Source organism: Channa argus, chromosome 13 (assembly GCF_033026475.1).
Source record: "Channa argus isolate prfri chromosome 13, Channa argus male v1.0, whole genome shotgun sequence".
NCBI classification, from domain to species: Eukaryota; Metazoa; Chordata; class Actinopteri; order Anabantiformes; family Channidae; genus Channa; species Channa argus.
In genome coordinates, this window is record NC_090209.1 from 27,410,221 (window position 1) to 27,554,399 (window position 144,179).

Below are 144,179 nucleotides of genomic sequence, written 5' to 3' on the forward strand. Positions count from 1 at the left end.
TCTACTGTCTCATCACGCATTTCTGCCTGTCTCTCAGACATCTCTGCCTGGATGACAGGGAGACATCTTCAGCTCAACCTCTCCAAGGCCGAAGTCCTTATCTTCCCAGGCAGACCTTTGATTCAACATCAACATCAACATTGGATCTACAGTGATTGTCCCCACTAAGTCAGCCAGAAATATGGGGGACATCATTGACGATCAACTGAGCTTTAGGACCACATCTTCTAGGTCTCTAGGGCATGCAGATTTGCCCTCTACAACATCAGAAAGATCAGACCCTACCTCACGGAATATACAACCCAACTCATTGTACAGGCGCTAGTAATATCTCGTCTTGATTACTGCAACGCTTTGTTAATGGGGTTACCGGTATGCAGACACCAAGCAAAACTCTTCAACTAAGTGATCCCACGTGGTGGAACAAGCTACCAAACTCTGCACGCTCAGCAAACTCACTCCCAATATTCAAAAAACCTTCTGAAAACAGAACTCTTCCGCATCTTCCTATGCACTTTAATCTATTTAAGTGCATTCTTGCACTTGCATCTCATGAAATGTAAACACTTTTCTGATATGACTTTGATGTTTCCTCCTTGAGTTAGATTTTTGCTGCCTTGTACTTCACTTGTAAGTTGCTTTGGATTAAAGCGTCTGCCAAATGACTAAATGTAAATGTGGTTAAGCATCAGTTAAGCATCTGTGACATCCAGGCACTAAAGTTTTATTTTAAAAGGTCATATATTTTTAAAAGGGCATCAGTGGGCCCAGTTTCATCCACATGTTGGCCACATAAAGCTGAGTGTAATTAGCAAAGCTGTGGAAGGAGATCCCATGTCACCTGAAGACACCACCAGAGGTAACATATACAAGTTAAAAAGTAGTACTCCTGCGATTGATCCTTGGAGAACACGAAAGTTATTTCAGAGCTGCCAAACCTTTATCCTGCCAACTAATCTATGAAGATTTCCACCACAGGAAATATGTATCTGTGCTGAAACAAGGGACTTTTAACAATTCTGATGCTTACAATAATTCTGAAATGTGATTACTGAGTTAAACTGCTTCACACCATGGTAAAATAAGACATACAAGCAAATTTCACAAAGTTAAACTGCTTTAATCTGAAATCAAACCCAGTTCTCAAGACAAATAGCAAAAAGAACCCTGTTCTCTCATGCTTATGTTCCCTCTGTGGCATTTGAAGGTCAGAACAAACACAGACTATTGAAGTCACCGACCGGGTGAATTATATGATAAGCAGTACAAAAGTGTTTTTGTTCCTTGTTTAAAGTACATTTACTCAAAACTGTATTTCTCATGCAATACATGTGGACAAAAATTAGTAATCTTAATATAGGGAAATAATAATTAGGTTGTGAAAGGTTCTGATCATGTGACTATGATCGTATGACTTATAGATCTGCAGATACCAAACAGTGATGGAAGCCTAAAACGTTTTGAAAGGTCCCTTTATTTTACTTATTTTACTGTCACCTATAAGAAAAGTGATGAAAATCAGTCTTTACCTGCTGCAGCGTCAATGTTTCCACAGTAAAGGATCGATGATTCGATTGTCATCGAATAATGTAATGTATGTCATTTTGCATCATCAGTCCTTTTCCTTTGGCAAAAAAATTAGCTTTAGTGTTGATTAATGTTAATGTCACCGACTGTCCAAGAAACACTAACTAAATGATAAACACATTTCACTCTGTCGTGACCTTCGAACAAATGAAATTATTTGAACACATAATAAAAGGTTAGGTAAATGTCCAATCTCACTACCATTTCCTTCTATTGCTGTTCCTCTTTTGACACAGTGTCTGTAGAGGCAATGTAAATATGCAGATCGTAATGCAGATATGAATTAATCCCAAAAGGAAATTCCAGTGTAGCTGAAGCCATTTCACCAAGCTCTTAAATACACAAACACAGAGAAGTCAATGTAGTAGACAAAGAGCAGCTTAGGGGTCATAGCCCAAAACAACAAATGAGTGAATAAAATCAATTCAATTCAACTTTATTTATATAGTGCAAATTTACAACAAAGTCCAGACTACACAAGTATTGTAGACAAAACGTCCAGCAGAACCACGCTCAGGGTGGGCGGCCATCTGCCTTGACCGGTTAGGGTGAGTGAAAAGTGAAGGGAGAAAAGAAAAGAGCAACAAAAAGCAACACCAAAACATACAGGTTGGTAGGACACAAAATTAATAGCATACAGTGGTGACAAATAAATGTATAGAGAAAAAGAGAAGAGGAGCTCATTGCACTTGCGGGAGTCCCCCAACACTCTAAACCTATAGCATCTTAAGTAGGAGCTAGTTCAGGTTGACTGAGCAGTTTTAACTATAAGCTTTATCAAAAAGGAAGGTTTTAAGGCTAGCCCTAAAAGTAGAGAGGCTGTCTGCCCCCCGAATTTGGATTGGAAGCTGGTTCCAAAGAAGAGGGGCTTGATAGCTAAAGGCTCTGCCTCCCATTCTACTTTTGCAAACTCAGGGAACCACAAGTAGGCCTGTATTCTGGAATCAAAGTGGTCTAATCGGGTGATACAGAACTATGAGATCTTTTAAATATGATGGAGCTTGACCATTAAGAGCTTTGTATGTAAGGAGGAGGGTTTTGAATTCTATTCTAGATTTAATGGGAAGCCAATGGAGAGAAGCTAGTGAAGGTGAAATATGATCTCTCTTGCTAATTCCAGTTAGCCTTTTTGCTGCAGCATTTTGGATTAACTGAAGGCTTTTTAGTGAGATATTAGGACACCCCAAAAGTAGGGAATTACAGTAGTCCAACGTAGAAATAACAAATGCATGGACTAGTTATTCGGCATCACTTTGAGACAGGATGCTTCTAATTTTAGCAATGTTCCGTAGGTGGAAGGCTGTTCTAGAGATTTGTCTTATATGTGACTTAAACGCCAAATCCTGGTCAAAAATAACTCCAAGGTTCCTCACTGCAGCACTGGAGGCCAAAGTTATTTAATCTAAAGTAACTATATTGTTAGACAGCATATTTTACGGATGCTCATGGATGATACAGCAGTGCTCGGAATAGGTGTTGTGGTGAACTTCCCAGAGGATACATTTGTGATGGTGCTAGAAGTGGTGGTGGTGATAATGGTGGCCCTACGACCAATTGTAGAGCAGATCAGTTTGACAGATACCTGTTAAGGCCAATTCACAATTAGACAAATATATCTAGAGACAGAAATAAACATGAAAACATTTAAACGAAACTAAAACATGAACTTTACTGGAACAATGTCAAGAAGACCTCAGCTTTGGAGAAAGGAGTTAACATAAATGTAAATTTTTCATACGCTTTAAATGGATTTCTGGCCTTAAAATTGCTCGGAATTAAAATTGATCGTGTCTTTTTAATTTTATTTCCAAGTTCACTTATAGAATATCACTCATGTAAACCCATGTGAGCTCAGACTACTACAACAAAAAGAAAACTGTGGACATTTGGTAATCATCCGCCAGGAAATATCCTTTGTACAATGTGCAGTAGTGGAAGACTTCTGATTGGCAGGAACAGATTATTACCAGAATAAGGACTGTACATTAGAACACACAGAAGCTGGTACACAACGTTTAGTCAGTGGATTTCCTCTCACTCCACAATGGTCACCACTGTATGACATTAACTTTGTGTCTTCTTTCTCCCCTAGTAGTCGTTCTCCATCTCTGTCCCTTTCTGCAGGTGTCCCCGGCTTTGGAGCTGTGTGTTTTCCAGTGTGCAGCTACTGGTCCTAGCAAACTGCCCGATGTTTTGTTGTTGCTTTTGTTGTTCTTTTCTTTTCTCTCTCCACATTCCACTCACCCTAACTGGTCAAGTCAGATGGCCGCCCACCCTGAGCCTGATTCTGCTGGAGGTTTTCTAAGGTTATAGGGAGTTTTTCCTCTCCATTGTTGCCTAGAGCTTGCTCAAGGGGGATTTGTTGGGTTTTCTCTATACATTTTGATAGTCTGGACTTTTATTATGTGAAGTACCTTCAGATGACTTTGTTGTAAAATTGGCACTATATAAATAAAGGTATTGAAAGTATTAAGAATTGAATTTCCTCACTTCAAGATAATTACTTATTTTTATTTAAATACACTTAATTTGTGTACAATTATTTATCTATTCTCATATATAAAACTTTTTCAGAGTTAATAGTGTGAGAATCACTGCTGGCAGGTAAGAGCTGCGTGGCTGTTGTGCACGTCAACAAAGGTGAAGTTCTTTCTGTAATGCGTCTTGAACCCAGGCCTGTGGCATGACAAGCAAATGTAAAAAAAACAAAATAAACGTTAAACCCAATGCTTTACCTCATTAAAACTCCAGTGCTGACGAAGAAGAGGAGTTAAGGAGAGGAACGGAGGTTAGTGGAGGAGGACGGACGGACGGGAGGTAAGGGGATAAGGAGATAAGGAGATAAGGAAGAAGGAGTAAGTCGGTAAGGAGTCAGAAAGGTAGGAGCTAGAGAAGAAAAGAATAAGATAGGAAAGCAGGTAAGGGGGAGAGATGGCAAAGAAGTGAGGAGAAGTTGAGGGAAATGGCACAGGAGGTGAAACATTAAGGGAGCGAGGAACGTTTGTTTGAATTTCGGGACGCGGCCCGTACCCGTAGGTAACGACGCTGAACTTTATGCCGGCGGCGACATTAAACAAAGTTAAGCGGTCAAATGATGAAATGAAGTCGCCGGTTTGTGGCGGAAAAATATTCACAGATGATTTATCTGTGACCCAGTTTTATCTCAGAGTAAATAATTCAGACTAAACCCTTAGAATTTGATGATTTTATGTTCACTTCAGAAAAAAAACAAAGTTCCTGTTGTGTTAGCCGCTAGCTGCAGTTAGCATCGCTCAGCTAGGTCCCGGGTTACTCAACCTGGTTAAACTCTTAGCTTGACTCGGTGTCAGGCCACTCGACAGGGTGTTGGGCTTTGTATCGGACACTTAGTCAACAAACGTGTTTTGTCTGCCTTGGTAAACACGGCGTCTGTGCGCTGCTAGCCGGATGCTACACTCAGCTAACGGTTACCGGAGCTAACTAACCTGTGCTGGACTCGCTGCTCCGCCGCTGCCTTTAAACCGTTTCATTTGGATACTTGTATCGAGTTTTACCGGTGTGAACGGACGAGCTGTGAATGTCTAACAGGTGTGTGAGTGACTATATAGCATTCTGGGCTTATTAAAGTGGTTTTAAAGGACAGGTACATCACATACGAGACATTAGTCAGCAGCTGGTCCGTTACCGTGCTGCCGTCTATCGTCCGTAAGTTACATTACAACAAGTAATTTTCTATAAAAGCACTAATACCACGCTGTATAATACTTAAAGTAATGTAATCGCAATGTTTCTTTAGTAAAAATGTAATTATTTACTGTTTGTGTACTTAACGCTGTACTGGGTACTTCATTACAAGTACCACTTCAAATTATTTATTGAAGCTACAGTACTAAGTACATGCTGTAAAATGTATTAAAACTCTCAAAGTATCAATCCTACAATGGTTACCTATTGTAAACTAAGCTTTGATGACTATGTTGTAATAATGAACCAAGGGAAACAGTATAGTCCACACCCACTGATGAATGGGCCACAAAGTTGCTGCTTCTGTGCTTTCATGGTGCGCTCAATCTGATCCCCACCTGCAGGATAAGTGAGTGGCATTCTAGCATAACATAAAAATTGTCTCTTTCCTTCATCAAATGCTACCGCAGGATAAAGTTCCTTCTCCCCCTCTTGGGCCATGTAGTACTTTGAGGCAGATCACGCAGGAGGGCCCAGAACTCACCAGCCGCACTATCAACATTACACTCTCATTGTGCAGGTGAAGACGTGATTGAACGCATCATGAGAGTGCTTGAGTCTGAACTTTTTGGCCAACTGACTGGTACTCGTTGACTATACTGCCTTAATTGGCATCATGGGTTCAGCGATTGGTTCATTGGACTACAGCCAGAAGGCAAACAACATAGGAAATAAAAGTGTATTCTCTCTTTCCCTGATAAAAAGTATTTAAACACAATTAAACTTGATAATTAATAATAATAATAATCAAGTTTAATCCGTTCTAATTTGTTCCTCCAGTTTTTGCTTCATAAATTAGGTTTCTGCAGAAATGTAGAAAGAAAATCGGTGTATTATAATCCTGGCTTATACTTGTGTCAGCAGGTAAAGGTGGAGTTGATTTTAACCACTTTGTGTACTGATAGTACATTAGATTCTCATTTACTAAAGCTGTGAGATACATGCAGTGGAGGTAAAGTAAGAATAAAGTTGCAACACATGGGCTTAAGTAACCAGGTTGCAGTTTTTTTTCAACAAGGCTGATTTCTTTAGTGTCCTGTATACAGGAAACCTGTTTTCCAAAATCAGGGTAGGGGATTAGGGAAACCAGTTCCCCTGGTAGATTTCTGTCGGAGAACACAGATTATAAAAATATGAATATTTTTAATCAGCTTTCTCCAACTGCACATGCTTGTAACTAAAGGCTGCAGACAGTAAGCTGCATGCAGATGAGTGAAAGAATGAATGAAAGAGATTGTTAATCAGTTACCAGGACAATGCCGTCTCATTTTTAAAAAACTAAGTCTGTGTAAGGGCCAATAGAAAATTTAATTTACAAGTGTCTTGTAGAATTCTAAAGAAGTTACTTTCCCCTGTGGGTTTTTAAAATGTAAACTGCTGTGGATCAGCTTCATGTGTGCTGTCACTCTGCTGCAACACAAACACAAACATACACAGGGACACGCAGAGAGAGAGAGAAAAGTTAAAAAGAAGTATTTTCCATTATTATCCAGTTAAATCTGTGAGCCAGGCTTCTAAAATTAGTCTGAGTTGGAGGAGAAATCAGGTAACTCTTCTGCTGTATGTCTACACTCATTTCCTGTAACCAGGTTACTTAAGTGCATGTAAACTCGGTCATTGTAACAGTGTTACTCTACTTCAGACCTCAACATTTAAATAAGATAAGACTCTTTTTGATCCCTGTTGATGGCAGAAGAGGAACAAAATTATTTGAAAATAAATAAGATGAAATAAAAACTTGCACTGCAATAATCTTACAGATTATATTTTTGTCTTTAAACTATTTGTTGAAGACTTCTGTTATTCATAGAATAGAATAGAATCATTGCACATAAAAAGTACAACGAAACTGGGGGTGCTTTTCTAAAATACAGTGCACTAAAATATACTACAATAATAAATAAACAGTTTTAAAATGGAAAAAAATTGCACCTGAGATTTCAATTTAGGTTGTGCAAACAGTGATGACAATAGTAATTATGGTGTATGGATTGTATATATTATGTGTTATGTGACTGTGTGCAATCCAAATGGCCCAGGGGAAAAAACGTTTGTTAGCCTGGTGGTGTGGGACTTTATTGACCTGAAGTCATCATCCAGATGGCAACAGGTCAAACAAGTGATGCCCAGGATGTGAAGGCTCTCCTGTGATGGCCTTGATTCTACTAAGGCTGCGAGACCTGGATATATTTTCCAGGAAAGGCAGAGGGTAGCCAATGATTTTTTTGATCTGTGTTTATCACTCTCTGCATCGTTTTCCTGTTCTCGGCTGTAGAGCATGCGTAGCATACACTCATACAGTATGTCAGTGTGGTCTCCATAGAGGTGTGATTAAAAGCCAGTAGCAGCAGCTTGTCCAAGTTTTTTTTCCTGAGGACCCACAGGAGATGCAGCTGCTGCTGAGCTTTCTTTACTGAGGCCTTGATGTGGGGAGACCAGGAGAGGTCATCTGAAATGTGGGTGCCCAGGTATCTGATACGCTGATATGAGAAAGTTTCCTCACGTTCCTCTTTAATAAAGACGGGGGCTTGGTCTTGTCTATATCTCCTGATTTCCATAAGTAGTTCTTTAGTTTTATGGACATTCAATGTCAGATTGTTCCATGAGCACCAGACAGACATGTTCTATATCTCAACCCTGATGAGGTGATTAGAATCACCGGTGTGGAAATATGTAGTGCTAAAGTGTTGGACACAGTGCAAGTGTGTAAGAGTCAGGGTATACTGGGTAGCACTGAAAATGAGAATCTTATAAAAGCGGTAACACTTTAAAATTTTTATTATTTGTCATATTAAAGCATGATACTTAGAATGTTGTAAGATTGAAGTGGGAATATTGTGATTAAATATAGATTATTTTGACTTTATTCATAAATTTTTATTCAATCATTTGTTTTATCATGGCACACATTGTGCAAGTGTTAAAATGTTCTCTCACTTGTTAAGAAGGAAGATCTGAGTGTGACATTATCATGTTTCTGTAATAATGAGGCTGATGTTCTCTGTGGACCACCCTGGGACCAGGTTCAGTTTGGAACTCTCCTGTGACACGCCTGCTCTTACCGTCCTCTGGTTGGGCCTTGCCACCTGTCCCTCATGCAGCTGCCCTATCAGAAGTTGCCGTCCAAGCTGAGGCGGAGCTCCAGGCTCAGGAAGGTAGCAGCCATGCTGTTCGTCGCCTACACTGCCAGGAAGCTGTCACAGTACGTCTGGAGGCGGATACGGGTGAGACAACGCACAGCAGGTAACACACAAGGTAACTGTGGGTGTGTTTGTTTTGTCAACAGGGTGTGTTTGTTTTGTCAACAGAAGGGTGCATCAGGTAAACCGCTAGGTGGAGACCACTACCCTGAGGGCGAAGCATCCTCCTTCTCCAAAATCGTTGAAAATAGCAGAGAGAAAAAAATTAGTGACCTCAGGTAATGCAAAAGTCTTTCTGAAGACCAATGTGAGTTTTCACTATTGGCATGAGGACATTTCTGCTCTTTCAATATGCAATTTTTCCGATCAGTTTAAAAACAGTAACTCAAAAGGGCAAAGTGTTTAGGAATTTTTGTGAATGTATTAAAAAATGAAATGCACTAATTCACGTAAGTATTAAGACCCTTATTCAGGTTCTTTGTAGACTCCCTTTTTCAGGAATTACAGCTCTGAATCCCCTTGGGAAAACAGATTTAAATGATCGTAGTATCAGGCTGCAACATAACAAAATTGCAAAAGTGAAGGGGTTCTGAATTTTGGGATTTTATATACATAGGTCTTAACTATCTATTACTTTTGCTACAGGGGCAAGACTCATTGAGTAATTCAGAGCACACATATGATGAACCTGACCACAGTTTGGAGCCAAGCAAACAAACTGAATACTTGTAAAAAAGGTCTCACTGCTCAATTTGATACAGTTTAAATTTAAATGTTTTCACTTTATTATGATGGGTTTATTATTTTGAAAGTAAAAAGTGAAAAGTAAAGACATTTACAACAGTATATATATATATATATATATATATATATATATATATATATATATATATATATATATATATATATATATATATATATATATATATATATATATATATATATATATATATATATATATATACACACTTCATATTTTAGTGAATTTAGTTTATTGCTATTGTGCAGAGTTCAGGTTGAGAGTCAGTGAAATACAGTTAGATACAGAAGTTCAAAAAGCCTGTATTACAACCCCAATTCCAAAAAAGTTGGGAAGATAAATGTAAAATAAACGTAAATAAAAGCCGAATGCATTGATTTGCAAATCTCATGAACCCATATTTTATTCACAATAGAACATAAACAACATATCAGATGTGGAAACTGAGACATTTTACCATTTGATTGCAGCAACACATCTCAAAAAAATCGGGGAAACAAAAGGCTGGAAAAGTAACTGCCACAAATCAAAAACAAATAGAGGAGCATTTGAAAACTAATTAGGTTAATTGGCAACAGGTTAGTAACATGACTGGGTACAACAGGAGAATTTCAGAGAGGCAGAGCCTCTCAAATGTAAAGATGGGCAGCGATTCACCAATCTCTGACCAATTGTGCCAAAAAATTAAGGAACAATTTAAGAAAAATACTCCTCAATTTAAAATTGCAAAGGCTTTGAAGATCCCACCATCTACAGTATATAATATCACCAAAAGAGTCAGAGAATCAGGAGGAATCTCTATGCACAAGGGACAAGTCCAAAGGTCAAAAGTGGATGCTTGTGATCTTTGGGCCTTCAAACGGCACAGCAATAAAAACAGGCACTGCTTCTCATTCACTTATTCACACACACGGACTTGCACCCAGATGATGGTGGCTGCACACTGGGAGGAACTTGGGGTTCAGGGTCTTGCCCAAGGACACTTTGACACAAGCTGGGACCGGGAAGCAAACTACTGACCTTACCAACACCACTGGACAACTGCCTTACCAACTGAGCTACAGCCGCCCTTTTCCAACTTTTTGAGATATGTTGCTTCCATCAAATGAAAAATGAGCTACACAGACATTGTGTGACAACCTGTGTGGGAGTGTTGCCTTGCTGTTAGTCTGCATTCTCTCGTAAGGGCAGAACAGGATACACCTAAGTGAAAGTAATGTTGTCCATTTTATAAACGAGTTCAGGGACCAGGTGAGATCATCGTAGACGTGAAGACCAGGTACGCTGGATACATGCTATAATTTAGCACTTTATTGTAGATTGTGTGTACTTGTGGACTCCTGGTCCTCCAGAAGTCCATGATGATCTTGATCATTTGGGTGTTTAGGGCCAGGTTATTGTCTCCGCACCATGCTGCTAGTTGCAAAATCTTATCCCTATAGGCTGTCTCATTATTGTCTTAACTCAAGACCCCTGGTACTCAGAACCGTTGTAGAGTACTGTCTTTTTGTGTCTTCAGGTCTCCGTCAGTGAACAGAGAGTTCGTGCACAGACTGTCTCGGCTGTTGAAGCTGTTGTTTCCTCGTCTTCTGTGTCCAGAGTTTGGTCTATTGGCTTTACATTCTCTCACTCTGATGTCCAGGACCTTCCTATCAATCTATGTTGCTGCTCTGGATGGTCAGTTTCTGTCGGTCCTACCCTGTCTTCCTAACACTTTCTGTCAGTCTTTGTCACTCCACATTCATTCAGATCTGTGACTTTAATGTTGATAGTGTTTTAATTGTTGCAGAAAAGTTAATAATCAATAGTATTGGTCTGTCAGGTGTGATAGTGAAATGTATCGTTCAGAAGGATCCTCAGGCCTTCATGTTGCAGCTCTCTAAGTGGCTCCTAGTCGCAGTTCCTGCGACTTTCATCAACAGCACCATCAGGTTCCTTGAGGGTCAGCTGACCCTCAGCTTCAGGAGTCGATTGGTCAACCATGCCTATGAACTATACTTCAACAACCAGGTAACAAACAGACTCAAGTGGGGAATATCCTGATGATTAAATAGCTGTGTCTAGCGAAGAGACTGACTGGGTAGATGCCAACATTTTTTTCATGTATAACATAAGTTCTGCACTTCAGCAGAGTTTATTTTAGTAACTTTTTCATTTTACTGTTCTGACTAAATTTTAGATTGTACAGTCATATTTTAGTCTGTTTTTTCAGTTCTGCATTTTTTTTTATTTAAATGTTTCTAGATATATTGAGAATTAGATTTATTCTTCAAGTGTAAGGTGTGTCTCAATACAAAACACAATATGAACATCAACAACATGCATACATATATATGCATACACACATAATTCAATTTTTGATACTTTGTTGTGTACAGTTACAGTGGTTAAACAAGTTAATATCATAAAATCTTATTTCAGCATAAAGCACTTTGTACCAGTTTTCTTGTCTAACTGAGTTATGTCCTCTGTTCCCATGTCGCTGCAGACCTATTACCGTGTCAGTAACATGGATGGTCGTCTGGCCAATCCTGATCAGTCTCTCACTGAGGACATTGTCATGTTTTCAGCCTCTGTTGCCCATCTCTACTCCAACTTGACCAAACCCATCCTGGATGTGATTGTCACGTGTTATACCCTAATTCGCACCGCAGAGTCTAAAGGTGCATATGTGGTATTGTGCTCAAAGTAAAGAAAACACGCTGTCTGTGTTACTGTTTAAAGACAGATTGCATCAATGTGATCTTCCTCGTGCAGGAGCAAACACAACGTGGCCGTCGGTCATCGCCGGCCTGGTGGTGGCTCTCACCGCTAAAGTTCTTCGCTCCTGTTCACCACGTTTTGGGAAGCTGGTGGCTGAGGAGGCGAAAAGGAAAGGAGACCTGAGATACATGCACTCACGAATCATCACCAATGCTGAGGAGATTGCATTCTATGGAGGACACAAGGTAAACCAGACTGACCAGGTGCAAGATTGCTTCCCGGTGTAACTACAGATAATTAGATTTACCAGGGGAACCTAGATTCATTATCATCACTGGAAATGTGGGTGTGTGATCTGCAGGTGGAGATGGCCCAACTGCAGAGGAGCTACATGGCTCTGTCCTCTCAGATCCATCAGATCCTGCTGAAACGTCTATGGTATGTCATGTTGGAACAATTCCTCATGAAGTACGTATGGAGCGCCTCAGGTCTGGTGATGGTTGCAATGCCAATCATCACTGCCACAGGATACTCCCAATATGGTAAATACATACCAGTGTTACCCATAATATATTCACTACGGTATACCCAGAAAGTACAGAGTGATATCAGCTGGGTGACATACAGTCATGGTCAAAAGTATCAGTACCCTTGCAATTCTGTCAGAAAATGCAACCCATCTCTCAGAAAATTGTTCCAATTGCAAACATTTTGGTATTCACGTGCATATTGTTTTTGTTTGCACTGGAACAACACAAAAAAAACAGAACAAAACTCAAACTTGATCTGATCTAATTCAACACAGTACCCCAAAAATGCACCGGACAAAATGATTGGCACCTTTAACTTAATATTTGGTAGCCCCCCCTTTGGGAAAAAATAACTGCACTCAATCGTCTCCTGTAGACATGAGTTAAAGGAGACGATATATTGATTGCTCATTGCTGGCCATTTGAGAACTCTCCAGTGCTCTGTTTGAAACCAATTCTGAGTACTTTTTGAGGTGTGTTTCGGATAATTTTCCTGCTGGAACTGGTCACTACGTTGCAACCCAAAAGTCTTTGGTAATCATCAGATTTTATGATACCATTAAACACGGTCAAGGCATCCAGTGCCTGAAGCAGCAAAACGACCCCAAAACATCTTTGAACCTCCACCATGTTTGACTGTAGGGACTGTGTTCTTTTCTTTGAAGGCCTCATTTATTTTTCTGTCAACCGTGCCATGATGTCCTTCACTTCATGGAGACGGATTGATACCCTGTGTCTGCTGATCAGTTTGAATTTGTTTGGAAGTTAATCGGGATTCAGTTGTCTAAATACAAGTTACAGTAGCATCACATGCTTGAAAAGCATTTATTTCTTACAATTCTGACAAGGTGCCAATAATTTGGGCCAGTACATTTGAGTTCTGTGTCAATTTTTATCATTTTCTTCTGTTTTTTTTTTTTTCTATTCGTTCTAGTGAAAACAAAAACAATAACCACATAAATACCAAAACATTTACAATTGGAACAATCTTTTGAGAGAAGGGTTGCATTTTCTCACAGAATTGCAAGGGTGCCGATATTTTTGGCCATGATTTAATGACCTGTGAAATTCAGATTCTGAGGAGGTAAAGCAAGCAGCCATGGTGATGAAGGAGGAAGAGTTGGTGAGTGAGAGGACTCAAGCTTTCACCATGGCTAGAAACCTCCTCAATGCTGGAGCTGATGCTGTGGAGAGGATCATGAGCTCATACAAGGAGGTTAAACATTCTCTACCTTCTCCTCTAAATTCTTCATTTAATTTCTCTCTATCTCTCTCTAGCACTACAATTATTCTCACTAAACCGAAACTGTGCATCTTTATATCCAGGTGACAGAGTTGGCTGGTTACACAGCTCGTGTCTCTGAGATGCTGGGTGTGTTTGAGGATGTGAATCAGGGTATCTATCGTCGCTCTGCACAACAAGATGAGGGGTTAAAAGCAGAACGAAGTGAAGGTGCTGTGGTTCAGCACGGTCAAAGGGTCAGCAGTCATCTGGAGATAAGAGGTGAGTCCTTAGTTTCAGTCCTGGGAGAGGGATGCACTTCTTCCAACAATCTGAAACTACATTTGCTTTAAACTGGATACGTTCTAAAACATTTCAGGAGGTTCAGATTGTTTCTGCATCTACCTCCATCAACATTTAAAAACAGATGACAAAAGAGTGATTGTCCTACTGAGGAGGTGTGGAGGACTGACAACCAAGCCAGCCTCCGAAAAGTGATTTTGCATTATTTATAACAAGCACACAACAGTAATCTTTTAGTTATGGATTATGGACTCTTCATTGAGTAACAATGTAACATTTCAATTCAATTTAGCATCTTATTTATCTTCTTGGAGAAATTTTTTTTAGGCTCAGAGCAAACACACTCAATACTGGGGATACATTCGAGTTAAATAAATGAATATAGTAAATTATAATAAATAATATCAATAATTACAACACTATTGTACAGCTCCATTATTTTAAAATACAGTATCATCATAAAACCATATAAGTAGTTCAAAGATTCCATCATAATTAAAGCATTGTTTCTACCAAAGCTAAAGTTTCTGCATACACACTACAACATTGATTCTTCAGCATCAGATTTTAGGGTAGAACATCGCTAGTATAAGTAGAGCCAAAAATGGCAGAATGATGCTGTTACAGATTTACCAGGGTTAACGTAGTGGGGATGAATGACTTTTATTCATGTTGCAACACATCCTTGCTCAGTGTAGCATCCCTTGGAAAGTTGCTCTCAACTGTTACATGTGTTGAAATAAATAACTGTACAGCAACTCCAATACTGATTCTAGATCAGTGTAACGTCAGTGCTAAACAAGGTGGGGCTGACAGAGATCAATAATAACTGTTACTATGATTTTATAGCTGGATGTTTTAGAAATGAACACAAAAAGAAAGAAATTGCGTTGCAACATACTGGAAAAAAATAAAATTGCTATGATACCTGCTCTGTTTGGAAAGTGTGGTGATTTTGTGTAGGAGTGAATCTGCAAGACATAGCACTTTGAGCATTCTGTTGCATTCTTTCCTTCTTCCCCTCTTTTGACTCCTCCTTCCTTTTATTCAGTCTAAAAAATAATCACACAATTTCCCTATGGGATCAATAGAGTTGATAAAGTTTGAATATTTTTAAAAGGTGAATTATCATCCTCATGAAAGCTAGACATATTTTGGAGGATGTACTGAGATCGGTTTGGATCATGGGACAAACTACTGCTCTGTTCATTGCTAAGGTCGTTACTGATTACCCAAGCATCCTGATTTCTCTGAGGAACCAGATAAGCAACAGGGAAACAGTCAGATGGATTTAGTTCCTGTTGTTGTGCATGTGCAGGTCAAGTGGTCAGTGTGGAGAAGGGGATTCGCTGTGAAAACCTGCCAATCATCACACCAACAGGTGATGTGGTGGTGTCCAGCCTCAACATCCAGGTAAATTATTTTTATGTCTTTCATAAGCACTGAATCACCTGAGCAGTGAGATGGTTGAGTCTGGAGCTAGCTGTTGGATCTTGAATGAGGTTTGGTTGGTCTGAGCTTTACAGGTTTAGCCTCATCACAGCTGCTCTTCTTCACTTTATGCTTAGGGTGTGCCATAAGACTATATCTCCCCGTGATCAAAATTTATAATTTGGTGATAATTACTGTGTGTTAACATAGCACTGTACTTCATATTCTAATGTGAGTGCCTTATGTTCCTACAATTAGGAAGGTGGAGCTCCTATTGAGAGATTTAGTTCAGAGGCTGAGTTCTTTCTCAGTAGTTTGGAAACAGTTCAACAACAAATGAACTGTGAATAAGATTTAAGTTATTTGTGAGGAGCAACAGGCAAAAAAAAAAATTAGTTCTTCCTATAATAGGAGCAGGAGGCACCACATGGTGTCACTGTTGTGTTAAATCTTTATTAACCAGTGGCTGCGCCTGATTGGTGCTTATGTGTTTGTGATGATGTCACCTTGGTACAAAGCACTTCCAGTCCTGTTTCTGACTGCTTTATGGTTTTAATCTCACCATCTTTTCTTCTCCTCCTTTCACAAGTGTCTCCATCCCTGAGGGCAGAGGTCAGATCCTGCAGCTCATTAGCATTTAGTGTTTTGTGTGTGTGTGTGCATTTGTATGTGAGAGAACAACAGCGGGATTATACAGAGAGACATTCTTGTGGTAAAGTCTCAGAGAGGAAGAAGTAGAGATGGAAACATGACAGAAGAAGAAGAACATTGATGGAAACAGAAATGTCTCTCTGTTGTTGGCCGCTTGACCCATGAGCCTTCTGCCCTGGAAGCTGCTCTGTAATTGGTTGCTTGTGAGACATAGCTTGAGCAGAGTTTGGAGGCAGAGAAGCTTATATCTATCCTATGTTAGTGACAAGCATCAGAGGATGGAGGGATAATTTACACATGATCCAATCACAGTTTCCTTCAATTTAAACATCTGCACTAATCCGGAAATAAAGAGTTCTAACCAGTGCCAACATTTAAAAACCTGGAGCCAGGACTTATTTCCAATATCATGCTGCCCTGACTTTAAAATTGAAGCTCAGCAACCACAGCATATTTAAAGAGGAGATTAACTAAAGCACTGAAAACACCCCAACTTAATTTCACTGCCTCTACATTTACACTGTTCTGACTCATTTTAAGGGAAATCCCAGGGATGTTTAAACAACAAGAAGGGCCTCTTTCTTGTCCTTTTGGCTGTTCCCTTTCAGGGGTCACGACACTGAATCATGTGCCACCATCTAACCCTGTCCTCTGCGTCCTCATCTCTCACACCAGCTAACTTCATGTCTTCTCTCACTGCATCCATAAATCTCCTCTTTGGTCTTCCTCTAGACCTCCTGCCTGGCAGCTCCAACCTCAGCATCCTTCTGCCGATATATTCACAGTGTCTCCTCTGAACATGTCCAAACCACCTCAATCTGGCCTCTTTTACTTTATCTCCAAAACATCTAACATGAGCTGTCCATCTGATGTCCTCATTCCTGATCCTATCCATCCTTATCACTCCCAAAGAGAACCTCAACATCTTAAGCTATGTTACCTTCAGCTCTGCCCCCTTCTTAGCTTCAGTGCCACTGTCTGTAAGCCGAACAACATCGCTGGTCCAACCACGGTCTTGAACACCTTTCCTTTCATTCTTGATGATAGTCTTCTTCCTTCTGTCATTCATCAACTCTTCAAAGTTCTCCTTCCACATTTCCATCACACTCCTGGCACATGTTAATACAGTTCCATCCTTATCTTTAATCACACTAATCTGCTGCACGTCATTCCCATCTCTGTCTCTCTACCTCACCAACCTGTAAGGATCCACCTCTGGTTCCTTAGTGTCCAACCTAGCATATAAGTCCTCATATGCTCTTTGTTTGGCCTTTGCCACCTCTATCTTTGCCTTGCGCTTTGTCTCCCTGTACTCCTGTCTACTCTCTTCAGTCCTCTCAGTGTACCACTTCTTAGCTAACCTCTTTCTCTTTATACACTCCTGAACTTCCTCCTTCCACCACCAAGTCTCTCTGTCCACTTTCCTCTTTCCCAATGACACACAGAGTACCCTCCTACCTGTCTCCCTGATCACATTAGCTGTAGTGTTCCAGTCATCTGGAAGTACCTCCTGAACACCCAGAGGCTGTCCTTGCAAACTTCACAACTTTCTTCCTTTTTCCACTTCATCCTATGCTCTGCCTTAGTCCTCTTCCTCACCACCAGAGTCATTTTACACACCACCATCCTGTGTTGTCTGGCTACCCTCTCCCCTACCAATACTTTACAGTCACTGATCTTTTTCACGTCGACACAAGATATAGTCCACCTGAGTGGTTCTACCAGGAAGAAAGTGTTCACAACACCCACTTTCATCATTTTTATAAAGTCTACCACCAACTGAACTTGCCCATAACCTTCTTATCACCTATTTTCCCTTGACCTACATGTCCATTAAAATCTGTACCAATAACTTATTAACTCATTTCAGAATTTCTCCTTCTTTTCTACGTCACAACCTCTAACAACATTGAACATCATGTCTTGAATTTTCAGCTTCAGACTCATCACCCTGTCTGATTCACTTCTAGACAAGAAGAGCCTCTAAATTCAGAAATAACTAACTCAAGATATATTGTTATAATTATTGATACAATCTATATATTATCTATATATTATAATTTTGTCCAGGCCTAATTCCTAGTTTTACTCCCAGTGTATGTTTCACAGAGCCACTGCAGCTGCCTGTAACCACTAACACCATGTCTACACAAAAACACAGTGTGAGCAGCACATTTGACACTTGCCCTTGTGTTCATAGATGGTGCATATTCGTGTTTACTTGTGCATTGTAAACATTTTGTTTACATAGAGCATGCAAAAGCCTACAGGAACACATTGGAAAAGGAAAAACTAGCATTTAAAACATCAACAAAAGAACTATAGGTTTACCAGTAGGAAAGATATCTTTCAATTTTTAGCAGTTTGAATATTAAAACGTGTTTTGGAAAAAATTGAATGAACATATAACACTCAAGAAATACTGTTTGCTGTGGTCAGTAGTAGCACTGATGGAAGAAAAGCTAGATTTCAGCAATGTTAACGCGACACATTTTTCTGTTTTCTGTAGAAATATTTTGATTTTGTGGCCCTCTGTACAGCATTTTACATGCGTACACCAAAAAAGTCGAGTCAACACAGCTAGATTGATTAAAACAGAAGTGTATAGGTTACCTGACATTTAACCATCTTGCTTTCTATCTAGAGAGGTTAAGAATCTCCATAGCAACTTCCTAACCACCACCTGTTTCCTTGCAATTTCACAGAAATGCACCATAGCAACAACATAGACAGTCCTTAGCAACCACCTGCTATAACTCACAGCTAAAACTTTATCCATCCATCCATTATCTGTCACTGCTTATCCTATGTGGGTTGCAGGGGGGCATGAATCTATCCCAGCTGTCATTGGGCAAGAGGCGGGGTACATCCTGGACAGATCTCTAGTTTATCGCAGGGCCACATAGAGACATACACATACAGACAACCATTTACATTCACACCTAAGGGCAATTTTAGATTTTAGATCTGCTCAGAAACCACAATTGCTGAAGCTGCACATCATTTACTATGACTGTGCAGTTACTGCACAGTTACAGCACAGTAGCTGTGTGGTTACAGTTGAAAATATCTGCTGTAATTAAACTAGTGAATTTAGATTTAATTCATGATTGAATCTGTGGACATTTTCTCTCTGTCTCAGGTTGACGAGGGCATGAACGTGTTGATCACGGGACCAAACGGCTGCGGCAAGAGTTCTCTATTCAGGATCCTCAGTGGGCTGTGGCCCGTGTATGGAGGAGTCTTGTACCGTCCAGAACCACAGCACATGTTCTACATCCCTCAGAGGTACTGTACTGTCCAGAACAGCTATTGTATCAGTCGGAGTATCATCACTATTGTTGTACTGTAGTAGTGATGTGTTCTTTACAGACCCTACATGTCAGAGGGGACCCTCAGGAACCAGGTAATCTATCCAGACTCAGTGGAGGACATGGTTCAGAAGGGGGTCACTAATTCAGATTTAGAGGAGATTCTTCGGACAGTTCACCTGGTCTACATCCTGGACCGGGAAGGAGGTCGGTGTGTGTGTGTGTGTGTGTGTATCTGTTGAGGTCAGGATGTTGGAGCTGCTGATCTGCAGGTGAAAATTCTGAAATAGTTTGAACAAGCTGGGTCCCAATGATTTGTTTTATTAAAAACTGGAGCTGAGTAAAAATCCACATGTGGATGTTTTAGATTCTGATGTTATGTGGAGCCACTGATTTTCTAATTTGAAACTAAACCAACAGTAAAACTGTAACATCCAGAACCTGGTTTGGTTTTGTCCTCTGACAGAAACTGTTAAACCACACCAATGAGTCCTATGCTGCACTGGGTCACATGTTCATTAGGAATAATAGACATCAGAGACTAGATCTTTGTTTTTAAAAGTGCATCACATTCTACAGTTTCCTGTAGTGTACTGTAATTTACTACAGTACTGTGTGTGTATGTGTGTGTGTGTGTGTGTCAGGTTGGGAGGCAGTCAGCGACTGGAAAGATGTTCTGTCAGGTGGAGAGAAGCAGAGGATGGGAATGGCTCGCATGTTCTACCACCGGTAAATGTTCACTGATCAATATGACACAGATCTGCCAAGTAAGTTCCTAGTCCAGCTGCTGCACTGCTAGCAGTACAGAGGCTGAAAGTGTGAACAATGTATGCTGGTACAGAGGTTCTGGACGGTCTGGATCACAGACTGAACTTGATGGCTGTTGTCTAATGTTGACTTTATTCTGTAAAGTGCCCTGAGATTACTTTGTTGGCAATTGGTGCTATATGAATAAAGTTGAATTGAATTGAATTACTGACTCTCTCTCTGTATGATGCTGGTGTCTTTTTCTCTCTTCCAGCCCACGGTATGCTCTGCTGGATGAGTGCACAAGTGCTGTCAGCATTGACGTGGAGGGAAACATCTTCCAGGCTGCAAAGGATGCTGGGATAGCTCTGTTGTCAATCACACACAGACCGTCTCTGTGGTTAGTTGTTTTGCCTCAAGTTCAGCAGCTGTGTTTCTTATTCAGTTCTGTGTCCATCCTGCAAGAGGCAGCAGCGCTCCAAGCTGGTCTCAGTTGCCCCACCCTGATCCTCAACCTTCTTCTTCTGTGTCCTCTCCAACAGGAAGTATCACTCTCACCTGCTGCAGTTCGATGGAGAGGGAGGGTGGAGGTTCGAGCCTCTGGATGCTTCCACTCGTCTATCTCTGCAGGTCTGTTCCTCTGTCCTGTCCTGACCGTTCCTCAGTCTGCAGATTTTAGAAACCATTGTCTGATATCCGGGTGCTGGGGTGTTGGATCTTCTTTGGTTCTGGCAGACCAGTCCTAAACTCTGAGCTCCCAGCTTCTTTAAGCAGAGAGTAGACTTGGAGCAATCCCCTTCCCAGGTGTTCTAAAAAACACTGGTATCTGTTATACAGGTAGTGATTTAATATAAACATGAGGACTGAAGTCGTTTCACTTAGAAAATGTCCTCAAAGTCTTTACAGTGTATCAAACTACACTAAATCTGCAGTTTAAAGCTGATGTTTCTGAAATGTTTAAATCACTGCAGCCTCTGCGGGTTACCATGGCAACCACAGTAGCTGCACAATAAAATGCCTCCAGCATATGATGTTGGTGTCGGAGGTCAAAGTGTGAGGAGGCTAAGATCAGCCAATCAGCTTTCTGAGTCTGAGTCACAACTGCATTTTATCATTTAACTGTTTGTAGATGTTTAAAGGATCAACAGTGAATATCCTTTTTCATCTACCTGTTTCCTCTCCAACTCACCTGCTCCCTGATTCGATTCACTGTTGCTGACTGTGATCCAGTCTCTGACTCTCTGGTCTCTGTTCAGGTTTCTGATCAGATCTCAGATTCTCTGGTCTGATCTCTGACCCTTGTCTGATCTGTTTTGATCTCTGAATGTCTGGTCTCGGGTTTTAGGAGGAGAAGCAGCGCCTGGAGAACCAGCTATCTGGGATCCCAAAGATGCAGCAGAGACTGGTAGAGCTGTGTCTTCTGCTGGGGGAGAGGGGGGAGGATGAGAGGAATTGATGAAGAGGACTTACACTCAGCTGTTTTTATCGTTACTACGAAGGTGCACTCAGGAGGTCATGTGACTGAACCTGTGATGACCCAAGCTCTGTCCTGAACATGAACACAACCTGTGTGCCTTTCAGAGAGAAAAATAACTCCCAGGGTGCATTTCGGCAGCAAACAACACTACAGGGAAATCCTGAGCTTGAGACGTTTAGAGACTCATGATAGGAAGAGAGGATATTTACATTAGTTTACTCAATTTTACAGATGCTGTAGTAATTATACTGTACCTTTTAATCTAGTACTTTTTCTCATTAAACATCATTTGGATCTAGTTTCTGAAACAGGTCTGAGTTTTTCAGACTTCAGCTTCCGCAAACTCATGCTAGGATGTTGTGTAAAATACATTTTAAGACAATTCATTTATTTTGAAAACTGTTTGATTGTAAAGAGAACATAAGCACAAATCAAATCAAAACTAAGACATTTTATTGTTGCTTTGTTTGGTTAATTCCAGTAACATATTTCAAAGATTTTGGGACAGGGGCAATAGGATAAACCTTTATTTGTCCCACAGTGGGGAGATTTCCAATTTACAGCAGCAGCATGGCTCAGTAGTAAAAGAGTACAGGTGATGACCTGTCTGCAGTCCAGATCTTTCACCTACTAAAAACATCTGGAGCATTATGAAGAGAAAGTGTTGATCAGCTGAACGCATTTATCAGGAAAGGACTGAGGAAAACCTTCAAATTAACCATTAAATTGTAAATGGTTTGTAATTCATGACTTTTTAAAAATAATTTATATTAAACACAGTGTCCCAGCATTTCTGGAAACCGGGTTGTAAGTAATAGCGGGACATAAAAAACATTTGACTAAGAAGTAGGATGGTATGAAAGCATTATGGGAAGTGTAGTGCTAAAAACTCAGAGCAATCATCACAAACACAAAATGTGTCAGTAAATACCTCACTGTTAAGATCATGAAATCAAAATGCAATCTTTAAAATGTTAAAAGTGATCAGCTGATTTGAGTTATTGAAATTTTCTATTTTACTAATGTGATTAATTAGCTGATTGATAGATCAGTAAAGAACATGAAAACCCTTGAATGTGCAATGATGAAGATGGTGAACATGTGAAGGTGTGAGGATGATGAAGATGCTGGATTAAAAACATAAAAAACTGATCATCAGTATTTGTGTTTTGGTTTTCAAAATAAAGTTCTTCAGAAGAAGAATAGACATTTAAATAGAGACAGTTTTAATTTTAATAATAAGTAATAACTGGCAGTGGCACCATTTGCTGTGATTTATTGAGAATGTTCATGATCAGAATCTGAAGAAATGGGTTCATAAATATTTAAACAAGAATTTTTTTGTGCCTTTGGCCTCTGTTCACTCAACATGTCAGGGAAGTCTGAGACGAACTTTATTTCAAGACAAGCTTTATTTCTAAGGGTTTGACACATGTTTGGCATTAGCCACCATTTTTGTGTCTCAAAATACAAACACAAGTATTGTTTTTAATACTTCCATTACAATGCTCTGCAATGAAGTTTGGACATGACTAAATGCTGACTTTCCTCCCTTGAGATGCTTTGTCAGGCCTTTACTGCAGCTGTCTTCAGCTGTTTGCGTGTCTTTCTGCTCTAAGTCTTGTCTTCAGTAAGCTACTCTATTGGGTTGAGATCAGGTGACTGAGTGGGCCAGTGAAGAATATCCTGTTTCTCTGTCTTGAAAAACTCTGGTAGTTTTCACTGTTTGTTTTGGTTCATTATTCATCTGCTGTATGAAGCTTTGCAGCATCTGGCTGAATCTGAACACAGAGTACAGTCCTATACACTTCAGAATTTAGACACTACTAATATTAGCAGTCAGGTCATCGTTAAAAAGCAGTGACCCGGTCCTTTTAGCAGCCAAGCATCCCTACACTATCAGACTGCTTCAAATCATGATCTGTTTCTTTCCTTCTCAAAACTTTTCTTACATCATTCTGCTATGAGTTATTCTTGGTTTCATCAGTCCAAAGAATCTTAATCCAGAACTGGACAGATTTTTTAGTGTTTTCTATATTTTTATGTTGTTATACTAAATTTCTATGTTTTTATAAATCTGTCTCTTGACTGTAGACTTTGACAATGACATGTCTTCCTCCTCAGGAGTCTTCTTGTCTTAACTAGATGTTGTAAAATGTCTAAACGATTTTCACTTGCAGAGACTCCTCTTTGGACCTCATGTTGAGTATTTCAGTGAAAATCTATGAAATGTAATTGTAACTCTCAGAACCAGCTCCAAGCCCTGAAACCACTTTTCAGACATTTGTTTCATTATTTATGACCCACTAAAAATTAAAGAAAGTAGCTGTAATTCCTGAATGGTTAATGCCACACTTTTGTTTGACCATTTTAAAGCTGATGGTCTTGAACGTGTCCTTTGGGGTGGTGAACAGAGGCTAAAGGACAAGAAACTGATCATTGTTCCAATATTTAAGAACCTGACTATAAAACTCAACATGTTTTACTTTAAACAAGAAAAAAAGAGGTTTAATCTCAAATATACCTGCATCTGTTTTCTTTTTTTTTAAATAAGAGCCTGAACGTGAAAACCTCCTAAAGAGCTGAAACAGGTTTTCAGTAGAAATAGTAAAAGGCCAAGGGGTGGATCTGGTTCTGAACACGGAGACCAGGTTCCAGTCCAGAGACCCTGAAGCAGGTCTGAGGCTAAAAATACAAAAATAACTTTAAGATTTAAATGTATGAGAAAGTGTCAGATTCTCTAACCAGAACCAGGTTGTGGTTTTTACTCTTGCGGAGGAGACAGGCACCACCACCGCAGCAGAGGAGCGTCGGGAAAGCTTCGCGGCGCAGCGCAGCGCAGAGAGGAGTTGGGCGGGGTCTTTGTCGGACCTGTTGTGTAGAGGTTTGTGTCTTTGCTGGACTCTGCGGGTTTCTACTACTTTCTCTCGTCGGGTCGGAGTCTGGCGGTCCGCGGAGCAGCCTGCCGAGCTCAGGTGAGTCCGAGCCGGATCACATTGCCCCCCGTAAAGGGTGCAAGTTGTCCCGAGCAGCAGCTGCCACAGGAAAGGAAAGAGCGTGTGTTGGAGTCAGGCGTGTCTGACGCCAGATTCCTTAAACAAATGTGCCGTTTTAAAAGTCGGTTATTTTGTCCGACACTGTTACAAAATCTTGGACTGAAGGGGTTTGACTGAACCAGTGGACACGTCCTTCACTTCAGTGGACAAAGTTTCTGGTTTTCACGGTTCTGCGTCGGTTCCCCGGATTTTTTTCTCACAGCCGCTCAGTCCACCATGGGTTAAAAGTGGAGATTTGTGTAAAGGAGGCTGGTTTGTAGGTTGTGTGGGAGCGAGTGTAACAGAAGTGTGTGAACATGTCACTGAGCGGTTCGGTTGAAACTGTATGTGAGCGGAGCCGCGCGCCGCTTTTATCCCGTGTGTGTGTGTCGGGTGTTTCCAGCCTGGCACGGCACGGCACGACTTAGCCCACAGCACCACAATGAATAGCTGACATTCCTGCACAGTGTCTGTTTGTGCCACGAGTTAATTTTAGTCACCTGTAGGATGTGTGGACCACGTGACCAACGAAACCCAATACACAACATTTCCAGTTTCTGCTGTTTAAACCGGATCAAGTCTGACATGTACTCCCCACCCTCCAAATGTCATCTGATCTGTGCCCTTGTTAGTTTCTGAGTGCGTTTATAGCACAGATGCAGGTTCAGGTTTAGACCAGAACCATGAACCATTTTCCCTGATCCTGGATCTGCTTGACAGACTAAGCTGGTTTTCGGAAGCCACTGACCTGCAGCTCATTTTGGCCCTGGGGTCTCTGAGCAGGTTTATCAGGTCTTGGTGTTCTGTTATTATAACTTTTTGTGTCAGAGGCAAAAATCATTTCAGTTGTCGTGTGGAAACAGGTGAACTGGTACTCCCATAGAGCTAAACAACAAAAATAAAGTCAAGTCTAAAAATCTAAAACCAGCAAAACATCAGTGAACAAAAGTGATTTTAATCAATAATAATCAATTAATTTAACAAATGATTTAATCATTTGACAACCTGAAGCACCGTGTCTCTTCCAACACCAGTCTCACTGGTTTGGGGCCAGTGTCTTAGCTGTCTGTGACCAGTCTCTGACCAGTCCAAGACTCTGACAGCCCAGTGCTTTGCTGAAGTTCAGGTCTTTGGTTGTTGTTGAGGTTTAGTTAATCTAACAAAAGTAGCGAAAATTTTGTGTGAGAAACCAATAAATGGTTTGTTTTATCCGTCTGTGAAGTTTCACACTGACTCACATGATTTTGTTTCAGTGTCAGTGAAAACCATAATTTTCTGAATAGGATCTGGTGTGTCTGTTCAACCAAAAACTGACCCTCAGGTTATGTGACCAGCATGATTCCTCTTCATCTTCAGTGTGATGAAGATAAGGAACCGTTTGACTAATCTACAGGATTTGTTCTGAGTCTGATTACAGGTCCCTCTTAATCACTTTTAATCTCCACACACTGAGTTAATGTGCTGTAATCTGCAGCCAGACTGAGCTGGTCTCACACCAGTTCCACTAGTACACAGTTAGAAAATGTACGACAACTGAGTTAAGTTCAAAGAAGTTGAGAAAACAATGTGGTAAAGGTTTAGTCACAGGTTTACTTCAGTTTTACATGTTTCACGTCTTCACCTGCAGCTTCAGTGACAGAAAACATGGGCTTAACTCAGCACAGACCTGCTTAATTTACTGAAAAACTAATTATTGTATTACAGACAAACCTTCTCAGTTTTAACCCTGAAACAATGCATGCTGGGATGTCTGCTACTTTTCTGTCTTTAATGAGTTCAGAATTCAGTCATTGTATGATGTTAATCAGAGTCTATGCTAACTTTAGCACAGGAGACAGGTTTTGTCGCATTTCAGAGGAACTGATGTTCTGTGTTCTGTGTTGATTGTCCTGTAGAGCACAGAGTATTGGGAAGGAGCCAGTAGACAGAAATAGTACAGAGTGAGCAATAATAATAATAAACAGTAATTAAACAGCTGTTGGGACAGTCCCCACTGTTGGCCTAGGACAAAATTCTGAAGACATTACTCTGCAATGTTTGATCCAAATTAGATGAGTTCATTGATTATTTTGACACGTGGGATGAAGTGTTGAAACATTTGAGTAGAAGTTTCCTTTCAACCCTGAATTCTGTGTGTGAGAAACAATATGCTCGACCATCTGTTTAAATGTGTTGACTCAGGACCGTGTTGTTGTCTCATGTATGCGAACATACCATCACATGGACGTATCTTTCTGTCGCTGAGGGGACTTGTTTTAGTTTGATACTGCTGTTGTTACTGTTGACATTTCTGCACTGTCCTGCTGATGGGGCTCCCAGTCAAACCCTCAGGTGATCTGAAACACAGCATGACGTCTCATTTCTGATCATCCAGGAAGGACACAGGTCTCACCACTGTTCATGGCTTCAATAGGTTCAAAGCTCTCATCTACACAGCACCTTCCCACATGAACTCCCTGATCCAGGTCTACAGTCCGTCCCACCCACTGTGGTCCCTCCTCTGCAACCTCTTTTGTCCTGTGTGAACAATTTGTAATGAAACTGAAACGTGTCCTCTAATGTCCTTCTGTGCCATCCTCATCTCTGCTGCTGTTTACCTCATAAAAACATCTGATAATTGAATTATTGTAAAATCTGTTTAATATTACATATTAACAACATTCACTTCATACATGACAGGGAAAAACTCCTTGTTCTGGTCCTTTTGTCACAGTCAGCCTGAAGCTGCTAAACAAATGTTGTAGTGGATCTAGATCCACATACCAGGATATGGAAGAACAAGGGAGTGGATCACCATCACACTCTTATAATAATCATTTGGTTTCTGCTGAAATTCTGAAGATAAACCTTGGAGGTGTGCTGACAAACAGCGGGGGGTCTATTGTTGATCCAGATTAGGGCGTGGCCTCCCCACAGATTATACACACATGCGTTGTCGAGTGTGAATGAAGTGTCCTTGATCAAACCAACTGCTGAGTCCCTGCAATCCTCCGCCACCTCCAACCATTCCTTCAACCCCCCCCCCCCCCACACACACACACACTCAAAGCCCCCTCACCCCCCTGTGTTTGTGTCAGATCTGTCGGTGTGTAGCTGGAGGTGATTATTAATTATTAATCATAAAGAAGCTGATTTCAGTGGATCGTTCCCAGGAGCCTCCTCATTAATACACAGACCCCAACCCCACCCCTCTCCACTGTGAGCTTCTGCCCTCCTACTCAAAACTTAACCATTTCAACCAGACCTGATTTGGTTGTTTAATGAAGGATCAGTGTCAGCTAAAATAAATTCGAACAGAATCTGCTTCTGTTTTTGTGTTCAGTCTCAACCTGCTGCTCTGCTTCACAGCTGGGCTTAACAGAACATCTCCCTGCTACAGAGTAGAGGACATTAGAGACAGAGACTTGGTTCAGGTTGGTAAAACACATGGATTCACTGAACTCTGCTCAAGCATCCAGCAGCCGCTTTTCAGGTTTAACCTGAGCTGATGCTGCATTTACTGCTTAAGATGATGAACGTGGTTCCAGCTTCACTGAGGAACATTAACATGTTGGTTTCTCTGCAGCCGGTGTCTGTCCTCTGACAAAGTATGTTGGTGAGGGATGTTCCAGTCTGTAACTGTTTCTGTCGATCCAGAAAATCCAACATAGTGATACATCTTCACTGTTTGTATCAGAGTCACATTGTCCAAGTTTTCAGATCACGTCAGTAACTGAAGCTGGACCAGAAAAACTCGGCGGATGTTACACTGGGTCACAGACAGATTTACTCCACAGTTACTGGATCAGATTTGATCAGTGTTGAAGTCTCAATAAACTCGATCAGGTCGTTAATAATTATGGATTCCAAGAGCACTGTTCCACCTTTGGGTGTAGTAGAAGTTTTCCGAATACAAGTATGAGTACACAAATGCACAAAGGCAGTATCATACCCAATACTGGAATGGGAACATTTGTAGGTTCAATCACAGATGGAGGACAGTTGGTGAGGACAGGAGCTCACAGTGATAGAAACCCCAACACTTGTCTTTGTGTTTATGAAAATTCTCTTTGGTTGAGAACCTGGTCTGTAAAACTGTACCTGAACCAGAAACGTGTGTGTTTAGACCTCATTTATCTCACATGTCAAACTAAACTGTTGCGTTTCTACGTTTCTTTAAACTGTTCTCAGCAGTTTAAATCAGGTTTTACACTTTAAACCTCCTTTTGTCCCATGTTGTTGTTTGTCCTTCAGGCTGCAGCAACATCACAATCAACCAGCAGGACGTGTTCTTTTAACTGTTGATGGTTTGAATACAAACATTGAAAGTTCTTATTCAGACTTTTAAAAACTAATCAAAAGACACAAATTTAATTAACTTTGTTCAACATTTTTAATGCTTCATTTGGTTCATCTTTGTCTTCAGACAAGGATGAACAAAATGAAGTTCAATGAAAAGACTGCAACAGGTTCTGAGAGAACATCATCATCCCCATCTCCACAGTTTGTCACAGAATGAAACTGGAGGATCTTGACAGAAAACTGATCCTGGATCAGTTTAAACAGGTCTGAAACCCTGAAGACTGACACTGTGGGGACATGTTTAACAGTGTGGGGCACATGTCTATCAATTGATGCTGCATTGACTGACCAGTCCAGTTTAGTGTCCGTGTGATCTGTTAATGCAGCATCAATCTACAGGAAAACACAGAAAAGGCTGTATTTTCTAAGGAGACTAAGGTCCTTCAACATCTGCAGCACCATGCAGTGGATGTCTAATGGGTACGTGGTAGCCAGTTCCATTTTCTGTGCTGTGGTTTGCTGGGGCAGCAATATGAAGGTGGCAGACAGTAACAGTAACTAAAAACGAGGGCTGGTTCTGTTCTGGGGGAGGAGCTGGACCCTCTGCATGTTGTGGTTGAGAGGAGAATGTTGTGCAAACTCCTCTCAATCCTGGACAATCCCTCCCACCCAGTCCACTGTGTGCTGATGCACAGAGGAGCACTTTCAGCCAGAGACTGATCACAGTCAAGTGCTCCAAAGAACAACACAGGAGATTCTTTCTCCCAGTGTTCAACTCATTCCCCATCTGTAAAAAGGAGGGGGACTAAATGGTCAAAGGGGACAAATAGTATTGTTTTTATTTCATTTACTATTTTTGTGTTTACTCCTCTAGCTGGGTTGTTTCTTACTTATTGATCAGTAGTTTGTACTTTTTTATTGTCTTGGTTTGGTGGAAGTTGTTTTTAGTGTGGGGACATGTCTATCAGTGTGGTTTGTTCAATGTGACGAACACACAGAAAGTTTAACAACACAAACATGGACGAGTGTGAAGGCGACCGATCACAATAACTTTGTGCAAATACGGTAGAGCAGCATGAGGAAAAGTGAGGATTTTTGTACACTTGTTATTTAGCCATGATGGTTAAACTTTGTGTGTGTGTGTGTGTGGGGGGGGGGGGTAGTTAGATTGTCTTTCCAGCTGGAAATGTGTTTGTGTGTGTGTCCTGCTGTTTATAATGGAGGAGGAAGTCCCTGCTGTGTGGCAAAATGAGCTGTACTTACTGTCGCTGTTTCCATTTCCTCTGCTGGAACAGCCTCTTCCTTCCTCTCTTCCTCTCCCTGTCTGTCTCATAATCGTGTCTGTATCTGTAACACATATCTAACTCACACGTCCTCCCTGGTCCACTGTGGACAGCTGGAAGAGATGGTCTCCCACAGGAGGAAAACTCACATTAGATTTTTATTTTCTGGCGATTTGATTCAGGCAATCAGAAACCATTTTTTTTGCCAAGTTGGTTTTCACTAACAATTAGTTTTTGTGATATGGTGCAAAACCCACAACCGTCATAAACACACACATTTTAACATGAGCAATAAGCAGCAACAAAAAAGTTGTGTTTTGCCTTTAACCCATTCCCTTGGGAGCTAGCACTCAGCGTCTCACTCAGGGCACACCTGGTGTGTGGGCTGGGATTTTATCCTGCAGACATCAGCTTGCCCACTGATCCACCAGGCCACCCATCATTCTCTCAGCTGAGAGCGTGAATCCAACAGTCTGCCCTGGTCCTTGTCTTTCTAAATTAAACTGCTTCCTGGAGTTACACTCATTCATGGCTGTAAAATATGAAAGTGGTTAAAACCTTCCCTGAAAAAGACAAAACCATCAGGTAGCCAGTATTAGCAACGAACTTTGTTTCATTTAGCAGTAAAACTTTTCCAAATACTTGTTGTTCCAGTGTTTATCTGTCCAGCATTTTTCCCAACTGTTAGGTTAGCATGAAGCTAATGCTATCAGCCAAGTAATTAAATTTAATGTGTTGTCCAAATCAGCTGGAGCTATTCATCATGAGAACAGATGTTATTTAACAGATCAACTGAAAGAGCAGGAACACAACACCACAGCTTATTGAACTAGATTTTAGCTGGAGTTTTATCACGAAACAGTGGGATGTACAGAGGCGTCACCCCCTGAGTTGACTTTAGTAAGGAGGATGTTGTCTTCATATTTCAGAAGCTCTGTTTTTGTTTCACCAATAGAAACAGAAACCACAGTCAGGTTGCACAGTGACTGTGACTGTTCTGTACTATGGGACTGTTCCTTTAAATATCAGACTGCTTGGATCCCCCCCCCAATTTTAGTGTGACTGTTCAGATTACAGAGTGTGAAACAAAGTGTTGTCACTGTAACACACTGAAGATTATACTGTCTCTGAGTTAATCTGTGTGTGTGTGTGTGTGTGTGTGTGTGTGTGTGTGTGTGTGTGTGTGTGTGTGTGTGTGTGTGTGTGTGTGTGTGTGTGTGTGTAAAATTGGTATGTAGCAGTGCAGCTGTCTTCAGTCAGCAGCAGCTGTTACACCCCCAACTTAGAACACACACACACGTGTTAAATCAGAGACTGATTTTCTTCTTTGTTCCAGCTAATTCATGTTCACACTCACAGCAGGTTTTACGTTTTAATGTATCACACAAAATCATCAGAAAAAATTACATAAAATGTCAGAAAGTAAAACTTTAAAAGTGAGTCTAACTTATAAGTCATTTGTAGTTTATTCCATATAAAAGGTGCTGAGTGTGTAAGTGCTAATAGGTGTTAGAGGGAGCCTAGATATTTAGAGTGGGACAGATTATTCTGTTCTTCTAATGTGTCACATTTTATGTCTTTGGATTCTTCAAAACAAGGATGGTTAAAGAAGTCACTGTTTTCACTAAAATTTCCATGATTTTTCTGAACATATACATCGATACAATCTACATGTGTTACTCCTGCTGTAGTTAATACACAAAATACATGTAAAAGAGTAACATATAAAGGATCCATCACAAATGTTCAGCAGGAAGCAGCAGAAGAAGAGGTGAAGAATGGTACTACAATGGGTTCAAACATTTACAGGTTCTGTATTTAGTGGTACAGTACACATGCCCTGCCTTCTTCTTTTAGGTGCCTGTAGCTCAGCTGGTAAAGCAGTCGTTTATGAACCTCAAGTTCAACGGTTCAACTCCCAGTCCCCTCCTGTTTCTCCTGGTGAGTCAGGTGAGCAGCTGCTGTCATCAATTTGTGAGTGTGTGTGAAATGGTGAATGAGAAACAACACTTCTGACAGAAACACACTAAAATGTTACCACTGATCACTGCTGTGTAGGTCGGTAACCGTTCCCAAGTGTGGACATTTCAGGCTGTTTTTTTTTTAACTATGACCAGGACGTGTCCAGCAGGAAAAGGAGCATTTCACAGTCTTTTTCTAATAAAATGACGTTTATTCGTTTACTCAGGAGGTTCCATTGAGTGACTTCTTATCAATGTTTGTGCAGCAAGAACAGTGATATGTGATGTGTGTGTTTTGTGTGTTTTGTGTGTGTGTGTGTGTGTGTGTGTGTGTGTGTGTGTGTGTGTGCTCCATATATGCAGATTACTGCTTGATAATGTCTCAGTTTGCAGAGTTACAAGCATCAGATTAATTCCACAGATTAGCGAATGATGGCAGGCAGCCCAATCTACTGCTGTGGTTCAGGTTTAATGGGGATTAAATCCACCGGTGGCCTATTTGACTTCTTCTGCATGGAAATTAAAAACCTCTGGACAGTAGAAACCACAATCAGAGAATCATTTACTTGTGAAGCTTTGATCAGATTTTTCTTCTGATTTTATCAGGTTTTCATGTGGATCTGTGGACTCCATGATGAGCAAATGGGGAAAAAAGTATTTAGTCAGCCACCAATTGTTCAAGTTCTCCCACTTAAAATGAGGACAGAGATCTGTAATGTTCATCATAGGTAAACTTCAACTGTGAGAGACAGGATGTGGAAAAAAATAAAAGAAATCACATTGTAGGATTTTTAAAGAATTTATTTATAAATTCCTGCGTAAAATAAGTATTTTGTCAATAACAAACAAGCAAGATTTCTGGCTCTCACAAACCTGTAACTTCTTCTTTAAGAAGAACTGTCCTCCACTCGTTACCTGTATTAATGGCACCTCTTTGAACTCGTTATCTGTATAAAAGACAACTGACCACAGCCTCAAGCAGTCAGACGTCAAACTCCACCATGGTCAAGACCAAAGAGCTGTCCAAGGACACCAGAAACAAAATTGTAGACCTGCACACGGCTGAGAAGAGTGAATCTACAATAGGAAGCAGCTTGGTGTGAATAAATCGACTGTGGGAGCAATTATTAGAAAATGGAAGACATACATACTTAATCTCCCTTGATCTGGGGCTCCACGCAAGATCTCATCCTGTGGTGTCAAACTGATCATGAGAACAGGGAGCATAAATCCTGGAACTACACGGGGGGACCGGGTGAATGACCTGCACAGAGCTGGGACCAAAGTAACAAAGGTTACCATCAGTAAAACACTACGCCGACAGGGAATCAAATCCTGCAGTGCCAGACATGTACCCCTGCTTAAGCCAGCACATGTCCAGGCCTGTCTAAAGTTTGCCCATGAACATGTGGATGATCCAGAGGAGGATTGGGAGAATGTCATTTGGTCAGATGAGACCAAAATAGAAATTTTTGGTAACAACTCAACTCGTCGTGTTTGGAGGAAGAAGAATGCTGAGTTGCATCCCAAGAATACCATACCCACTGTGAAGCACGGGGGTGGAAACATCATGCTTTGGGGCGGTTTTTCTGCAAAGGGGACAGGACCACTGATCCGTATTAAGCAAAGAATGAATGGGGCCATGTATCGTTAGATTTTGAGCAAAAGCCCCCTTCCATCAGCGAGAGCATTGAAGATGGGACGTGGCTGGGTCTTCCAGTATGATATTGATCCCAAACACACCACCCGGGCAACGAAGGAGTGGCTCCGTAAGAAGCATTTCAAGGTCCTGGAGTGGCCTAGCCATTCTCCAGACCTAGAAAATCTGTGGAGGGAGTTGAAAGCCCACGTTGCCCAGCGACAGCCCCAAAACATCACTGCTCTAGAGGAGATCTGCATGGAAGAATGGGCCAAAATACCAGCTACAGTGTGTGCAAACCTGGTAAAGACCTACAGGAAACGTTTGACCTCTGTCATTGTCAACCAAGGTTATATTGCAAAGTATTGAGTTGAACTTTTATTATTGACCAAATACTTATTTTACGCAGGAATTTATAAATAAACTCTTTAAAAATCCTGCAATGTGATTTCCTGGATTTTTTTTTTCACATTCTGTCTCTCACAGTTGAAGTGTACCTATGATGAACATTACAGACCTCTGTCATTATGTTAAGCGGGAGAACTTGCACAATCAGTGGCTGAGTAAATACTTTTTTGCCTCATTAACTCATCGTGGAGTCCACAGATCCACATGAAAACCAGATAAAATCAGCAGTAGATTGTCTAAGAACCAGTCTAAACTCTGGTGCTGGAACAGTTAAACCAGGAACTGAGGTCTGACCATCTTTACCAGACACAAACACTGAGTCAAAAACAGATGTCTCCCAAACTGGCTTCAGTCTGGTTTCTGGGGCATCCTGGTCCTGCGTTGAACATGTAAACATTGATTGGTTGCTAAGTTTCTCTTTAGTTACTTCTTTCAGCTCTGAAGGAAAAAATGGGTGCCACTGAGACATCCAGTAACTCGTTTCTGTTAGCTGAGGATGGGGCTAATGTCAAACCCTGATCTAAACCTGTTCATGACCTGAACCCAGAGACAGATAAGCAAATCTGTCAGGATAAGACAGCATGTCCTAACCTGAGGAGTTGTGTCATCGGTCTCTTGTCTCTCAGCCTGGAGGCTGTCTATTTGGACAGATTGTTCCTTTACTGTCTCTGCCGTCCATCTGTCGGCCACGGAGTTGAGTAATGAATCATTTCCTGTTGATGAGCTTATGATCAATTACTGAGGATATTGATTACTGATCGGTGATATTTTAGTTGTTATTGTTGTCGTGTGTTACTGGCTGCAATCTGTGTTTCAGCCTCCTCATCTTCTGTCTAACATCCTGCTGCTACAATCTGGCAAATTAACCAAGAAATAAATTCTTCAGTAGAACAGCTTAGTAACCCTGAGGACATGTAGATGGGATAAAACTGCTGCTTTTCCAGTGGTCCACTGTGCACCACACGGTTCACACATTGACCAGCTGAACAAATTGGGTCAACATAAACTGCAAAATTTGATTGACGTGTTTGTCTATGTTTTGTTCCTGCAGGAGACGTCCTCCTGATGCAGAAGGTTCCTCCTCAGCCTCCTCTACGTGGACGCAGCAGCAGGTCACCTCAACCGGTCAGTACAACTGTAATCTTTGAGTCACCATAGCAACCGTGGACCTCACACATAACGATTTAGTCACGACTCATCAGTCTGATTGAATGGACAGACTTTTTGGGTAATGTTGCCTTTAGAAACTAAATCAACGTTATTATTAGTTGCTCCAGTAGTCAGAGTTGCTGGTTGCTGTCTTTAGTCAGCGTTGCCTGTAGAAGTTGGTGAGCTCTGTGCAGATCGAACCTCACTGACCCAGAGATCATTAGAGTGGTGCTGTGTTGTTGTGTAACCGTGTGAAACAGAAGCCTCTTTGTTGTCAGCACCTCTGCAGAAGCTTCAGTAAAACTGAATCAACAGCAACTTAAACAACAACACATTTTTAAAACAACTATTGACTGAATAATAATCAGACAATTATTATGTTTAATAAATGTGGAAATCACAGATCTACAAAGTGAGGACTTTATTATTAAATAAAATGATCTCCTACTGTGGACAGGTTACTGGGTCAACACCTTCAAAATAAAGTACTTCCTTCACACAGTCTGATGCCATCAGGACCATATGCAACATTAGCTTACAGTTAATAAAAGCATTGCCTCACACCGTCAAAATAAAATGGGGACTAAAACAAAATTACAATAATCTGTTATGAGTTTCAGCTCTGCTGAAAGATTTTTCTCTTCTCTGTAGCCCATTTTATATAAACAGTTATTTTGTCATTTATTTCTTCCTCAATTTATTTCAGCCTCCAAATGTTTTAGTGGACAATTATTTCCTGTTTGTCCAATATTAAATTATTGGATCTGAATGTTTAGTTTTTGATGAAATAAAGTTTTTATCTTATCGACGCATTGTCACATTTCCTCCTAATTACTGTCACCTTTCACCCCCCTCCCCCCTTCATTCATTACTGCGCCTGGTTGCTCCGTCTCTCCACAAGCTGCTTTCACGCTGTCTGAACCCCCCCACACCGACCCCTCCCCCTCCTCTTCTCTTTAAATCCTTTTCGCTCGTCCTTCATCTTTTGTTTCTGTTGGAAAACACACACACACACACACACCACGCCCAAAAACACAATAATACAACACTACACTATCTAACACAGTGTGTGTCTGGTGTGGCCCCACCCTGACTGATTCCTCACTCAGTTCACTGGTGGCTTTTATCAGAAACCATCTCCTCATCCTAAGCAGAGACAGAAACTAAACTGATATAAACACAAAGAGAAGATTCTTTAAACTCAAAGAACCACATGAAGCATGTAACTCTTCACAGGACAGTATTTCACTGTTACCTCCAATAAAAAGAACAGCAGTACTAAAAACTGCAAACGTGTGGAGTAGGAGTAGGTTGTAAATATTTTCAGACAGACTGAGGTGGGATTATTGCAGCTTTTATTATTGCAGTACAACTACCTCCATTTGAGTACTTGCCAAACCAAATATTGATACAAGTACCTAAATCCTCATCATTCCTCTGCAATTAGGCTGACGAGAGACACTGACGGACACTGCTGGTCCAATCAGTACTGGGGACACACCTGAAGATGAGCCAGCTCACACTGTATATAAGAGGTCGGATAGGGTTGGTCCTGGTCGGTTCCAGTCTGGCTCAGTTAGCGCTGACAGTTGGCAGAGAAAGTTGTTTCATATGACGTATGAAGATTCTAGTCATTAGACTTAGGTCTCTACATTTGATTTTGAACAGGTTTAAAATTTAGGACATGGATTAATGACCTCACAGATGAGGAAGCTGCAGATTTATCATAACTTTTCAGAAACCTCCTAACTGTTTCTGTCTAACAAGTGAAATTTCTGAGTTGCTGATCTGTTCATTTGGTACATGATCATAAAAGCTCGTCCCCAAAGTAACACAGTTTAAACCAGCTGTGCCAGATTTATCTTGTCATGTGTGTTAGAGCAGCAACACACCAAGTTCTGAGGTGATCAAATTGCAGGTCCCATCAGAACAGAAATTCTTGTTTGTGCATAAAAATAATAACTTACAGTAATAACTTAAGTAATAACAATAACTTACAGGTTTGGGTGAGATCCTTGAAGGACTGGGTGAACCACATAGTGTGACTTAACGTAAAGTGTATCTGGTGCAATATCAGACCCAATTGCTTTTGAAGATTTTGTTGTGAAACATATTTTAATGATTAAAATTATAATCAAAAGCGAGGTCAGTAGCACTCAGCTGGGTTTCCTTTCCTCTGTTTTGAGTATATTTTTATTTTATTTTAGCATTTAGTCATTTAGCAGACGCTTTCATCCAAAGCGACCTACAAGTGAGGTACAAAGCAAGCGTAAATCTAAGTCGAGAAACAATAAAGTGTTTATATTTTATTAGATGCAAGTGCAAGAAAAAGCAGAAAGGATTTTTTTTTTTTTTAGTCTATTTTAAAAATTAGATTTAATTCCATATGAAGGTGTGGAAGAGTTTGGTTTTCAGCAGTTTTTTGAATATTGGCACTGAGTTAGCTGAGTGTGCAGAGTTTGGTAGCTCGTTCCACCATCCTGGGATAATTGCGCTGCAGAGTTTTGCTTGGTGTCTCCTGTGCAGTGCTGGTACCACCCGACGTTGTTTATTGGCAGACCGCAGTGGACAGGAAGGATTGTAGACCTGAATGAGGGAGTTAACGTAAGCAGTAGCTGTTGAGGTGATCACCCTGTAGGTGAGAGACAGAGCTTTGAACTGGATGCAGCTGCAAGAAGCCAGTGTAGAGATCTGAGGAATGGTGTGACATGAGTCCCTTTTGGCTGATTAAAAATGAGGCATGCTGCTGCATTTTGGATCATCTCCAAGGGTTTGATTGTGGATACCGGTAACCCCATTAACAAAACGTTGCAGTAATCAAGACGAGATATGACCAGCGCCTGTACAATGAGTTGCGTTGTATATTCCGTGAGGTAGGGTCTGATCTTTCTGATGTTGTAGGGGGCAAATCTGCATGCCCTAGAGACTGTGGATATGTGGTCGTTAAAGCTCAGTTGGTCGTCCCTTTGTGGGGACAATCACTGTAGATACAATGTTGATGCACATGTTGTGTTGTGTTGAAGGTCTGGCTGGGAAGACAAGGACTTTGGTCTAGGGGAGGTTGAGCTAAAGATGTCTCTCTCTCATCTAGGCAGAGAGTTTGAGAGACAGGCACAAATCCGTGATGGATTTGTTTGGGGGAAAGGGCAGGAAGAGCTGTGTGTCATCAGCATAGCAGTGTTCGGAAAGGGCATGTGAGTGGATGATATATACCAGGGATGTTGTATAGATAGAAAAAAGAAGAGGAACAAGAACTGAACCCTGTGGCACATCGATGGAGAGGCTATGAGAGTGAGAAACATGCTGCTGCCAGGATACCTTCAAGGTTCCTCCCGATAAGTAAGGCTAAGGCAGGCTATAGTTTATCCAGAGATGCCCATGTCAGAGTGTGGACAAAAGGGTCTGATGGTGTCAAAGGCTGCAGATAGGTCGAGTAGGATTAGGACAGAAGCCTGACCTGCGACTTTTGCCGCTTGAAGAGATTCCATGATGGTCAGTAGTGCCGTTTCTTTGAAGTGACCCCTCTAAAGCCAGACTGGTTGACATCGAGGAAGTTCTTGGAAAGAAAGTCAGAGGGTTGTTGTTCCATGGTCTTGGCCAGAAATGAAAGAAGAGAGACAGGTTGCTAATTCGCCACAAGGGAGGGGTCAAGAGTTGGCTTCTTGAGCAATTGGTAGTCTGGGCCTGCTTAAATGAGGTCTGAAAAGGGCCTGCTGTGAGAGATGTGTTGATTGATTTGTGTAATAGCTGGCATTAGTGAGGGTGAGGGTGCAACTGCTTGAAGGAGAGAAGAAGGGATCGGATCCAGAGAGCAGGTGGTCGGATGGTTAGAGAGGAGGAGGGTGTATACCTCATCCTCAGTCAGAGTTGAAAATGAAGAGAGCGATGCAGTGTTGGAAGAAGTTAGCAGGATGTCATCTTCTGGAGGAGAGAACTGTGAGATGATGGCTGCCACCTTGGTAGCAAAGCCAACAAAGTCGCCGGCAGTGAGAGAGTTAGGTGGTGGAGATGGGTAGATGAGTTGAAAGTGGAGAACAGCTTTCTGGTGTCCGCGGTGTTTCTAAGCTTCTCCTGGTAGTATTCAGTCTTTGCCCTAGTGACACTGTGAGAAAAGATCCAAGCAGATACTGATACTCAGGAAGAGCAGATGGAGTCTTGGATTTGCGCCAATTCCTCTCAGCACTTATGAGTGTGGTGTGTTGCTCACGGATCCTGTCGGTGAGCCACGGATTAGAAGCTGAGGGACAAGTGGGTCTAGAAGAAATGGGGCAGAGACTATCCAGACACGATGAAAGTGTATTGCACATGCTGTCCGTAACTGCATCTGAATTAAGGATGCAGAGGTCCTGTGTTTGGGGCAGAGTTTCAGAGACCAGTGAAGAGAATTGGTCCGGGTTGAGAGAATGAGGTTATGGCGGAATGTTACAAGTGTTGTGGGAGAATGCGAAGGTCTAGGGATAAAGACTGTGAGTAGAAAGAAGAAGTGATCCCAAAAATGCAGAGGAATACCCAAGATGTTGTCCGTGGTGCAGTTCCGGATGAGAATGAGGTTGAGGTTGTGGCCAGCTTTGTGGGTCGGAGGAGTGGAGACGAATCTTAGGTTGAAATTGTTTAGAAGAGTAAACACATCATACGTGTGTGTGTGTGTGTGTATATATATATATATATATATATATATGTATATATGTATATATACATATATGTATATGTATATATACATGTATATATATATGTGTATATATATATATATATATATATATATATATATATATATATATATATATATATATATATATATATATATATATATTGGAAATACTGTGGTTTGTTGCTTTCTGTGCAGTACAGACGTAGACCTAAAACATGGGAACTCTGTAAATGTTCTGATTAATGGTTCTGTGTTGAACCCATGCAGTCTGTGCTGCCTATAGCACAGGGAGATTTACATTTGTGCACTGGTTTGTCGCCTGTGACAGTGACTCGTTACACTATGGGCTATAAAGGTTTGTGTCTACAAAGAACTTACATGAGGCCTGCACTGTAGAGTCAATGCATCTGTCCAAATCAAGGTTTAGGAGCCTGGTTTCTGTTGGTTCCTACTGAAGATATGAAACTAACAATCTGTGGCAGCAGCACAGAGACAATAAACTACAGAGCGTATTTATTTGTAACGAAGAAACAACAGCCCAGCATCACGGGCATGTCCAATAGTTTGTTGACAGTAATACAGCCTGAGGCTTAGCTGAAAAACTTAAAGCCACACACTGTATTTCTTGGTTTATAGTGAATTATATTAATGCATAATAATTAATAACATCTCCAGTTCTTCTTTCACATGTTTGTGCAGAGTTGTTGAGATGAATCATGTGATGAATTGGTCAAATCTGTCTTTGTTTGTGTGGTAGAGTTAGTGTCAGTGGACAGAATTTAGATTTAATGACTTCACGTTAATGCAGAGACATAAAACATCACACACACCAGCTGTCTACACACACACACACACACACACACACACACACACACACACACAGATGCACCTCATGCTGTGTGTGTTTTCTCTTTGTTTGTGTGATTGATGTGTGTGTGTGCAGCAGTGCATGTGACCCTTGGTGTGTATTAATATTACATGAGGCTCCTGATGAGAGGTGGACACACAGCTGAGCTCCAGCACACACAGGCACACACACAGACACATACACACGCACAAGATTGAATGTTTTACCCTGTGCTGTGGTTACCGATAAGATGAAGCTGATAACACACACACACACACACATACAAATGCGCTTTACGCCATCTTTACATCACATTAAACTGGCTCTGGTCACCATGACGACCTGAAACACATTATCACCTGCTGTGACCTGTCAGCTGGGACCAATCAAATGACAGGAACCTTGGACTCACATGAGCGGACAGAGACTTGGTCCACATGAACCTGAGCTCATAAAGTGTCCTTTTTCTTCTGTTCTTCCAGTTTTTTCAGATCTTCCTCCGCCGTGTGTCTCATGGTGATGCTGATTTCTGCTAACAGCTCATGTGATTCCATACATTCTGAATTTGACCTGAGGTGTGAAAGCACCAAACAGTTGGAGGCAGCAGCTTTAAAGTTGCTTTGTCCTGTCGTCGCTTTCTCTCATTTAGTCTAAACACACTGGTCACACACTGAGACCCAAACAAACTGTGATGGTCTGACCTTGATCTGCTCCAGCTTTCAGGCGTCCTCAGCAGGTCTGAAGCTTGTCCTCACCAGTTGAACTGATTCAGACAAGAACAAACCAACTGTTTAGAAACATTCTTAAAGCCATTGACTTTGTCCATAATCTGGTTTGCTTTGTTTGCTCAGTGAAAAAACCCTAAACTCTGAACTTTCTCTGGCCATCTGCTGCTCTGAAATTGCAACAGAGGTAACAGTGGAAATTGAAGTGAGGCTCAAGCTCATAGGTTAGTTTTAAAAAACTGAAGCCGACATGTGACCTGATAAATTTAATTAGGAGACGGTGTGTATATTTCTTTTTTCTGAGGAGACACTGTTGATCGCATGTTTTCCTTTTGTGGTTTGGTTTTCTGTTGCGTGCAGGACAAACTACTGCTGAAACAAGCAGGACAATACTTGGAATTGCACATCCTCATGCTGAATACTTGGCAGCTATTTCCGATCATGCACTGGGTTCACAGTAGGATTATTAAACCACCTACAGCAGCAGCTAATGGAGTAGAATCAAAGGAGCAGATCAGCTGCGGGACGTCCTCTGGGGGACAAACACTGGAGCTGCTCCACCTGCTCTAAGTCACATTAACTTGAGCTGGATGTTCTACCTGATGAACATGTGAAGGACTGTGGAGTTTCAGATCAGCTAAAGGAGATATTTCCATCCAAATGGAGCAAAAACTTGCATTTAAAGATAAGATACTTAAGTTGTCCTCAGTCTGTCCAGGTTCTGACCTGAGTCGTTTCAGTAACTAAGCACAAGCAACAAATGATATTTCTGAAAATGTGAGTTTGATCTGATGTGTTTATGACTTTTATTAACGATCTGTAAATTCCCAATCAGCAAATCAGTGAGATGCTGAGGACAGATGTGCTGTCTTTCATCCTGAAAAAAACAGCAGCACTGACTTTCAAAGATTTCTTTTGGAAAAAGAACCACAGTGATGATTTATATATTGAGATACTAGAATATTTCAACCACGGCCTCTGAAAATTCCCAAAAAAATATTTGTCTACTCTCGTCTCATTTTGTGAATTGACAGTGATCACAGACATCCTCTATGAAAGAATAACTGTCTAATAGAATTGAGTGCGAAAGGCTGTCCCCCTCCAAACCCAACACGTCCTCAAACCCTAATGCAGAAGACTGAAAGGGAAGTAGTTCCATTTTTTTTCTAGCTGACATGGTGCGGCATATTTACAGTGGAGCTCAGGTTGGCCTGAACAGAAGAAAACAAATGACTAGCAAATCTACAAGTAGAAAATCAATCAGAAAACAAACAACCCCCCCTAAAACCAGGGTTCTTGGCAGCTACTATGGCCTCCTCCTGCAAGCACGGTCTGTTCTCCAGCTCTGCTTTTTCAGGCAGTGACTCCTCAAGAAAATGACAACAGATCATTAAACTTCCGGGTTTTATAAGTTCACACTGAAACACTGCCACCCCCCCCCCCCCCCTTTATACTGCACTTGACACATTCCCCTAGTAACTTTGACTATAAAAGGAGTCCAACTGTGCTAGGACTGGTTTGGCAGTTCCTGGGTCTAAAACAGAGGACATAAGAGCGCAGTCTGGAGATGATGTGCCATTAACGTATTAAAACATATTATTGAAACCTGTATAGATTTGTCTGGAAGTTTTGGTCCCAAACTGTTACCCAGACTGTCACGCAGACTGTAAGTATTGTGCCAGTTAAAAATAGAGCTCAACACAACCATCCAGTCTCATTACCACACCCCCTCATTCCTGTTAGTTAGTTAGTTAGTTAGTTACTTTGCAGTGGACCAGATATAGAGTCAATGAGGATTCTGGAAATAGCTTCACAATTTGGTGCCATGACCATCCAATGATGCTCCAGAATGAATTTATGGTTTTGTTATTGTCTCCTTAGCTCCAGTGTTGGGTTAAATATTGAGTGACAGGTGTTTTACTGAGAGACAGAGAACACTGTAGTGTTCCCTCCCGTAGTGTAGCTGTAGTGGTGACCACTGAATGACTGCCTCACTCTCTCTCTAACTTAATGCTTCAACCAACTGATTAAATATTAATGAGTTAACCACGCCCCCCCCATGCCCAGCCCATGCCCCACCCATTTCATTGTGTGTAGTTAAACCCTGCCCCATCCACTCCCATGGGGACTCTCTCCCAGTGTGTCTGAAAGTCTCTCGCCCTCTCTCTCTCTCTCTCAGAACAATGTGTTGTTCACAGTGATGGGATTACAGCCATGCAGCCGGCTGCTCGCTCGCCCCCCTCCCTCTGTCTCTGCCTTTTGGTAGTCATTCATCCTCCCTCTCTCTTGCCCAGTGTGTTGGTTCCTTCGCTTCTTGTCATCTGTGTTTTGGAGAAATGAAAGAAAGACGGTGTGTTTCCTGAAGAAAGTAAGTCTCTCTCTCTCTCCCTCTCTCTCTCTCTCTGTAACAAGGCTTTGATTGACAGCTGACTCTCATTAATTGTGCTGTGATTTAATTAGCAGAGCAGGAGTCAGATCAGTTATACAGAGACATAGACTGTCATTCTCTCTCCCTCACAGAAGAGAAAAACACATTTCAGCTTCCTGCACAGCAGAAACGTGTTTTTTTTATTTCACCTTTTCACTGGTTACTTTTTGGCTGTGGTTCTTTTTAATAATTTTGACTTCACTGGGTCAGTTACAGTGAGAGATTTCGAGGTTCTAACATGGAACCGAGAATCTGGATAAGTGGTTATGGTCTGTTTCTTTTCCATAAGGCTGCACAAAAGCGAAACCATCAGGCTGATGAAAATAATGTGCAGGTATTTATCAGCTCTGTGTGTTCACACGATGTAAAGTTGAGTTTGCTGAACCATGTCAGTCTGACACATTCAGGTGGATAAGTTTGAAGCTGCAGTCACTAAACTGTCTGCTCAGCAGTTTCAACTCCATCAGGAAATAGGCACAAACACCACGGCAAGGCGTGAAGTTGTGCAGAAACAGAAATGTGACAGTGATAGCTTGAGGCTTCCTGTGGTAACACAATGTATAACTAACACATTTCACCTGATGTGATGTGGTCTGATGAGCTCAAGGAGAGAAAAGCTGACTCTTTGTTCTTCTGTGACCTTCATCACATGGACAGATTTTACATGCTGTTAACAAACCTGGTTACTGGAAATCAGCATATACATGCAGCAGCAGAGTAACTTTATTTTGAGGCCTGGATCACAGATTGTAACTGGATAGTGACAGAAACTGCTGCTTTTAGACTTTTCTTTTTGTGTGTGTTCGTGTCTCAGCAGAGTGACTGCACAGGTAGAAGGGAAAAGAAAGAGGAGACAAAGCTGATCCACAACAGGAACTGTGTGAATTAAAAACAAAATCTACATAGTAAAGTGACTTATTTAGACTTTGAGGCACTTTGTATTAGTTACACTTTCTGACTTTAGACAGACTCGATTTAAAAAATAAAGCTCCTTTCACTTAGCTGCATGTTTTTGTCTTACATTTACATTTAGTCATTTAGCAGACGCTTTTATCCAAAGCGATTTACAAGTGAGGTAGAAAGCAGCAAAAACATCAAAGCAAAGTCCTATCAGAAAAGTGTTCACAGTTCATGATGCAAAGAAATTTAACTGCATATTCCAACAGCAATCTACCAGGTTTCCTAAATATAATTAAACATTTAAAAAAAGATTATTTCCAGGATGTTTTTCACATTTATCATCAGAGCCCTGACTAAAAATCAGAATTTGGCTCCCGGAGCTGTTTGTCTCCATTAACAAGTTCAGTTTTTCTTCCCTCTAACTCGATGCTGTAGAACTGAAGTGGGTTACGGTTAGGGTTAGGGTTAAAAGCTTCCTGACGTTTGCTGCATGTTTAAAACTTTAGGTAACCGAAGTGACCAGGTCAGGATACAATGGCTTGTAAAAAGCCATCACAAACACTGTTGGTGTGTCTGCTGGTGGTCGACAAGTCAGAAAATACGATTTCTTTCTTAGCTTAACATGTAACACTTCTCAACACTTCTGGCTTCCCCTGAGCCTAGTGCAGTGGATGTAGCTACACTGGATCAGACCTTGACTCCATCACGGTAACATTCCCATGTTGCCCTAAGTGGCTGTGTAGTAGAACACGTTGGGTTCCTCTTTTTTCAGAGGCACTGGATGAACCAATATGATGCTTAATGTTCAGGTCACATGGTGCAGTGGTCACCTGTGGAACTTTTAGGCTCTGACATGACATTTTTACTCCATCTACTTCCTGAAAACATTTTGTTCACGATTACATTTCCTAACTAATTTCCTCTTACTGATGTCTCTTTAAACAGATAATGACTGAGTCCTTGTCATTTTATTTTAGCCTTTACCTGTTGTAGTAATTATAACACCCGCAAATGACAAGATTTGATGATGTAGTTGTGAAAGCATAAAGTCGGTATCAGGTTTGTGCGAGTCAGAAACAGAAATCTTTATTCCAAAATCAACGTGTGAGTGCAGAGTACCAGTCAGTCTTTATAATCAACAAATGGAAAATAGGACATGAAATGTCCCACCCTGAGCCTGGTTCTGATGAAGGTTTGTTCCGTTAAAGGGAGTTTTTCCTCTCCATTGTTGACAATAGGCTTGCCCAAGGGGGATTTGTTGGGTTTCCTCTACATACTTGAATAGTTTTGACTTTACTCTGTAAAGTGTCTTGAGATTACGTTGTTATGAATTGGCTCCAACAGTTATTGTCATTGGTTGACTCCATCCTATGAAGCCTACGTGGTGTCAAACAATATCTATGTAAAGTTTTTTTTACTGGACAACTTTCCCTCCTGCCTGTGCTCCATAATGTCTGCAACTGTCTTCATCAGTACTCTGAGATCTCTTTACCAGATACCTCAGATCCCTCAGTGACACCACGTATTAGACTGCTCCATGTTCTTGATGTCTGATGTAAAACACTGAGGGTTGATCAGCCTAATGTGGTAAATTGAAATATGTTGTCAATCAGTTTCAAACTCATACTAAAGTTATCACCTGAAGGATTTCCAAAAGTTCCCATTACCTGCCAAATTGTAAGACATGATCACTTATTACTCCCTTTGACTGCCCTTATTTTCTAAAAATCATCCTTTTTTTTTCAGCGTTTAGCAAAAAGAAGCCTGTCCCAGTTTGAGACGTGGTGTTTTAAATGTTTAGCTTGGAAGTCAGGATGTAAGTCCAATAGTTCAGTTTGGTTCAATACTTGGTATAACGATGTGTACACCTACACCAAATGGTGCTCTCTCTCTAACCTGTGTTGATTTGGAGCATCAGTTGTGCTCCTCATCTGAAATGTTGCATGTTGGGCAGCAGCTTCACATCCCAACAATACGTTTTTGAAAACCTTTTTTGGAGTCTGTCCACCAAACCCCACGTCTACAAGCCAAACCCGTGTTATGTTGCAATGGCTTTGTTTGCACTGTAGAACAGTTCAAAAGAAATGTTGTTGGTAGTCAGGGATGATTAGGGTCCACTGGGCCTCTTTTCTACCCTTTTAATTCTCTAAACATACACAGACTACACAAGGAATAGTGACCAGTGACGCCGACGAACAATGCCGCCATTCGTACACTATGTCTGAAAAGCCACTATGTCTGTAGAGTGGGAGCTCTTTGTTCGTCGATCATGTGCCTGATGTACAGGTGCCTGATCAGTTGGATTGAGGGGCAGTGGTTGCACTTCAAGTTTTAAAAGGTCACCCTCCAAACCCTCTCTGAGGCGTTTCTGCTTTTGGATTTATCCTTTTTTAAGTAGTAGTTTTTGTCTTTTTATCTTGCCATTGTCTTTAACATTTATCTTGTTTTTTCTTTGGTTGTTGAGGGTGGAGGTCTGTGTTTGGGTTGAGAGGGTGCAGCTCTAGTTTTGTGCTTAACTGAATGGATGATGAACTAATTTTTATCTGCAGTGAATGAAACACTTGTAGTCAAATAAAAGGATATCCACCCTGTCTTTCTTTTTCTGTGACTCTGATTAAATCCCCCCCCCCCCCCCCCCCCCCCCCCCCATTATAACAGTGTTTCTGTGGCTTATTACCCCCCTCCCAGAGCCTTGTTTTAATCTTGTACAAATTCTGTGCTCACAAACACATTACAGAGCTGCTTCATGCCTGTTAACTGCAGGGAGGGGCAGCAGCTACAGAGCTGTAAAACTCTCTCAGGTTTGGCTTTAATACAACTGCACCTCCTCCTTCTCGTCCTACTACCGTTTCTCTTCCACCCTGATGTGGAAAAATAAAACATTTCTCCTCTTCTCTTCACACCAGATTATCTCGACGTTTAGAGGTCGACTTCCTGCCTGATTCTTCTTTTGCTGTTTCAGTGTGTTCGTCCAGCTGTTGTCTTTGACTCGTCTTTGTGTTTGTTGTCATGACAACTGAATCAGGACCAAACGTGTTATTTTATGGAGAGTCTCAGTGCAGCAGCTCAGGAGTTATTACAGTAGCTTCACTTATGAGACCTGAACAGATTAGATGTTATTGGATCATGGGGCTCCAGGTGAGTCTTTCGAGGTGAACTGGGCTCAGACTCAAACAGACTTAAACTAATCTCCTCTTTTTGACATTTCACTCATGAAAATGAACTAAAAACGTCCAAACAATTGAGCACAAGAATAGAGGCCATGCATGCAGCCTGAGCATCTGCCTGGAGTGTGTCTGTAAAAGTCATTACCGTGTAGTGCTCAGATTCTGGGGGGCAGCAATCAGCCTGAACAGGGTTTCCCCAACATTGGATTTAATAAAGAAATATTGGATATGTTTTCGGGGTTTGTACAATTGTACAGTATCAATATGTTGGACAGACACCTGGTACCCACTTTCAGACAGGAGGGGCTTAACAGCCTGGGGGTTAGATTTTGACCTGAATAAGAGGCTGGTCTCTGTGGACCCTCTCCATCAGAGAGAGGGGGTGGTCCCTAGCTCACGATGTGATGCGTGGGACAATGTTAAAGACTTCAGGGTCTCCCTCTGGTAATAACTTAGAGTTCATTTATCTCAACTTCTCAATAAGCAAGAGTTTCTTTCTTTCACACTGCAATATGCTGCTCAGATTAATTACTTTGAAGATGTGATTGATCGATCGGGCCGCTGCTGTGCAGATCCTGAACCCACAGGTCCTGAACCTTTGAGCTCTTTATTGGTGAAGTTTAAAAATTCTTGTTTATGCTTTTCTGAGGCTGTATATGGAATGATCTCTCATTAAAGTGTTGGTGCTGTTTCAGCCAAGAGGGTAAGATGATCACAGAGTGTCACAGTTTATTGCATCAAGGAGTGTTTAATCCAGGACCCACTGCTTCAAGCAGTGAGAAGTTGAAGGCTTCTGCTGGTTGGTGCTTAGTCAGTAGAGCACTCATTTATTTAACACAGTCAGGGGTTTGATCCCCGAGCAGGATACTGTTCATCAGACTGCCCTTGATGTTTGCTCCCTTCTTGGATAAGAGTGTCTAACCACTGACTAACTGTAATTTGTCTTTAATACTGTGTATGTACTGCAGCGAGGTGTGTTTAGAGTCTGTGAGTGTGGACATGATGAACCTGTGACAAGAGGTGGAGGAGGTAAACCCCTGTTATCTCCTGCTGATCACAGCCACTTACACACTCTGTTAATTGGAGGGGAAGCTGCAGTGTTAATATATTCCAACACACACACACAGAGTAACATATTAACACACTCTCAGGCAGATGTGTGTGTTTGAGAGGAAATGTGTGAACACGTAGACAGAGCTGATGGGCGTTAATGATATTGATGCTAATTCTCTCACAGAGCGTGTGTGTGAGAGTTACTGTGTGAGTCACTATCAAAGTCTTGTAGTTATTAATATTTCATGTTTGCAGTGATCAGTATTCAGTTTGTGGAGGTTTGGCTCAGATGCTGCTTCTGCTGCTGCAGAGGACTCTGCAGTAAAATACAACAGGAGCATTTACAGTGGAGAAACAGTAGAATCCAGTAAAGGCAGCTCCACCATTGATTATTTGTACAGCTGAGTGCAGCAAACGGAAATTGATTTTAAAAAATAAGAAAAGGAGCCTGTTTACCCTGTCGATGATTGTATTCACAAGTATTAATTGTTCATTATTTTCCCCTTCATACCCAAAGTAAATAAAAACAAATAACCAGACAAACCCAAAGCAAACAGCATTCGACTGAACAATGTTCTAAACACATTTTAGAGCAAATTCTTGGTTCATCCTCAGGTTTGTTAAGTAAATTTGTCAGCAAACATTTGATAATTAAATTAATAATTATTGGTTTATGGTAAAAAAAAATCTGTAGATAACAATAACAATAACAATAATAATAATAACACATTTAATTAAAGAAAAGCAAAAATCAGGTGCCCTGTCGTATCCTGAAGCTGCATGTCTGCATACATAATAGTAAAATTGTTTTGGTTTGGTTTGTTGGACATCAACACTAATGCGGTGCCAGCATGGACATGTGAGGTGGTGGTAACATGTTAAAATCCAAAAGAACTGTGAAAGGAACTCCTGTAAAAACGTTTGCTGTTTGACCCCATGATCTCTTCAGTGATACTGTGCTGTAAACCATTGTGTTACTATTATGGTGCCGCTCCGTAACTGGTGCATCACTTATCCATGATCTGAACTCAGTACCTCGACCAATAATTATATGACTTTAAATGGGAAAAAACTAAAAGAAGCCTAATGCAGAGCAGCAGGGGAGGGGTCTCTCTTCAAAGGAAACACAGTAATAAGGTAGAATAACGTGATGTAGCATTGTAGTGTCGAAGCATATGTGAAAAGATGTTAAGCTTCCTGTTTTCTTCTGCAGCAATCTTCCTGCCAACTTCTGCAGCATCTTGGTACTAAACAAGTCCGGCTCTGAGGTCTTTGCAAATGTGCAGCTGTGAGGTGTGACAACATGAGATCATTTCCTCAGCTTAACACACATTATCAATGTGTGAACGAGCCTAAAGAACTAATCTGGTTCTGCAGAACTAGTCTGGAATCCATCTCAGGTTTCACCACATGGAAAAGTAAAGTTCCGTTAGCTCCAGCAGAACTTTGTTGCCCAAATAAACAGAACAAAAATTGACCATCTTTGTTTCAGTTTCTCTGCACGGGGATAAAATAGTGAAAACCAGGCAGAACCCAGACCTTTTAGGTTCTGGGAAGCTCTGGGTTTGTTAGAGAACAAAGGGATTAGCTTCATGTTGGACTGTACCTTTAAGGTAAAAACATAATGAGTTTGAGATATTTTTAGACTGAAGTAGTTGTTTCATCCTGCAGGGAGTCTCTGCTGCCAACCTGCTCTATGATGTGCTCCTATTCTCTTATTATTTTGAGCTTCTGTCCTGGATTAAACTGAAGAAAAGCTCTAATTCTCCTTATTCTGATCTGATCCTGTTGTCAAACATGTGTCTCTGTGTTTACATGTGCTGTCAATGCAAAAAGGATTTAGTCCAGATTAGAGTCAGAGACAGAAATAGCAGCTCTGGAGCCTTGTCATCAATAAAACAAGCTGTGATTATGTGTCAGCACAGACCATTCTTATGTCTGAGGAGAAAAGAGGAATTAGCTGCATTCAGCTCGGAATGGATCAGAACAAAGTGGCCCAGAGTCAAACAGAGAGTTGTGCTGCTGCAGAAACCAGTTCAGACAAACCAACTTCCTGCAGCTAAAATGTCAGCGCATTGTGAGAAGCTGAACAAACAGAGATCGTACGCTGAAAATTTACTTAACACTAACTGGCATCTAGCTGGTATCAGGTTGGTCGATGTTGTTCAACAGAGCAAGACATAAACTCCACTCATCTGTCGTCATGTGAAAGATGAGATGATTTTAGACTGGTTCTGGTTGTGGTGATGGTCTGTATAACTGCCTCACTACAATAATAGGTTAATGTTTTTTAAGTGGGTTCAAGTTTCAACTGGCTCCTTCTACCTTAGGAAACAGTCTCAGGCTTTGGAGCAGTGAAGAATGCCACATAGACTGAGTGAGAGTTCAGGGTTCCGATCAGAAGGTTCCTGCTTCCTATAGTTTGGTTCTGTTCCATGTGTTTCTGTCTCTGTCGGTTAATGATTGTTGTACAGTAGAAGTAGGTCGTCCCCAGGTTGTTTCTTATGCTGCTGTCACCATAACACATGAATCTGGAGAAGTTTACAAACTGTAAAAAAGCACAGCTATCAGCTGTCAGATGCCAACAGATTCAGATTTCAGGAGGATAATGATGCAGATTGTGTTCCTAAACAGTACTGAGTTTACTGGTTGTTCTTTACTGATGGTAACCAGCTGGCCTTCAGCCCCTAAAATTTCCTGAACCTGCCTCACATTCAGATCTTATTCTGGACTGAGTCTCCAGATCAAGGAAAGAACAGACCCATGTTTCCTTCAGGCAGTGTAGCTTCTGAGAACTGAGACCTTCAGTTCAGGTTCATAGACCTGAACCACATATAACAACACCTGCCTCAACACCTGCACTTAAATTACCCTGACCCTGCCCCTTTATCTCCATAGTAACCATATTAATAACTGAGGTGGGGGTAAACAGATCATTATCCCTGCAGCAGCGCTGTGTCACCACGGCAACAAATTGACTTCCTGTGGGGATGATGATGATGCTGATGATGAAGCACTGTGTGTATGTGTGTGTAGTTTCAGCTCTGTAACTCATACATACACACTACAAAAATGTGCATTTTTGCGAAAATTACTTTTTTATTTTGTGACAACACACACACACACACACACACACACAGTTTTTCAAATACACACACAGAGTCACAGTGGGATTTAAAGTGTGTGTGTCACAGCTGTCAAACACCCCGATGATATCAACCGTCCTAGTCTCTGTGAGTGCAGAGAAATATTCATGAGCTCACCAGGGGAGTGTGTGTGTGTGTGTGTTTGTGTGTGAGTGTGTGTGTGTGAGAGAATAATATTAAAAAAGCCAAACACACAACAAAATAATCCTGAAGCAGGAAAAAGACAAAGGAAAAAACAAAAGAGAAAGACGAGAAATTATATAAACAGACACAACTACTGGCAGTACTGTAGCACTGACAATATCTGCAGCAGACAGCACTGCAGTCTCAGTGTACTGTGTGAAGTAGTATGTCAGTACAGCCCTAAGGTCAAACATGAGTCCAATATTGGGAATCAAATAGGTCTCAGACCCTGTCCTTTCCTTCGGCATTTAGTATTTTTAAATCTGCTGCTGTGTGGTTGTGAACGCACCTTGATGCACAGGATGCTGCTGCTTACATCCACAGTACATTTTCTGAATGTTCGACTGTTTCGTCCACTCTGTGTATCTGAAGCTTTAGTTAAAGCCGAATCTAGTGAACCAGCAAACACTAATGTGTTACTGTGGATGAAGTATTTGTCAGTACAGGAAGTGCTGACACAGAAGTATAATGCAGTACTTAAATCCACTGTTTCTCTTTCTACGTAATGAGTATTTTTACTTTTGATACTTTAAATATATTTTGATGCACATACTTAATATTTTTTTCTTCCAACCTAAACAAATCTAGACTGGACTTTGTCTTTCATGCCACCAAGTAATACCATTATGCCCCTTTTGTACCATATTTGAAAATGTTTTCATTTTGTCATTATTATTATAGTGTGTAGACAGTTAATTCCATTTAAAATGTCAAAAGATTTCAGACCTTAAAATCTGCAATAAACTGTGTGACCTACACTGTAGCATGCACCTTACAATAGTGCTAACCACACACACAGACACACTACTATCAGTATTTAGTATTTAGGTTTTTAATCTTCTTTCTCCAACTCCACATGTGTAACAAAAGGCTGCAGACAGGATGCTGCAGTCATCACTGCTGGAACATTCGTACTTTTTACTGCAAAACTTCAGACAAACACAACTATCACAGTTAGTTTAGTAAAAACACTTTATACGTTTAATTTGTATCCGCTTAATGTTTGAGCAGAGTTACTAAATCTGAACCACATACACACAAACATACACACACCCACAAGATGCAAAGGCAGGAGCAAACCTGCTGTGCTAAGGTCAGTCTGCAGCTGCCTGGCTCTGAGGCTCCTCAGCAGAGAGAAAGTAGGACAAAGAGAGGGAGGGTCCCCGAGAGTGAGAGGAGGAAATGAACAAAGGGAGGAAATTTAACTGCACACACACGCCAACACACAGTAACGCACACAGAAACACAGCTGCATGTGTGTATGCATCGGCTGGTGTCGTCTCTTTGAAGAGTGAGAGTCAGCAGCAGCCACCGAGATAATACGGGGGTGGAGGTGTGTGTGTGTGTGTGTGTGTGTGTGTGTGTGTGTGTGTGTGTGTGTGTGAGCCTGAGGTAAGGCAGCCTGTAATCATCACCTCAGCGTGTTGAAAGCAGCCTGTCCTTCATTTACATACAGAGGAGAAGGGAGGAGGGGGGAGGCGGAGAGGACCAATGAGAAAATAAAAAAATAGAGAAAAAGAGTGGGGGTGGGGGTAAAAGAGGAGTGAAGTGCAAACTGCAGCGATTAGCAAAGTAAAGTGATTGTGTCACTGCAGCATCAGCACTGGTACCACAGCTACCTGCAGGTTAACGCACCTGTATCTGATCAGCCACTCACAGAGCAACATTTCTCATGGCTGTGGGTGATTTACTTAACCCCATGATGCTCCATGAGAGGGTCGCAGAGGACCCTGACCAGGTTCTAAGTGTCAGAGGGTGTTGTAGTGCTTCTCCAGTGGGTTCTGGTGCTCTTAAAACAGGTATAGTGGGTCTACAGTGACAGTAGACTTCGAGGGGGTTCAGTGATCCCGGGGGGGATGGGGTTCGAGGCATCTTTGAGAATGTTGTAAGTTGGTGAGGTTCGAAGAGTTCTTAATTTGTGTCCAAGCGCCTCCACGATTAGTGAGGCTTTACAGGCAGCTCTGCTGAAGGGTGGGGTTCTGCAATGTTTTACATTGCATCCTAAATATTAGTCTACATCTGGAACTTTGAGGGGGGCATTACATTTTTTAATGCAACCTGACAAAAACCGAGAAACAAGATCCCCATCAGCAGGGCTATACAGTTGCTGACATGAGAAATGACCGGGACCTGCAAGTGTTGGGTTTCTTATTCAGAAAGATAGAGTCTGAACTGTAGATGTGAACTGTAGGTCATTGTGATGTTGTAGAGAGCAGGAGAGGAGATGTGCAGGAAAGTTCAGCTGGTCATCAGTGATGAAAATACATTTAGCTGCTGACCATGGACTGAGAGAGAGAAGTGACACACAGCACTCAATACATTGATCCACTCAGAGGTCATAACCCCCCACCCCCAGTGTCATTGACATAATACACCCCCACCTCCCATCTTGTCCTAAGTCATCACATTTAACTGTGCAACAGCCCTAAGGCTCTGGGTGGGTGACCGAAGGCCAACAAGAAGCAACAAACTTAGACTGGTCAGGTTACATAAGGTTTTTCAAACATTCTAATCCTGGACATAAAAGTGTCTGCCTCCAGAATCTGAGCTGGGAGCTTGATAGCTAAAGGCTCTGCCTCCCATTCTACTTTTGGAAATTTTGGGAACCACAAGTAGGCCTGCATTCTGAGATTGAAGTGGTCTACTGGGATGATATGGTACTATAAGGTCTTATAGATTTGATAAAGCTTGATTACCAAGAACTTTCTGTGTGCAGAGGAGTGTTTTTAATTCATCTGCTGTTTGGACAGAAACGGATTCAGACATAAATGGACCGACTGCTGGTCCTCACATAGACTCCAACACGCAGATGTGGGTATGTCCTGTATGTCCCCAGAACAAAACCCACCTTGATTCTGTTAATGGATGGGAAACAGACGCAGAGAGCTGGTCTGTATTCAAGAGATCAAACATGAATTTATTTTCACTGAGGCCTCATTTTTGACTTTAACGCTCCATCGCCTCCAGCTTTCTCCACCACCCCACCTCCCTACCTCTTTAATACCCCTCTCCCCAACCCCCATATTTACCCCACTCCCATCCCTTTGTCCTTCTAATAACCTCCATCTCTCCCTCCTCCAACTTTTGCTCTCGTTTTACTTTCTGACAACCAACAACTCTCTCGCTCTCTGTTCAGCTGCATCATGAATTATAGATGACCCCCTCCAAGACACACACACCCACATATACATCAGGCTGAAGGAGGAAGTTATTACCATACAGACAGTGTGAGGATGTTCAGTCTAACCATGGAAATGTTGAAGAATTTTCAACATTTCAACAGGGGGTTGTGTGTCCTGAGGCCTCTCTGTGTGTCTCCCATCATGCGCTGGGGCTGGTTAAACAGCCAGTTTCAGTCTGAGCCAACACCCAGCAGCAGGGTGGGAGGAAGGGTCAAGCAAGCTAGACCCTAATGGGAGAGAGAGAGACGAATGATGTTTTGTTGATTGTATATACATATAATCAATATTCAGAGCCATTAAATTAAAATGTATTTCTATTTTACACAGTGTCCAGACTAGAAATTGAGTTTTAAAACAGCATGAATCGGATCTCTGGGCCTGGTTTTAAAGCTGTGGTTCATATGAGCTTTAGTTCATTGCCAACTTTTGGCAGTAATAACAATAAAATTCATATGAAGAAAAAAAGATCTTTTATAGAAGCTACAGAGGTCTGTCAAACAAAATGAAAACGTTTTCCTGAGGGTGGTATTCAGTGATATTTTCTAGATAAAAACCTGAAATCTTTCTAAAATCGTTCTTAATTGTTTGTTACAACATCCACATACAAACATATTTCTACCTAACTTCATGATTTTCTTTCTTATCAAGAATTATTTATTTCTAGGAGTAGTGCTGGATACTGATGTGCATTTACGAACTATTTTCCCTTTCCTAGTATACAAATCATCCGTTTATTTACTTAGAAAAAAACTTGTCTGGAAATAATGATAAATAAACAGTAAATTTTTACACACTGGTGATGTAAACAAAAGACAAAACTGTTTTCATTTTAAAACCAGTTTGACACCAGTTTAAAACTCCAGTAAAAAAAACAAACATCCCACGCAAGCTTTGAGCCATTTTGCTGCGTTGCTCTGGATACGGGTGTGTTGCCATGGAGACGTTACTACAGGCAACTAGAGTTTGACGGTCAGATGAAAAGTGAAGCAGTAAAATATTTCATTAATAACTTCACAGAGAGAAAGAGCAGCAGAGCCTGCTCAGGTGTATTTGCATATTTCATATTTCTAGGTGTGAAGCACATTCATGTTCCTCGACTTTACCCTGTGACGGTCACAGTTCAGTTTTTCTCTGAAACAGCTGCAAGGGAAAAGTGGAAATAACATGAAATCGCAGCTCAGCTCAGTGTTGATATGACCTCTGCTGTTCTTTGGGCTGGGGGTGACGGATCCAGTTACAGATTCAAACTCAGCATGAAACATTCAACTCCTATATCACTTAGTGAACATGCAAATAAAGGGAATTTTTCTCTATGTGGACAACACTACATCTGCTGTACAGTGGATTTAAATCATTGACTCCACTGATGCTCAGTGTCTAACACAGTATTATTGTCACCATCAGCATTGCACAGGGTACATTAGTCTGTATAGTTAGGCCATTGTCTGTTTTCATGTTAGTTAAGCTCCAAACTAAGCTTGTGGACAGAACATTTTAGTCTTAACTTGCTTTGTTCTTCTCCACCTTATTGATACATTAACCCAAACTACTAGTACAGCATCTTTTTTTTAATGTATTTTGTTCCTTTCATTTAAAGTGTCGAGAGACAGGAAACCAGATTAGAGAGACAGGCATATGACATGCAACAGGGGTCTGCTCTGCCAGGTCTCAAACTAGTGACATTGCAGCTAAGTGGTACTTGACTATGTTTCTACTAGATGTCCTCATTAAAGTACACTACAGTACATCTCCTTTTATTTCAAGAGAGAACATTACAGGGTTTTTAAGAGTGAGGTTACAAAATTAAATGTAGCTACTTTTTCAGTGTCTGGATGACATATATGAATTTGTCAGGAGTCTGCAGACAAACAGTTACCTATGCCAGAAAGGACAAAAACTCTGATAATCACTAACTGGACAGTGTGGCCTTGGGTAGTAGCGGTTTAATCTACATTCCCCCATCACACAGTCATCATGTATAAACACTCAAACAACACACACATAGTCTCTGTATTACTGAACACTCACAGGAGTGACCAATGTGTCTCTGACAGCCGACTCTCTGCCAACGTGTAGCCGAAAACGTAGCTAGCATTAGCTGACATTTAGCCGACATTTAATGAGAAAGAAAACCTATCTGTTTCTATATTTGCTGGCAGCATTAGACTCCAGTCGAGTTGTGACGTCTATGTCTCTGTCTCACCTGTTGCAGTTAAAGAGGAGCTGCCATGTTGGCCTCCTCCATCCCCCCATCACTCCTCTTCCTCCTTCTCCTCCCTCCCCTCTCTCTCCTTGCTGATGTCCATGGGAATCCTGACCCCTCTGTGAGGTCGGTGGAGCTACAAGGCGCCCCACTCTCTCACCTCCTCCTGGACCCAAAGGCGGGGCATCTGTATGTGGGCGGGGTTGACCACCTGTACCAGCTGACCTCTGCTATGGAGCTGATCTCACAAGTGACGACCGGCCCTCATCTGGACTCCCCAGACTGCCTCCCTCCAATTGTGCCAGAGGACTGCCCCTCAGCCACGCCCACTCACAACCACAACAAACTGCTGCTGATGGAGAAGGGGCAAGGGGCAGACCCGGGCAGCCTGATTGTCTGTGGTTCCCTTTATCAGGGCATCTGTGATAAGCGGTAACACAGTTTGTTACAATAAATTTCTTCAGGCTCTGCCAATATGTCGCCAACACTCCACAAACATGTCGCCAACACTCCACCAACATTTAGCCAACACTCCACCAACATGTTGCCAACACTCCACCAACATTTAGCCAACAGTGCTGACACTCAGTTAGCTTGATGAGAATTAACAGGATTGTTTTGACCTGACAGCATCATGTGAGTCTGTATCAGTTTATTCGAACTAAATCAAGAAAGTGGTCTTTGAGTGCAGCATTCTCTGTCCTTTCCCTGCAGGAGTCTGTCTAACATTTCTCAGCTCATCTATCAGACATCTAACCCTGTGGACACTCAGTACGTTGCTGCCAATGACCCCCGAGTCTCAACCGTCGGCGTGGTAATAACCACAGAGAACAAACAGGAAGGGGGTGGTCTACTGCGTCTGATGCTGGTTGGTCGAGGCTACACAAACAAAGGTCCCGGTGATATCCCACCAATCACAACACGGCGTCTGTACCCTGTGGTCCCACCTCGCCGAGCGTTCTCTCAGGAGGAGGAGCTGGGGAAACTTGTCGTTGGAAGTTACTCTGAGTACAATAACCACTTTGTGAAGGCTGTCTCCCGCGGCGACTACATCTACTTTCTGTTCTCCCGTCGGGACATGTGGCACAAGAAGGAGTACCGGACCTACGCCTCCCGGCTCTGCACCGCTGACCGCAGCTTCTATTCGTATGTGGAGGTGCCGCTGCTGTGCCAAGGTGGGTACAACCTGGCACAGGGAGCATGGTTAGGAAACCACTCAGGTAAACCCACCTTGTTTGTTGTCATGGCAGCGGGGCAGGCATCCACACCTGTAGCGACAAGTCGATCAGCTCTGTGTGTTTATGGGATGGACGAGCTGGACATGATGCTGCGACGAGCTCAGGAACTGTGTTACACAGAGGGAGGACGAGGCAGCAGCGGCCAGGAAGAGGCCTACATCGAGTACGCTGTGTCATCCAAATGTCTTAAACTACCAAAGGTAAAAAAAACACATTTTAACAGTATAATATCTACTGTGTTGTTCTTTTGTCATTCTGAAAACTGAGGCTTGGACTCACAGGCAGCTCAGCCAAATGCTTTACTAAGTCAAAAGGCAGAGGTGGACAACAGTTTGGGAATCAAAGAGCAAAAAACAAAAACAGTGAGCTGTGGCTCGCTATCAAAAGTTTTATTACTGTACATTTTTTTAATAACTACAATTACAAAATACAGTGTAATAAGCAGACGTTGTGAAATTAAGTAGCTACCCAGTAGTACGTAGAGAAACTCATTATAATTATACGATTCAAAATATATAATCATTAAAACAGTGGATGAAGTCGTTAAAATCAAGTCCATCATTACCAGCTGCAGCATTACATTTAAGAACACATTAATATGGCAATTATTATAATCAGTCATAAGTCATATCATATCCACTGATTCTACATAAAAAGTACTTTTTTCAAGTGTGCTAATAAGTGTGCTAATAATGTTGTAGTTTTACTTTTATTTATATTTCTGCAGGTTGATATTGATGACTTTTACTGTGGTAAATGACCTGAGTAGTTCTTCCACCACTTATGAAGAGAAGTACATGGTGATGTGTACTTGAAGATTTCTCCCCATTTGGTTCTTTTATCTAACACACTAAGATTCTAAATTTTGATCCAAGGAAGACCTGCACCATCACTAAGACACTAAAATACAGTCTCACATTCAATCTGTTGTAAAACTATCTAGTCCATAGAAACTGTGACTTCTTTATAGTTTCTTTAACATCTTTCCAAAGTTTATTACAGCAGCAGGTTTAGTGTTGAAACAGTAGAGAGGAAAAAGTTCTGATCTTTGATCATGTCATGAAACACATAGAGGGTTAATAAAAACTCTTACATCAGCTGGCGGTTGTGGTGGTGAAGAAGCTGCAGCAGTAAATATCCTGATTGTAATCATCAGAGTGGTGTTACTATGAAGCCAATTAAAGATTTCACTCTTTACCTGTTACTTTCTGTGTAAACCAACACTGCTGGTGTCAAAGTGTGACAACTCTGCAGGAAAACAGGAAGACGGTCACATCTGTTCCCTGACACTTGGTCCTTAGTTTGCACAGCTTCCAATGGGCTGCAAACATTAGATCACATGTCCTGACATGTAATTGCTGCACTTTATTTCTTCTGAGAGTAAACTCAGTAAGAATTCATGGTTTTTTAGCTTTTAGTTCTATCAGTCAGTCATTAAAGTGGTCGAACTGGTCAAACTGGTCTGCTGCAGAATGTGAGGGCCTAATCAGTTGAAGAGTTTTTAAGCAGGCTGGGGTGTTTTTTTTAATAATTGTTTTCAGCAGCACCATGAACACATCCTGTTCAACTCTTGAGTGGACAAGCCCCCGATGTCACCAGTATTTTTTTCATTGTCTATTTAGATAAATTGATAGCCTGTCCCGACTCACCAAAAATAAGCCAGGAATACAGGAAACTCCTGGACAAGCTGGTCGTAATTTGTGTCTCATGTGCACACATGGATCTGTTTCTGGGTCCAACTTAGTTAAGTTCAGCCTCTGAAACAGGTTCTCTCCACCTGTCCATTTTAACACAAACGTTTAGAGATGTGGTAAACAGATGGTTTAGAAATGGTTAGAGATGTTTAGCTAACTACTGCTTTTTTCTTTAGTGGTTTGGTTAAGGACAGTGATTGTCCTTGAACCAATTCTTACTTGGTTCAGCGGTGCTCCGGCTTCCTCCCCGCAGTCCAAAGACATGCAATGTTAAGTTAGCAGGTGAATCCTAAATTGCCCGTAGTTGTGAATGAGAGTGCGGATGGTTGTCTGGCTGTGTCTCTTTTGCTGCGAAAAGTACACAGTATTATCATTTTCTGTGGAGTGGAATTTTTTGGTTATCAGCTCAATGTTTTCTGTGGAATTACGTTGTTATCAGCTCAATTGTGGAACACGGAATTTAATAAATGTTCAGTGCTTTATCATAAAACGACCTCTAGAGTGGATAATTGTTGGATCAACGGACACGAGTAAGCCTCCTTCCACACCTTCTGTTGGTAGGCACATGTGCTGCTGGAGAAAGACAATTAGAGACCTGGTTACTTGTATACAAAGAAATCAGTGTTCTCCGGCAGAAATCTATCAGGATTCCCTAACACTCCACCTTAATTTTAGAAACCAGAAATTAGCTTTCCTGAGAAACTGACGATGTGCCAGGATTGTTGTTGTTTCATCTGTAATTGGCAAAATACCAATATATAGACCTGGGAAGTATGACCGCATCAATGAACCAAATTAATCTTATTTTTAAAATCAGTTGGTCAGAGAGAGTTGGATTAAACCACTTTATTCACATGGAAAAAATCCAGAGACTAAATAAATAGAGAAACCATTACCAGAGCAATAGAAGTCCACATAGTGTCAGAGTAAAAAAAGTTCTGTCCTTTCACTCTACATTAACATAACCCTTGAAAAAAAAAAATTAATAAAAGTTTTTGTGGTGACTATACAGTTATCACTAAACCTGAGTGAGCCATACTTCCAACAATGGAATAGGTTTTACTAACAGAGGAGCACAGGTTGGTTTGGAGCAATGACCTTTTGGATATGAGCACTTCACATTAACCTAGACTATCATAGGCTTCAACAGAGCTGATAAAAACAATAGGCTTTGTCCTGCTGTCTGTCTGTGAGTTTGTTCAGTCTAATGATGCTCTGGTTAATGAAGTTACCACTGCACTTGTCTCAGTTGCAGCTGTATGGACATTCAGTCTATTACAGTGCCCGCGAAAGTATTGAAACCGCCTTTGTCACATTACAACCACAAGTGTAAATGTATTTTATTTATATGTCAGTAAATGATCTCATTGAATGTTCAGCTCAATGATGCCAAGTGGGACGTGTGATGTCATTACATCTTGTGATTACATCGCAGATTAACAGCTGGTTTGGAAAGAAGCTGTTGATGATCATCACCTGTCTCCCTGCTGACCTTAATAGTGTGTGTGTGTGTGTGTGTGTGTGTGTGTGTGTGTGTGTGTGTGTATTGGATGGGATTATCTGTTATCTTCAGCAGCTGGATTTATCATCAGACAGCTGTCATTCAGACAAACACACAGCCAGTACCACATCATCTGACCCACATACGATCAAACACACACTGACACACATAGATTAAACTGCTGTGTGTCTGTAGAAAACAGCTTTAAGATCTGACTGGAGACAATAAGAGCAGCACATTAATGAACACTGTTATGCACTGTAATTTTTACAGTTAAATCCTACAACATGCTCAAGAATTAACCAAAAATCATCTTTGCAGTTAGTTTCTGTCATGTCATATGTCATTTACAGAACGTTTTTAATAATGATGTGTTACCAATACTTTACTAATTAACACTGTAAACTCAGGGTGACTGTGGCTAAAGAGATATAGGGGTCGTCCACTGATCATGGGGTTGGCGTTTCATTAGCTCCTTCCTTTATTGATAATTTCTCAAGTTGCACTGGAAGTTGTTCTAGTCCTCAATGTTGAAGGATGTGCCAAAACCTTTTATTTCACTCTGAGCATCAAGGATCAGCCAGACCGACACACCCCTTTGTCAGAAACCTGTTGCATATTGGACACTGCAACTGATCAGACTGAAATACAACTGCAGCACAAGAAACAAAACAATTTTATACTGAAATACACAGATGGGTAATAAATAAGATTGTTTGTAAGATTTTATTATGTTCATTTTCAGATTCAACATCTGTTTAAAGTCGTGGATCTGGGTGAACTGTAGATCTCAGTACCAAGGAGCCATGAACAGGTTTATTTCACCTCTAAATAAGTGTTCCTATTTAAGATCTCTTATTTCCAAGTCTAAATATCACTGAGACAATAGTTGGATGTCCTTTGCATTAAACTTTTTATCCCTCTTAGCCAAAGCTCTTTATAATGTTGCTTCTCATTCACCCATTCACTCACACACTGATGGGGGTGGCTGCCATGCAAGGTGCTCACCTAACCCACTGGGAGCAACTGTGGGCTCAGTGTCCTCCAAACTTTAACGTGTAACCAGGAGCGAATGAGGGTGGTCTGTGAACACCTGCCTTCCCACTGAGCTCAGACGCCCGTGTTATTTTTGTCGATTCTCATCATTTCCACACGGGTGAACATTCCTGTGGCCATGGTGGGAACTGTGTCCTAATTATTTTTGGAACAGTGTGTTTTTCCAATGCATCTAAACTCACTACAGCAGCTCTAAAGTTTTGCTGATATGTAATCAGCTTAGCTTCTGGTTTTATGTGTTTATTTATATCGGTATCTGTTATGACTGTTTATTATTTTAATTTCTGTTAATCCTTATCCCTCCTGTCATCACATCACAAACCATAGAAACTCTCCAAATGAATTTTGAAGTAAAAACGATGCTTTTCTGTCTTCTTTCATCTGTTTCCAAGAACTCTCTGTCTGAGTACACCTGTGGGGGGGAACACACCCCAAACCCCATCGCCAGTGCTGTGCCGCTCCAGGCCAGTCCTGCCTTCACCTCCACCACACAGCTGACCGCCGTCACAACAGCAACAGAGGCGGAACACACCATTGCCTTCCTTGGAGACAAAGAGGGACAACTGCAGAAGGTAATAATTGTGCAGTATATACTTTATACCAAGGTGACAGCATTAATATTAAGTACTTCGTTTACATGTACTGGGTGATCCAGACATCCATTATCTAACGCAGTTACTCTATTAATTGTTGTGAAGGACTGGAACCAGTTTTAGCTTTCAATGGGCAAGAGGCGGGGTCCACCCTGGACAGGTTTCCAGTCTGTCTCAGGGCCAACACAGAGGGACATACAGAGACAACTATTCACACCTCTGGGCAGTTTAAAGTCACCAGTTAACATGCATATTTCTGGCCTGTGGGAGCAAACAGTTTCCTGTTTGCAGAGAAAATTAAAACAGTGTCTGAACAGTAAATATGAATTCAGCTGGTTAATGGGAAACAGCAGCTGGGACCGTTTGCAGTGTTAACAGAATCCATTGTGCAGTACATTTAGATGGTAGATCACTATTTTTACAGTCTTTATGCTGCTGGCTAGACTTCAGTTATTATGAATACATGAGAGATTTTTGATCTTGTGAGCTGTGAATTGTTGTCAGTGGGAGTAAAATGATGCATAGAACTGACAGGTGGATGAGTGCAGAGTCAGCAGTAATTAATGTACTCATCCCCTGTGGTCAACGGTCAGGTTAAAAATGCAATGTGCTACACAGTCACACATTAATGACACACAAAGAGCAACATGAAGTTTAGTGAACACAGACAATTTGACGTAGCCAGGAACTAAAGCTTTTAATTTACCAGTGGTCCTACATCCCAAATCTCTCCGACAGTCCTGAACTTTGTAGAGGCACTCCTCAGTAAGGTGGTTCAGGTCGACACCTTCTCCTGGGGTTGAACCGGAACATGTTGGAAAGATCCCCCCTCCCAGCAATGCCCCCAGTTCTAAAGCTTTCTGGACTCCCATACTGATTTTTTTCATTAGAACCAAATCCCAAATAAGCAGCAGAAAATGTCTTGACAATGGTTTTTTGAGTCCAAGGCCAAGTGGGAAAAGTCAGCCCTCCCCTCTCCCTCATTACCACTAGTGCCCCTGAGCAGGGCCTCAAAACTGCACCTGCTCCAGAGACCAGCAGATCCAACTGGTTCCAGTGGGCGAACCTCTGTGGTCTGTTTCTCCTGACAGTCCAGATCACTGCTGGTCTGAACGGGAAATCTGCAATTTCCTGTTTTTGTTTATAACTGAAAAGTCTAAGCTGCACCCGGAAACATCTCACAGGCTTGAAATACAACAAAACACAACTCATTTACATCCCACACATGGCGTGAACACAGAGCAGCTTTTAGCCGGAGGGTCTTTATCAACAAAACAACGCACACACTGACACAATGATGCACTGTGTGTGTATTTGTGACTAACAGGCGTTTAGCTTGAGGGGTTGGTGGAGGAGGGGTTGTCACAGGGGAGCATGCTCACACTCTTGTTGTTGATTGGTTATTGGTCCCCCAGGTGCACTCTGGGTACAGATCCAGCAGGACGCCCCTGAAACATTTACTGTGTGTGTGTTAATGAAGTTTAATCCTGCCTCAGAGCATCAGTGTGGTAAACAGCAGAGCTTTGATTCATCCTTTTAATATTTAATTTCTCTCTCTCACACACACACACACACACACACACACACACACACACACACACACACACACACACACACACACACACACACAGGGAACCCATGTTATCAGCAGCAAACTGCAGCACATCCACTGCTTCTGAGTTTAACTCTGCAGCAGCATGTCTGAATCAGCCAAAAAGGACACGTCCCACCACTGTTCAACAACACCTTCCTACCTGAACCCCCTCATCCAGGCCTACAGTCCCTCCACACACTGAGCTCTGCCAACAAACGGTAGTCTGGTGGCCCATCATCACACACTAAATGATCCCAAACCAAAGTCTATGGCTCAGTGGTCCGAGTGAATCAAGCTCCCAGAACTCCTCTGCAGCCTAATGTGTCCTATTTAAAGTCTTTGTTTTCTTCCATCTGACACTAATGTCTTATGAAACATTTCACCTCTCAAAGCACTTTTAGTGTCTCCCTTACTGACAAATGCTGGGGTCAAATGTCAGAGACCTGCAGCAGGCAGATTGAACCCCGGCATGAGGACTGTCAACTACAGGTGTTTCCAGAACCTCAGTGCCTGAGAAAAGCTGAGCATCCTGCAGCTTTGGCCTGAAACACCAGCAGATCCTGCTCAGGCAGGTTGGTGTTTAATCTGCAGCTCACTGTGTGAACAAGTGACTGACTGTATGGTGGTTTATATAAATGCAGATTTTTACTAAGTGACAGGGAAAAAAACTCTGATCTGCACACAATAAGTTTACACAGAGAGTATGTAAAGCTGACCTCATGCCGTGTTAAGTGCTGGTGTTACTATCTTCCTGCCTTACTCCTACCTTACTGAGTCTGAGTCTGTGTTCGGACTTCCTGTCGTGATTCTGGAAAGAATTGCTACAGTAGGTCAGTGCGGCTGCCTTAGTTAGTCACTAGAGGGGTGCTGCCCCATCCCCATCACATTTTAACCAAACAAAACAAAGGCCTCTTCTATCCACTGTAGCAGGCACAGATAAACAAACCAGAAAGATCACATGACTGTTAACAGGCTGTCACATTCACTACACTGTATCTGGTTTCAGAGTTCCTGGATTAGGTACAGATTGCTAACACTCTTCACCTTAAGCTGAAAAAAGGAAGAGTTATAGTTGAGCAGCAGTTTTACAGAACTGGATCAGACGACAGCGGGATTAGCATGACCTTTTTGTCTTTTTAATAGTTTCCTTTTGCGTATTTTATATCTCAGACTTACTTGGACTACAGCACTGCCGATGCATTGAGTTACAGATGGAGCTGTGTGGAGGAGAAACACCATCACCCAGTGGCCGACCTGAGAACTGAAGCTGAGCTTGGTGCTGTTGTCCTCATTTAAATTAATGTTTTTTATTGTGTTGCAGGTGTTGGTGCACTCTGATGGGTCTGGTCAAAAGTATGGACATGTGTTGGTGGACAGTGGCAGTGCAATCAGCTCCGATCTCCTGTTGGATAAAGACCAGGAGCACTTATACGTTTTAACTACGAGCATGGTGAGAGACTGGACATGCATTTTGTTTCTATTTTGTTAGACTTTTCTCTTTTTTTCTCTAGGCTTCATGTTCTTCCTCTCCTTTTTCTGTCCTGTAATATGTTGACACATAATAAACAACTGTCCTGTGTGTGTCCCAGCTGTCCAAGGTCCCTGTGTCTTCATGTGAGAGACAGACAGACTGTCAGTCTTGTCTGTCTGTCAGAGACCCGTACTGTGGCTGGTGTGTCCTGGAGGGAAGGTATGTCTGCTTTTTCATATGCTTCCATTAATCACAGATGGAAATCTTCATATTCAAACTTTTACTTTATTTATTTTATGCAGATGTTCCCGTAAATATCAGTGTCAACGTTACCTGAAGCCCAACCACTGGCTCTGGAGCTTTGAACCGACCAATCAGTGTGTGACAGTGCAGAGCCTGCAGCCGGCCAATCACAGCAAAGAGGAGCAAACCCAGGTAGACATTTTTTCAGTGGCAAACATCGATGATTATCACACACCAGAAAAATAAGTGTTTGAGTGTGTTACAAGTCAGATGGGGTCAGGCAGGTGATTCTCAGAGTCCAGAATAGGCCAAAGTCCATAATCCTTGTAACAAAGACCTGGTGGGGTAGAGTCCATGAGACAGGATCACGACAGAAACTGGATCAACCAGCTACAGGTATCAAAAACAAAGTCGTTAAAAACTGGATCCAGCAACAGGTCGGGAGAACACTGGTGGGAAACACTGCACAGATACGTGGTCAAAGGCCAGAAGACAAGGTGTAGAGGCTGGAGGTTACTGCTGGAACTTCAGTGAAGTGGTGAGGAAAGTGTGCACTGCAGACCATGTGGAGAAGGACACACACAACAGATTGTGTTTGGATCCTGAGCAGATTCCTTCCAGCAGCAATCTGAAGAGCAAAAATCCATCCCAGCGTTATCAGCTGTATTTATTCTGTCCCGATAGTTCACTTTCCAAAACATTTAGTCATTTAGCAGACGTTTTTATCCAAAGAGTCTTACACTTGAGGTGCAAGGCAGCAAAAATCTAAGTCAAGAAAAACATCAAAGGAAAGTCCTATCAGAAAAGTGTTTACATTTTATGAGATGCAAGTGCAAGAGAGAACAGAAAGTAGTTTTTTTTTAAATAGATAAATTTAAGTGCATAGAAAGATGCGGAAAAGTTCAGTTTTTCAGCAGTTTTTTGAATATTTGCTGAGCGTGCAGAGTTTAGTAGCTTGTTCCACCATTGTGGGATCATTGTTTTGGTGTCTTCTGTTCGGTGCTGGGACCACCATATGTCGTTTGTGTGCAGACTGCAGCGGACAGGAAGTATTGTAGACCTGAATGAGGGAGTTGAAGTAAGCAGGAGCTGTTGAGGTCACCCTCAAGAGATCACCCTTTAGGCAAGAGACAGAGCTTTGAACCTGATGCAAACAGCTATAGGAAGCCAGTGTAGAGATCTGAAGAGTGGTGTGATATCAGTCCTTTTTGGCTGATTAAAAAAAAATGAGGCATGCTGCGGCGTTTTGGATCATCTGCAAGGGTTTGATTGTGGATACCGGTGACCCCATTAACAAAGCATTGGAGTAATCAAGACAAGATACAACCAGCACCTGTACAATGGGTTGGGTTGTATATTCCATGACGTAGGGTCTGATATTCCTGATGTTGTAGAGGGCAAATCTTCATGCCCTAAAGACGAAGCGATGTGGTCCTTAAAGCTCACTTGATTGTCAACGGTGACTCCCAGATTTCTGGCCGACTTAGTGGGGACAAATCTGTAGATCCAATGTTGCTGTTGTGTTGCGTCGAAGCTCTGGCTGGGAAGGTAAGGACTTTGGTCTTGGAGAGGTTGAGCTGAAGATGTCTCTTTCTCATCCAGGCAGAGATGTCTGAGAGACAGGCAGAAATCCATGATGTGACAGTGGAGTCGTCCGGTGTCTTGGACTGGCATTGGTTCGAGCTGATAGCTGTGGTCTGTGCAATATTGATTTGAAATTATTAATCTTTTCCTTTGTTTCCAAGGTAATGCTGTCAGTCTTCCAGCTTCCCACCCTCACTGAGCTCGAGCCTTTGTCCTGCGTCTTCGGGCTCCTCCCACCTCAACCAGCAATTGTCATGGGAACCAGCATCACCTGTCAGTCACCAGCCCCAGGGCTCCTCCCACCCATGCCAACAGGAAATGGTGAGTAGACAGATGTTTGTTTGTGGACAATAGTTTTAACACTTTAGTCCACTGACATTTTATATCTGTACAATTTTCTGAGAGCCTTAAAGGGGAGTTTGAGTCCGGGATCCCTTCATTCGTAATTCAGGATCTGTTCTCTGTTTCCAGATCACCTGATCCTGCCCGTGTCACTGATGTTTGGTCATGTGATCATCACCACGGGAAACATGACATTCTACGACTGTGGAGCCGTGAGCCGACTGAATCAGAGTTCCCAGTAAGACCTGCAATACACCCAGTACAATACTGATTCTCAACGGTCGGAGACGTGATGATGATGGTGTGTTTCAGGTGCCTGGCGTGTGTCAACAGTGTATGGAGGTGTAACTGGTGTCCGCTGGATCAGCTCTGCAGTCACAACCACAGCTGCCCCAACCAACACATTATCCTCAACCAGAGAGTGAGATAGCTGTCTCTGTCTGTCTGTGTACTGTCCTCACGGTGACTTGTCCTTCCGCAAAGCCAGAAGCTAAACACAAGCTGTGATCTTAGTGCCAATATTTAATGATGATTCTGTTTTTGATATAAGAATTGAACTAAAAAACATTTTATAGGCAGAATGTAAAGCAAAAACAGCTGATTCCTGTCTAATTAGGTCACTGTAGTCACAAAGCATCTTTATTCTACTTATAGCATCTCTATCCATCTCACCCTGTCTGTTGTACGTCTGCAGGATTCTCCTGGTCCCACTTCCTGTCCTCTGGTCTTTGCTCTGCAGAGTTCTGCTTTAGTGCCGATGGGCCTGAGCACCACTGTGGTGTTACAGGGACGAAACCTGGACGTCTACATTGTGAGAACATCTTGTGATTTTTCATTGACTTACTTCAGATCTGATTTTTTTATTTATAGTCAGTAACATCTGATTTTCAGGCTCACCCTGAACATCTGTTTCTCATTTGGAGACAGATTCAATTGTAATCTCAGTCCTGGAGCTGCCACCATAGTAAACGTGTGTCACTTGTGTTTCTATGTCATCGGTTGTACTTTCTAGTCTTTTTAGACCGAAGAGTCTTTCTCCTAACAGCCCTTCCAAACAAACCTTACTTGTTCAGTCTTCTTTTAATTGTCCTGTCATGGACTTTAACATGCAACATGCTCTTTCAGGCCTCTGAGATGGAGCTATAGACTTTGTTATGTTTCTCTGAGTTGACCTTGGGGTGAATGTGCTGGGACGTCCACTTTTGGGAAGATTGACAACTGTCTTGAAATTTCCACTTGTGAATAATCTGTCTCACTGTAGAACATTCAACTCCAAATTGTTTATAAATGGTTTTATAATCATTTCCAGTTTGATATGAAGCAACACTTGCTTCTCTGAGACCATTGTTCACATCTTCATCTGATTGTGTTGACAATTGTAACCTGAATGATCCAAACCAGCAAACTGTCAAAATATCTGATTTCATAAATATCTGCAGACCTACTGATGATCAGTTCATCAAGGGCTGATAATTAGCAGCACCTGGTGGCAATTTCCCTTCTTAAATTCCACTCTAAATAGCTTAATTTTTGTGAAAGAAATAAGGACACAGTGAATAAAGTTATAAAAAGCTATAATGTTGTATTTAATATTAAGACTTACAATAACATAGTAATCAAGTAACAACATTTGAACAGGACTGCATCATATTTTCTTTATGGTTTTACAGTTTAATGTAGAAAGGTTTTTAAACTTTTCACTGTCATGGCTTCTCACTGCTGTTCCAAACACTGCAGCTACACCACATATCACAGTTAACAAAAAACACAGTTTGCTTCTGCTCATTGTGCTCGTGGCACTGTAAAAGTTGTACTGACACCATTGTCAGTGGTCAAAGGTGCTTTTAAAAATAAGTTTACACTTTAAGCATAATGAAGTGTGATTATTCACTGCTAACAGTGCAGCAGATATTCAGAACATGTGATCACAGACACAGAACAGATTCTGCAGCTGTTCAATCACCTATTATAATAAAGCTGGATCAGTATAATTCATCATTCTTTTTCTCTGTTTTTGCAGGATGAAGCTCCGTACGTTTGTGTCGTGGAAATTCAACAAGTTCACTTTAATCTGACGGCAGCTGTGGAGAAAAGAGATGACAACACACACACCTTCATCTGCAGCTCCCATCAGGTAACACATACCTTCACCTGTCTGTATTGTAACTGAAATAACAGAAGCATGAATAAAAATGAACATGAATAATTCTGTCCACTTGTCTCTCTCTCTGTAGTTCCAGTATGTAGTCAATCAGCTTCAGTATTCTGCTCCTGTCTACCTGCTCAGAGGAGAGAGACGCATTGATGCCTCACCTGGGCTCCAACGTAAGAACCTTACCCGTGTGTGTGTCTGTGTGTAGGAAGCAAACAGGTGTCACATATCAGTATCCTGTATTTTCCAGTCCAGCTATACAACTGCTCAGCCGGACAGTCAGATTGTTCACAGTGTAGGGCAGTACCTGAGGAGTATGGCTGTGTGTGGTGTCCCGGAAGCCCTGCCCCCAGTTGTGTTTACAACCAGTCATGCTCCAGCATACCTGCAGACACTTGCCCGCCTCCTCAGATCACACAGGTGAGTCTACCTATTACTCCATCTGCAGAAGACACAATTGTTGTTATGGATACATTGAAACTGTCTTACTGTCCACCTTTCTCTATCTGTAGGTGGTACCTGTCTCTGGTCCTCTTGAAGGTGGAATCTTGGTGACAATCACAGGTACAAACCTGGGGATGAAGTACCAGGATGTAGAGGATGGAGTCACTGTGTCAGGTGTACAGTGTCGGGTCCAACCTGAAGGATACGAGATCTCCACCAGGTAACTACAATTTGTTTATGATGTAGAAGTCCTCACAGTTTTAGAGATGTCCCCACAATGCAGAAATGTCACAGCAGTGTTGGAGATGTCTCCACAAGTCACACAGTGTCCCAAATGTCTCACTGTTTTGTGTGTGTGTGTGTGTGTGTTTAGGGTGGTTTGTGAGCTGCAGCCCAGCAGGAAACAGATGAGTGGGCCTGTCCTGGTTTCTATAGGGACGACTCCTCTAGGGACATCAACACAGATCTTCACCTATCAGGTAAGAGCGATGATGGTCACTGCAGTAAAGAAACGTTTTATATATTTTCTCATTTGTCTTCCACATTTAGCCCCAAGTCATGTCCAGTGTCAGCTCCTTCTGAACCACCACAATCTACAGAGTTATACAGAGTTTGCACCAGTCCCCCTGTGGGTCTCAGCTGTGGGTGGTGGTGCAATAGTCTGCAGGTGCTTCCTTCTTGCTGATTGGTTCCCTGATAGGATGAAACCGAGACCCAAACTCTTCCTTCTCCACTGCCTTCCAATGCATATAGATACTTAGATAACAAATGAGTTTTTAAACACAAAGCATCTTCAAATCAAGTCTAACCCATGCACTATACAGCTTTTACATACAGTGTCCATAACGTTGGGAAAGAACTATAATGTTTGGCTTCGTCTGTGGATGGAGCAATGGATGGGCCCAGTTCACCCAGTAGTCTTTGGCTTGATTGTAAATCCATCTGTGTGTCTCTAACTTTTCAGCATATTTTATACAGGAAAGTTTTTTTTTTAAATATTTCCCTACATGTGTCCAGAACCCCCAGCTCCTTGATCTGGTTCCAGATAAAGGTCCAGTTTCTGGAGGAACAAGACTGACCATCAGAGGACACCAGCTGCTGACAGGACAGACCTGTGACCTGAGAGCCTTCTTGGGCCTCCAGCCCTGCTACATGTAAGTAGGTCGCTACTACTACTACTACTACTACTTCTTCTTTTTTTATTACTACTACTACTACTACTTCTCACACTACTACTGCTACTACTTCTTACACTACTACTACTACTACTACTACTTCTTACACTACTACTACATATGTCAAAGTGTCCTTGAGCAAGACACTGAACCCCAACTTAGTTGCTCCCGGTGAATGTTAGCCAGCTGCATAGCAGCTTCCCCATCGATGTATGAGTGTGCGTGTGATAGTGAGTGTTAATGGGTGAATGAGATGCAGTGTAAAGCGCTTTAGGTGCCAATAGGTAGAAAACCACTATATAAGTGCAGACCATTTACTAATTCTTACACTACTACAACTACTAATAATACATATTACTACTTCCTCTTTTACTACTACTTACTTCTACTACTACTACTTACAGCTGTTTGCAAAGTTAGTTTTGACAGATCTTTAGTGGTTTTATTGAAAACACAAGGACTTTATTGGTAATTTATTTTGTAATTTATTTTTTAAGTTTCATCCTCTACCTGTCACCTGTACTTTACTCTTTCTCTCCTCTCAGTGTGGAGGAAGTGAAGGACACCCAGTTAGTGTGTGAGACTGGTTCCAGTAACCAAACTGGTGGAGTTCCAGTGCGGGTTTTGTTCGGTAAAGCTGAGCGGAACGTTTCCAGTGTTACCTTCCGCTACCTCGATGACCCTGTCATCACTGAGGCCACACCAGCCGAGAGCTTCTACGCGTAAGAACTTTGTAAACTCTGATCGGCGATGTTGACCCTATTATCCGATGTCCAAATAAGATGATGACTTCCTGTTCTCAGCGGTGGCCGTGTTGTCAAAGTGACGGGCAGGAATCTGGACGTGGTGCAGCAGCCAATTATAGCAGTGTGGGTGGAGCCTTTTGATGTCCAGAGGGTGAAACGGAGACGACGATTGACTCTTCTGAAATCCAAGCAGCAGCTGGTGTTCAACAGCACCATGGCAACGGTGAGATCAACTAGCCAATCAGAGATTTATTAAAATAACTGCTGGAAATTTCGTGACTGTGCTCAACTTTTCATTAGTTTGAACACAATTTGGGAACTAAGACACGCCCACAATTTTTCTAGACATGTTTGTCAGTTGAGAAATGCTAAAAATAATCAGATCCTTTCTTGTCTTTTAAACGTTGACATTGGATTTTTAGAAAATGTAGAGTAAGATTTCAGACAAAATTGTAGTTCAGAAATTGTAAAAATAACTAGTTTTATGCTGTTATGCTGATGTTCAAATTACTTCTGCGAGTTGTCCTCCAAATAAATCCTCCAGAAGGCAAGATACATATGTCAATCTGCGTTTTTCTCTTTTCTTGTGTCTTTGGAGACTTGGGAAAAAGTTGACATCTAGATACACACAGCTCTAATAACAGGAAGATTTCTTGCTCATTCCATTTTTTCTGCTTTGGGATTTGAAAACAATTGTTACACCATCGTGACGGGTCTGTCCCATATTGAAGTCTCCTTCAAATATGACCAGAAATGTGACCTTCTTTTCCCTGGCACCTACTTGACAAAGAAGGCTCCCACTGGTGGATCTTCACAGCTCAACATATCCCACAATCCTTTTTGTGTCTTCATTTACATGGCTAACCCTAACCCCTAACCCTCAAACCAAGTCTGTAAATGTTCTGTACTGTGAGAACCGACGTGAAAAATGAGGACTCCTCCTTTTTCACCTTTTATTTTAAAGGCTGTGCAGCCACTCACACGAATGACAGTCCAATACAATAAATACACACAGTGAAGGGCTGGTATAGTATAACAGGTGAGCCGGGGAAAGGAGAGTGACAGAGACACCTGGTGTCTGGAAAGGACCCGTGACAGGTAATTTTGGTGATTTACGTCTGATCGCTTCTTTCTTTACCTGTCAGGTGTCAGAGCTCTGTACGGTCCTGTCGTCCTCTCAGATGACCTGTCCCACCCCTGCTGTGACTCCAGAGGTCAAAGTGAAGGGCGTCTGGTTTCAGCTGGACAATGTCAGAGTCCACTATGAGAGCATTAAGGTAACTATGTGTCTACTGCCTGTCCTGTGTCAAAAGGATTCTCTGTTCAATTCGGAAGAACTTCACTGTGCTCATCAGTAAATTAACTTTGGTTTAGGACAATTAAACAACAGGATGCAGTCTGTAGACCACTCAGAGTCCCGCCTCAGTGAGATCTGAAAACACAGACACGGACCACATATTTATATGATTCAGTGAGGAGATCATTATCTGTGATGTCCTTCCAGCATAAACTTCCATAAATCTACATACAGAGGCTGCAGAACTTCAGTATGAATAGTGTTTTCTCCAGTATCAACAATCCAGTGATTGTTGTCTTCAAATCCCTGACTCACAAACAGCAGCCGATCAGAAGTTTCAGATAATTTTGACTTCTAGTTGGGTCTTTCCATCTTTAGCGACCAACAGGTGAAATTACATAAAATTCATTAATATCATTAATGGTCTTTGTGGATATTTCTTTCATATTGATTGTGTTTTGTAATATTGAATGTTTGTTGTTCTCGCGTCTCTCATGGGAAAAAAAAGAAATTATCCAATTAAATGAAGTTTAAATGACAACAGTCCAAACTCGGGCTAAAACTAAAACAAAAAGAGACTAAAACTGTACAAATTGTTTGAAGGACAAACTTGAGACTAAAATGTTGTTAGTTAATGTAACTTGTCCGGTGTCACACAAACACAGAGTGTGTCTCATGAAGTAAACTGTCTGTCTCTCAGGGTAAAAGCTTCACTTATTATCCAAACCCAGAGTTTTTCCTTCTCAACCAAGAAGCTCCAGAAACTCCGTATCGTTTTAAACCAGGAGGAGTGATCGCTGTGGAGGTAAATCAACAGTTTCTTCACTGACCACTGGATCAGTATCAACCAGGTCACTGATGTCCTGTTTTTGTCCTTCAGGGTCTAGACCTGACCAGAGCCATGTCAAGACAGGAAGTGGTAGCTCGGCTTGGGGACCAGGAGTGTGAGGTGAAGACTCTGGATAACACCCACTTGTACTGTGACCCTCCAGAGATCCAACCAATGAGTGTGGACGACAGCAACAAGCTGCCCAGTCTCAAGGTGACACACACTTTAATTTTCAGACTCAACCTGATCCACTTACTGTGTCTAGTCAACCAGTAAATGCCAGTGTGTACAGTACCAGCGAGCCTTACAGTCCACATGACATCAATACACCTCCTTAGGTTTGGACGGGTGTATGCCAGAGGTTTAGGAACTGTTTCAGGAACATTCTTTGTATGGAGATGTAAGAAGATATAAAAACCTGTAACAAAAGACATGACTTAGTTTATTGTCCTGTGCTGTCTTAGGTAGAGCAGATACCTGGTTTGAAGAAATTTGTTGGGTTTTCTCTTCAAGTCTGTAAAATCTTAATTTTATTATCTACAGAGCCTGAAATTATCTTTGTGGTTCAGTTGATGTGGTTGAGTTCAATTCAGCTAAATAAAGCTGAATTAAACTGAATAAAGAAATAAATCAAACTAATACAGAACTCCACTTACGAACCTCAATAAGTACTAACTCATTGTTTCACCAACCACTAACACCAGTATAAATTTGCCTTCAACTCATAAGTACTTGAGTCCACAGAGGTCAAACTAGCATAACTGAACCAGGGAAGATTTAGAAAAGGCAAAAATTGTTTTACTTCAAGTTGGATACTAAAGCAGAAAAGCTTTTTACTGTAGAACTGATCATAAAATGACTTAGACCATACTGTGTCTTTCCACAAGCTGAACAGTCGTCCCACAAATGTGTGTTTGGTTTAGATGTTGTGTAGTAAAAGCTCAGGAGAAGCTGTCTGTGTCTCCAGGTGATCATGGGGAACCTGCATGTGGACTTGGGATTGGTTCAGTATGACAGTAACTCTCTGCTATCTCCCGTCCCATTGGCTGCTCAGATTAGTCTGGGGGCAGGAGCAGCTGTTATTATCCTCTCAGTGCTGGTCGTCATCCTCATGTACAGGTAGGCAGCTGCCTCTCTGTCTTGTCTCCACCTGATGTGTATCATTGTGTCTCAGTTTTGATCAGAACATGATGTAGACAAAGGGACTCCTCAGCTCTTCCTCATTTAATCCAAACATAACTTCGATAAAAAATTAATTTGTCAGTTTTTTGTGTGGTCACTGGTTTTCTAAAATCTGTGTCAGTAAAGACAGAAGTAGTCTGCACTATATGAACACCATATTTTCTGTTTTTATGTAACGAGAAAAACTATAAATTTAAACGGACATTTTTACTCGATGGTTCCCTCTTATGAAGCTTTAATCATCTTATTCCTAATCTGGATTTACTATTTATATTCTGTGTGATCTTGTTCCAGATCTTCAAACTGAAGTTCTCCGTTATGACAAATCTTCTCATTGCTCAGTTCCAGACAAACAGGGTTCATGACATAAATCACCACCTTCATGTTGTTAAGCTTCTGTCATCTGTGTGTGCAGGAGGAAAAGTAAACAGGCACTCAGAGATTATAAGAAGGTTTTGCTGCAGTTGGAAACTTTGGAGATCAACGTGGGAGATCAGTGTCGCAAAGAGTTCACTGGTAAACAAACAATTCCTAATAAATCATGCTGTCACTAAACTGTGGAGATGTTCCACTTCATCCAAAATTATGCAGAATAAATAGTAGGAAGAGTTTTCCAGATGCCTGTGTACTGTCTAAAATCACACATTTACAGATGTATAAAAAGCAGTTATAAAATGTTTCATCTTCATTTAGAGAAAGCTTTTTAAAATGTCTCCTGTGCACAGAGCAGCAACAGTTGTAGGGTCCTGTGTGCTGCTCAGCTCTGAGCTTTATCCCGGGACTTTGCTCCATCTGAGTTTACCCTTGCACGTCGTAAAGGTCTCCAACAGCTGAGTGGCGGTCCCTCAGTATATACTAAGAAAGAAGCTGAAAACTTCTTTTGTTCTTCAGTCTGTTCTGCTGCTAAGCCAGAACCAGTTGCTGAGAGAGATCTGATTTCAGAGACTGTGTTGTATTGTGTATTAGGAGTAAAGGTACTAGGTTGTATTGTCTTTGCCTCTGGATACAGATCTGATGACTGAGATGATGGATCTGAGCAGTGATGTTGGAGGGCCAGGACTCCCCCTGCTGGACTACAAGACATATGCAGAAAGGGTCTTCTTTCCAGGCCAACAAATGCCACTACTCAGCCGCCAGCTGGACCTTCCTGAGTCCAGGAGGCAGACTGTGGAGCAGGGTCTCCAGCAGCTCAACAATCTGCTCAACAACAGACTCTTCCTCACCAGGGTAGGTGTTGGTCAGGGAGGCAAGGCTCATCTTATGCTAATGTGATCTGGGTTCAGATCAGTAAACAACTGGACCTGCAGGTGATGTTTCTGTTTTGTCTCTGTTTCAGTTCATCCACACCCTGGAGGCCCAGCAGGGCTTCTCCCAGAGAGATCGGGGTTACGTGGCCAGTCTACTCACCATGGCCCTGCACGATAAACTGGAGTACTTCACAGAGGTTATGAAGAATTTGCTACAGGACCTGGTGCAGCAGTACGTCGCCAAGAACCCCAAACTCATGCTGCGCCGGTACGTAAGGCAAACACACCTTCACTTGAGATACCTGACCCCAACAAGCTTAAATATAACATTGTCTCCTATTTTTAAGAAAACAGTGAACCACAGAAACACACACAAAGGCAGCTGATAGAAGTACTAATTTTTAAGTAAACCCCTATTAACAGAAGTTAGGGAGCAGCTGATATGCAGGGAACTGATGGACAGTTTGTCAGTATGTGAGGTCTAAATGATCAGTCTTAGTTTTTAAGTCATTGACATCAAAGGCTATGAATCATCTACAAGGGCAACCGGAATTTACAGAGAGCTTGATTCTACTGCAGGTCCAGGTGTAGCAGAGTAAAAGTGAAGACAGAAGGTGCTCTGATGTTCAAAAACTGCAAAAGAGTTAGGGTTAGGATGGAAGGTGATGGAAGGATTCATTTTTTGTTGCTAGAAAACTCCATCAGTCCACCTATGTTGTGGCTGTCAGTAAGCTGACTGGTGGGTGATCTCAAGGTCTTCCCCACTGTTTTCCTGAGGCCAGTAAGGTCACTAGACTCTCAGATCCAGCCCTCAAAAAAACACATATAGAACTGATGATTGAGGAAAAACCTAGCCATTTTCCCCTATTGGTTATCATAGGAGACATGATCATAATTCCTCTTCAGGTCTACAAACACATGTAGACTGAATAGACATGACTTGCTTCTAAGATCCCTGCAACAGCCAGTCCACTTTTCATGTAAAAGAATCAGTCCTGCATTCAGCAAGAGTCATGCAGCCCATTTGGAGCTTCCCACACCCTGGTATGGGGAACTGTGGCCGCACTTTTAGGCTAAGACCAAAAAGATGCCAAAGGTACAGTCATGTTGTGATCTTGAAGACCAGTTAGAGCTGACTCTAATCTGGCCATAAGAGGCTGCCAGGTCTGGATTCTGGCTTGTTCGTGGATCAGAGTTGGAATTAGAATCTAGAATCAGACAGTGCTAATTTAATTTTTCATGTTCTCTTTAAACCGGACCTGTCTGTCTGTGGTTCAGGACAGAGACAGTCGTAGAGAAGATGTTGACCAATTGGATGTCGATCTGCCTCTACTCTTTCCTCAAGGTAAGAATCTATTGTTCTACATCAACCTCTCTTTTCCACTGCTTGTCTCACCCTCACCTGTCTGTCAGGAGGTGGCGGGGGAGCCCCTCTACATGCTTTACAGAGCTATAAAGTACCAAGTGGACAAAGGGCCAGTGGATGCTGTGACGGGTAAAGCTAAACGAACGCTCAATGACAGCCACCTGCTGCGAGAGGACATTGACTTCTGCATTATGGTAACCATGTCAACACACACATCTCACTTGTCTGCACATGGATCATTTAATAATATACATCTAAGCATCGTAGTCGGTCAGTCCTTATGGACAAAGAGGTTTTAAACTCCGAGGGTGTGATTTCTTCTTCACTCCTCGACAACTGGGAGTGTGTTGACCTCTCTGTCCCTTTCTTAGTTCCCGTCTCTCTCTCTCTCTTTCACTCAGACTCTGACAGTTTTAGTGAAGAATGGAGTCGAGGTTCAGCCGTGTCCTGTTAAAGTGCTCGACACTGACACTATCACACAGGTACTTGTCTGTCTGTTTCTCACCTGTCTATCGATCTGTTCTTTACCTGTCTCAGACATCTGTCTCCTGATCTACAGGTGAAGGATAAGATTCTGGATCAGGTCTACAGAGGAGCTCCCTTCTCTCAGCGACCAGCAGCTGACAGTCTGGACCTGGGTATGCAGACACACCTGTCGTATGAATGTGTGTGCCTGTTTGTGTGTGTGCGCACAAGAGATAGAGAGACTGGCAACTTGAGCTTACCTGTGCTTCTGTGTTTGCTGACAGAATGGCGTTCAGGTCAGGCCGGTCACCTGACCCTGTCAGATGATGATGTCACAGCTGTGGTTCAAGGTCGCTGGAAACGAATCAACACGCTGCAGCACTATAAGGTGATGGCACCCCACCGATTACAGCACATCTCATCTGGTTTGCATTCCCTCAGACAAATGGAACCTTTGTTTTTCAGGTACCAGATGGAGCGACAGTCGCTCTGATTCCCCGTTCTCAGAGTTCAGGGGGAGTCGGAGTAAACCAGGTTTTCCAGACTGGAGAGAGTAAGAACACAGCACATCAATAAGATGTAGAACATGGAGAATGTATGTGTTCTACACTGTTCTATCTGGTTATCCCAATACAACCCTACAGAATTACATCAAGCATGTAGAAAAACTTGAACGTGTAGAACTAAGAATGAAACAAGTTCATATGGACCAAAGAAAAAAAGAGATGGAGAACTATCTAGAACAGTTACGATTACATTTTATATGTAGGTAAGCTAAACCTGCTATATTTTTGTTTGTTTTGTTTTGTCCTTGTTATAACCATTTTAAAGGGTTTCCTTTGTGGTGTTAAATATTTTTCCCAAATGATTTTCCATATTTTGGTTTTTGTTTCCATGTTGCATCTGTACAAGGTAGATCTGGCATTGGTTGTGGTCTTTTGAGGTTCTAGATACATGATTTCACATTGAACCTGGAATTAACACATGAACAACAAACTACAACCTCTAGAGCCCAGAACCAACATATGTAATACTCATGGAATCAAACTCAAACATCTAGAATATTTTGAAACCAAAACAAACCAAATGCAAAAGGAACACAACCATCTAAAACGTCGAGAAATTGGAACAAACAAACAATTTTTTAATAGACATAACAAAAACAGCTTAGAACATGTAAAAACCAAACAAAGAGACAATAACCTTTAGATCATCTCGAATATTTAGGGTTTCCAGTTTAGACCAAACAAGAAAGATCCATTTAGTACTCACACTATACTGGTGCTAAATGTAGTGGCCAAGGCCACTTACTTTCTAGAACCCAGTACGAACACAAAAAGGAGTACATAGAGCGAGAGTAGTTTATACATACACGCACACCATATATTTATATACACAACATTTTAAAAGTGCGTTTTAACTATGTTGCTGTCGAAGAAACACCGATGCTCGAAGGTGAGGAGGAGGAAGGTCTGCGTCTGTGGCACCTTGTGAAGAGCAGTGAAGATCCTGAAATTCCAAAACACAGAAAGAGCAGCATGAGGGAGAGAGAGCGAGCCAAAGCCATACCTGAGATTTACTTGACCAGACTGCTGTCCATGAAGGTAACACACACTAACAGACCTGACATTTACCTGACCAGACTGCTGTACATGGAGGTGACACCTGTCTCTGACCTCTCTCTCTCTCTCTCCATAGGGGACGTTGCAGAAGTTTGTGGACGATGTCTTTGTGGCAATCCTCAGTACCAAACGTCCTCCTCCGATCGCTGTCAGGTTCTTCTTTGACTTCCTGGATGACATGGCTGAGAAACACGGTATTGATGAACCAGAGACTGTCCACATCTGGAAGACCAACAGGTGAGGATCACACCTGGTGACCTGGTGCACCTGGTTAGCTATCTGTCTCACTGAACCATCTGTCTGTCTGCAGTCTCCCTCTTAGGTTCTGGGTGAACATTCTGAAGAACCCTCAGTTTGTTCTTGACGTTCAAGTGACTGACAGCATTGATGCCGTCCTGTCTGTCATTGCTCAGACCTTCATCGACTCCTGCACCACCTCAGAGCACAAAGTGGGGAGGGTATGACCTTTCTGTCTCTAATGTCTTTCTGCTGGTCTGTTTGTTCCATCTTATTGAACATTTATGAACTGAAAGACCACATTATCACTTTCTGTCCAACCAGGACTCTCCTGTCAACAAGCTGCTGTATGCCAGAGAGATTCCCCGATACAAACAGCTGGTTGAAAGGTGAGACACATTCAGCTGTACCGTAATTTACAGTTCACTGTAATGTACCATAGAAAAAGAAACACACTTGCTACTGTACGATTACCACAAAACAATAAGACCACATTCGAAGAAAAACATGCTAACTGTTTAACAGTTACTGTGGAAATAGGCTCACTGTCATGTAGTTATCATAGAAACATACCCATTGCTGTGAAGTTACCGTGAAACAGGCTTACTGCCACACAGTTATCGTAGCAACACACTTACCGTCACAGTTAAAGTAAAAATGCACACAAAAGAAAGAGTTTTCATGTCACATCAGACAGATGTGAGGTGCTGATATGACACTGAAAAACAGTTTAATGTGTGTATTCCTGTGTGTTTGCAGGTATTACAGCGACATCCACAGTGCTGCATCAGGCTGTTATCAGGAGATGAACTCCACTCTGACTGAACTGTCTGGGGTCAGTAACCACACACTGAAGTACACATGCTGCATTTGTCACAGTGCCATAATGATTTAACAAAAACTCCGTGTTTCAGAGTTTTGCCTCTGAGATGAACAGTCTTGTTGCTCTTCATGAACTCTACAAATACATCAACAAATATTATGACCAGGTAAAAAAAAAAAAAAATAGACCTTTTATCTCAAAGGAGAATTAAATATATGTTAATCATAATATTACTTGGGATAAACAGCTCTCTGTCTGTGTCTCAGATCATCATGTCTCTGGAGGAGGACAGCTCCGGTCAGAAGATGCAATTAGCCTATCGGCTGCAGCAGGTTGCCGCCTTGGTGGAGAACAAGGTCACAGACCTCTGACCCCATCAGCCCCCACAGGAAGCGGTGACCTTTGAAGACAATCTAAGTCCTACTGAGGAAGAGAAGGATCAAGATGAAGCTGCAGCAGCTATTAAGGACTGAGACTTTGGAAACTATTGGACTCTAGTTAACATTGTGTCTTCCTGCTGCGTGTGTGTGTGTGAGTTTGTGTCTGTGCGCGTGTGCACAGGCGTTTTGGGACATGTGAGGTTTTTACCGTCACACTCAGGAGATGTTGCTTCTATGTCCCTTCACTCTGCAGCAGGTTTAAGGTTAAAACTCAGTGTTTATCTGACAGTTAAGCCCAAACACAACCTAAACCAAACCCGACATCGGACCAATCTGTCACCAGTCCGTGGTGTAAAATGACAATCTCTTCAGTCAGATCAGGAAACATCATCTGCTGCGGCTTTGCACTACATTTCCCAGAGTTCTCTGCTGTTTTCTGTGAACACTCAGAAGCACAATTTTCTGTACTGATCACATGTATTGATTATTGATCTGCTGATCTCATACATGCTGGATGTTTCTGCTGCCTTTGCTGACACCAGCTCAACCTTCAGCAATAATGAGAGAATCAGGGATGTTTTCAATCTGATTCTAGTTTCTTATCATTTCTGAACATGAATGTTCAGGTTTTTATGAGGAAATATTTTTTTACCCTCATCAGACGAACAACCTCAGACCCCAACTGCAGCTGGTTCCCAGTCTGCGCTTGTACTGATACTTATGATTACAGCAATTTAAAAAGATGGAAGATAAAGTTATGAGTATATACAAAGAGTCAGACGTCCTCTCATTAGTCTGGCACTCTGTCATGATTGGAACCAAGGTCACCAGTGGCTTGTTTTTAAATGTCCCAGTACCAATGTGTTATAGATGCATCATAAAGAGGAAAACTGAGACCACAGCAATCACCTTTGCTACATTAAGTTAAGACTTGGTTGGGCAATGAACTTGCTCTCACCTTTAGTATTTGATGGAATCAGGATGATCCTGGTTGGCTATGACGATGAGTCTTAGATTTCCCATTATGCAGCTGGGCTTCCCTCTTCTGGTCCTTGTTTCAGCCCCTTTTAACAAAGGGTTGAGTGTCTCTGTGAAATTGAGTCCCAGTCCTCAGTTTCCTTTCACAATGAAGGTCCATGCTTGGGCCACTTTTTAGATTTGGTCTAAATGTCTCTGGGTTTCTTCAAGCTTGTTGATCCGTGTTCAGATCAGGTTTGGAAACCAGTGTTGTCATGTCTGGTAGGATAAGTTCTCCAAGGCGTGGTTTGAAAGTTTGTCACACATATTGGACCATCTGAAGGCCTCTTGTCTGCAGCACCTCTCTGAATGTAAAGCAATATGAGGTCTTCCTTGAGTTCACATGCTTGTGGTTCTCGGGTCTGATCATGTTTCAACTTCATATTCTTTAGCTGATCTCAGGGACATTCAACTTGAAACACCAGAGCCAGACTCTTCCAGCTGCTGTGGACACACAAGATAGTTGTTTTTAGCCAGAGAACAACATGACCAGTTGTTATTTATTTAAACTGAAACTGATGAAATATGTGGAAAAGCTGGAAAAAAGAATGAGCAGAAACTAGAATCAAACTGAAAAGTCAAGTTTAGCTGAAATATTAAAGTCAAACCTACTGAATGATTCAAAGAACAATCTGAAGTCTGGGTTTAAACTGTGCGAGAATGTGTGTGCGTGTGGGAGAGAGACGTTGTTACTAACTTATTGTGTGTACATACTGTAAGCCCTATTTATACGTATTTATCGCGGCTGTGCCTTCACTCCTGCACCAACAGCAGCTTTATTGCTCATATTAGTCCATTCAATGTTTAAGTTTTAACTAGTGACAGGAGAAAAAACAGCAACAAGTTTTCTGAACAAACTTTACAGATTAATTTTACCCCGAGTAGAGTTTACGGAGGTTAAATCTACTGTTTCTCTTAAAGGTCTTTGTACAACATAGTGAAAATATGCTATGCTAGCTGCTAACAACAATGGACCTCACTGACAGGAGGATATGACTGCAAACAGCTGTTTGTAGTAAATATCAACCAGAACAAACAACAATGAAAAGTAATGAAACATTCTCCATTCAAGTAGCTGAGTCAAAGTTTTGGTGTTTGTGATGCCATTTTGTTAGGACTGTTTATTCTGAGATCAGGAGTTCATCCGCTACAGAGTCAATCTGAAAATGAACAGCCTTCATGTTTTGTTTTGTTATTATGTAGCCAGGGATGACTTCTGTTGAGGTTAGCATAATTTTTAAAGGTGACCTGGTCAAGATAACAACAAAACAAGTTTTTTATTAGACAAACATGAAACAAACCATTACATTGTTACACCACAAGAACGTGTAAATCTTGAATAAGCCAAAGTTGCACAACAGTTAGTTATACCAAGAACATAGCAAAGGAATCATTCGCCGCAGAGTTTGAAAAACACTTCTTTCTGAGCGTTGCGAGATTCTACAAACAAAATAATTGTAACAAACCTCCAGAATTATTGTATTTTGATTGAAGTGTACATTCAAAGCCCAGATTGCAGATTTAACGTCACAGAGCACTTGAAGGTCAGTCCTGTAGCTCACATCAACCCAACTGCAGTTTGCTTCAATTACCAAGGCTACAGGACACACAACCTCTTAGTGTGTACATCTGTATTTCTTCTATCATGAACCAAACCAAACAAATCTTGAGCACAACCAGACAATGGTCTAACTGCAAACAACTTGTAACAGCCCGTTTAAAAGTGGCTATGAGTGGCAACAGTGACTGTCTCGAGATGTCATCAGAGTTTTGATTGGATCATTAATGACAGATCCAAGATCAGCAACACATTACTGACACAGTTAGGACACAATAGACTGAATATCATGTTATCATGTACGTTTTTTTTTTATTAACATTGTACAAAGGTCTAAATAAGTATTATTAGTAGTACAAATAAGATAAATATAATGTCTGTCAATTCTGCTGCTGAAGCAGGAAACTCTTCCCTGTCTGTTTTCATGGCACAGAGGGAGAATCCGCATTGTCTGATGACATTAATTCACAGATTTTCTAGTGATACAAACATAGTGAGACACAATGATAGCTACAAATTATACATTATAATATCAATATGATGTATTTGAACCAGCTGTAGATATTCTACAAATTCATTTTACAATTTTGTCACTTGCTCTTTGCATAACATTAAGTCGAAAAGTAGCAAACAATTACTAGGTGCCATTTACCCGACTTTTGTATCTGGAAACTTTACAAAAAAGACATCAGGTGTGCTGGTTGAAAAAAGTGTGGTTGATAAATTGTCTTAGCACAAACAGGTTGGCAATTCCACCTCAAACCTGGAAAAGGGGAAAAAAAACCTCATCGAGCAGCTCAAATTTACACTCCGATCACAATATAAAGCCATTACATTTTGTTTTTAACTATTTAAAGCAACAGGTTTTTGTTGTTTGTTTTAAGGTATTTCAGCATTAAATCAAATTTATCTGAACTTTCAAAAAAAAAGGAATAGACTTTGTTATAATGTTAAAAAATTAACTAAACTAGTTATAGCAACTGATGTAACACAAACTGACACTAACCCTAACCCTAAACAGTGGGTGAAGGATCTGATCTGATGTGATGATACTGTTAACTTATGAAGCTACTGAGCTGCAAACTGCCTGAATATCTACTCTTATTTTAGTTGTTCTAACATTTGTAGAATTATTTTTTTCTCTCTGATTTTTTTTGGAAACTGGTCTGATCTCATTGTAACCCCTCAAAGAGTCAACCTGACGGTGAGTCGAGATGTTTAAGGGTTGAATTCAGGCTGGAGTTTGTCAGTTGTGTCTCCATGGCAAAAATTTGTTGTTGTAGCAGTTGGTGTGTCAATGTGAAGATTCACTCAGTGCTAATGACAGTTTTATTCAGTCTTTATCTGCAGACTTGCAATCAAATAAGACTTTTCTGGACTCGGTACACAGGATGGTCCTGGACCCTCACAGACCCTCCTGGAGTTACTTGGCTTATGCTTTGTTTTTCCATTGTAAATGGACTTAGACTGAACTCGCCAGGCAATAAATAAACTGTCAGCGACTAAAATTGCTGCTGGACCGAAACAAGCCTGAAACAGGTCTTGTGTAAAATAACACATAATGTAAATGAAGTCTGATAAAGAAACATCTGTGACTGTAAAGCTGCAAAGAGGCAGGAGCACTTTGATGATGTTGCAGCACATACATTTTTCTATAAGCTGACATTTTGGCCATTTTTTATCAGAAAAGTGTTTGGTTTGAAATTAAACGTTTTTTGAATGATCTTCCTGCTGACCGATTGCGGCTTCTGTACTTTTCTTCTTCTTCCTCTGATATTTCTGATTATCGCTGTTTGGCCTGAATGTTTCTCCACTGTGTTTTTGCCTTGCGCAGTTTTTGAGCCTGTGTTTGACCTGTAGTTGTAGTTCACCAATCAGATTAGACTTCTGCATGCATGTGATGATGATGATTAAAATTTAAGGTGCTCCTTCAAGCTAAATGTGTTTTTTCCTTTGTTTTTTTAAATGAAAGGCAGGGGAGAAACTCTGCCGTATGTCATTGGAGGTCGAAGATTTCAACTTTGACCTTCTGATCTATGTAAAGTTTTCTAGTGGATGTGGTGAAGCAGAAACAGCTCTGATTGGCTGAGCTGTTTGTTACTGAAATGTTTTTTCTATAAGGAATTTTAAAAAACTTTAAATGTTTGTATAAAATAAATCAGAATCAGTTGTAATGAAGCTCAGATGCCTTTGTACTGACTGTGTACAGTTTGCTAACAATGTGTAAATGTGCCTGTAAATACCTGTCTGATGAAGACATTGAAGTTGAGTTAATCTGCAATGGAATTGTGTTTTTATTGTGAAAAGCAAGGAGGCCAATCACAATTTGTATCATTTACAAATAAAGTTATAATTTTAACAGTTCTCAAATTTCAAATGTTTTATTGTTGTTACTGAATTTCTGCACTGACACTAATTTATTTTATACCGTGTTATATATTTAAATGTAAGGAATTTCTTTATTTATGTAAAATATCAAAAGATTTTTCTGTATAGGCAAGCAGGTCGGAACAGGTGGAGAAAAGTGTCAGGTGTGTTGTATGACAAAAGAGTATCAGTGAGAATGAAAGAAAAGGTGTTCAAAATGGTGGTGAGACCAGCGATGTTCTACAGCTTAGAGACAGTAGCACTGAAGAAAAGTCAGAAGGCAGAGCTGGAGGTAGCAGTTCTCTTTGGGAGTGACACGGATGGATAGGATCAGGAATGAGGACAGAGGGACAGCTCATGTTAGATGTTTTGGAGATAAAGTCAGAGAGGTCAGATTGAGGTGGTTTGGACATGTTCACAGGAGAGACTGTGAATATATCGGTAGAAGGATGCTGAAGTTGGAGCTGCCAGGCAGGAGGACATGAAGTTAGTTGGTGTGAGAGAGAGAGGACAGGGTTAGATGGAGGCACATGATTTACTGTGGAGACCCCTGAAAGGGTACAGCTGAAAGGAAAGAGTATCAAATGATTTGTCCATAAAACTCATTTTCATCTACATAAAAAAAACGCAGGAGTGGCATTGGTCTAGTCTAGAGCACTAGTAAAAGTTCAGTATTCCAAATGTTACTTCAATCATTTGGTTTTCACTTTCATTTTAGTAACAAAAGGTAAAGTCCTCTTTCTCTTCAGAATGTCTCATTTCATGAGTGAATGATATTTTTGGATTATTGGATTATTATCGCTGCATTAATGTGTTCTTAGATTTTAATGTTGCAGCTGGTAAAAAGGGAGTTGGTCTTGTTCCATCAGTATGGTAACAAGACCAAGCACTTACAGTTTGTTGTGTGTGGTAGAATCATGAAGTGAAAATATGTTTTGAATTGAAATTTGTATTTACGATGACTTGTAAACTTCATGTCTGAAATAACACTGTCACAAAGTGGCTCAAGGCTCATAACAAAGGAGTGAAAACAACAGTGAAATGCCAATTACAATAATTAGACAAAAGATAATTGAATTTGAAAACAAAACAAAAACCTTATGAAAGGGGTAACTGTGGCGCAGGAAGGTAGAGCGGTTGGCCACCAATCTCACAGTTGTTGTTTCAATCCCCGACTCCTCTGGTCACATGTCAAAGTGTCCTTGAGCAAGACACTAAACCCAAACTTAGTTGCTCCTGGTGAGTGTTGGCCAGCTGCATAGTAGCTCCTCCACTGGCGTATGTATGTGTGTGTGATTGTGAGTGTGAATGGGTGAATAAGAAGCAGTGTAAAGCGCTTTGAGTGCTGATAGGTAGAAAAGCGCTATATAAGTGCAGACCATTTACTTATACTATACAAATTTAAAGAAAACCTAAATAATACATTATACAAATTACCCATGGGGGGGACAAATAAATAAATAAAACACACCACATTAGACGGTTAAAACATGTTCTCCCTCATTGTACATAACACTCCCCAGACCCACATTTTAAACTGCATGCTCTACCCCAAGTCTTCCCCACTGGCTCAATAAACCCAGTACCTGGTTCAGTCCAGGTTCAGTCTTCCCTTCAATCCCCTTCCATATCCTTGTGGTCACTGTCGTTGTTGTTCCTGTCTTCATTGTTGTCGTTATTACCCTCACCAACCCCACAGTAGACTCTGGACTCTAGGTAAAAGCTGAATGTGTGTTTCATGGACTCTTGCATTCGGGACTCTTGTTTCTCTTGGACTTTTGTATTCTGGACCATGTGCAGCTTTCCCCTTTGGTCTGAGGTTTGGTGATATTCCTGTTTGCAGTTTTGTTTTTCCGTGTCTTGTTAATTTAGTTTATCTGTTTGTTAATTTCCTTAGACTTCCCTGTGTGTTTACCTGTGTAGTGACTTTTATGGTTGTCCGTGCCTTATTTATCTGGTTTACCTCTGTTTGTCAGTTTTCCTTAGTCCCCCTCCGTGTATTACCTGTTACTAGTCAATTCATGTTTATGGCTGTCTTGTTTATTTAGTAGCCTATGCTAGTTTTATTTCAGTTTGTTACACTCCTAGTTTTTCCCCTGTGTGGTCATTTAGACTATTAGATTTTCCAGCCTTGTTATTCCTGAGTCTAGTGTTTATTTTTGGTTAACTAAGTTCCTCTCTTGTTGTCAACGTTTGTTTCTGTTGTCTTTGAGTGCCAATAGTTAGAAAAGTGCTATATAAGTGCAGACCATTTACCATTTTACTTAAACCACAGACAAATAATTACAGTACAATTGAGCATTAATTTTTATAATTGATAATAGATTGGGGGATATAGAATGGCAGAAAAATGTGTATGAGGAGCAAGAAAGAGAAACACCTGCAGTGTGAATACTAATTACATCAGATTATCTCTACAGTTCTGTTTTACTTTAGACTTTTGGAAGTATTGAAAATTACCACTGAACTACTCTGATACTCTGAGATGTTAAAAACTTGATTATTCTAAGGCAAGTTCTGTAACATTCTCATATTTGACATTCATAAGTCATAATTAAGAGATACGAACCTTGTAAATACAAGATCTGTATTTCTGTAACTCATAAATATGAGATAAGATATTTTAAAATGTTTTCCTTGGCAGCTGCATAGCAGCTCCCCCATCGGTGCATGAGTGTGTGTGTGTGATTAAGAGTGCGAATGAGTGAATGAGAAGCAGTGTAAAGCACTTTGAGTGCCGATAGGTAGAAAAGCATTATATAAGTACACACCATTTAGCATTTAAAAACTGCCTCTAATGATCAGAGAGGGTAAGCTTTACACAGCAAACTGGATACTTTACTATACTAAAACACTACCCTAAAATATGAAAAAGGAAGGACTAAATTAGAAGAAAATTAGAACACTACATTTTTTTTTCAGATTCAAGTTAATTTGTAAACAGTTTACATCACTCATTTATATAGTAGAACAACACTAAACACCCCAATTAAGGCCCACCACAAAACAAAGCCTCTGTCAAACACTCACCTGACCCAGCAAATGGAGTCCAAATGCTACTCTCTCCAACAAATTTCTGTAATAATACCTGACACAAATGTTCCTCTCCAAACAAAAGTGAAAAATTAAAGTACAGAAAAAGGTCAAAAACAGCCAAAGGAAACTACTCACCTGCAATATAAACCAAACATCCCCTAAGGCAACAGGAAGAAACAATAGAGCAATCTCAACAAAGTCAGATTATCAACATAGCTGAAAAGAAGCTGTTCATTAAACACAAAAAACAAGCCCCTGCTTGTCACAAACTGACTCAAGGCTTGTAACAGAGAAGGGAAAACAACACATTGAAATGCCAATTACAATAATGATTATATCAACCAAGAAAGAGAACATTATCATGCATGGGACTTTCAACAGTGTTTGCAGTGAATGGATGTGTGAAAGATGAGGTGTGAGCATGTTGTCAAATGAGGAAAAACAAAAAAAAACTAATCGAAACTTGGATGTTTAATTGCTATGGGGGGAGACAGAAGGAGTGATTGAGAGCAAACTCATATAACATCAACTGAAACCTGCAGAGATGTTACCATATGAGGTAAATGACGCTCCATGCCTGCAGTCAAAGGCAAAAGCAGAGCTGTAGTAATGACACCAAAATACTTGCAAACTACTTTTAGCTTCCAATGTGACAGAGACAGATCAGCATCTTCTTCTTTCCTTTGAGCTGTTCCCTATCAGGGGTCGCCACAGCAAATCATGTGCCTCCATCTAACCCTGTCCTCTGCATCCTCTTCTCTCAAACCAACTAACTTCATGTCCTCTCTCACTACATCCATAAATCTCCTCTTTGGTCTTCCTCTAGACCTCCTGCCTGGGAGCTCCAACCTCAGCATCCTTCTGCCGATATATTCACAGTCTCTTCTCTGAACATGTCCAAACCACCTCAATCTGGCCTCTCTGACTTTATCTCCAAAACATCTACCATGAGCTGTCCCTCTGTTCTCATTCCTGATCCTATCCATCCTTGTCACTCCCAAAGAGAACTGCTACCTCCAGCTCTGCCTCCTGTCTTTTCTTCAGTGTCACTGTCTCTAAGATGTAGAACATCGCTGGTCTCAACACCTTTCCTTTCACTCTCGCTAATACTCTTTTGTCACACAACACAACTAAGTACTTAAAGTCCTGCACCTTCTTCACCTCTGCTCACTGTAAGCTCACTGTTCCACTTGGGTCCCTCTCATTCACACACTTATTCTGTCTTGCTGTGGCTAACCTTCATTCCTCTGCTTTCCAGAGCAGAGCTCCACCTCCGTAGATTTTTCTCCACCTGCTCCCTGCTCCCGCTACAGATCACAATGTCCAAGAGACAGATCCGCATCTCTTTTAGTGAAAAATGTTTTGGGATGATTTTGAGTGTTTTTGGTGGATTCAGGTCTGACAGTCTCTTCCACTGAAGATTAGACTGTTCCTTCCTAAAAAAAACATACAATAATCTTCAGCTCATAGTCCATCTGTTCTGTGAAATTCTGTCCACACAGTTGTGAAGAAGCATTTCTCTGACTCTGAGCAGATAATTTGTCTCGAAGTCTTTTCATCCTGCTGCTTCAGTGAGCATCCCATCTCTGTTTTTTTTTTTTTTTTTGTCCTTTTGGCTTATACCATAAGTTTAAGGTTCGCCACAGTGAATCATTGTCTGCATATTGATTTGGCAAAGTTTTTATGCCGGATGCCCTTCCTGACACAACCATCCCCAATTTCTACCGGGCTTAAACCGGCACTGCACAGCTGGGGATGGAGAATAGGCTGTTAGGGGTTCAGTGTCTTCATTCCTCCTTCCAAATATAGCCGGGACTGGGGGTTGAACCACTGACCCTGTGCTCTAGGGACGGCTGCCTTCCCAGCTGAGATACAGCCTCCCCCTCATTAAAAAAACAAAAAAGAGAACCAGTTCCTGTTGTGGCCGCACCTGCCCCCACCAAAAACACACTTTTAGCCTGACTCCACTGAAGTGGAAGCTTCAGACTCTGAACGGTTTCTTCTCTTCCCATTATCCTGCGGCAGAGAAGTTCATCTTGGTCTCATTTGTCCATAGCATGTTGTCTCAGATCTCTAGAGGCTTTTTACAGGTTTTAACTATTATCTACTCTTCCTGTTTCTGTGGCTGTTTCTATCTTGTGGTAAACCCTCTGATGGTTGATTTTAACACAGACACCGACCTCCTGGAGGCTATTCTTGATCTGAACTGTTGTAAAACCAGGGAAACAATATTTCTATGATGCACCACAGTTGTTTTCTCAATACTTTCTTAAAATTAACCAAACAGGTGATGAGTCCACACCTTTCAACGTAATAATTTGTTTTCTGGCAGTAACAGGTCTGTGGACTGACTCTTCACATCAACAGATCAATATATTTTTGTTATATTTTATTATATATTATTATTTATTTTATCATTTTTACTTTATTTTTACTTTATTGTACTTTGTATTGTATTTTTAATAGTATACTCTCCAATGCCCTTATTGTATAGTGTATTTTATATTTTTATATTTATGTGATCTAGATCTTAGGCTCCACTGTTAGAACTACCTGTAAGCACCATGGATCCGAGAGAAATGCAATTCCCTGTATGTTCCCTGTATGTATGTACTGTACATGTGGAAGAACTGACAATAAAGCTTGACTTGACTTGACTTGACCTTTATACTACTAACGAACTTTCCAAATACGTGGGGTCTAAGCATAAAAAGAATTCGCCACACTTCATGTACCTTACAGTATGTATTTCGATTTCCCGCCCACCAACTAACGCCCCTCTTGTTAAGAAGTCCAGGTTTCTCCCCCGCTCCCAGTTTGGATCCTTCTCCCTCTGGCTGGTTACTGCGCATGCGTTGAGACCGGTGTCCGGTTTCAGACTCAGCAGCTGTTGAGACCATGAACGGTGGAAACGAAAAACACGCCCAGAATAACCAACTGGACCCGGTGCAAACACGACAGTGACACGGTCGGATCCTGGAGAGAGAACCCCAAGTGTATAGTTAACGGAACGTCAGCTGTTGTCTAACCGGGATAACGGACAGACCACCAGCTCAGGTCACCACGCTGCACCAGACTCACCTGTTCTGACCCGGGCTAGTTCCTGGACCTCCTTCTGCCGGGCTGACTCAGTGTTTCACCGCCGGTTCAGCGGGCTAACGAAGGCTAACGAGCTAACTGACAGTACCGGCACCCATCCGGGATAGACTTATTTGACCCGGTTCGGCTTGTGTACCGGTAACCAGGATGTTGATAGGTAAAGTAGCCCTGACCCAGATTGGTGCTCCAATCGACAGCTGTCGTTTCTGTTTCTGTTTCTCGGTGGCCGCTAAATCAACTCTCTGAACTCTTGAGTAGCTAACAAACTAAGCTAGCTAGAATCAGCTAATGGTAAGAGGCTGTGACCCGTCATGCTTCAGCTAACAACGCTTAGAGGGGAAAAACTGGAGTTTTAGAGCCTTCCTTGCAAAGGATTCATAATAGTGAAATCTGACTTTCTAGTATCTACTAGAAAATGCGCAAAACTGATTAATATCCACCATCCATCCATTAAGAGTTTAAAGAAATGCGCTAAATCACATAATTATTGTTTTTAGTTAGGTCTAAAATATTATTATAACTGTGATGTAATTTTTATCTTCATGATTTATAAATGCAGTTTAGTATATGGGTTGAATCCCAAAATAGAGCGTGACTTATTTTAGTACTTTAATTCATACTGATAAGGAGTTTTTAAATAGAGACTGGTTTGTTATTGAACCTTAACCTTTTAGAGGAGCTGTAGTTGTGAAAACAGAAAATGAAGTGACTATGACTGAATGTGACTCTATGTGCTGTCTCTCATGTCGGCAGCAGTCGGAGCTGGAACTGGAAACTCTGCCACCACTGGCAAGAAACACCGGCGGAGGGGCAAAAAGCATCGGAAGGTCCGAACAGATGAGATCCGGTGAGAAATATGCAGAGACGTAAGACACTCTGAGGACCCCCACCCCCCACCACATCCCCCACATACGCTCAGAGGATAAATTTAGCTGAGAGAGAAACGTCTGTGGACTAAGGCTGGAGGCCCATTCCAGGCAACTGTCTTAGTGTTTAAACATTAACATTATTGTCACAGTTGTCATTCTCATGCTGAGTATAATCATTTAGAGGATCAGAAGCAGCAGTGGAAGAAATATTCAGATCTGGTACATTAAATGTATCAATACATCTTTGTAGAAAGACACAAAAGTTCTGCATTCAGAATGTTACTAATGTAAAAAAATGAAGGTTTTATGTGAAGAAAACAGGTTCTTTACTGGTTTTGATATGGTAACTATTAATTGGTTAAACATCCATTTTGCAATGACATTTCTGCATTATATGGATGAGTGATACAAATGGGTTTATTGAACATTTTACAACTTATCTAGTTAACAGCTAAGCTAAAAGTGGTGCCTTGCTCCTATTGTTTGTGCTAATTTAAGTTGTGTTCTACACAAACAGGTTTGATTCTCGGCCTGCAGAGACTCAGTTCCAATAATAGACACCAAGACTGAATCATGATCTCACAACAGACATACACATAGAAACGCACACACTTCAGTCTATTTCGGTGTATCTGTGCAAATCTTAACAATATCCATCACTCAAAGGGTTAGGGTTATGGTGTGTGTCTGTGTGCGTGTGCATTAGATACAAGTGTACCATAAGTGGGAGTTTCTTTTGACACATGCCTGTGTCAAATTAGGTATCTGGTTTCCTCAAAATAATCAGAGCTTAAGAAATGCATGTTTTTGAATTAGATGCGATATTTACAGTCTACAATCCTGTTTTTGTGTACAAAACAGTGTTAATGTGGTATCTGGAAAGTTATCATCTGTAAGGTGATGCATGAGAGACAAGAGCTGGGACCAGAGTCTGAATGACGAACTAGTGGATGAAGTCAAGACTGATTTTTGCCAGACTGTGACACAGTACACTGAATAGGCATGGTCTCAGTAAAACCGATTTCAGTCCAGCCTTTTCCACTGTAGACACAGTTAAAGCTGTTACTTTGTATTTTATAAATTCAGCGATGGAGCCAGACCAGTTTAATATAGGTGGCCCAATTGGGGTTAGGAATAATTGCATTTTTGCCCATGGTCTAGATTTTGGTGTAGATATCTTAAGCCAACATGTTTATTTAATTCTAATAGACCACAGTAATACTTAATTTCCATGTATGCCATTTAAATTTTGCAAGAAATGTATATTATATATGCTTCAAATTAAGTAAAGTGTTCTGGATAAAGTAATATACTACAAATGAAGCACATATCATGTCTCCATGCAAATAATAACAAACAATACTTTAAAAACACAATTAAATTTTGCTCTCACACTGTAAGTTAAAACAGCGATTGCACAGTGAACTATGCTCACAGACTGATTTCTGGAAGTGTTCCTGAGCCCATGCAGTGATGTCCAGTAGAGAATCATTCCTGTTTTTATTGCAGTGCCTCCTGAGGGACCAAAGATCACACACATCCAGTTTTGACCTTCAGCCTTGTCCCTGTCCATAGAGATTCCTCCTGATTCTCTTAAACCTTTGATGATATTATATACCGTAGATGGTGGGATCTTCAAAATCTTCACAATTTTCAGTTGAGGAACATTTTTCTTGTTCCACAATTTTTTTGAGATGTGTGGCTGCCATCAAATTTAAAATGAGCTATTATTTTCCATGAAATGGTAAAATATCTGTTTCAACATCTGATATGTAATTTATGTTCTATTGGGATAAAATATGGGTTGATGAGATTTGCAAATCATTGCATTCTGTTTTTATGAACATTTTACACATCATCCCAACTTTTTTGGAATTGGATTTGTTTAATTCGATATATAAAAAACTTACAGAAATCTTCCCCAGATGATTAAATAGCTCTATTTGGAAAAAAATGATAAATTCTGGAATAGAACTGGGTTATTCTGTAAATTAGTACACCTGCCTAGAAATGCAGTCCCGGTTTCTGTGTCCTCCTCTTCTCTCTCTCTGAAATTTAAAATGCCTGTGTTCATAATCTGACACTAAAGCATGCTTTGAGGGTACTGTTGCTGTAGATTTACTGCATGCTTTAGTGTCAAAGAGCAGTTCAGATCACCTCTCAGTAAGGATAATTTCATGATTCAAATTGATGACAGGACAAAGAAAATGTGTTATTTATGGGGGCACTCCCTGCACATTGGTGAAGAGACAGGGTTCAACATAACAACCACTGCCTGGGAGTTAACAATCACTTTGTAATGACTCTGAATAACCACTGGAGTAAGTGTCTTTGTAGCTGTGGTCAGAAAACTAATGGGGCCAATCTTTAAATTTAATTATTTGACATTGGCCAATGTCTGCATTCACACTGCCCATTTAACAAAAAGGTCACATATCCAAAGCCTACACTTTTAGCAATACACTCACATATGAATAATGAAGCTTTTTTTTTTTTTTTAAATGTAAGGGCCATTAGTGTCAGTAACTCAGCTAGATGCATTTTATTGGAACTTGAATAGATAGGATAGGGTTCAGTAGTTTCAGTAAATGTTACTATACTACTATACTAATTGTTACTGTTCTTAATTGTAATAATGAAAACTGTTATTCAACACACAAGTTGAACAAGTAAAACTCATCCACTGTTGCTTTAATCACAGCAGCTTGTTGGCTGATTAATTACATTACCAGACTAAAGAGAAAGCTGACTGTATGTATGCAGTCACCACTTACCTACGATTGATACAAATATTAAAGCTGAGCAAGTTCTGGCAAATTTTTTGACTGACAGAAGGGCAGGGGCATTCAGTGATGGTGTCAGTGTCCGAATTCTATCTATCTATTTCTATTGATCTTTTAAAACTTTACCCAGTGTTTAATGTTGCAGTGTATAATGTTGTATGTACTCTCTGTTGCAGAAATTAATACATTTTCACTCAGATGTCTGATTCTTAGGGATTCCTAAAACTAAAAATAAGTCAGTTAAATCCAGCAGTCCTACAATAAATCCTTACTTCATTAAGGTAATTGGTTTAGAGGATGGTTTAGAGGATTTGATTCAGCTGCTGTATGACATTAAACAGTGTCATACATAGAGTTTCTGTACTTATCATATAGCTTCATTCATACACATGTAAAAACAGAAACAAAACACAAACTCCTGTTGGCAGAACACGACATAAGCCAACAGCTTCAAACACTACAGCCTCCAAAATGATCATACAGGTGAATTATCACATTTGATAAATACGGAATATTGAAACCTACCTAGTAGGTTTGTTTCAGGTATGTGTACCGAACTTAATGTGTGTGTTTTATGTTTAAGTAGTTTTATCAAATTGTGTTTCTGCGTTTTAAAATGGAAATTAATTCTGATCTAATTTGCTCAAAGCTAATTGTTTATTTTTAATTACTTTAAATAATTCAGATATTTAATATTAATTAAATGTTTATTTACTGTAAGTTAAGCATATTTGTCTTACATTTGATAATTAACACAGAGAGAGAAACAAACATGTTAAACTGCTTAAATGTTCATATCGTATCAGGGAATCAATAAATCAAATTGTAGTTCTGAACCAGGATGTTTCCTATTTGAAACAAGTAGCTGCAAGGCAACAAGGTGCACTAAAATAGTGCAGTGTTAATATGTAATCACAATCAAATAGCATGCAATCAATTTGTATTATTTACATCAGAGAACAACCCCCCCGCCCCCCAAAGCTCTGATCGGCTCTCACCTGAACCATAACCCCCATCACCTGAAATGTGATCCAAGTGTGTTGATTTAAATTTTTAAAGGTTGCCAGTCAGAGCTACTTCAGATGAGCTACAGAACAGCTACAAGGCTCATTGCAGTGAAACTATCAGAAGAAGCCAGTTTTTAACCTCAGTGTAATGACACTAAAGAAGACTGTAATGCAGTCAGAAAAGTCAACACATAAGGTTTTATGTATTAGGCTTTTAGACTCAGTCTGTGGTAACTCTGCTGGATAAAGGATGTTAACCTCCTAAATCAGTGGTCGGACTGAGCTTAGGTGAAGAACAAGAAACTAAAGTTGGCAAATGACTAGTTTACAGTCATATTCTGTCTCTTCCTGATTCCATCATTATCATCTCAGTCACTGTTTTACAGACTATTAAGCTGCATTTCTACTAAAAGGTTCTTGGTATTTTTATTTCCCCAAGGAACAGTTCAAGAACCTCCCTTGGGGTAAAAGTCTTTCAAGTGCATTGTAAATTGCATTTCCCAAATGCTTTGCTGTGGAAAACTTAATTTTCTCTGTTTCACAGGCCTGATGACCTCTGTAACCTTCAATGTCTGAACCCTGACAGCAGCCTGCCCCCCACACCACTGCAGAGTTGCCTTCCAGCCACCCATCTGTCCCCTCAAACTACTCCAGAATCCACAACATCACCAGAAAATGTGCTTAAACATCCAGAAAACCTATATGAAACCACCAAAAAACACATACAGACACCCCAACACTCCACCATGTTATTGACCGAAACCACCCCACAGCCCCTCCAGCGTGCCCAAACACCCTCACCACCTCCTGAAAACATCCCCCTTCTTTCTACAACAGATTACCCTTTAGCACCTCTGGTACCTCCTAAAACTTCCCTTCAAACCACCCCATTACTTACCAAAGTGACTCAAATATTTAGCCATTCACCTTCTGCCACATCTCATGTCCCTATCCACAGTCCCAGCCAATCACCTTCTGACACATCTCAAAGCCCCACCTGCATCCCCAGTGAATCACAGCACAGTGTTAACCAAATGTATACCCCAAATTCCTCAAAATCACATTACAGGACTCTTTCTGCTAGCCAATCACATCGCTCCAAATCCCCTCCAAGTTCACCTCAAAGTTCACCCCACAATATTGCACACAGTGCTTCAGAGTCTCTTTCATTATCTGCTCCACATCCTCCCACACCCCCATTAACCCCCCCTCACCCTGACCCCTTCCTGTTGAACTCCATAACCTTCACCTCCAGCACTTCCTCCCACCTGTACACCCCACTCTGCTCCTCCTCCACGTCCGTCCTTTGCTCCCCTGACTCTCTCAGCCTCCCCATTGGTCTGCCTTTCATAATGCCATCAGCCACCCATGGTCTGACAACACCGCCTCCGGCTCCGGCTCCGGCCCCGCCACCCGTTGAATTAACCCCCCCACCCCTTGAATTAACCCCACCCTCTGCTCACCTACTTGGCTCAGATGATGAGGAGCAGGAAGACCCATCAGACTACTGCAAAGGTAAGATGATTCACAGATCAGATGACCGGACCATAAACCTTTTAATGTCAGGTGCTCTGGTTTCAGGTACAATAATCACCTAAAACTATAGGGTGTATGATATTTACAACAAATATTTATTCTGAATATATTCTGGGATTTTATGGAGGATAGTTAAAGGGACAATTATTATTAATAAGACAATGTTGGCAAAAGGTTAATAATAATTGTTAATAGGTGCCTTACATGACACTCAAGGTCGCTTTACAGATAAAAAAAAGTGTCCCTTTCTGCATTTTACAACAGTGTGGCAACATGAATCTTAAAGTTTAGGCACAGCTGACTTAAATATTTTTGGCAAGGCTGTGTGTATCTTGGGTCTAAAGTAATGTTTAGTAGTAGTTTTAATCTCGATCTCGATAACGATCTCTCAAAAACACTCAAATTGGCACCATGTTATTAGCAATATACTTAAATAGCATTTGTTATATCTGACCATGTGTCATCTGTCCACAGATTCCAAGACACCCAGATAATTTGAGATACTTGGTGCATATACAAAGTCGTCCACAAGTAACCCACGTGTAGACCTCCCGTTTCTCCAGAAAAAACTCTTACAAGTTCCAAAACCAGGGAACAGGTGTAGTCATTGCAGTGTTTTTAGTGTGTCTCTGTCCCTGCTGTTTTCCAGGTGGTTACTACCCTGTGAAGATCGGTGACCTATTCAATGGGAGGTACCACGTGGTCAGGAAACTGGGCTGGGGACATTTTTCTACAGTCTGGCTATGTTGGGATCTGCAGTACGACCCACAGTTCTCATTAATCATCTTGTTTTCAAAAACTTTTAAGGCCTTTGGTACAGGTTTGGTACTGTTTACTCCCTGTGACCCTGTGTTTTGTGTTTAGGAAGAAGCGTTTTGTGGCACTGAAAGTGGTGAAGAGCGCTCCACATTACACCGAGACGGCTCTGGATGAGATCAAACTGCTTAGATGTGTGAGTCTCATTAGATAATAATATATTTCAAATTAGATAATATTTAAACCAACCTAGAGCAGTTCATTTTTCATTTCATCTTCCTTTCTCTGTAATAAATTGTTGTGATCAATGGCATCGAATGCAGCACTAAGATCCAACAGAACAAGTATAGAGACTAGCCCATTATCTGAGGCCAAGAGAAGATCGTTGGGGACTTTTACTAGTGCTGTTTCTGTACTATGATGAACTCTAAATCCTGGCTGAAAGTCTTAATACAAATTATTCCTGTACAGGTGGTCGCATACTTGTTTTGCAACTACTTTTTCAAGGATTTTAGAAATAAAGGGGAGATTGGATATTGGTCTGTAATTGTCTAAAACACCTAAGTCGAGACAGTGTTTTTTTAAGTAGTGGTTTGATTACAGCTAGCTTACAGGCCTGTGGTACATAGCCTATTTCTAAAGATAGATTGGTGATATCTAACATGACCGTGTCTATTAAGGGTAAAGCTTCCCTGAACAGTCTAGGTGGAATAGGGTCTAGCAGATAGGTTGTAAGTTATGGGTAAAAAGCAGTCTAAGAGGGATAGGATCTAGATTCAAAGATTCAAGATTAAAAGTGTTTATTGTCATATGCACAGACAGAAAGCATGTTTCCCTGGCAAATTCTTACTTTGCCATCCACAATAAATGCTGTCTGTATAAAAATAAGGTTAACTAATGGGAACAAAAAATAGTAATAGTACAGTAAAATAAAATAGAAAAAAAGTAAGAGCAATAAAAAGTGAGGTAGTGCAATTCTGATAAATAATGGATGTATAAAAGCAAAAATGTAAAGGAATGTAAAAAGTTATGTCCATGTAAACAGTTATGTCCATGATTGCAAACTCCTGTCAGCTTTTTAGGAGTCTGATGGCAGAGGGGAAGAAAGAGTTTTTCAGTCTGGAAGTCCTGCATTTCACACATTTGTAGCTCCGTCCTCAGGGTAGATATGTGAACAGTCTGAGCTGGGGGTGGGAGGGGTCTTTGAGGATGGAAGCAGCTCCCCTGTGGACTCTGCAGTGGTAGATGCTCTGCAGAGAGGTAGTGGAGTCCTGGTGATCTTCTGTGCAGTCTTCACCACTCTCTGCAGGCCTTTGCAGTCCATGACAGTAGTGCTGCCATACCACACAGTGATGCAGTTGGTCAGGACACTCTCGATGACGCAGCTGTAAAAGTTGCTGAAGACCTTAGGCAACATGCCAAACTTCCTCAGCCTCCTACAGCCGCTGTTGGGTCTTCTTGACCAGCTGCGTGATGTGAGGTATCCAAGTGAGGTCCTCACTGATGTGGACACCCAGGTATTTAAAGTTGCTCACCCTCTCCACTTCAAGCTCCCAGATGAACATTGGCTGATGCGTTCTCTTCTTTCTCATATCCACTATCATCTCCTTCTTCTTGTTTGTGTTGAGGGTGAGGTTGTTGTTACCACACCATGACACCAGACTGGCCAACTCCCTCCTGTACGCTGCCTCGTCCCTGCCAGCGATGCGTCCTGTCACTGCAGTGTCGATTGCAATCTTCAGGATGATGTTGTCCTTGTGGGAGGCGACACAGTCGTAGGTGGGGCTGAGTACACCACCCTGTGGAGTGCAAATGTTTGTAGTGATACTGGCTGAAGTCCTATTACCAATCCTGACAGACTGAGGCCTGGCAGTCAGGAAGTCTAGGATCCAGGACGGAGTCTAGGACCTGTCATAGAGGGTGGTGTGCAGTGGTGGAGTCTTTATTTTCCAGGTGAGAGAGGGAAAGAGTTAATGGCAGCAGCAATGGCATCTGGGGTGGACCTGTTGGGCCGGTAGGCATACTGCTGAGGTGGTGTGGTTGGTGGTGCTCCTGTAGTCTGTAATGTGCTGCAGGCCTTGCCACATCCGCCCCGAGTCAGCAGTAGAATAGAAGCTGTCCAGCTTCTCTCTGTACTGCCTCTTGGCCACTGTGATGGCTTTTCGCAGTCCATACTTTGCAGATTTGTACTTTGTCTCATTGCCTGATCTAAATGAATGTGACGTACCTGACTGTTTATCCGGGGCTTCTGGTTGGGAAACTTCCTGATTTGTATGGTGGGCACGATGTTGTCCTGTACGCTGACGGAAGATTCCTCCAGAGTGGCTGCAGCTTTAAACACATCCCAGTCTGTCATGGCAAAACAGTCTCTGAGGTCCAGAGTTTAACCTGTTTGGTGACAGAGTGTGTTTGTTTAAGTTTTTGTCTGTAAGCAGGGTAAAGGAACAAAGAGATGTGGTCTGAATGTCCGAAGTGGGGGCGGGGTGCAGCCCTGTATGCACCACGTATGTTGCTGTAAACATGATCCAGAGTGTTCTTATCATGGGTGGGAATGTCCACATGCTGGTGGTATTTGGGGAATACAGTCCGTAAACTACACTGTTTGAAGTTGCCAGCAACAAATTCCCTCGGTAGATAATAAGGACGGCGCTTCAGCAGTAAAAACTCCACATCTGGTGAACAGTGCTCATCAACCGTCTGTATATCTCCACAGCATGAGTTGTTGACAAACACACAAACCTCCCCCTTTAGCCTTACTGGCTAAAGTCACCTCGGCGAAAAGAGTGAGACTGTAACTGAATGGCATTGTCTGCGAATTTGTCTGACATCCAGGTCTCTGTGAAAATCAGGGCGCAGCACTTTCTGATTTCCCGTTGAACGTAGTCCTGGCTCGTAGCTTATCCAGTTGGTTTTCCAGAGACCGCACATTCGCTAACAGGAGGCTAGGTAGCGGCGGTTGGCTAGCGCGAGCTTTTAGCCTAGCATGGAGCCCTCCCCTCACGCCTCACTTGCGTCGCTGTCTCCGAAGCGCTCTCCTGGGTTCAGCTAACTCACTCGAGCCCGGTGCTTCGTGGCCCCCGGGGTGGTTTCGGTGGTGACTCTGCGTGCGAACAATGAGTTGTAGCTCCAGCGGAATAAAACTAGTGAAGTCAAGATGTGTTTGTGAGTTGGTAAGGTCCAGTAATGCCTGTCTGTTGTGCATGGCATTTGTCCACTGCAGAAAAAACAAAAAACACAGAAGAAGAAAAATCTGACATTTGAGAGCAGAGCAAGCAAACACGTCTGCCTCGGGGGGCGCCAACTTGCATCTATCAGCGTGAGTAAGGAAACAAGGTTAAAACAAAAGCCTGGCTGTCCACAAACATCTTCCAGTTGAAAAGCACAATAAGGGTACCCCCACTTACCTACATCAAGCATCACACCACAACATAATCAAAACACACATATCAAAACATGGCATGGTTCAGTGAAGAACCTCACAACAAAAGAAAGCCTCAGATAATGGAGCTGCCCCTTTTTGTAAGGCATAGTAGCAGCAGATTGGTTCAGGACAGCCAATGGGTATTGGCCAATTAGGTTCAAACGTGCCAATCAGCAAAGCTGTATCACCTGACAAGACGACGTGAGAGAAACAATGACAGACAAAAAAACCCACATTGCCACCTACCCTGGCACGTAACAATGATTCTAGCACTATTGTACATAAAGATCTATCTCTAATATTTTGGGGGAGGATCTGGTGAATTTTTTCCCATGAAGAGAAAAAAAAGTCATGAAGTCGTTGCTCAGAGGAAATACTAGGCTCAACAGAACTATGGCTTTTAGTCAGCGTGGCTACAGTGCTGAAAAGAAATTGGGGGTTGTTCTTGTTTTCCTCTATTTATGATGAATAATATGCTGTTCTGGCATCACGGAGAGCTTTTTTGTACTACTTTGTTCTTTCAGACTTTTGTGTCTCCTGTTTTAAGTTGCGAGTTTGTGAATTATACCTTGGAGATCACCTCTTCTGGTTTAATACCTTCTTTTTCAGAGGGGCAACATTATTGAATATTTTACGTAGCTGCAGAATTATCAACAAAATAATCGACTTGTGCAGGAGTAAAGTTAAGACTACTCTCCATTGTATTGACAAATGATGAAAGAATTGTTTCTTTGTTTGTTTACAGTATTTTCACTTAAGCACCTTCTATAGTGGAATTTTTCTAACTGCTGTATAGTCAAAGTATAGTTCAAAATAAGCAGTGTGGTGGATCTTGAGGACTAGGGGTTGCTGTCCTTAAGATCTAAGGTCATGAACAAAGGTGAACTAAATTGCTGTCTGATTATTCTGGATGAATGCAGATAACAGATCTGTTTGTGTTTCCAGGTGAGGGATAGTGATCCTTCTGACCCCCACAGAGAAACTGTCGTCCAACTGATTGATGACTTCAAAATCTCTGGAGTCAATGGAGTCCGTATCCTCCATCATTGCCTGTCTGTCTCCCTCCCTACCTTTTTGTCAGTCTACCTATTTAGTTTCCTCAGTCTCTCTCAGATGTTTGTATGGTTCTTGAGGTTTTGGGTCATCAGCTGTTAAAATGGATCATCAAGTCAAACTACATGGGACTTCCTCTGGTCTGTGTCAAGACCATCATCAGACAGGTAAGGCTTTATTGACTTGGCCTCATTCACTTCACCTGTTACTCTGTGTCATTGCAGTTACTCGGCTGTGTGTGCTCTCAGGTCCTTCAGGGTCTTGACTATCTCCATACGAAGTGTAAGATCATCCACACTGACATCAAACCAGAGAACATTTTATTGGAGGTTGATGAGATTTATGTTCGGAGGTTGGCAGCTGAAGCCACCATCTGGCAGAGAGCTGGAGCCCCACCCCCTTCTGGATCATCAGGTGAGGAACAGTGAGAAGTTTCATGTAATTGAGGTAGAGGACCAGAGAAACCTGACTTCCGTAATCAAGATGGTAATAAGTAAACCTGGTTGCTCTTTTTACTTTTGAACATGCTTCCAGAATAGGCAGAAAAGTAATCAGAACAATACTGTATGTATTTACAGTAATCTGATTACGGTAGTGGAGGCACTTATACAGCAGTGATACTGGGACCTGTGGTTTCCACTCTGCTCAGACTGACAGATGTGCAGCTGTCTGTCTTCTAACCTGTTTATTTCTCATCTATTTTCTTCTTTTTCCTTATTCTGTTAATTTTCTCTCCTAAGCCTTTCTTCACTGTTCTGACATTGTTTTCCTGTATCTCTTTCTCTGTCTGTCTGGCTCTGTGTGTCTTTCTATAGTCAGCACTGCTCCCAGAGATCTACAGGTAAGTGTCCAGGTGTAAGGCCTGCTGTGTTTTCATTGGTTATTGCTGTGTGTTTTTATCTCTGCTGCAAGATGATTGGATAAGACACAGTCTGTCAAGGAAGTCAAGTAGACAAACAGCAAATGCGTGAGTCCAGTATTTGTATGTGTAATGTCAGTAACACAAAGTGTGTGTATTTAAATAACAAAATGTTCACCTCGTGTTACTGTGCAGTATTTTTCACAGAATTTGATTACACATGTTATGCTAGCAGATGAAAGGGCCATCTGAAAGCAAATAGATATTGATTACAAGCCATTTGTTTGTATTTACAACCTACTGACTTTGGTGCTTATTAGGTTATTGTCCAACAGCTTTTTGCTTGAAATAGGCTACTAAATGTCGTGATTCAGAACTACATATTGATTTGACTGATTTTATTTATTTTTTTACATGGAATGAACATAGGTTGAAAGTGTTTACAGGGTAGTGGTCCACCAATATGGGTCTCTCATTGGCTGATGCCAATGGTGAGCTGATATTTATTTTCTCTCTCTGTCTCTCTCTTTTTGTGTCACATACAATACAGTTTATAATAACAAATTAGAGAAAAATATGGTATATACAATAATGAACATTTGGTTATTATTGCAAATATCAAAAATATTTCTTGTAGAGGTGATCTTACTCGTGTCTTATGGTCCAACAAGTTCTTCACTCCGGAGATGGTTGTATGATGAACATTGAACATTTATTGTATTTGCTTCTCAACTTAGCCAATGAGGGACCAATTGTACATACAATTTGAAGTCATCCTCCATTAAACGGCATAGCTTGCTTTTATGTTTCGCCAGCTGGTCCAACTTGAGCCTTCTTGTGTCTATCAGATTTTGCAAAGCATCCTCCATGGCCTTGGCTTTCCCTGTTGTTTTTCCACATTAGCTGGATCAATTTCTCCTTGCATTATTCGCTGAGTACTGTGTAGCTATGGAGGCACACGGTTTCTTACTAATGTAGAGGCGATCTCCGGAGTGAAGTACTTGCTGGACCATCAGATTCGAGTAAGAATCTGTTGCCTCTACATTTCTATTCATTTAAAATAAACAATTCACATTGTGAAAACTAAATGAATACAGAACCAGATTAGAATTTATATTATAAAAATATTTGTTGACAACAAAAAATCAATTTTAAATAATTTGGATTTTGGAGCATTCATTTTTTTAAACCGTTTAACTTGCGGTATGATAATTTTGGAGGCAGTGGTGTTCAAAGCTATTGAGTTAACAGTTTCTGTTATTTATTTTACCACATGTGTGTATCTCTGTATGGTAGTTCAACAACAGCATCTTTGACAATGATCGTACAGTAGCTGAGTGAGCTCCTCTAAAACAATTTTAAACAAAACTGATCATCACGATTTTTTGTAACTGTTTTAATTTATGTAAATCTGTCACAATCATCAGTACTGTACCTATTCTGGAAGCTGATAAGAGGTTGCAGATTAGATATTACTGTTATTCTGAGAGTTGTTCAACATTTGTGCCGAGAAGCAATTTATTGGCTATTTATTTATTTGTGTGGGTGTAAAATATCAATTACAATAGACAGAGATGAGAGAATTCAGCATAAACAACTCAGCTATTTTTAGGCATCTGGTTAATTCAATAGGTGATGCACCCAAACAATTTTTATACATTACATTACATTCATTTAGGAGATGCTTTTATCTAACTTACAAGTGAGGTACAAATCAGCAAAAATCTAAATCAAGGAGAAAACATCAAAGCAAAGTCCTGCCAGAAAAGTGTTTCATTTCATGAGATACAATTGCAAGAAGGCGCAGAAAGGAAGTTTTATTTTTTATTAATTTTTAAAAATAGATTTAAGTGCTTGGAAGGTGTGTAAGAGTTCTGTTTTCAGCAGTTTATAAAAACATACTTATTTCAGTCGCATAGAGCAGTGTAGGCTGCAGATTTGTCTGCAGATATTTTTGAGCGCCTTACCAACGGGTGATCTAACTGTTTATCATTTTAAGCTGGCAATAAGATGTCTACAGGTGTGGTTGAGCAAGAGGAAATGATCCCCTAGTTCACTTATCGTGGATATCGTCGTTCCATAGTGGACAGATTTTCTTTAAAAAGGTGGACATTGGTTTGGCCTGCCCAGGAATATTGTGTATTTGGGAACCCCTGCTGTGTGTTATGGTGTACACCATGTGTTAATGTGTTTTAGTTTGTTTTACTGAGTTACTGCATGTGTGCTTTGTGTGTTAAGGCGTTACTCTGGATGTTACCATGCGTGTTACTGTGTGTTGCTGAATTTTATTGTGTGATTTTGTTAATGTTACTGTCTGTGTTACTGTATGTGTTAATGTGCTTTACTGTGCATGTTAACTATTTTTTTACTGTGATTAGACTGTTACTATTTACATTACTGTGTATTAATGTGTTTTATGTTCTTCTTGTGCTACTGTGTTCTTTTATATGTGTTACTTTTTTACTCTTGTGTTACTGTGTCTATTACTGTTACTGTTGTGATAACATGTGTTTTACTGGCACTCCCTGTTTTACTCTTGTTTACTGTGTTACTCTGTATGTTACTGATTTGTTTCTGAGGTTTATTGATTTACTGTTACTGTATGTGTTATGTTACTTGTTACTGTGTATGATCCTTTTGTTTATGTTACCTTTAGACTGTGTAACTATTTACATTACTGTTTTACTCTCTTTTCTTGTGTTAATGTTTGTTATTGTGTATGTTACTGTGTGTTATTCTGTTACGTGTGTTACTGTTCTACTCTTGTGCTACTTTGTTTTCTCGCGTTACATACTGTGAATTACTGTGTACTGTGTGTTACTGTGTTTGTTCCTCTTTTACTTTTTTATTTTTTGTTACTCTTATTTTACAATGTATTTTTCTTACTTATGCGTTATTCTCTATAACCAAAGTCTGACAGTCCAGATTTGGGCCTAGGATTAATGGGGGTAGGGGGGGTGAACCCCTAACCTGAACCCCTAACCTGAACCCCTAACCTGAACCCCAGTGTCCTTACAGCCTTACAGCTGTACTTATGCTTAGTACAGATAAATTTGTTATAATGCGTGACATGACTTTAACATTCATGTAGATGTTGATAGTAACTGCCTCACCACTGCATTTATTTAATTATTAGATTATTAGATTTGGTTTTACCCAAAAATGTAAACAAGCCCACTCACTATTTTTGTGACACCCTAGACATTGTCCTTACGTATGCCATTGAAACTGATAATTTAACAGTATTTCATCTTAATTCTGTCTGATAATTTTATGATAACATTTCAATTTACAATAATTAACTATACAACAAAATCCACTAAATGTGAACAAATTTAAGGAAACGATTCTTTCATTATTTATTTCACCATGTGTTAATAAAATGGAGAGTAGCCACTTTTAATTTAAACTGTACAAGTTGATCATCTTGTTGATAATTCTGCAGCCTCACTATGTACAATAATTGATGGTGTTGCCCCTTGGAAAAAGAAAGTAGTAAACCAGATGAGGCGATCTCCATGGTATAGTACACAAACCCGGAATTTAAAGCAAGCAACACGAAAGTTAGAAAGCAAGAGGGTAATTCAAAAGAATCCCGTTGAGCCTAAAAAAACATCAATCCTGTCTTGACCCAGGTGTTTTAGCCAATTACAGAGCAATATCCAATCTCCCCTTAATTTCTAAAAACTGAAAAAGTATTTCCGAGGCAATTATATGACCACCTGTACAGAAGTTGGAATAGGGTCTAGCAGACAAGTTGTTGTAGTGGTGGTTGTCCACCAATCTCACAGTTGCTCCTCCGGTCACATGTTGAATTGTCCTTGAGCAAGACACTGAACCCCAACTTAGTTGCTCCCTGAGGGTTGGCCAGCTGCATAGCAACTCCCTCACCAGTGTATGAGTGTGAGTGAGTGATTGTGAGTGTGAATGGGTGAATAAGAAGCAGTGTAAAGCACTTTGAATGCCAATAGGTAGAAAAGCGATATATAAGTGCAGATCATTTACAATTTTACCATTTACAGAAGTCAGGATCTAGAGTTCATCAAATACAGTCACCAACAATCTTCTCCTGGCTTCAGGTAATGGGCTCGCCTCTATACTTGTTCTCTTAGATCTTAGTGCTATATTTGACACTATTGATCACATTTTTTTTACAGAGACTGGAACATAAAGTTGGGGTTAAAGGAACTGCCCTAGGTTGCTTTAAATCTCCATCTATCTGATAGATTCCAATTTGTTCATTTTAATGATGAATCTTCCATGCACACAAAAGTTAGTTATTCCACGAGTTCCACAAGGCTCTGTGTTAGAACCAATACTGTTAACTTTTTATATGTTTCCTTTAGGCAACATTCCAAACACTCCATCAATTTCCATTGCTATGCTGATGATACCCAGCTATATCTATCTATGGGAAAAAAAATCAATTAATCCAACTTCAAGCATGCATACAAGACATAAAGGCCTGGATGTCCCACAGTTTCGTACTTCTAAACTTAAGACAAAACTGAAGTCTTAATATTTGGGACTAAAAATCTGTGTGCTGTCTATCCATATTGTTATTCTAGATGGTATAACTCTTCAGCCCCACTACGTACAATACTTGATGCTGTTGCCCCGCTGAAAAAGAAGGTAGTAAACCATGTTCTAGAGATTTATTTTACCTCGCATGTAAAAACAATGTCTAGAACAGCCTTCTTCCATTTAGGTATCATTATCAAAATTAGGAGCATACTGTCTCAAAGTAATGCCGAAAAACTACTGCATGCATTTTGTACTTCTAGATTGGACTACTGTAATTCCCTATTGTTAGGATGCTCCAGTAACTTATTAAAAATCTTATAATTATTCCAAAATGAGTGCTGACTGGAATTGGCAAAACAGCTCATATTTCACCTTCACTAGTTTTACTCCATTGGCTTCCCATAAAATCTCGAACAGAATTTAAAACTCTGCTTCTTTACACATAAAGCTATAAACAGTCAGGAATTTCCTGTGGAACCAGCTCCCAGTTTAGATTCAGCTTATAGTTAGTTATGGAAAATGGTCTGCACTTGTATAGTGCTTTTCTACCTATTGGCAATCAAAGCACTTTACACTGCTTCTTATTCACCCACTCAGACACACACACACTCATACACTGATGGGGGAGCTGCTATGCAACGGGAGAAACTACGTTGGGGTTCAGTGTCAAGGACACTTCAATGTGACTGGAGAAGCCAGGGATTGAACCAACAACTGCAAGATTGGTGGACAACTGCTCTACCTTCCTGCGCCACAGTGGCCCACTTATGTTGCTAAAAGCTTGGACTGCTGGGGGGACCTACCCCTCAATGAACTGAGCTCTTTTCTTTTCCCTCTCCACTTTCTACTTCCCCAACCGGTCAAGGCAGAGGGCCGCCCACCCTGAGTCTGGTTCTGCTGGAGGTTTCTTCCAATAAAGGGAGTTTTTCCTCTCCACTGTTGCCTAGGTCTTGTTCAAGGGGGATTTGTTGGGTTTTCTCTATACATCTTTATAGTCTTGACTTTATTATGTAAAGTGCCTTGAGATGACTTTGTTGTGAATTGACCGTAGTTAATGTATATTACAGTAAAATATATTACGGTGTTACTGTTGTGTTTTCAATATTCTAAGAGCTTTATTGATCCCATAGAGAAATTGTGTAGTTGTGGTTAATGTTATTGTTACTATGTGTTTTACTCTATTTTACTCTTCTGTAATTGTGTTACTGATGCTTATATGTCATTGCCTTTTACTGTACTAGTGTGTGTTACTCTTGTAATCTATGTCATTGTGTGTTACAGTTTGATTATCTTACAGTGTGTTATTGTCACTCTTGTTACTTTGTGTTGTTATGTATGTCGGCCAGTGCTACCGTTTTAATGAGTGTGTTAATCTATATTTCACTGTATGTTGTGTGTTACGGCGTGCTCCTTATGTTATTGCTTTACTGTGTGTTAGTCTGTGTAACTACTGTGTATGTTACAATCTTATTTGTGTTACTGTGTGTGTGTGTGTGTAGGTCGGTAAACTGTCAAAGAACAAAAGGAAGAAGATGAAGAGGAAAGCAAAGCGACAACAGAGACTGTTGGAGGAGAGACTAATGGACATACAGGTATGGCTTGATTGCTCTAAAGATAAATTATTTCAATTGTAAAAACAAAAAAGATTGTTCTAGAGGTGATGCATTAGATGTGTGGATCTAATCTTTAGAGTGATAAATTTGATAAAATGTAATTCTATCTGGTCTGTGAGATACAGGAGTGACAGAAGTGTCTAAAATGCGTTTTACTATCTACTCCCTTTATTTTGGTGTCAGCTGTTTTAGCAAGGTTCCAATGACAATCCAAATTTATATCTAGGTTTAATTTTTTTTTAAGATGTAACCAGATAGTATACACAATATTAAAAAATAATTCAGACCAAAGTTTCTTCTACAGGCAGACTTCAGTAAATAACATTCGAACCTTCAAACCATGGCTGCTCTCATTATTATGAAACAAACTAAGAACAGCAGTATCAACTGTGTACCTAATAATTGTACTGTTGTTAAATCTACTGTCATATATTTGTTTTGAGTATAAATAACAAAAGTTACGCCATATATCCTTGTTGGTAGAAAAACACTTCTGTTCTGACAGGTTACCCCCATTCGCTGTTTCCTGATGGTTACAATAACAAGAATTCGGCCCACCAGATTGTTGCATATAAGCATATAACTGTTTTAAAACCTTGCTAGTTAAATGTAGCGCTGGATCATATTAAAGCAGAGAAAATGAACAAATAAAATTCTAAGATCTATTTCCATCCAGATGTTTAAAAAGTAAATTAAGTCAGTGACTCTAGTATCATCATACACAGTTTCTCCAAAGTTTTCATTACTAATTAAGTCAGAGTTTGTGCAGATCCAAGATATTGCCTACTTTACAAGTTTCTTTTTTGGGATGCTTGACTTGGGAGGCCTTAGTGACCCATAGTTTAGTGTTCTAACTTGCTCCTATGACATTATTTTGTCCCTGCAGAAGTTGAAAGAAAATATTATATCCATTTAAATCCTCTCCACATAACTGTCTAAACAATTGCTTCTTGTTACAATTTCCCTGTTCCCGATTGTCCACCTTTTTTTCATACCATTCATTTCAATAGAGCTCAGAGCTCCAGTTCCTTATAACCTTGGCCCTCATTTTCTTTCTCTTAAAAATAGTTTTGTACATGGGCCACAATTGTCCACAGTTTATGATCACAGAGAAGCTTCACACAGAAGACTAATGATGCCAATACACACCCTTTGGAGCATTATCTAATCTCCCCTTACATTGAAGCTCATCTTGTGGTCACATGGGCCAACAACCCACTGTGGAACTGTGTGCCTCCCCACACAGTTCCACAATGGGTTCAAATTTTTTCTTTGTCATCCAAATTTTATTAGAGTGTCCAAGAGTTGGTCTGGATTTCCTTAAGGCTTTTGAGAGGAGAGCAAATTCCATCCTGATGTTGTTTGCTATTCTTTTACTGTATCTGTCTTACTGTGAAAATCATGTTCACAGTCCTGTTTAACTATTGTGGAACTGCAGTAAAACTATTGTCCCTTCATCTGTTTGATCAGTTCCTAAGCTAAAAATAAAAGATTTGTTTGACAGTGGATCTTGTTTAATTTGCGTATTTTACCAGCCTAGAACTGGATCCAAAATGGAATCTGCACATCTAGATAAATATCTGTTGTTTCTCTACATATTTTTAGCAAGAGTCAGCTGTCCATAACTGTCCATTGCTGCTGTATACTGTTTCATACTTGGTAATGGGCACCAAAACCGAATGCCAATACCTATGCCGAAGGTGTTGATTGCTATGCCAGAGCCAGAGCTGTTGATTGACATATTTGCCCTCTAGTGGTCTGAAATAGATGCTACAGGGAACAGAAGCTCCACATCATGTGCTAGTGCATAAGGTGCTAATTATCATTAAAACTAATTACCATTAACAGTTATAAGCCCTAAACCTAAACAGGTTAATGTTGTACTTCACTCAAAAGAATTCCAGCACCCCAACGTGCAACAAATATTTAAAAACTGCATGTGAACCTAATGAATTGTAGATGACAACAGCAGCCTTTCTTTTCCAACTAGTGGACGACTGTAGTTGAAACAAAGTAGCAGTGTAACATGTTTAGCTATTTTGTAGCTTGCGTCTAATATAATGCGATTAAACCCAGACAATAGGTGTGATGACATCAACTGCAAAGTTCAAACTTTTAGCTTGTGTTTAAATCTGTGTCAAAAGTTATAAACAGAACTCATTTTGGGCCCTTGAATGTTTAAAAGTTTAAAGTCTAAACTTTCATTTTTGAAATTCATTTACAAAGTTTAAAGGTGGTAGAGATGGAGCTAATTTTACCTACTTTTTGTACTTACAGGTAATTATTCTATAATTATACATAATCATTTATTACATAATTACAGTACTAACAATAAGCAGCCAATCAGAGCGAAACAGGAAATGAAAAGGGTTCACTTTAAAGTTTCCACTTTCTCTTTTGTGTGTTTAGAGGATGGAGGAGGAAGACGGGGTGTTACAACATGAAGAAACAGACAGTAACTGTGAGTATGCACTCATACACACCGATACACAGTAAATTGCAGTAATAAATAAAACACTGTTTCTCTATTCTCAGGTTCTCTGGTTGTTAATGGAAACACTTCCTGTTCTACAGCCTATAGTAAAGCAAATTTCAACTCCACCTGTTCCTGGTCGGAGGACAGCTGTAATGGCCATGTCCCAGGCCGTTTCTCCAGTCCCGCTTCCAGCCTATCGGGTTTTTCCAGCTCGGTGATGTCAGGAACTTCTGAGTCAGCACTTTCTACGCAGTCAGGATACTCCAGTGGACGTGATGGTCATAACACACACAGATACACACGTTCACACATACAGGTAACTCACATGACTCACTCACAGTTAACTTTCTCTCTTCAGTTTTCAGTGCGACGGATTTCATCCTTAGTCCTCTGGATCCTCAGAATGCTGACAAACTGAGGGTGAAGATTGCTGACCTGGGAAATGCATGCTGGGTGGTGAGACACCTTCTTCATTTCCCCCTCATCCTCAGCTGTAGTGTTTTTTTTTAGTTTTGACAAGTGAGACCACTTCTCTTTCTCTGTCTCATCCAGCACAAACACTTTACAGAGGACATTCAAACGAGACAGTACAGAGCTCTGGAGGTTCTGATTGGCGCAGAGTATGGACCACCTGCCGACATCTGGAGCACGGCCTGCATGGTAAAGACACATTTAAAACATTGTAATAAAAACACATATATACACCAGCGTGTACACCTAAATTTCACTGTGGGATTGTGATTTCAATTATTCTGCAATGCTTAGGAGAGCTTATGAGAAATTCCCATACATTATCCCATACAAATTCCCATTCCCATATTCACAGCAGTATTAAACAATAACACTTGGCACACTTTCTCTCCACAAAGCTACTTACCACTGCCATTACAGCATCTCTCAATGCATGCACTAATAATCATCATTAGGTTCATCAGGCATTTGCGTAATGTGATAAAATTGCGATTGTTCACAAATCCCAAATCTCTAATGGACGAGTCTCACGGATCTCTTTGCGAGGCTTAAGTGCAACTGGAGTCAGTTTCAGACCTTAGTTTCCGATGTATGATATAGACACTGATTTACAATCCCAATTCAAAAAAAGTTGAGACGTTGTGTAAAATGTAAATAAAAATAATGCAATGATTTTCAAATCTCATCAACCCATGTTTAACATTTACTTTTACATTTAATCATTTGCCAGAAACTTTTACACATAGCAACTTAAAAGTGAGGTACAAGGCAGAAAAAATTCAAGTCAAGGAGAAAACAAATCAAATCAAAGTCCTATCAGAAGAAGTGTTTCCATTTCATGAGATGCAAGAAAGAGCCAGACAGTTATTTTTTTAGATTTAAGTGCATAGGAAGAGTTCTGTTTTCAGCAGTTTTTTTGAATATTGGGAGTGAGATTGCTAAGCAGGCAAAGTTTGGTAGTTTTTCCTACCATTGTGCGATCACTGAGCTGAAGAGTTTTGCATGGTGTCTTCTGTGCGATACTGGGACCGCCAATTGTCATTCATAGCAGCAGTAAACGGTAGGGATTATAGATTGATGTTGTAGAGGGCAAATCTGCATGGCCTAGAGACTGAGGAGATGTGGTCCATAAAGCTTAGTTGGTTGTCAATAATGACCCCCAGATTTCTGGCTGACTTATTGGGGACAATTACTGCAGATCCAATGTTGTGTGGTGTCAAAGGTCTGGCTGCAAAGACAAGAACTTTGGTCTTAGAGAGGTTGAGTTGAAGGTGTGTCTTTCTTGTCCGAACAGAGATGTCAGAGACAGGCAGAAATGCGTACTGAGATAGTTGAGTCATCGGGTGGAAGGACAGGAAGAGCTATGTGTCGTCAGCATAGCAGTTATAGGAAAAGCCATGTGAGGAGATGAAAGAACCCTGGTATGTTGTATAAATGGGAAAAAGAAGAGAACAAAGAACCGAGCCCTGTGGAACACTGGGAGAGAGGGTATAAGAGTTAGAAACATGCACCTGCCAGGATACCTTGAAGGTTTGCCCCGATAAGACCGAAGCTAGGCTAGAGCTGATCCAGAGATGCCCAAGAGAGTGCGGACAAGAGGATATGATGTTCAGTGTCAAAGGCTGCAGATAGATTGGGATTAAGACAGAGGACTGACCTGCGTCTTTTGCAACCCGCAGAGATTCCACGACCATCATGAGTGCCGTTTTTGTGAAGGGACCACTCTTGAAGCCAGACTGGTTGACATCGATTAGGTTGTTTTTGGAAGGAAAGTCTGAGATTTGACTGCTCTTTCCATGGTATTGGCCAGAAATGGGAAAAGAGAGACGGGTCTTTACTTCTTCACAAGGGAGCAGTCAAGAGAGGGCTTCTTAATCAGTGGGGTAATCTGGGCCTGCTTGAATGAAGTCGGAAAATTGCTTATTGTAAGAGATGTGTTGATGATTTGTGTAATGGCTGGCATTAGTGTGGTTGGAACTACTTGAAGGAGACTGGAAGGGATTGGATCCAGATAGCAGGTGGTCTGAGTTTCAGAGAGGAGGAGGGTGGATACGTCATCCTCAGTCAGAGTTTAAAATAAGGAGATTGATGCAGTGTTGGAAGAAGTTAGCAGGATGTCATCATCTGGAGGAGAGAACTGAGTTGATGGCTGCCACCTTAGGCAAAGTTGTTGGCAGTGAGAGGAGTGGATGAAGGAGGTGGAGGTTGGTAGATGAGTGATTTGAAACTAGAGAACAGCTTTCGGGTGTCAGTGGTGTTGCTGATCTTATACTGGTAGTATTCAGACACTGTGAGAGAAAGACACAACCATATCTTGAGTCTTGGATTTGCGCAACTTCCTCTCAGCACTCCTAAGCATGGTTCATCATGGATCCGGTTGGTTAGCCAAGCAGTAGAAGTTGAGGGACGATCAGGTTAGAAAAGATAGGGCAGACTATCCAGGGAGGACAAAAGTATATTGCAGATGCTGCATCTGTATCAATGGTGGAGAGATCCTTAGGTGGGGGCAGAGTTGCAGAGACCAATGAAGATAATGACTCCAGATTGAGAGACCAAAAATTGTGGTGAAATGTTAAAAGTGTGGTAGGAGAACGCGTTTAGGGATGAACACTGTGAGCTGAATGAAGAAGTGTTCGGAGTTTAGAGGAGTGTCCAAGATGTTGTCCGTGGTGCATTTGGGTGAGAATGAGGTCAGGCTTGTTGTCGGCTTTAGGGGACATGGGAGTGGAGACCAGTCTCCGGTCAAAGGTGTTTAGAAGAGCAAACTCGTCAGCTGCCAGAGGTTTGTCCAGATGGCTGTTCAGGTCTCCCAAGATGATGAGAGGAGTGCCATCGACAGGGGAGTGGGACAGCAGCATGTCAAGCTTATCACAGAAGTTCTCCAGTTGGCCTAGTGGTCAATAGATCACGATCATGTAAACTGTAATTAGTGCTGTAATCCTAATTGCATGATATTTCAAGAATGAGAGATTATTGAGGGGTGCTGTCGGTGAAAACGTTCAGGTGTCAGTGGCAAAAAATCCACCCCCCTGACCTGATGGGTAAGGAGTGTGGGAGAAGGCAAAATTGGTCGATAGTGCAGCTGGGGTGTCATGTTCTGTAATGTGATCTAGGTTTCTGAAATTGCAAGCAGATGAACAGCTGACTGTGTAGCAAAAGTCTTATACGCCTCTCTGCAGTGTACTTACAGCTGTGAAGCTGAATTTTCAGATTTTCTATCTGATTTAGTGTTTAGTACAGATAAAGTTATAATGGGTAACTTTAAGATTCATGTAGATGTTGAAAGTAACTGCCTCAACACTTTGTTTATTTATTAGATTCAATTAGTTTTACCCAAAAATTTAAATAAACCCACTCACTGTTTAGTCACACCCTAGACCCTGTCCCTAAATTCAACTTACAATTGTTGATTGCTGTATGTCCTTATATAAAGCAGTGAAACTGATCATTTAAAAGTATTTCCTCATGATTCTCTTCTGTATTACCATTTTCTAATAACATTTGAATTCACAATAATGGACTATACCGCAGTTAGAAAACAATTACACCACACCAGGTGCTTAAGTGAAAATGCTGTGAACAAATTTAAGGTACTTCTTTCATCATTATTTTCACCATGTTTCAATACAATAAAGAGTAGCCATTTTCACTTTACTCCTGTACAAGTTGATTATCTTGTTGATAATTCTGCAGCCTTATCATGTACAATACTTGATGCTGTTGCACCTCTGAAAAAAGAAGGTAGTAAGCCACAAGAGGCATTATCCATGGTATAGTTCCCAATCTCGCAACTTAAAGCAGGCAACATGAAAGTTAGAAAGCAAAAGGGTAATTCAAAAGAATCCCGTTGAGCCTAAAAAAAACACTTAACAAATGTACCAAAAAATCCTCCGTGATGTCAGAACAGCATATTATTCATCACTAATAGAGGACAATAAGAACAACCACCAATTTCTTTTCAGCACTGTACCCAGACTGATTCAGCCATAATTCTTTTAAACCTAGTATTCCCTTCATTCTAAGCAGGAATGACTTCATGACTTTCTTTATGAATAAAATTGTAGGATATGGTGAATTCTTTCACCATATCCCACCATATCCTCCTTCATCCTCACCGCAAATATTACAGATAGATCCTCATGTACAACAGTGCTAGAATCATCAAAATGTCCCTATTAGACTGCTTTTTAACAACTATTTTCTCATCTAAACTAGCACCCAGTCTACTCTATATAATAGACAGGTAATGGGCTCGTCTCTATACTTGTTCTGTTAGATCTTAGTGCTGCATTCGACACCATTGATCACAACATTTTATTACAGAGACTATAACATGACATTGGTATTAAAGGAACTGCACTAGGTTGTTTTAAATCTTATCTATCTGATAGATTCCAATTTGTTCATGTTAATGATGAATCTTTCTTGCACATAAAAGTTAGTTATACAAATGTGTTAGGACCAGTCTCCTTTAGGCAACATCAGAAAACACTCCATGAATTTCCATTGCTTTGCTGATGATACCCAGCTATATCTATCTATGGAACCACCTTGATTTTGACACTTATGCTCTAAACGGTCAAACTCCATCATATCGAAAAGACATCATAGTACCATATCATCACAATAGACCACTTCGGACCACATCTCAGAATGCAGGCCTACATCTTTACTAGGCTTAAAACCTTCCTCTTTAATAAAGCTTATAGTTAGTTAAAGTCAGGCTGCTATAGTCTTAGAGTGCTGGGGGACAAACCCCCCGATGCACTGCGCTCCTTTCCTCCTCTCGTCGCTCTCTCCTCTCCTCTCTCCTCACCACATTCTTTTGGTCACCACTGTATGACAATTTTGTGTGTTATTTTCCCCGTAGTTGTCTTTGTCCTTCTCTGTCTCCCTCTCCCTGTCCCTTTCTGCAGCTGTCCCCAGCTTTAGAGCTGTTTATTTTCCAGTGTACAGCTACTGGTCCTACCAACCTGCCCGTTGTTTTGTTATTGCTTTTTGTTGCCCTTTTCTTTTCTCTCTCCACTTTCCAATCACCCCAACCCTTCAAGGCAGATGGTCGCCCACACTGAGCCTGGTTCTGCTAGAGGTTTCTTCCGTTAAAGGGAGTTTTTCCTCTCCACTCTTGCCTAGGGGTTGCTCAAGTTGGAATTGTTGGGTTTTCTCTACAGTCATGACTTTATTCTGTTAAGTGCTTTGATATTCCATTGTTGTTAATTGTTGCTATATAAATAAAGTTGAATTGAAAACTTGGAATGAATTCAGCCTTGTTCACTGCACACTGGCAGTTTCACAGTGCAAAAGAAAAAGAGGCTGGTGACAAATTGGTCTGGGTAAGGGTGTGCAGGTAGGAAATATTTTATTCACAATAGAACATAAACTTATTAGATATTAAAACTGAGATATTTTAACATTTCATTAAAAATATTAGCTTATTTTGAATTTGATGGCAGCAACACAAAATGACTAAATGTAAATGTAAACACGTCTCAAAAATGCTGGAACAGGGTGATGTTTACCATTGTTTAGCATCCCCTCTTTAAAAAACTGTCAATGTCTGGGAAGTGAGGAGACTAGTTGCTGGAGTTTGGGAGAGGAATGTTGTCCCATTTTTGTCTGATGCAGGGTTCTAGCTGCCATTGTTGCTGGATTCTTGTTGCTGAGTTATGATGCGCCAAATGTTTCCTATTGGTGAAAGGTCTGGACTCTAGGCAGGCCAGTTCAGTACCCGGGCTCTTATCTAGCAAAGCCATGCTGTTGTGATGGATGCAGTATTTGGTTTAAAATTGAAATATGCAAGGGCTTTCCTAAAAGACACATCTGGATGGGAGCATATGTTGCTCTAAAACCTCTATGTACTTTTCAGCATTGATGATGCCTTCCCAGATGTGTAAGCTGCCCACACCATAGGCAGTAATGCCCCCCTATACTGTCAGAGATGAAGGCATTTAAACTGTCCACTGATAACATGCTGGCTGGTCCCTCTCCTCTCTAGTCCAAATGACATGGTGTTCATGGTTTCCTTGATTCATCTGACCACAGAACAGTTTTCCATTTCGCCTCAGACATTTTAAATGAGCTTTGGCCCAGAGAACACTGCGGTGATTGTGGATCATGTTCACATATGGCTGCTTCTTTGCATGATACAGCTTTAACTAACATTTGCGGATTGCGCGGCAAACTGTGTTTACAAATTGTGATTTCTGCAAGTGTTCCTGAGCCCATGCAGTGATGTCCAGTTGAGACATCACTTTAGTGCAGTACCTCCTGAGGGCCCAAAGATCACATGCATCCAGTTTTGACCTTTTATATACTGTAGATGGTGGGATCTTGAAAGTCTTCACAATTTTGTGATGAGATTATTTATAGTTTATATAGTATTTATTTATAGTATTTATATTATATATTATATAATATATATTATTATATTTATATTATTATAGTATTTATAGTTTATAGTTTTGTGATGAGATTATTTACACAATTTATAGACTTAGTTTGTTGCAGATTGGTGATTCTCTGGCTCTCTGAAATGCTCCTTTTGTCATGTTACTGACTTGTTGCCATTAAACCTAATTAATTGTCAAATGCTCCTCTGGTAGTTTTTGATTTGCGGAAATAACTTCCAGCCTTTTGTTTCTCTTGTTCCAACTTTTTTGAGATGTGTTGCTACAATGAAATTCAAGCTAATATTCGAGCTAATAATTTCCATTAAATGGTAAAATTCCTCACTTTCAACATGATATGTTGTTTATGTTCTATTGTGAATAAAATATGGCTTGATGAGATTTTCAAATCATGGCATTCTGTTTTTATTTATGTTTTACACACCGTCCCAACTTTGTTCAATTGACGTTGTGAGGTTGTGTGAAGGCAGCTTTACACTTATCATTGATTGATTGATTGATTGATTGATTGATTGATTGACGTTTCAGGCATTTGAGTTGGCGACAGGAGATTATCTGTTTGAACCTCATTCAGGAGAAGATTACACCAGAGATGAAGGTACTACAGACTGGGAACAGCATTATCCTCTACATTATTATACAGATTACTATACACTACACATAGTTGTTAATACTACTTTAATATGTGTTCTTAATGTTTTTAGATCACATCGCTCACATTATTGAGCTCCTTGGGCCAATTCCTCTGCCCTTCGCCCTGTCTGGCAGGTACTCCAGAGAGTACTTCAACAGGAAAGGTGAGGCTGCCTGCTGCTCTGTGATTGGCTGTTTGATAGTAAAATATACCATGGAATTGGTCAACATGCATTGGCCTAAAATGAAAACAGCAGATATTATTTAAAATAGTTTGTAAAGATTTAATAAGGAATTTCACTTCATCACAGGCTGTCTCTTTACCGGTCACATTTTTCTGTGTCTCAGGTGACCTACGTCACATCTCCAATCTGAAACCATGGGGTCTGTTCGAGGTTCTGTTAGAGAAGTATGAATGGCCTTTGGATCAGGCTGCTCAGTTCAGTGACTTCCTGTTGACCATGTTGGAGCTGGAGCCTGAACGCAGAGCAGTTGCTGCTCAGTGTCTTCAGCATCCATGGCTGCAAACATAAACACACACATTCAGTGGCAATAGAAGGTTTGTGAATCCATAAGAATTGTTTTCTTTGCTTAACTTTCACCTAAAACATGATCAGGCTTTCACCAGAGCCCAGTTAAATATGTAACATAAACATTCCCTATTTATTGTGGAAAATGATCCAGTCTTACGTGTGTTTTTGTGTGTGTGTGTGTGTGTGTGTGTGTCAAACATAGGTGATCACTTCAGTGATGTCACCACTTTTTGCATCAATAAATTTTAACATTTGTAATAATTGTTTTACCAGCGTGGAGGATTTAAGCCCATTCTTTTTTTAGAGAATAGTTTCAACTCAGGAAAGTTGGTTGGTTCCTACATGAACTGTCTGCTTCAGGTCCTTCCACTGTATTTCTGTAGGACTAAGGTCAGAGCTTCGACACGGCCACTCCATTACATTTTTTTTTTTTAACTGTTTTCTGGTAGAACCACCTGTGTGTTTATGATTATTGTCTCAGTTACTTCAGTGATGATGATCAGTACAGGTCCTGATTTGGATTCTGCCACCACTATTTTTTGTTTCAAAGATGGGATAAGGTAGTTATGCTGAAATGAGTGTGGTTGTCACCAAACATAAGACTTGCAGTTTATCCAAATAGTCCTAAACCAACTGTAGACAGACAGCTATGTTCTTTTTCGAGAGTAGTGGCTTCCTTATTGCAGCTCTGTCATGTTCACCATTGTTGTTTAATGTTCTCCTGATCGTGAACACTGGTAGCAGCCACTACAGGAGAGGCCTTTAGTTCAGAATTTAGATATTCATTAACCATGTATGCAAACATACTGTCTCAGTGTAAGCTTCCCTAATACAAAATACGGGACAAGAAAGGTCAGAAATGGACATGATGGGAATCTAGCAAAACCTATAAACTATATTAACTGTAATGGTGTGCTGACAATTTTGATTTGTAATGAAATATGTACAATCAATGAGGAAGGGGATGTGGTGTATAAAATATAATGTAGCGCAACATTTGCATATCACATTGTAGGAAGGCTTTAAACATCTGGCAAAAATGAATGAGCTGAATTCTCTTGTAGATATAAACAGTTTGCAGTTTATTTATTTGTTCTAAATCAGGGGAATAGGATTTCTTTAATAGTATGACATTGTTGCACCATTTATCACTTATAAAAACATAATTCTCCTTCTGATTTTGTAGCTACCACTGGGTTTTTGGAATCCATCCAGCTGCAGTGCACTCAGTGAAATGAGACTAAGCAGTCTTAGTTTGTCCATTTTGTTGTTGATGGAACACAGATTTCCTAGAAGTATGCTCAGGAGAGGCATATATAATTCCTGTCGTGGAGGCAAACGAGCGCTCTCTTAAAACATCCTGTGGGCCCTCATTGTCAGGCTCACCATGGGGCATAATATCAAACAATAGATGTATCTCTATCATCACATATTATTATAGAGCCAGTCTGATGTTAAATGTTCTCCATTTGTATGTGATCTGCCTGACCGTCAACTGGCGGAGTCTTTATTCCAGGAGGTTCACATGATTCAACCACCCACAGAGTTTAAGATTGGATCATTTTAACAACAAATATGTGAACTGTAATTGTTTTAATCATTAGTTTATTTAGGTTCCTGTCTAAATATTGTCTAGTTTTAGACCTTATGTAAACATCTGATTGTTTTAGTTCATATTTGTACAGAAATAAAGAAAATTCTAAAGGGTTCACAAACTTTTACGCACAAGTGCTAAGTGTCTGCAGGATGGCTGCAAACGCTCTTTGGTTGAGGAGTGTTAGAAGTGTTTTTCTCTGTTTCATTTGATCTGAGACTTTCCCCTGAAGTGACTGGTTACTTGCTTGATTGATTGATTGGCCGTGAATGTAAAAAACAAAACAAAAACCTAAATAGTAATATGTTTTGCATCTTCATCAGATCTCTGAGGCTGGATCCAAATGTCTATCCAAGCTTTCTTAACTCTCTGAAATTAGACAGAGTCAGGACTATCTTCTTATTTTACCACATTTTTTTTTTTATCAGGCATTCAAATGCTTTCTGATATTTTTTTTGCAGATGACACTATTATCCCTATAAATATCCCATACGACTGCATATTCTGAATGGCTCTGTTGTTTATGACAGTAGGACAGTGGATGTGGCTCTGCACCACAAACTCTGCAATTTGTGGTGAGGAAGGAACAGCTCATAATCACGGATATTTTCTGAATGTTTTTGGACACAGTAGAACTTTGGCACAGAGGATATATCAGGTCTTACACAGAGTGTACCAGTTGGTTTATGTTAAATTATATTTATACACACTGTACATCAGTCGGAGATGTTCAGTTTTTCTGTGTTTGCATAAATAGATTTTGAATACCAACTGGTATGGCTAGGATGTTGATGATTTTCATTGAGAAGTCAGTATTTTTCTAAACATGTCTTATTTGACTTGGTCATGTTTTGTGCAGATCTGCCGCCTTTGTCAGACTCAATTTGCACAGTAAACATTTGATCTTAACTCTTCCTGATATTAATATTTATCAAAGAACCTTGGCTGAGGATTGTAGTCATTTCTGCCCAGTAAGTTTTCCAGGTAAACAGTTCAGATGTTTTTCAGGACTTTATTTTTATGTTTGATTAGTTTTGTATTGTAAATGTCTCTAAGATTTACCATGTAAATGATAAGTGCTCTGCTTATGAAGTGTTTTGGATAAAAGCACTTTACAATGTTGCTTCTCATTCACCTACTTTCACACACTGATGGGGGTGGCTGTTCTGCAAGGTGCTAACCTGACCCAGCATTAGCAACATGGTGTTCAGTGTCATTGACATGTAGGTGTACATGCTGATGTTCTACCCATTGAGTCATGTAAAGCTTTTTATTGAGCAACATATAAAACCTATTTTTTTAAGGGTTTCTTTATTTGAACATTTTTGACATATACCAATATATAGAAGTACAGTTGCCTCTGATAATTATTGAATGGACCCCACCATTGAGGTATTATCTTATGTTTTACTAGTGCTTTGTCATTCAGGTTTGGTTATCCAAAGGTTTAATCGCATCAACTGAACTTCTTTTTTGTTGGCATTACTAGCATGTGCAATTGTTCTGTGATATTGTACCTCAAGAACATTTTGCTTTAGACTTTTACCCCAGGAATCACATTTTCCAGTGTACATTCACTCAGCCCTTCTGTTGTATTAGTGATTGTGGAATATATTGTGCAGAGGGTGCTCACTCCTAACTCATTTGAATTCAGCCTCAGTTGTCTCCTCTCTGCTGACCTTTAACTTCCATTTTGTTGCCACAGTGTGGTAGTCAAAGGTTTCACATTACAAAAACATGATCTGTTGTTTTATTAGGGAAACATTGAGTTTTAGTTTTCCTCCTGCAGGAATCTCCATCATCTTGTGTTCTGCTGTTTTGACCTAAAAACATTTTTTCTTTCATTTCAATGACTTTGCCTGAGTTATGTAGATTTATTGCAGATAGCTCAAAAGAGCAGTGTTGATTGTTTGTTACTGATAAGAGACTAAGACTCCTGAGTTTTTGTATAGACAAGCATAATGTAGATTCCTGAGAGCAACACCACCACCCCCCCACAACAGTATTGTGACGCTGACACGTTCACAGTCTCTCATTTCTGTTTATATACCAGTGCCTTGAATACAATAGTTCTTGTACCATCCCCATCACAGTGACATTTATTTTCTACATTGTTTGTGTGACATTCATTTCTTCTGTGAAAATAAAGATGAATTGAAGCTGAAGTTTTATCAGCCTATCAGTTATTTGTTCTCTGTATATCGCATTTAGCCAAATCCAAGTAAAACTAACTGAAATGTAATGATTTTATTTAAAAAATTTACATTATTAATAAGTGTGGAAGTGATTATCTGGGGATGAATTGGCAATGCGTGATCTGCATTGTGTGGAAGTCCTCAATCAACATTGATACCATGCTGATTGAAGATGATAAAGACTATAACCCCAATCATTGTTCCAGGTTGTGTATGAATTATCTGGAGAAGAAAGTAGCTGCTGGAATACTCTGATGGCTTGGCAGCTCAGTCACCAGATCTGAACTGGAAGCTGGACCGAAGATATCAGGAACACTGCTCAACCTGCACAGCAGGGCTTTGGGAAATTCTGCAGAGGAAATCACACTGGAACATCTCCAAAACCTGATCAGTAGAAAGTTACTGGTTTGTCAGGCAAAGGGTAGTTTTTGCTGAAAATGTAACCTGCAAATTTGATTTGACCATTATTCTGTGCTCAGATACGCTTGAAAATGAATTTTTGCTCATTTTGTGTTAGTGATCGACTTACGTTAGTATTTCTGTTTTTTGTGTTTCCAGGGTATGTTGTAAAATAACTTTATAAAAATATATTCTCAATAGTACCTTAGTGTATATTGTGAACATCCTGTCTTAATCTATGTCAAATTATGTCATTGTAAATGACAGTTTAGCACGATGACATTACACCGGACACTGTCTTAAAACAGGTTTAATATAAAAACAGCCACACAAACCTTCCCTTCGTCCCTACAGGTCCATGTTACCTAGACTAGATAGAAACTAATTTTTTAAATAATGAAACTAGTTTTTGATACTAAGCATCAGCACATTAGAGTTCAGACACTCAAACATTTTTGTCTGGACAGAAGTATTATGGAGAAGGTAGAGACTGTTGCAAACGCCTATTGCAATAGTAAACAAGTCTGTTTCAGTGTGTCACAATCTCATCCTGAAGGCCCAACATCAATTGCTTCAGTCAGTTCAGGTCATACTGTTCCTCACTTCTTCCTCACCACTGTCCACCCATCCTCTTCATCCTGTGTAGTAGGAGGACGGGGGTCTGTCCTACAGACAGATGAGCCGGATGCTTCACATTCCATTACCTGAACAGAGATACAACTCATTATTTCTCAACAAAAACTGGTTCATTTAAACAGTAACATTGCGCATACAGGAATCTGTACTGTATAAAGACATGAATAATACACAACCCTAGTACTTACTGTATTTTAAGTTTTTTTGCTTTATCTAGGTAAAGGATATTTTAACATTTTCTTGATGTTTTCTCTTGTTCATAATAGACTTTAACAAAGCGACTGTGATTCTGTTTGCGGTTTTGTGCTGGGGCAGTGGACCGAGAGCTGCAGACACCAACAGACTCAATAAACTCATCAGAAAGGCCAGTTGCATTGTGGGGATGGAGACGGACACTTTAACAGCAGTGTCAAACTGCGAGGGATAATGGAGAATGCTGAGGATGTACTCCAAAGTACCAAAGTGTAACACTGAGCGCAACAGGAAAGCATGACTTCCATCAATCTTTAACTCCTCCCTCTGAGATCAGATACTCTGATTACATTTTTAACTTTATATTTCATTTATTGTATTCTCCATGTATTCTCCAGGTTTATATGTTTTTATGTTCCCCTCGGGATTAATACGAATCTCTGATTTTGATATAATTACTTCAAGTTATTGCTGCTAAAGGTAGATCTAGAAGTTTTTGGGTTTTTTTTCATTTGAGGTTGTATTTACCTAATACCAGGACCTGTTACTATGAGATAATTTGTATGTTTTCTACCAAAAAAAAACAGAATGAAAAGAGGGGGGACTAAGTTTTGCATGACACTATAGTATTTTTTATAAATTATTCTATAGTGTACAATAGTTATTACAATTTTCTGTAATAAGTGAGCTGAACTGCAGTCTGTTATAATTTTACACAAAATAATAGTATAGTATGTTGTAAAATATTCTATAGTACAGTATGTTGTAACATTATATACATTTACATTTAGCAGATGCTTTATCCAAAGCGATATATATAAAATATGCCACAATATACTGTCCTAATAAATGTTAGACTCTCAATTTAAACATATAGTATATCATACAGTTTAAAAGTATGTCATAATTTCATGTCAATAATAAGTGTATGAAAATTTCACATAAAATGTTATCATTGGTAAATGGTCAACACTTTTTCTACCTGTTTGTACTCAAAGCACTTTATACTACTTTTCATTTACCCATTTGCACTCACAAACACACACACGGGGGAGCGGTATGCAGTGCTCCTGGCGAACACTCACCAGGGGGAACCAAGTTGGGGCTCAGTGTGTTGCTCAAGGACACTTCGACTTGTGACCGGAGGAACAGGGCATTAAACCAGCAACCGTGGAATTGGCGGACGAACACTCTTAAAAATTATGAGTTTTGATTTCCCAAATCTAATCACCTGTAGCTTGATTTTAATAAACATTTCTCTTATTTTCAGCGACATCAGTTAATCCCCCTCACATTGAATTCTGGGATTGATGGGGGGGCTGAGCTGCCATCAAACGTTATTGATGTACCTGTTTTTCTTCTTCACTGTCTTCATCAGACTGTGTAGGTGGGGCTGTGACCTTTGCTCTCTGACTCTTCTTCTGTGTCAGAGTGTTGATGGTGTTTTGCAGCTGCTGCAGTGCGCCCTGCTGCCACTGATTGAACACCTTCACCAGGCTCACAGACACCTAAACACACAGGTGAGACAGGTTCAGTTCATTGATAAGGAACAAAAAACTAAAAAAATAATCTAGTAATAGAGAATATACTATAATAAAATCAGTTATAGCTAATAATAGAAGCAGGTTGTAAAAAAAAAAGGAGGAATCATTACACCTTGGCTTTAAAACATGTTCAACATGAAAATTTATCAGTTATGGCAGGATTGTGCATTAAGTAAAGAGATAATTTTCTGTATTTTTTATTGTAGGTAAGGCTACTTCCTTTATTTCTCCTGTAGATAGTGAAGGTAATGTCATGGCTTGGGCTGTATGGCTTCTTCTTGGATGGGCTCATTAATCTTAATTGATTGATCTTAATTGAACACATGATGTAGGCACGGGGGGCCATGTGGATCAGCGGTACAGCATTGGTACAGCATTGTGTTTGGATGTAGAACGTAGCGCGTTCAAATCCCACCACACCAGGTGTGGCCCCACCCAGCCATCAAGTGCCTTTAATTAATGGAGGGCAGGAATTCAGACCTCAATTGTGTCAATTCAGCTATTTTATGTAGTATAGTTTCATACTAACTAGGCAGAAGATACTATACAATTACTAAGAGCAAACCTTGTCTCCTAAAATTTATGAGGGAACATTTTTGATATTTGGATTATATTCGGATGTGTTGTAATTCTGAATGAAAGAATGTAGCACTAAATTTATTTAAACAAACTTGTGATAAGGTGATAAATGTGGCTAATCAGATGGTGAATGTGCAGTGTGCAGGTCTATTGTAAAGGAAACCTGACGTCTGATAACTCAGTGTTTAGTTTTGCTTTCTATTACTCAACGGCCATTGTAGTAAGCTCAGACAATCTCCTGCTGTCTTACATGTGTGAAATGCCACTCCAGACAATGTCAGAGGCTGACTTCTTCTCATAACAGACTTAATAATGCATATTGTGTCCTAAAGCTGTGTCAGGAATGTGTTGACTTGCTATTTTTGGAAAGAAAAAAAGGAGGCATCACTTCATGGTGATATCTGTCTTTCATCTTGCCTCTCTGCTGCTCTCCATACCCTTTTGCAGGTGGTTTCTAGATGATTAATTACTGATCTAAGAAAGATACACATGTTCCCCAGTTTCCATGATATATACAATAATTCAGCACATACACAGATGAATCATGCATTAAGTGAATGTCTGGTGATGACAAGTGACTTGTAAGCAGTGGACAGGGGTTTGGGCTACTACAGCCGACAGAAGTTTTGTGTTGAAACTAAGTCATATTAAGGTCAGACCTGGGGTTTCAAGGCTACATGTGCACTATGATCACTTCAGCGCCCTTTAATATATAGGATAAAACAGTTCCAGCAGCACAGAGGTGGAGTAGTTAGAGCTGACACCTCACAGCTAGAAGGTGTCCAGTTCGAATTGAGTGTTACTGTGTGTGTACCTGAGGTAAACTTCCATCATCCACCACTGTGTCAAACTCCTGGTCCATCAAATCTGCGATGAAATCCTCTACCTCACACTGCTGCAGGTCCGCTGAAAATAGCATAAAATAATGATATGTATACACAATTCATTATCATATAATTTTTGTGATCTCATTGACTCTGTCTAGTTGTAAAAAAAAAAAAAAGAGAGAGTAGTTTTAGTAACTAACACACTGTAATTGTAGAAACTGATTATTGTTCCTCACAGCTTCTTTGAGACATTCCAATGGCCATGATGTAAAGATCTACAGTAAACGTGTAATTATTTTAATTTCTGTTGAATTGTCATTTTAGTTTAGTCAATATTCCAACCCTAATCTTCAACAATATGAACAACTTTTACTTCATTTGAGCCTGGCAAAGCCTCTTGTTACACAACGCAATGCTATCTACTCAGGACACTTTTTAAACCACATCGACTCTGTGTATTTAACTATAAACGTTAGTAAAATGGGTTTTATAAACTTGCTATCAACAAAAGTATAGTTCAATGTATCATCATCAAACACATTTTAACGATACCCACCATAACAAAACAACTGATCACAAATGGCTTATTTCCTGACGAGACCCAAGTGTGTCAGTGTCTGCAGCACCATGCTGCACATGTTTAATGATTCTTCTATGCTGTGGTCTGCTGGGGCAAAACAACGAAGGTGGCCAACACTGACTGGACAAATTTATTAGCTGGACTGGGTCTATTCAGGGGGAGAAGCTGGACCCTCAACATGTTTTAGCTAAGAGGAGAATGTTCTGTAAAGTTCTTTCAATCGTGGACAATCCCTCCCACCATCTCCCCATGGCCATTAAATTGTACAACTAGTCCCTGCTCAGTAAGGGGGGGTTATCAACTCCAAGTTTGTTAAACCTACTTCCTCCAATTTCCTCCTAAGCCCGTAGGTTACCATGGTTACTTACCATTGTCATGGAAATATTGCTGAACAACGTCCACCATCCAATCAGCTTTCTGCTGTCCGTACACGCCTCCAAACCCATTATCCACTGCAATCTGAGACACAAAAATCTGTTGACTGACATCAGCTAAACTGTAAAAAATGTATTGATTCTTTTTTCTGTCGAATACAGAAATTAATCAATTTTCGGATGTTTTAATCAAAAGCGACATAAAGCAAACAGTGATCAGTCTGTGTGACATGACCAAACTTTTATATCTCAATAACAATTTATATCACAATTGAGCTTTTTTTTCTCCTCTAAAACATACCTGCTCTTAAATGATTCGTTTATTGTTTAGGATCTAGAGTTTTACAATTTGTGACTTTTTTTTTTTTTTTTTTAACAAAGATCTCTCTTTTACTGGACGACATGATTTCTCTACAGGTGATAGTTGTGTTAGTCTGTTGGGAACTCAGCTGTGGTGCTGCTGGAAAACAGTGGCTGAATGCTTCACTACTTTTCCACTTTTTTAGCGTTTACATTTTAAAAAATGCTTAAAGATCCCATCATCAGTAAAATGGTATCGTCAGGCTTCTGATTGACTGAACGCACCTGATCCACGTATAAGCCGTGGGTGGAGACAGATGGAAAACATACAGAGCAGAGGATCCCCGGGGACCAGGGATGGGAACCGCTGCGTCATATGAAACGAGGTTTTATCATCAGATTGGATCATACTTTCTGGGACACTGATCATAGTTTGTGGGACACGGATCAGTAAATCCAGACAACCAAACAGAGCTGAACCCTGCCTGTGGTCCAGGTCACACTGAGAGACCACACGAAACTATAACGTAACGTTCTGACTACAGAACCGGAGCCAAGCGCTACTATCGGTCCGTTACAGTCTGTGAACCGAGGCTCAGCTGATCCAGGTTAGACGGCGGTTAGCATCAAGCTAATTCTTCCCTTCCCGCGATTACCCTTGTTAGGTGTTGGACCTAGGTGTCGTTTTCCCTGGTTTCGGTGAGTAAACCAGGTTTATGGTTCTCACCTGTAAAACTGGCCAGCTGTGAAGAACCGCTCTCACTCCCTCCTTAAAGAGCTCATGTGAAACTGCGGAGGCCGCCATGTTGAATCTCACAGACATAAACACTGGAGTGAAGAAACCGGATACAGATCAGACAGAAGTAGTTGACCCCGATCTGCTGAACAAATTGTGACGATCAGACATATACACCGATCAGGCATAGCATTATGACCACCTGTACAGTCTAATACAATTCAATACAGCAGCTCTGCTATGAATTCCACTTTTACAATAATATAATTTTTCAGTTTTTAGGTTGAAACTGTTGAAGCTGATAATTCTACTCTGTTTATTAATGTTTATCAATATTTGTTTGAAGACTTTTAGTCAGGATTCAGGAGTTCATCATAGGACAGAAAGAGCACTGGTTAAAAGTCACCAATGACCTCTTGGTCTTCTCTTGGCTAGTCTCTATACTTGTTCTGTTAGGTCTTAGTGCTGTATTTGATACGACTGGTCACAACATTCTATTACAGGCAAAAACATAAAATTGGGATTAAAGGAACTGCACTAGGTTCGTTTAAGTCTTATCTATCTGATAGATTATTAGTTCATGTAAATGATGAATCCTCCATGTACACAAAGGTTGGCTATGGAGTTCCACAAGGCTCCGTGTTAGGACCAATACTTTTTACTTTATATATGTATCCTCCAGGCAACATTATTAGAAAACACTTCACAACTTTCCATTGCTATGCTGATGACACCCAGCTATGTCTATCTATGGAACCCAATTTTTTTTTTTAAATGTTGATCAAGCTTTAAGCATGCCTACAAAATATAAAGGTGTGGATGTGCCACAATTTTGTACTTCGAAACTCAGACAAAACTTAAGTCATAATATTTGGGACTACAAACCTCAGAAATATGCCATCCATAACATTATTTCTCAAACACAATGTTTAAGGAAACGCTGAATAAAGTCCATGTAACAAAAAGTGCATTAGGACATTTTGTAATGTTTTCATCCCTCTCAAAACTGCTAAGGCAGAAATGTACGTGAGTAGGTACAGGACATATATGAGAACAGTGTTACAGCAGAGAGGTGGTTGAAGAATGACAGACTGGTTCAAGGTGGAGGTGGGTTTGCATCAAGGATCAGCACCTTCCTGCTTGCAATAGTGATGGACAGTTGGACCGACAAGGTCAGGACAGGAGTCCCCATGGACTGATGTTAATGACATTGTGATTTGTAGTGAAAGTAGGAGCAGGCTGAGATGTACCTGGAAAAGTGGAGGTAGCACTGAAGAGAAGGGGAATGAAAGTCAGTGGAAGTACATGAGTAAATGAGACAGAGAGTGGAGGATGAAACAGCTACAAGGGACTGAGGTGATGAAGTTGAAATACTGAGGGTCAACTGTCCAAAGTAATAGGGAGTGTAGCAGAGAAGTAAAGAAGAGAGGATCTAGTGGATGGCGTATCAGGAGTGATCTGTGATAGAAGACAGGATTTACAAGATGGTAGTTAGACCAGCAAAGTTCGACAGCCTGGAGACTGTGACACTGACAAAAAATCAAGAGGTGGAGCTGGACATGAATAGGAATGAGTATATTATAAGGACAGCACAGGTAGGACAGCTTGCAGACAAAGTGAGACAAGAGAAGCTTAGATGGTTCTGGCAGAGGAGCCATACAGGTTATACCAGGAAAGAATGTTGAGAGTGGAATTGCCAAAGAGGAGGTTCATGGACGCTTGTACCTCACTTGTAAGTCGCTTTGGATAAAACCGTCTGCTAAATGACTAAATGTAAATGTAAATGTAAATGAAAGAGGACGTGCGAGAAGTTGGTGTGACAGAGGAAGACGCTGAGGACAGACTGAGATGGAAACAGACGTGTCTACTGGGATGACCCCTAAAGGGAGGAGTAGAATGAAGAAGAAGCAGAATCACCCTAACATGGACGTCTTTTGACTCTGGGAGGATATCAAAACCACACAGAAAGGCTGCAGCCAGAATGTGGATTCAAACTAGGGACATTACAGCTGTGAGGCAGCAGCACTAACCACTTCGCCAAATTACTGTCCCATGACGGATCCCTGTGACAATCGTACTGATGATGGTGGATGGTGTAATAATTGTAGTTCATTTTAATTGTTGAGGTCTAAAGCCAAATAAAAAAAACAAGAATATTTTGGAGCAGATTAAAAAAAGATTCACTGTAATTTCATTTTCTGAGACGAGAACAAAGAAATGGCAAATAGTGGAAATTGATAGGTTTGATATGTTTTTATTAATAGATGTAGTAAGAAAGGAAGAGTATTTACATTATTTATTTATGCACACTATGTAAATAAGAAAATAGACAGTATGTCGTACACAGAGGGTGTTTTGAAGTGTATTATAGAAATGTAACTAAAAACATAAACATTTTTATTGTTATTACCTGTATATATAGAACCCCAGAATAGCATATAGAGAGACTATCAAGATAAGATAGTAGGATGAGCTACAAGGTTTGTTTTGTGTGTGGAGGATTTTAATATTTATTTATTGAGACCGTGCAGGCACAAAAGAAAAAAAAGAAAGAAAATCAGATTTTATTAACAGTGTATAACACAAGTCACTTAGTCAAGTAGGATTACAATAAAGAGTACTACATTAAATTATAATATATGCACAAATATCATGCACACACAATTATAAAGTAGATTTCACATAAATAATATCAGTGACCAGTTACCATTAGTTACCAGTCAAGGCAACTCTCTATAATTCAATTAAAACCAGTAGAAGAAACGGATCTGAGGATGCTATCATGGTTCCTGATAACGATTTACTGCAGCAAAATCGGGATATAGTTTATGTGAATGATGTAGACAATGCCTAGGATGCATTCTTAAATATATTAGGAAAGTTTTGAAAAAAGTTCTGTCCAATACTTGGACATAAGATAGACAAAAGATTTTTTTTAATAAACCTTGGATTACAGTTGGTTTACTGAAAGCTTGTAAAAAGACAAATATGTTACACAGGGAATTTCTAAAAAGAAGAACTGAGGATTCTGAAAAGATGTATAAAGATATCAAAATTTAGCATAATAAATGGTCAGATAAATTATAATTAAAGTAAATTGGAGAAATAGCTATAGAAAAATCTAAGGACTGTGGAAAATATTGATTAACGTAAAGAAGCGTCATAAAGTTTATTCACATTGCTTCACAACTGATAAAGGAACCACCAGTAGTGACACAAATCAAAAGAATTAGATCAAAAGAATTTAATTATTTTTTTATGTAAATGTGGGGCCTAACTTAGCAAACAAGATTTCCAAATACAAATCTGTTTCCTTTGTTTCTCAATTTTCTAAAATCCTAGAAAAAATATTTATTGGTGAAATATATAATTTTATTATGAGAGTTTATGTAAAAACCAGATTTAGAATAAAAAAACAATCTTTGTGGGCATGACTTGATTTTACATTAAAAAAGTATTATTAATCTTAAAATGCATTTGATACTATTAACTATGAGTTATTACTGGAAAAGTTAGAGAGATCAATATGAGAGAGATGTGTTCTCGGAGTTGGCAGAGTTATTTAGCTAATGGATTAAATTATTTTCAGTTAAAAAAACATTCTTTAAAAACATTGAAAATAACTTGTGGAGTCTGACAGGGCCTAGTCTTGGGTCCCTTGTTGTTTAGTTAATATAAATATAATGTGTAATGTCTCCAGAATGATGGGTTGTGGAGAAGAGTGGAATAGGGTGCCTGTACTTCAGGAATTCAGGCTGTTTATTCTTAATTACCAGATTTGACAGTCTTCCTGTAGCTTACAGGGTTTTATTTTTGAGTAAGGAGTTAAAATACTCTAAATAATTGTCAAGGTGAATATTAGGTCTCACAAAAACGTAGCAGTCGTAACAGTCTCAATGCAAATACACATACAATCAAAACTCAGATAAGCTAGACTGTCTAAACAAAGTGCAAATAGCAAAGTTTATAGCTGAAATTCAGTGGTTTACAAATAGAAAGTAAGATCATGGCAGTCACCAAACAGAGTCTAAATAGGACTTTATGGCAAAGAAACTGTGTTTCTGATCCTAAAGCCTAGGCAACAATCTGGCAAAGTGAGATACTGGGAAGGAGGGGAATGGGAAACAAGGTGCAGGTGGCTAGTGGGATGAAGGTTAAACAGACAAAATGGAAGTGCAGGATCTAAAAACAGAGGTAAACATAGTATAGGAATAGCAACCACAAAGCATGACAAGAGAATCATGACACTTTTTGCTGTGGCACAAATCTTAAACCGCTTTTGGGGGGAGTTCAGAGGGTGGTGGCAGATTTAAAGAAATGGTTTGATAGGAATAGATTATTACTAAAATAAAATAAAGCATGTCATTTCTTAGAATTGGTAAGTAAATTTGCACACTGGACTTATTCAGGCTTACAACTTTAGTAAGTTAATGGCTCAAAATACTACAAGTTATAGACAAAATTGTTACCAACTTATTATCTGCTGTTGATGATGATAATGAGAGATAACAGATATGATATTTGAGGAGCACATTTGTTGAAAAACCAAACCTTAGAATAAATGTTGAAAACAGATTTGTTGTAAATTCAGAGGCCTGGGTATTGTTAGTGAGGTGTGTAGCATAAATAATCAGCAGCTTAAACCTTTTCATGATGTGTACAGATGGAGTGGCTCAGAACTGCTGCCCTCAGCTGCAGTCATCCGAATGTTATGCAGTTCTCAGCATACTATCAGCGGCCCCCTTCTCCTGTTGTTGTTAGGGGGTGTATACATTTCAATGTTAATGCCCCCATTTGAGCACCTTCCTTGCAAATCCAAGGTGCCACCAACAGGTGGTGCTTTGCTCACAAAAACACATTTACACATAAACCAGTGCTTGACCTGTAGGTGTCACCACTGTAGACACAGCACATTTTAGAGTCACTTTTATTTGTTTATGCCAAATTATTAACTTTACAGATATCACCACCCCATACAGTTATTATTCACACAATTTAACAGCAGAAACCCTTGAAATAATTTTTATTTTGAATTTTCACCTTAATTATTTAATTCTTAGTCATACAAACACCTTTAAATCCTGAGACAGCAGTGCAGGCTCTTGATGACTTAACGTTTAAAAAATGTAAGTGCTTCAGTTCTGCATCTAGCAGAAGAAACTCAGCAGATAACAGAGCATTCAGGACTTCAGCTCGACTGCATTCCAGTTTTACAGCAGGAAGAAAGTCTGAGTTTACCTAACAGCTGTTATAATTCTGTTTTCTGCTGAAAGTTGCTGAAACTTTAATGTCAACATAATTCACACACTGTCACAGCATAAACCCTGTCTTACCCTGGATTTTCATTTTAAGTAGTTTCTGGTAAAAAAAAATACAAATGTATCTATAAATGTTATAAAGGGTTTCACAGGCTGAAACTGCACCAGAATGGACTGTCTGGTGGTGGTTGTCTCTCCATTTTTATATTTTATTTATTAATTACATTTTATTATATTTTCATTTAAAATATCCCTGAATATCTGAAACTTCCAATCAGGTTTTTTTCTACAAGGTACTTTGTGTTAGTTAAATGTCCTGTCAGATTTCCGACTTTGTTTTACAAACGAGGCATTAGCCTATTAATGATCTCTCTTTCATTCACTCAATGTGTGTTTCTGTCTGCAGCCTTTTGTTATGTACATCTGCTGTAGGAGAAGCTGGTTAGAAACCTGTTTAGCTCTAAACATTCCAGGGAAATCAATCAGGTTTTCCTAATCCACTTTACATGGTAAACACAGCTCCAGAATTATGCCCATTTGTCAGTTAAATGTTAGGTTTTAAGGACCCAAGTAAGGAGACAGCAAGGAGGGTTTAATGTTAAGGTGGATTTTATTGTAAGGACTAGGGGTGTGACAACTAGTGAAACTCACTCCACATAGGATAGGAGATTAAACACAGAGAGGTAAAAGACTAAATCAAAACTGTAACACAGAACATAAACCAAAATGCAGAATTGGGGGAAAAAAACTAAACTACAACTGTGCTGGGAAAACGGGATACATACATATGGGGTAAATGTCAGACAAAATAGTAACTAACCAAAAAAGGGGCGCGCACATAATAAACAACCAGGATCAGGACTACATAAAAACTAAAGGTTGAGTCTACACAAGGATCAGACAGAACAGTAACAAGAAACATAAATGCAAAGGTAAATTAAATTAATCAATAAACAGAGGGAAAAGGTCATGGCATGCAACACAACAACAACCAACTGGCAGGGAACTGTGGGGAAAGTCGGGTCTAAATAAGCAGGGGCACAGGTGAAATCAATCTGTATACATTTTTATTTTTTATTTTTTTGTCCTTTCGGCTTATCCCGTGAGTTCAGGGCCACCACAGCGGATCATTGTCCGCATGTTGATTTGGCACAGTTTTTTTTTACGCCGGATGCCCTTCACGACGTAACCCTCCCCAATTTCTACCGGGCTTGGACGGTGGGTAAATAAACCACAGAGACTATGAACAGGAAGTTGCATGGAAGGACAGCCAAATAAATGCTGAGGGCAGGAAAGAAAGCTGAGGAAAACAGGGACAAACTAAAAACAGGGAACAGGATTTTGACAGCATTTGATGCTGTAGCAGCAAAAAGCTAAATGAGTGGAGAGATCCTTAACAGCGCCTTATTTTTTAAACAAAGTCGACAAAGATTGAGCGAATTAAACACACAGCATCTAGTAACATCTAGTAGTGAGTCATGCTTCCACAGATGGAATAGGTTTTACTAAGAGAAGTCCAGGTTTGAACACGTGAGCTCCAACACTGGAGCTTTGCATTAACCAGTGAACCACCATAGCTTTTTAACATAGATGATAAAACTATGTGATGGGTATCTGCGTCCTGCTGCTGCTGTCTGTGACATAGAGACAGACAGGGTGGTCGAGCGGGGAAGAGACGGAATAAAGAGAGGGAGCAATGTTAATGGGACAAAGCAGTAAATCTGAGAAATAAAACCTTATTTTCCGATTGTTTCACTGTGATCACATTCTAAAGCACAAATAAACACACCTCCACCTCTGCTCTGCCATTGTGTGTAGCCCACGGTTAAACAGACACAAAGAGCTGAACCTGGACTCATGTAGTTAATGTTCACAATTCACATCACTGACAGACAAATAAAAAGCTACAGTACAATGAGGGTTTTTGATTGGACACAAAGTTCAGATCATCATACACTGCAGTATCTTAAAAGGGGATGAAAACAGCTTTGCAATCTGATTTTGGGAAAGTGGTTTAGGGGCAGTAACAAGGCCGGTCTGAGTTCTTTATGTCATCCCAGGGGTTGACATTCCGTGTGAAGTCTCTATGGGATACGTTCCCCATCACACAACAGGTTTAGACTGCTTCATCTGTGTGTGTGCGTGTGCGTGTGATTGATAGAAGGTATAAATATATGTAAATGTAGATCCATTAACTTGTTTTTGTACCGAATAAACTAAATTAAAAACACACTGACTCTTGGACTGCTTGACAGTACAAGTATAGCTAACCTGACCTCTGGCTAACCTGCTGCGGATTGATTAACCAGCTGATGGTGGATTAAACTGCAGACTGCTATAAGAAGATTGAATCATGTCAACTGGACTTCTTTTTCCTTGGTTAGAAACATTTCGCTCTTTATCCAAGCAGCTTCTTCAGTCCGAATAATGTGTCTAGGGAACTCAATTATATTCTCCAGAGTAGCCTCTGTTCCACCCTGGCCTGAATAGGCTCGTTAACGTGAGAGGTGGGAACAGGGTGGATCCATCAAGATGTAACAATAAAGACCCTAACTCCCTAAACCCCTAATAATGTTGTTAGGTGTGGCCCTCTTGGTGGATGTGTGAAGTGGTCTTAATCTTCCTGGGGATGGATGAAAGGGCAGCATTAAAAATGGGAGACAGGCTGTGCCTGAGGCCTCCTTCTCTGTTGAGACGATTCTCAATGTGAACATAAATGGCTTCACATGCTCCTCTCTCATACCATCTGTCTTTTTTTCCAAATTGTGTACATTGTCATCCTCAAACGAGTGTCCATTGTCCTTCAGGTGTAGGTACACTGCTGATTCTGATGCTGGGCCATTCTCTTGTGTAGAGGCTATTTGGTTTTTCCATTGTAGAGCTCTGAACGCTCTTCACTGCACTGAACTGCATACACTATGTTGCTCTTCTTGCATTTAGATGTTTGGTCTTTTGGGTAAACAAATCTTTGTCTTAGTGTGTTGGTGGGTTTGAAACGAACATGTATGTGGTGTTTTCTGAAGATTCTTTTGAGCTTCTCTGATACTCCAGCCATGTAAGGAATCACCAGGTTTTTCCTTTGACTGAGTTTGTGCTCGGTCCGTCATCCTTCTGTTGGATCTGGACGCCATCTTGTTTAAGGCCCACTTAGGATAACCACAGGCCTTGAAAGCTGTCCTCAGATGTCTATCCTCCATCTTTTTAGTTTCAGAAGAGGGGGAAATTTTCTGCCCTGAGGTGCAGTGTCCTGATGACTTCTAGTTTATGTTGCAGTGGGTGTTGGGAGCGAAACTGCAGGGTTAGGTTGTGTGGGTTTCCTGTAAATTTCTATATCTAGGTGGCCACAAGTCCCAACGATAGCTGTTCAGTCCAGGAAGGCCAGTCTGTTGTTAATGGTGTCCTCCCTGCTGAATTTGATGTTGATATCAACTACATTTATGTGGTCTGTGAAAGCCACTGATGCTGCAATATATAATAATCTATAATAATCTTATTAATATTAGTTCAAACAATGATAAAATTATGTTTAATACTGAAATATTCACATTGCCATTTTTAGCTTCTGTTTATTAAACATGGACTAACATGCAGCCCATAATCAGTTTTTTGACACGTCAACAAGCCAATATTAAATAGATATTTATTGTTTACTTGTTAAAAAATACTTTTATCTCCACTGTAAAAAACACTAAACATCAACTAAAAACCAAAGTACATAATTTGTGCTGACACTTCTCAGTGTACTGTGTACTGTTACTGCTTTAAGTACAGATTGATTTTGTCTGCATTTTTCACTCTGCCATCATGTCATTTATTTTTAAAAGGTTCTGATGTTCACAATGAAAACCCAGTGAATAGTTTAATGTTATTGGTGTGTGTGTTTGTGTGTGTACAAGATCCTCATGATTTCTTCAAGCTCTGCACATGTGATTGGTCAGCAGTTACCTGAGAACACAATAAAGATATTAGTCAGGGAACCAGCTGTTGGTAATTACTGATCATCCCCATAGTAAATGGCAGCTTAAATAGTAGTAGGAAGTTTGAATTCCTCTGCTATCAACATGTTTTACATGACATGCGAGACATAGGACTGTTTTTTTGGAAAAATATTTGCTAATTTTGAATTTGATGCAACCAATACCTACACAATAAAACACACAAATACATATCTGGAAACAGGATAACTTTCATTATCTCTATGTCTATGTTACAACACAAAGATCTGGGGGTGAAACATTGATCTACTGACTTGGCACCAACTTCGCTAGAATGGTTTAGTATGATTCCCCAGGTGTCCCTTTCTAAAGAAGTTAATTAGCTGTAACAATGTGCGTGACGGTTCCATTCTAGGGCAAAGCTAGTCATTTTGTCTTAGACTCATTTATTCCACACTGCAGGGAAAAGAACCCCCACTCTGCAGTGTTAGTGCCTTGCTCCTGAGCAACATGAATCCTCACGAGCAGCTGAAAAATTATGTCTCCAGAAATATCTGCAACAGCTTCCAGACATCATTATCCATCATTCCCTTCATTAAACATTCTAGCTCCCATATACTCCAACCTAACTATTTAAACATATACACCCCACATCACCACCAAATGCCTATATAAAGAGACAAACCCCCACCTTCCCTCACAATATGGGTCCATTAACAAGAGGATTCGGCTGTTTAGCAGTACTGAATTATTTCTCAGTTCATTACACCCCAGGGAAGGCTGGGAGCTGTAATTCTTTATGATTTTTTAAAATTATCAGAACTTAATTCAGAATAATTCATTCAGCCTAATATTGTTTGGAAAGTCTGGAAGAGCTGCAGCAATAATTGATTTTTTCCCCATATGTATGTATGTTTTAGGTTATATAAATGTGTTAGGTTAAGGGGGTGGCATCAGGAAGGGCATCCTTCATAAAAACTGTGTTAAATCAACATGCGGACAATGATCCGCTGTGGCGACCCTGAACTCACGGGATAAGCCGAAAGAATAAATAAAAAAATGTATGTATGTGTTAGGTTAGACTTGCACTACTTGCACCTCTCAGGTGCAAGCAGGTAACAACTTGATAGAAGTGAGTAGGTGCCATGTATTGATCTGGTATCCAGTTCTCATTAAATGGATTAACTAGGACCTGTAACCAGGAAGTCAGAAAACAGAATAATTGACTACAGACTAAAACAAAGTCAGGCATGGAGTCAATATCAGAACTGGCCAAATATCTGTATTTGTCTCTAACTCAAGTGTAAATGAACTTAGTCAGATCCAGTTTTTGTTGGTGCAATGTGATACAGTCCACATCAAAGCGGCTGTAGGACATCTGAGTGGGAACATCAAACTACTGATAACTTGCAACTGATAAGCAGCAGTTCTGCAGATGTTCTACTACAAACGTATAGAGAACAGTGTCAAACAACAAAGTCAAACATGAAGAAACAACAGCTGTTGCAGTTTTACAGTTTGTGTCTCAGTACCTGCAGTATTATTGCATTCTGTCAGGTTCAATCTTCGTCTCTCCATTCTGTTTCTCAGTTAATGATTTCTGAGACAATCTGGCAACTTGGGCAACAGCCTGCAACAAAGCAACTGTCAGGAAACACAGGAACTTTTTTTATACAAATGTTAAAAAAGCTGATATGTTGGAGCCATCAGCAATTGAGCTGTTTTGTCTTTATGTTCAATGAAGATTGAACTCAACATCAATAAAACATTAGATAAAACAAAGACCTTGAAGCTCCTCTTCCTCTTCTGGACATTCTGCTCAGGATGGAAAATAATGACATACACCTTCGGCAGGTACAACATCCCCAGAGATACAGATGCGCTGAGAGACATAGACACAGTCAGAGT

At 40.5% G+C, this 144,179-nt stretch overlaps 5 protein-coding genes across 27 annotated transcripts in view; 3 read left to right on the forward strand and 2 right to left on the reverse strand.

Moving 5' to 3' along the window:
- Window positions 1–4,301: 4,301 nt before the first annotated feature.
- On the forward strand, window positions 4,302–22,737 carry abcd1 (ATP-binding cassette, sub-family D (ALD), member 1). 12 transcript variants are annotated; one of them, XM_067527891.1, is made up of 17 exons: window positions 4,302–4,404; window positions 8,334–8,534; window positions 8,619–8,728; window positions 10,730–10,887; window positions 11,033–11,220; window positions 11,699–11,873; window positions 11,968–12,158; window positions 12,275–12,455; window positions 13,517–13,659; window positions 13,770–13,947; window positions 15,287–15,381; window positions 19,193–19,338; window positions 19,423–19,568; window positions 20,006–20,090; window positions 20,383–20,508; window positions 20,651–20,738; window positions 21,454–22,737. In XM_067527891.1, exons 2-17 carry the CDS (start codon window positions 8,406–8,408, stop codon window positions 21,562–21,564), a joined length of 2,250 nt encoding a protein of 749 aa, XP_067383992.1. In that variant the 5' UTR covers window positions 4,302–4,404; window positions 8,334–8,405; the 3' UTR covers window positions 21,565–22,737. The 12 variants fall into 12 exon arrangements, with proteins under 12 accessions (XP_067383992.1, XP_067383990.1, XP_067383988.1 ...); XM_067527889.1 differs by having other exon boundaries at window positions 4,404–4,450; XM_067527887.1 differs by lacking the exon at window positions 4,302–4,404 and adding an exon at window positions 4,409–4,450 and having other exon boundaries at window positions 8,301–8,534.
- A 1,625-nt stretch (window positions 22,738–24,362) lies between these two features.
- plxnb3 (plexin B3) lies at window positions 24,363–88,043 on the forward strand. 6 transcript variants are annotated; one of them, XM_067527878.1, is made up of 41 exons: window positions 24,363–24,560; window positions 35,244–35,317; window positions 43,741–43,929; window positions 57,833–58,255; window positions 58,538–59,261; window positions 63,705–63,884; window positions 66,821–66,949; window positions 67,089–67,189; window positions 67,273–67,405; window positions 68,959–69,118; window positions 69,269–69,377; window positions 69,452–69,560; window positions 69,834–69,950; window positions 71,160–71,273; window positions 71,374–71,464; window positions 71,542–71,711; window positions 71,804–71,955; window positions 72,109–72,214; window positions 72,753–72,889; window positions 73,456–73,632; window positions 73,714–73,879; window positions 74,802–74,933; window positions 75,654–75,758; window positions 75,834–75,995; window positions 76,750–76,901; window positions 77,380–77,480; window positions 77,974–78,191; window positions 78,301–78,479; window positions 79,490–79,556; window positions 79,625–79,771; window positions 79,979–80,059; window positions 80,137–80,215; window positions 80,327–80,430; window positions 80,508–80,595; window positions 81,480–81,646; window positions 81,741–81,901; window positions 81,975–82,122; window positions 82,226–82,290; window positions 82,661–82,736; window positions 82,816–82,890; window positions 82,991–88,043. In XM_067527878.1, exons 4-41 carry the CDS (start codon window positions 57,849–57,851, stop codon window positions 83,093–83,095), a joined length of 5,694 nt encoding a protein of 1,897 aa, XP_067383979.1. In that variant the 5' UTR covers window positions 24,363–24,560; window positions 35,244–35,317; window positions 43,741–43,929; window positions 57,833–57,848; the 3' UTR covers window positions 83,096–88,043. The 6 variants fall into 6 exon arrangements, with proteins under 6 accessions (XP_067383979.1, XP_067383981.1, XP_067383977.1 ...); XM_067527876.1 differs by lacking the exon at window positions 43,741–43,929 and adding an exon at window positions 32,042–32,134 and having other exon boundaries at window positions 24,364–24,560; XM_067527877.1 differs by lacking the exon at window positions 43,741–43,929 and adding an exon at window positions 32,042–32,125 and having other exon boundaries at window positions 24,364–24,560.
- Window positions 88,044–93,594: 5,551 nt separating this feature from the next.
- Window positions 93,595–127,512, forward strand: srpk3 (SRSF protein kinase 3). 7 transcript variants are annotated; one of them, XM_067526251.1, is made up of 18 exons: window positions 93,595–94,338; window positions 94,935–95,047; window positions 99,385–100,355; window positions 101,026–101,134; window positions 101,241–101,328; window positions 105,499–105,586; window positions 105,667–105,773; window positions 105,855–106,020; window positions 106,422–106,447; window positions 112,489–112,581; window positions 115,012–115,063; window positions 115,138–115,356; window positions 115,437–115,534; window positions 115,631–115,738; window positions 122,485–122,554; window positions 122,661–122,753; window positions 122,938–123,148; window positions 127,118–127,512. In XM_067526251.1, the coding sequence occupies exons 2-17, from the start codon at window positions 95,019–95,021 to the stop codon at window positions 123,120–123,122; spliced, it is 2,502 nt and encodes an 833-aa protein (XP_067382352.1). In that variant the 5' UTR covers window positions 93,595–94,338; window positions 94,935–95,018; the 3' UTR covers window positions 123,123–123,148; window positions 127,118–127,512. The 7 variants fall into 7 exon arrangements, with proteins under 7 accessions (XP_067382352.1, XP_067382349.1, XP_067382353.1 ...); XM_067526248.1 differs by having other exon boundaries at window positions 93,603–94,338; window positions 94,938–95,028; XM_067526246.1 differs by having other exon boundaries at window positions 93,605–94,338; window positions 94,935–95,028.
- tsr2 (TSR2 ribosome maturation factor) lies at window positions 125,023–133,228 on the reverse strand. The gene is made up of 5 exons (XM_067526253.1): window positions 133,070–133,228; window positions 132,037–132,127; window positions 131,076–131,167; window positions 129,488–129,646; window positions 125,023–128,014 (listed from the first exon to the last, which is right to left on the reverse strand). The coding sequence occupies exons 1-5, from the start codon at window positions 133,163–133,165 to the stop codon at window positions 127,910–127,912; spliced, it is 543 nt and encodes a 180-aa protein (XP_067382354.1). The 5' UTR covers window positions 133,166–133,228; the 3' UTR covers window positions 125,023–127,909.
- Window positions 133,229–138,599: 5,371 nt separating this feature from the next.
- grm6a (glutamate receptor, metabotropic 6a) overlaps window positions 138,600–144,179 on the reverse strand; it is a 28,925-nt gene continuing 23,345 nt past the window's right edge. Inside the window, exons 14-16 of the mRNA XM_067528222.1 lie at window positions 144,057–144,179; window positions 143,804–143,901; window positions 138,600–142,281 (exon numbers count right to left, since the gene is read on the reverse strand). The exon at window positions 144,057–144,179 is cut by the window's right edge and continues 18 nt beyond it. Of these exons, the coding sequence (XP_067384323.1) occupies window positions 143,812–143,901; window positions 144,057–144,179 (213 nt within the window). The 3' untranslated portion in view covers window positions 138,600–142,281; window positions 143,804–143,811. The remainder of the gene's footprint in view (window positions 142,282–143,803; window positions 143,902–144,056) is intronic.

Excerpts from the sequence above, each read along its gene's own strand:
- abcd1 (XM_067527891.1), top strand. The coding sequence starts at position 8,406 with ATGCAGCTGCCCTATCAGAAGTTGCCGTCCAAGCTGAGGCGGAGCTCC. Across the intron at positions 8,535-8,618 it reads ACGTCTGGAGGCGGATACGG|AAGGGTGCATCAGGTAAACC; the intron begins GTGAGACAACGC and ends TTTTGTCAACAG. Across the intron at positions 8,729-10,729 it reads AAAAAAATTAGTGACCTCAG|GTCTCCGTCAGTGAACAGAG; the intron begins GTAATGCAAAAG and ends TTGTGTCTTCAG.
- plxnb3 (XM_067527878.1), top strand. The coding sequence starts at position 57,849 with ATGTTGGCCTCCTCCATCCCCCCATCACTCCTCTTCCTCCTTCTCCTC. Across the intron at positions 73,880-74,801 it reads TCAACAGCACCATGGCAACG|GTGTCAGAGCTCTGTACGGT; the intron begins GTGAGATCAACT and ends TTTACCTGTCAG. Across the intron at positions 76,902-77,379 it reads GTCGTCATCCTCATGTACAG|GAGGAAAAGTAAACAGGCAC; the intron begins GTAGGCAGCTGC and ends CTGTGTGTGCAG.
- srpk3 (XM_067526245.1), top strand. Across the intron at positions 100,356-101,025 it reads CCCATCAGACTACTGCAAAG|GTGGTTACTACCCTGTGAAG; the intron begins GTAAGATGATTC and ends GCTGTTTTCCAG. Across the intron at positions 115,535-115,630 it reads TGGGAAATGCATGCTGGGTG|CACAAACACTTTACAGAGGA; the intron begins GTGAGACACCTT and ends TGTCTCATCCAG.
- tsr2 (XM_067526253.1), bottom strand. The coding sequence starts at position 133,165 with ATGTCTGTGAGATTCAACATGGCGGCCTCCGCAGTTTCACATGAGCTC. Across the intron at positions 132,128-133,069 it reads ACAGCTGGCCAGTTTTACAG|ATTGCAGTGGATAATGGGTT; the intron begins GTGAGAACCATA and ends TTTGTGTCTCAG. Across the intron at positions 131,168-132,036 it reads GCAATATTTCCATGACAATG|CGGACCTGCAGCAGTGTGAG; the intron begins GTAAGTAACCAT and ends TGCTATTTTCAG.